This window comes from Tursiops truncatus, chromosome 2 (genome assembly GCF_011762595.2).
Source record: "Tursiops truncatus isolate mTurTru1 chromosome 2, mTurTru1.mat.Y, whole genome shotgun sequence".
NCBI lineage: Eukaryota > Metazoa > Chordata > Mammalia > Artiodactyla > Delphinidae > Tursiops > Tursiops truncatus.
This window is the reverse complement of record NC_047035.1, coordinates 134,062,153-134,206,331: the sequence shown is the minus strand read 5'-3', so window position 1 is coordinate 134,206,331 and position 144,179 is coordinate 134,062,153. Positions and strand designations below refer to the sequence as shown.

The following is a 144,179-nucleotide window of genomic DNA, read 5'->3' as shown; positions in this document are numbered from 1 at the left end:
TCTGTCTCTGAATGTTAGAGCCAGATTTAAAGAGCTCATGTGATTAGGTCAGGTGCACCTGGGTAATCTCTCTATCTTAAGGTGAACTGATTTTCAGAAGTCCTTCATAGTAATAATGCATAGATTTATTTGATTGAATAACTGGGAGAAGGTGTGTATACACTAGGGCCTGAGAATATTGGGGGCCATCTTAGAAAAAAGCTACTCAGAGATCAAAAGACTGAACATTGAAATAACATCAGACAATGTTATAATTTTTTGTTTTCAACAGTCATACATATTTTAAAGAATTTAAGAGGAGATAAATAGTCTATTATATTTACCATTTCTAATTTCTTTCTGATATTATTTCCCTTCCACCTAATAAGCTTCCTTTAGTGTTTATTTTAGATCAAATCTGCTGCCAGCAAATTGTTTTTCTTCATCTGAAATGTCTTTATTTTGCCTTTATCCTTGAAGGATATTTTTATTGGATATGGAATTGTAGGTAGACAACTTTTCTAGCACTTTAACAATGTTGTTCCACTGTCTCCTGGCCTCCATGCTTTCTAATGAGAGCTCTGCTGTAATTTGAATTGTTGTTCCCTTATATCAGGGTTCTGGACTTTAGCACTGTTGACATTTTGGGCTGAATGAGTCTTTGTTTTGGGGCTGTCCTGTGTCCTGTAGGATCTTTAGCAGCATCTTTGGCTTACTAGATGCCAGTAGCATCCCACTCTCAGTGTGACAAATAAAAACGTCTCCAGACACTGCCAAATGTCCTCTGGGAGAGAAAACCACCCCAGATGAGAACCACTGTTATGTCCTTTATATAATGTGTAATTAAAAAAAAAAAACCTTTCTTTCTTTCCTCCCTCCCTTCCTTCCTCCTTTCCTTCTTTCCCTCCTTCCTTCCTTTCTTCCCTTCTTTCCTCCCTTTCTCCCTCTCTCTTTTTCTCTCTCTGCTTGGTTTTCAGCAGTTTGATTATAGTGTATCTGGTCCTGGTTTTTTTGAGCTTATCCTATTTGAGGTCCACTGAATTTCTTGAATCTGTAAGTTTATATCCTATAAATTGGGGAAGTATTCAACCATTACTTGTTCAAATTTATTTTTTCTGCATCAGTTTCATTCTCTTCTCCTTTTGGGACAAAAATGATACAGATATTTAGAACTTTTTTTTTAAAATAAATTTATTTATTTATTTTTGGCTGTGTTGGGTCTTCGTTTCTGTGCGAGGGCTTTCTCCAGTTGCGGAGAGCGGGGGCCACTCTTCATCGCGGTGTGCGGGCCTCTCATGTCACAGCCTCTCCCATTGTGGAGCACAGGCTCCAGACGTGCAGGCTCAGTAGTTGTGGCTCACGGGCTTAGTTTCTCCGCGGCATGTGGGATCTTCCCAGACCAGGGCTCGAACCCGTGTCCCCTGCATTGGCAGGCAGATTCTCAACCACTGTGCTACCAGGGAAGCCTCAGATATTTAGAACTTTTGATATTGTTCCACAGCTCCCTGAAACCTGTTAATTTTTTTCAGTTTTTCTCTTCTATTGTTCAGATTAGATAATTTCTATTGATCTATCTTCTAGTTCATCTCTTTCTTGAGTCATTATTCTTTTGTTGAACCCATCTAGGGAATTTTAAATTTCAGTTTTATAGTATTGTATTTTTCAGTTCTAAAACTTTTACTTGGTTCTTTTTTGTAGTTTCTATTGTTTTGCTGAAAATATCTCTCTTCTCATTCACTTAAAGGGTGTTTGCCTTTACTTCATGGAACATAGTTACCGTAGATGTTTTAAAATCTTTGTCTAATAATCTCAACATCTGAATTACTCAGGTTTGGCATCTGTTATCTTTTCTTTGAGAATTAATGAGATTTTCTCAGTTTTTTGTTGAGTAATTTGAAATGCTATATCCATTTCCTATTGCTGATGTAACAGATTACCACAAATTTATTGGTTTAAGACAGCACAGACATATTCTCTTATAGTCATGGAGCTCAGAAGTCTAAAGTTAAGGTGTTGGCAGGGCTGCATTCCTCCTGGAGGCTTTAAGGGAGAATGTCTTTTCTTGTCTTTTCCATCTTCTGGAAGTTCCTATATTCCTTGGCTTGTGGCCTCTTTCTCCATCTTCAAAATATATCACTTCAACCTCTGGTTTTATCATAACATCTACTTTTTGTTTGATCCCAATCTTCCTGCTCTTTTTTTTTTTTTTTTTTTTTTTTTTTCGGTACGCGGACCTCTCACTGTTGTGGCCTCTTCTGTTGCGGAGCACAGGCTCCGGATGTGCAGGCTCAGCGGCCATGGCTCACGGGCCCAGCCGCTCTGCGGCATGTGGGATCTTCCCGGACCGGGTCACAAACCTGTGTCCCCTGCATCGGCAGGCGGACTCTCAACCCCTGCGCCACCAGGGAAGCCCTTCCTGCTCTTCTTATATTAAACCTCTTGTGAGCACATTGAGCACACCCAGAGAATCCAGGATAATCTCCCATCTCAATATCCTTAACTTCATCACATTTGTGAAATCCCTTTTACCATGTAGGGGATTCACCATCCCTTTTACTTCATATTTATAGGTTCTGGGGGTTAAGACATGGGTGTCTTTTGGGAGGGACATTATTGAGCCTACCACAGATTGCATCCTGTACATATTGAATATTGTGTTATGAGCCTCTGGATTTTGTTAAAACCCTCTGGAGAATGTTGTGGGGTTTTTTTGGTGGGGAGGGGGTTTGTTTTTCTAAAGCAGCTAATCAATTCTGTAAGGTTCAGACTGCAAGTCCTGTGTTCTGTAGGCTCTGGTTCCAATGCCAATTTAGTTTTCAAAGCCACTGTATCACTATTTGGGCCTGCCTACTCAGGTACCAGTCGGGGATCTGGGAGATGGTCTATACCACAGTTCAGTTCTTAGAGCTTTTGCTGTGCTGCTTTGGTTGATTCTACATATGAGCAGCTTGAGAGTGAGCCTAGGATTTCATACTTAGATTTAGAGGATAGCTTTTCCCAGCCCTTTCCAGTTTGTGATTGTCCCCATACTCTCTGGCTTCCAGGTCTCCATTTTTTTTCTCTCTGTTTAAAAATCTGAGACTTTAGTCTTCCTTCACAGTTCCACACTTTATGTGAATGGTTGCACCTTGGGGTAAATCAGTCAGAAAGAAGAGACACAGAAAAATAACAGGATTCCTCCCACACGCTTCACATCAAAGAGGCCCATCCCCTGTAAATTGGTACAGCCACTACGGAGAACAGTATGGAGTTTCCTAAAAACTAAAAATAGAACTACTATATGATCCAGCAATCTCACTCCCTCCTGAGCATATATCCAGAGAAAACTCTAATTCAAAAGATACATGCAACCCTGTATCACAGCAGCACTATTTACAATGGTTGATGCATGGAAGCAACCTAAATGTCCATCAACAGAGAAATGGATAAAGAAGATATGGTACACATATACAATGGAATACTACTGAGCCATTAAAAAGGATGAAATAATGCCATTTGCAGCAACATGGATGGACCTAGAGATTGTCATATTAAGTGAAGTAAGTCAGAAAGAGAAAGACAAATACCATATGTCACTTATATGTGGAATCTAAAAAATGATACAAATGCACTTATTTACAAAACAGAAACAGACTCACAGACAAAGAAAACAAACTTATGGTTACCAAAGGGGAAAGTGGGGGAGGAATAAATTAGGGGCTTGGGATTAACAGATACACACTACTATGTATGAAAAAGATAATCAAAAAGGACCTACTGTATAGCATATGGAACTACATTTAATATCTTGTAATAACCTATAATGGAAAAGAATCTGAAAAAAGAATATATGTATATTCTTATATATGTCTATATCTATTTGAATCACTTTGCTGTACACCAGAATCTAACACAACGTGGTAAACCAACTATAATTCAATTTAAAAAAACTAAGCCCATTCCTCTGGCCAAAGAGCAGGATTTTCTCTCAGTTTTTGGTGCCTGTGTGGCGACAGTGCTGCACCTGCTGTAGAAGTGCAGGCTCATGATGGAGGTTTGCCGAGGACCAGCAGAGAGGAAAGGAGGAAAAGAGATGGAGATGCCCTCACAGTCTCTGTCTCACAGCCGCCCCCCCTCTTTCCAGTCTTCTGGCCAGAAAAATAAAGTTTCTTTTGGAGATTTTTTTTCTGTTTGTGCCTGCCATACAGCTCTGGGATTTAGGACCCCTAAATCTAAGTCTAAGCTGGAGAATTTGGGCTCAAAAAATTAAATCAGGAAATTCACTGCTATATTGGTTCTTTGAGTTTTCATTTTCCTTCCCAGCAAGCCTGCTATTATTTACTTTTAGAATCCTCATATAGTTTCTTTATCTAGTTTGTCCAGAGATTTTATCAGTAAACGGGAGGAGAGAGAGAGAGAGAGAGAGAGCAGAGCATACTCGTTCCATCTTCCCCAGAACTGGATGTCCCAGGTAGATTATTTTTTCATTATTTTGTGTTTGATTTTTTTGTTGTGCTAAATTTAATCTGCAAAAACATTTTTGGTTCCTATCCAGTAATACACTGCAACCCACAGCTTTAAAAACACTGTACTAGACATCTAAGGAGCTATATTATATTACTAGTGGTACACATGCCTTTTAAATCTAAAACATAAAACATGTTTTAATATAAAACATTATTGTTAAAAATTGTATTTCTTTTGCTGTCTGTCATGGTTTCCTTTGACTATAAGAATAGTTATTTTAATAAATATATTTTGGGTTTAAGACTGTTAATTTTTACTGAGTTGTTTTTTCTTTTGATTAGCTATTTCTTTTTTTTTGAATTTTAGTTTATTTTTTTATACAGCAGTTTCTTAATAGTTATCCATTTTATACATATTAGTGTATACATGTCAATCCCAACCTCCCAATTCATCACACTGCCACCCCCACCCCCTGCCGCTTCCCCCCTTGGTATCCATATGTTTGTTCTCTACATCTGTGTCTCAATTTCTGCCCTGCAAACCACTTCATCTGTACCATTTTTCTAGATTCCACATATATGCGTTAATATATGATATTTGTTTTTCTCTTTCTGACTTACTTCACTCTGTATGACAGTCTCTAGATGCAACCACGTCTCTACAAATGATCCAATTTCGTTCCTTTTTATGGCTGAGTAATATTACATTGTATATATGTACCACATCTTCTTTATCCATTCATCTGTCAATGGGCATTTAGGTTGCTTCCATGACCTGGTTATTGTAAATAGTGCTGCAGTGAACATCAGGGTGCATGTGTCTTTTTGAATTATGGTTTTCTCTGGGTATATGCCCAGTAGTGGGATTGCTGGGTCATATGGTAATTCTATTTTTAGTTTTTTAAGGACCCTCCATACTGTTCTCCATAGTGACTGTATCCATTTATATTCCCACCAACAGTGCAAGAGCATTCCCTTTTCTCCACACCCTCTCCAGCATTTGTTGTTTGTAGATTTTCTGTTGATGCCCATTCTAACTGGTGTGAGGTGATACCTCATTGTAGTTTTGACTTGCATTTCTCTAATAATTAGTGATGTTGAGCAGCTTTTCATGTCCTTCTTGGCCATCTGTATGTCTTCTTTGGAGAAATGTCTATTTAGGTCTTATGCACATTTTTGGATTGGGTTGCTTGTTTCTTTGATACTGAGCTGCATGAGCTGTTTATATATTTTGGAGATTAATCCTTTGTCTGTTGATTCATTTGCAAATATTTTCTCCCATTCTGAGGGTTGTCTTTTCGTCTTGTTGGTAGTTTCCCTTGCTTTGCAGAAGCTTTTCAGTTTCATTAGGTCCCATTCGTGTATTTTTGTTTTTATTTCCATGACTCTAGGAGGTAGATAAAAAAAGATCTTGCTGTGATTTATGTCAAAGAGGGTTCTTCCTATGTTTTCCTCTAAGAGTTTTATAGTGTCTGGTCTTACATTTAGGTCTCGAATCCATTTTGAGTTTATTTTTGTGTATGGTGCTAGGGAGTGTTCTAAATTCATTCTTTTACATGTAGCTGTCCAGTTTTCCCAGCACCACTTATTGAAAAGACTGTCTTTTCTCCATTGTATATCCTTGCCTCCTTTGTCATAGATTTGTTGACCACAGGTGTGTGGGTTTATCTCTGTACTTTCTATCCTGTTCCATGATCTATATCTCTGTTTTTGTGCCAGTACCATATTGTCTTGATTACTGTAGCTTTGTAGTATAGTCTGAAGTCAGGAAGTCTGATTCCTCAAGCTCCATTTTTTTTCCCTCAAGACTGCTTTGGCTATTTGGAGTCTTTTGTGTCTCCATACAAATTTTAAGATTTCTTCTTCTAGTTCTGTAAGAAATGCCATTGGTAATTTGATAGGGACTGCATTGAATCTGTAGATTGCTTTGGGTAGTATAGTCATTTTCACAAGGTTTATTCTTTCAGTCCAAGAACATGGTATATCTCTCTATCTGTTTGTATCATCTTTAATTTCTTTCATCAGAGTCTATAGTTTTCTGCATACAGGTCTTTTGTCTCCCTAGGTGGGTTTATTCCTAGGTATTTTTTTCTTTTTGTTGCAGTGGTAAATGGGAGTGTTTCCTTAATTTCTCTTTCAGATTTTTCATCATTTGTGTATAGGAATGCAAGAGATTTCTATGCATTAATTTTGTATCCTGCAACTTTACCAAATTCATTGATTAGCTCTAGTAGTTTTCTGGTGGCGTCTTTAGTATTCTCTATTTATAGTATCATGTCTTTGGCAAACAGTGACAGTTTTACTTCTTCTTTTCCAATTTGAATTCTTTTATTTCTTTTTCTTCTTTGATTACTGTAGCTAGGACTTCCAAAACTATGTTGAATAATAGTGGTAAGAGTGGACATCCTTGTCTTGTTCCTGATCATAGTGGAAATGGTTTCAGTTTTTCACCATTGAGAATGATGTTTGCTGTGGGTTTGTCATATATGGCCTTTATCATGTTGAGGTAGGTTCCCTCTATGCCCACTTTCTGAAGAGTTTTTATCATAAATGAGTGTTGAATTTTGTCAAAAGCTTTTTCCACATCTATTGAGATGATCATATGGTTTTTATTCTTCAATTTGTTAATATGGTGTATCACATTGATTGATTTACGTATATTGAAGAATCCTTGCATCCCTGGGATAAATCCCACTTGATCATGGTATATGATCCTTTAATGTGTTTTTGGATTCTGTTTGCTAGTATTTTGTTGAGGATTGTTGCATCTATATTCATCAGTGATATTGGTCTGTAATTTTCTTTTTTTGTAGTATCTTTGTCTGGTTTCGGTATCAGGGTGATGGTGGCCTCATAAAATGAATTTGGGAGCGTTCCTTCCTCTGCAATTTTTTGGAATAGTTTGAGAAGGATGGATGTTAGCTCTTCTCTGAATGTTTGATAGAATTCACCTGTGATGCCCTCTGGTTCTGGGCTTTTATTTGTTGGAAGATTTTAAATCACAGTTTCAATTTCATTACTTGTGATTGGTTTGTTCATATTTTCTATTTCTTCCTGGTTCAGTCTTGGAAGGTTATACCATTCTGAGAATTTGTCCATTTCTTCCAGGTTGTCCATTTTATTGGCATAGAGCTCCTTGTAGTAGTCTCTTAGGATGCTTTGTATTTCTGCCTTGTCTATTGTAACTTCTCCTTTTTCATTTCTAATTTTACTGATTTGAGTCCTCTTCCTATTTTTCTTGATGAGTCTAGTGGTTTATCAATTTTATTAATGGTTTATCAATTTTGTTTATCTTCTCAAAGAACCAGCTTTTAGTTTTATTGATCTTTGTTACTGTTTTCTATCTTTCTATTTCATTTATTTCTGCTCTGATCTTTGTGATTTCTTTCCTTCTAACAACTTTGGTTTTGTTGGTTCTTCTTTCTCTAATTCCTTTAGGTGTAAGGTTAGATTGTTTATTTGAGATTTTTCTTGTTTCTTGAGGTAGGCTTGTATTGCTATAAACTTCCCTCATAGAACTGCTTTTGCCGCATCCCATAGGTTTTGGATCATCGTGTTTTCATTGTCATTTGTCTCTAGGTATTTTTTGATTTCCTCTTTGATTTTTTCAATGATCTCTTGGTTATTTAGTAACGTATTGTTTAGCCTCCATGTGTTTGTGTTTTTTACGGTTTTTTTTCCCTGTAATTGATTCTTAGTCTCATAGTGTTGTGGTCAGAAAAGATGCTTGATATGATTTCAATTTTCTTAAATTTACTGGGGCTTGATTTGTGACCCAAGATGTGATCTATCCTGGAGAGTATTCCGAGCACACTTGAGAAGAAAGTGTAATCTTTCTTTATAGGACATTTGGATGGAATGTCCTATAAATATCAATTAAATCCCTCTGGTCTGCTGTGTCATTTAAAGCTTGTGTTTCCTCAGTAATTTTCTGTTTGGATGATCTGTCGATTGGTATAAGTGAGGTGTTAATGTCCCCCACTATTATTGTGTTACTGTCATTTTCCTCTTTTAGAGCTGTTAGCAGTTGCCTTATATATTGAGGTGCTCCTATGTTGGGTGCATATATGTTTATAATTGTTATATCTTCTTCTTGGATTGATCCCTTGTTCATTATGTAGTGTCCTTCCTCGTCTCTTGTAACATTCTTTATTTTAAAGTCTATTTTATCTGATATGAATATTGCTACTCCAGCTTTATTTTGATTTCCATTTGCATGGAATATCTTTTTCTATCCCCTCACTTTTAGTCTGTATGTGTCCCTAGGTCTGAATTGGGTCTCTTGTAGACAGCATATAAATGGGTTTTGTTTTTGTATCCAGTCAGCCAGCTTATGTCTTTTGTTTGGAGCATTTAATCCATTTACACTCAAGGTTATTATCAATATGTATTTTCCTATTACCATTTTCTTAATTGGTTTGGGTTTGTTTTTGTAGGTCCTTTTCTTCTTTTGTGTTTCCCACTTAGAGAAATTCCTTTAGCATTTGTTGTAGAGCTGGCTTGGTGGTGCTGAATTCTCTTAGGTTTGGCTTGTCTGTGAAGCTTTTGATTTCTCCATCGAATCTTATAGAGATCCTAGCTGGGTAGAGTACTCTTGGTTGTAGGTTCTTCCCTCTCATCACTTTAAATATGTCATGCCACTCCCTTCTGGCTTGTAGAGTTTCTGCTGAGAAATCAGCTGTTAACCTTATGGGAGTTCCTTTGTATGTTGTCATTTTTCCCTTGCTGCTTTCAATTATTTTTCTTTCTTTTTATTATTTGCGAATTTGATTACTATGTGTCTCAGTGTGTTTCTCCTTTGGTTTATCCTGTATAGGACTCTCTGTGGGGTGGCTTGGGTGGCTGTTTCCTTTCCCATGTTAGGGAAGTTTTCCACTATAATCTCTTCAAATATTTTCCTGGGTACTTTCTCTCTTCTCCTTCCGGGACCCTTATAACGCGAATGTTGTTACGTTTAATGTTGTCCCAGAGATCTCTTTGGCTGTCTTCATTTCTTTTCATTCCTTTTTCTTTATTCTATTCTGCAACAGTGAATTCCACCATTCTGTCTTCCAGGTCACTTATCCGTTCTTCTGCCTCAGTTATTCTGTTATTGATTCCTTCCAGTGTATTCTTCATTTCAGTTATTGTATTGTTCATCTCTGTTTGTTTGTTCTTTAATTCTTCTACGTCTTTGTTAATCATTTTTTGCATCTTCTCGATCTTTGCTTGCATTCTTTTTCCAAGGTCCTGGATCATCTTCACTATCATTATTCTGAATTTTTTTCTGGAAGTTTGCCTACCTCCACTTCATTTGGTTGTTTTTCTGGGGTTTTATCTTGTTCCTTCATCTGGTACATACCCCTCTGCCTTTTCATCTTGTCTATGTTTCTGTGAATGTGGTTTTTGTTCCACAGGCTGCAGGATTTTAGTTCTTCTTGCTTCTGCTGTCTGCCCTCTGGTGGATGAGGCTATCTAAGGGGCTTGAGTAAGTTTCCTGATGACAGGGACTGGTGGTAGGTAGAGCTGGCTGTTGTTCTGGTAGGCAGAGCTCAGTTAAACTTTAATCTACTTGTCTGCTGATGCGTGGGACTGGTTTCCCTCCCTGTTGGTTGCTTGGCCTGAGGCAACCCAACACTGGAGCCTACCCGGGCTCTTTGGTGGGGTTAATGGCGGACTCTGGAGCACTCACGCCAAGGAGTACTTCCCAGAATTTCTGCTGCCAGTGTCCTTGTCCCCACGGTGAGCCACAGCCACCACCCCCCCTCTGCAGGAGACCCTCTAACACTAGCAGGTAGGTCTGGTTCAGTCTCCTATGGGGTCAATGCTTCTTCCCCTGGGTCCCGATGTGCACACTACTTTGTGTGTGCCCTCCAAGAGTGGAGTCTCTGTTTCCCCCAGTCCTGTTGAATTCCTGCAATCAAATCCTGCTAGCCTTCAAAGTCTGATTCTCTAGGAATTCCTCCTCCTGTTGCCAGACCCTCAGGTTGGGAAGCCTGACGTGGGACTCAGAACCTTCACTCCAGTGGGTGGACTTCTGTGGTATAAGTTTTCTCCAGTTTGTGAGTCACCCACCCAGCAGTTATGGGATTTTATTTTATTGTGACTGTGCCCCTCCTGCCGTCTCACTGTGGCTTCTCCTTTGTCTTTGGATGTGGGGTATCTTTTTTGGTGAGTTCCAGTGTCTTCCTGTCGATGATTTTCCAGCAGTTAGCTGTGATTCCGGTGTTCTTGCAAGAGGGAGTGAGAGCACGTCCTTCTACTCCGCCATCTTGAACCAATAACCTAGGTAGATTAGTAATAACATAAATGACGAAGTGGCTGTGGCTTTAGATAAGAAAGTGAAATACGTCACTAGTCTTGGACATGATGATTCTTCTTATCTGCAGAAAGAACCTATACTGAATTCTCCAAGTTCGTCTAGGGGCAGATTATTAATACTTTTTAATTGATCCCGGTAAATATTTTTTGCTCATTTGATGTCTGTAGGAAGTTCCTTTATCTTTCTGCATATGAAATAGTAGTCATCATCATCATGATGGTTTTCCTCTTGTTTCTCCTCAGTCCTTGAGTGCTTACTATTTTCCAGGACCCACGCTAAGGACTTACATACATTATGTATCTTTGAAGTAGCCCCATCAGTGTATACTTTGCAGATGTTCCAGGCTTGGGCTTGTTCACTAATGGCTTCTTTAAGAACCTGGACCATGTCTATTTCATTCTTTTACCCAGCACTTAACCTGGTTCCTGGTGTATAGTAGTTTCTCAGTAAATATGTGCTCAGTGAATGAATGGATGCAAGACCACCCCCCACCCCAACACTGCTTTATAGCCTACTTGAGGAGAACTTAGGAATTTGTACATGCTTCTCTTTCCTCACTGCAGCTGAAGGGAGAGACCCTTTCAAAGAAACACACCAGTTTTGCACTTCATCTATTCCCTCAACAAATATGTGCACCAGGTAGCATACTGTCTGCTGGGGATACAGTGAGGAAAGGCAGATGGGATCCTAGCCCCACGGAGCTTGCCTTCTGATGTGTGAGAGGCAGAAAAGAAGTAACTGATAAACAAATGAGATAATTTCAGGGGGTGATAAGGGATAGGGAGAAATAAAAGAGGGTAATGGATAGAACCTGGGGGTGTGGGGCTGCTTTAGTTTGGATGGTCAGGGAGGTTCTCTGCAGAGGTCACGTTTGAGCTGAGTTTTGAGAAAGAAGCCTTCAGACAATCATTCATCTGCAGGTCACATCCCAACATGGAATTTTCCTCTTGCTTAACATGCTCATTGTTTTCACTGAGACCATTAGGAGTGTAAATAGCACTCTAAGAGAAATGTTTAAAAAAGGCTAAGGAGAATCAGTCCCTTTCATATTATTAAAGGGATCCTAGAGTCCACCCAGTGATTTGTTGTAGCCCAGATTTTTTTTTAAAATCAAAGATTAATTTAAAGAAAGAATTGTAATTTAATTTGTCTCCTAGGTCCATGGTTTCAGGGTTTTACCACCAAAAAAACCCCAACCCTTAATTAATTAAGTTGATTTCTCACGGGATTGCAATGTCTGTAGACAAGGTTGGTAATAATTCTAGACAAAGATAAAGATGCTTGACTTTTTTTTTTAGATTGCCTGTATAGCCTTATGGGAGGTAAACATGTTGGTTTGTTCGAGTTTTTTAAAATTAAAAGGAACAGGGAATTCCCTGATGGTCCAGTGGTTAAGACTCAGCACTTTCACTGCTGGGGCCCGGGTTCAATACCTGGTCGGCAATAATTTAAATTACGTTAAAAATTGTAACTGTCCCTGCCTGTGAGGTCAAGGATTTTTCTCTTACATTCACCAGTGTATTTTCAGAAACCAGAACAGCACTTGGTACCAAGTAAGTATTTGACATTTGTCAAATGAATACATGCTTCTGGGGAAGTTTTCCTGATCTAATGCAATAATAAGGCTTTAATTAAAACCAGCATGATTCATTAGTATTCAGGTTTTTTTAGGTTGTTAGTTGACAGTGAAGCTTGAATCATATGCATCCTGGAATTTGGTTTGTGAGCTCCTGAAATAATACTATCACATCTACACTTCATTGTGGACTCATTCTGTGCCAGCAGCTTTCCACATTTAAATCCTCAACAACTCTGCCTTTTTTGCAGATGAGAAAACTGTGATGGAGAGAGATTCAAGGTCATGCAGCTGATTGGTAGCAGATCCAGAATTTGGATCTCAGTCCAACTCTGAAACTTGTTCTCTTAAACCATTATGCTCTGGAAAGGCAGGAAGTATGGGGATCAGTCTCTGGGTCTCTGGAGCTGAGTTTCCTGGCTTTAAATCCTGGCCCTGATGTGTGACATTGGACAAGTGGCTTGAACTTTCTGTGCCTCAGTTTCATCCTTTCTAAAATGGAGATAAGTATAGACCTTACCTAATAAGTTAAGATAATTAAGTTTTTAAGGAAAGCATATAATAAGCAGTTCACGGGATGAACTTCCTATCATCATTTCTGAGCACAGAGAGTTTGGGTGTTTAGTCTTTTGAGCTGGTGGGAATACCAGGCTGGAGCCATCTATGGTCTTGAACTTTGGTGCCAGGCTGCCTTTCTGTTTCTGCAGTCACTCTGTGCACTAGACTGCAGTTTCTGTCAAACGCTACCCTCACCTGGTCTGCTGGTTTGGGTTGTGTGTCAAGCTGGCAGCTAATTTTCTCAGGGCAGTTGGTTGGAATGGGACTCCGAGGCTGTGCCCAAAGTCATAAAACACCCAGACTCAGCTTAAACGGCCATCACATCTCCTTGTGATGCGTACGTATTGCTGCAGCTTTATTGATTGGGCAGCAATCTTGCTCTTAAGAAAAACTCTATGCTTAACACACACAGACCAGTTTTGTCGTTTTGTGCTCTCTTTCCTTTTGGCATTTTAACCAAGTTTGTGAACTGTTCCAGTGAGTGTTTTAAAGTGGTTGTCTGTCAGTGAATCTCTCTTGCTCCATGGGTCAGAAACTGAGATGACTGGGTTTTTTCTTTTTTTTTCTCTGTAAACATAATTATTTTTATTTCTTTCTTTTTTCTTTATTTTGTTGAGGTGTAGTTGATGTATGATATTGGCATGGACATATATACACTACCAAATGACTGGGTTTTTAAGATACCATTGCCTCTTTGATCTACCTCCCTCTCCATGCCTGATGTAGGATCGTCTTTCTGAAACACCAATCTGGTTGTGTCACTCTTTTGCTTGAAAATCTTCAGTGGTGAGGAAACTTTGGGGGGAGGTGATAGAAATATTGATTATCATGCTTTCAGTGGCGGTTAAATGTCAAAACTCATCAAGCGCTATATTGACATCCCATCATTAAAAGTGGTGCATTTGTATCATATGTAAACTACACCTCAATACAACAAAAGTAGTCAGGAGCTCCATCAATTGCATGTACTGTTATTTCTTCTAGGAAAACTCTTCTCAGCCCTTCCCAGTGAGGGGATTTCCCTCTCTCCCTTCCTTTCCAGATCCCCTTTGTGCCAGGCTCTGTGCTGTGCACAAGAGCCACAAAGGTGGAGACAACGCGGCTCAGCCTCCCTGAGTCACACTGAGCAAGCCTATTTCCTGCCCTTACAGAGCGTTTTTGTCTGCAGTGAGTCTTTTTTTTTTTACTTCTTCTGGCACATGGGATCTTCAGAACAAAGGAAAAGGAGGGGAGGCATAGGCAGGTAGAAGGGCCTGGATACTGGCAAGTGATGTAAATAAGCTCTCCAAAGCCTCTCTTTTGTGCCTTCTTAAGAAGTCTCCCATCAGCCCTGTAACAAATAGAAGCAAGAGAGCAGAGGAGTTAAGAGTTTGGACTCTGGAGACAGTCTTTCCAGGTGGCCAGCTTGGTCCTTACTAACTGTGTCACTTTGGGCAAGTTACTTAACTTCTCTGTACCTTGGTTTCCTATCCGTAAGCTAAAGAGGACAATAATAGTTTTCACCTCAGAGGATTAAGTGAATTAATATATGTAAAGTACTAATTACAGTATGTAGGTCATAATAAAGGTTATATAAATCTTGCTTTTATCATTATTGTCCACCAAGTATACTGAGATGAGTAAGAGCCCTCCTTGAAGGGCCATTTTTTTTCTAGTGAAGTTTAGATAATCAACAAGTGAACAAATCAATACCAAGATGAGGCCACATTGCAATAACTGCTATGAAAGGAACAAAGAAGGTAATATGCTTGGAAGTAGTTATTTTTGGAGGAGAGGAGGGACTCTGGTTGATGTGGTGGGGAGTGGGCCTCTGTGAAGTGGGTACATTTGGACTAACGCCTGAACAGTAGAAGATTCTGTGGTTGAGAAAGTTTGACTTGAGAGGTGAGAAACCTGGCTTTGAATCTCAGCTTCACTGACTATCTTTGTGGCTTTAGGCAACTTACTTTCGTTCTTAGTGTGATGGTTCTGCATGTGATAGTTAGGTAAACTGTCCGATGGTGTGTAGTAGGTACTCTATACATTTTATTTCCATTCCTAGCAGGAAATTGAATGTTGAGTGCTGTGCTATCACTTAATTTAGGGTGAAAATGACTTAATTTAAAGCCAAAGATCACATTCTCTTAATAGTTCAAGCCCCCTGCACTATTGCATCCTTCTTTCCTTTATCTTCTCATTAAATCATATTCTTCATCAGATGGGATCCAGTATGCCTAAAGGTGCTGGCTAGCTCAGGTAGTTTATACCTTAGGGAGCAGCCCATGGAGAGGATTTTAATTCAGGGGGCAAAAGGAAGCTTACTGTAGTGATAATGGAAGAAAAGCTTTTTCTAAGATAGTTCTCCAAATTTGTGACACTTCTATGTAGCTCATTAAAAGATGGTTCAGGCCAGTGGATGGGCCAGTCTCTCAGCCTTGAGACTTCTGAGCTGACTGATGTCCCCAGTGTAGGATTCAGCTTGAGTTGTAGATGCTGAGCAGAGTGAGGGTGGGTTCAGACCCAGCTGTCTCCATCTGGAGGTGGGGGAGAACTTTCCCACCTGTAATTCATAGAAGAGATGCCAAGAGGAGGTGGATGGCCATGAAGTTCTCTGTGTTCATTGCATCAGAGAAGGTGAGAATAATGATGGGATAGGGCCTCTGAGACCATGGGTGTGTGGCATCCTCTCTATCAGCCCTGTAGCTCTGTCACCATAGGGGAACACGTTTCAGACATGAATATATAGTGTGCTGTTCTGGCATGAATGAAGCAAGTCTGGAAAAGAGTAACTTCCCAATATTATTTGTCATATCAAAAGTAACAGGATCTACTCCCTCATCTCACCTTGCTCCCACTAGGAAAAGTAAAATAAAAATTCCACATCACTGACATGCCACAAGCTGACCTATTGAATGGTTTAGTAAAGGAAAGAGAACACATTTCCTTATTTCCTAGTAAGTGCCGATGTTTTATGTGCATGATTTGGTTTGTTTCGTACCTTATCCCTGTGATGTTGGGGATACTTATCTCCACTTGATAGATGAGGGATCTAAGGTTTAGAAGATTTAAGCCATTTGTCCATGGTCATGTGACTAGGAAACAGGGGTCGATTCAAAATCCCACCTGTTTGACTCCAGAGACCATGAATTTCCACTCACTGAATTACCTTTCCTACTCATGATAGGAACTTTGGCAAGTTGCTTTCCTGCTCAAGGGTTTTAGGGAGCATCTAGTTAATGGGACTTTGTGACTGGTCTGGCTAGGTACTGGGGCTACAGAGATAAATGAGACATATATTCTTCAAATTTCTCTCATGCATTATGAGTTCACAATGTTGTGAATGGTAGGTGTTCTAGACACTTCATAAAAGATGAAGGTGGTAAATACAGTAACTTCTTAACAAGACCAGTGATTTAAAAAGTCCTGATGCTATTGCAGTTATTTTTTTGGCCCCAGGCAGTTATTTAGGGTGTTAAGCAAGTTGCAACGTAAGACACATAGAAATAATGAGCAGATGAAATGTCAACATTTTCAAAGGCCAGGAGGAAAATTCAATTTGTGTTCCATCCTGTCCTTGGCAAATAGTTTCCTCCCCCTCTGTTTTCCTGTTGATCACAAGTGAATGTGAACCTGGCTTGTTTACTTCTTGGATCTGTTTGCTCACTGACATCCACACAGCTTTGGGACTGGAGTTTTCATTTCCTTTGTCATCTTGATGAATGCCCGCACAATTACATAGCAAAATGGCTGTGAAGTACAATGAAACCAATTCAGCAGTGGAGCTTAGTCTATGGGGAAGGCTAGTTGACATTCTACCAGCGAGGAAATAACCTATGATGGCATCTACCATGTTGTGCAAAGAGTTTTGAAGAAATTTGCCTCAGAGTTTTGACCTATAACAAGTCAAAAATCTTAAGCTGGATCTTAAAACCGGATGTAAGGGCACCAGCTGAGGTGGAGAACCTCACTGTTCATACAGTTGCTGTTGAACTACTTTTCATGAAGAGTCTGTAAAATTAAGGAAAAAGTGTTTTCTGGTTAATGGTTTGGTCAATTGCTTTGATTTTTTCACTTGATATTTCAATAGTTCAGAATAGAAAATAAAATCTCAGTGTCTGGGTAATTCAAATGAAGGCTGACTTTCCCCAATTTATCTAAGTAATTTAATCCCAATTTGTATGGTCAGGAATACATGGCGATCATAGCTATTTGTTAGCTAATTTTCAGCCTTACCCAAAGCTTACCTAAAGGCCACCTCCTCTGACTAGGTAGGGTCCTCATATTTGATAACCCAAATGATGCCTTCTCCTTTGCTTTTATAGCGTTATATATTTGCAACGTCTATCTCTTCCCTAGAGTATGTACTCCTCGAGGACAGGGTCTGCAGTCTCTTCAGCCTTGTCACAGTGCCTGGCACATAGGTGCTCCATAGAGGCTGTTAAATGAGTGCCTGTGAGATGATCATGCACCTCGTAGAGCCCCTGGACATACATATGAATGATAATTCTCCCTAACAGTTTCCAAACTTGAGAGTTCTATATGCTTTTGAGGTTGGTTTGTGGTTAACTAATATCCAGCAGAATTGTGGATTTTTTTCCCCTTCACAAATGGCATTTTTAAAGGTGGTAGGGAAAGAAACTTTGGATGAAGTCCTTGAAATGAAGGACCCAAAGAGATCCTCATGACCTCTGCCATGAGAACAGACCCTTGGAATTGCTTATCCAGCTATGACTCAGTGCTGACCCATCTTAGATGTCCTTGTGATCAGTGACATGCGTTGGAGACATGGCTGACTGGGCGTAGGGCACAGTGTGGCGGCTCAGAATAACCAAAACTGACTGGCCTCCAGGGGAGCCAAGTTCATGATCTTGGCCTGAAGACTTTCATCGGTGCTATCATCATCCTTGGATTTATACTCAGGTTTATGATCTTATTTCAGACTCTTGAAATAGGAGCTTCTAGCTTTGAGCTTTTGGAGACACCTTTTATTTGGTTATTCATGTATGCACGCATTCAACAAATATTAATTGAGCACTTGCTGTGTGCCAGCCACAAAGCAAGGCACTCCGTTCACTGCAGGCGCTCCATCACTGTGGCAGTTAGATGGATGGTCACACATCAGGTCTCGAGAGGTTTTTAAAAGGAAAGCTCTCCTTGCTTGAACTGATCCTTGCTTTAAATTATTCATAGGAAAAACATTCCTCTTCTGTTTTGTACGAGGCTTGTTTCTCCCACTTGAATTTATTTTGCAGTGTCAGTATGTTTTTCATTTGAATGCATTTTTTTATTAGAAGGCCAGTGATAATGTGGTTCTAGACAATCTAACATTTGAGATATGCAAGTATTTCAAATTGAAAAATGAAAGTGCACAATTCCAAGGGTCCATTTTCTCTCTGTCTTTAGACTTAAGCTCTTAAAAATACCTATGGTGTAAATATACATACACGTCTGCCTGTCTATCTATCATCTGTCATGTCTAGATATAGATTGCAGAGACCTACAGTCTAGTTTGGACTAAAATCTTTCTCCTTCTAAGAGACCAGATGCTACGAAGTTTCTTACGTTACTTTACAAATAACCCAATACAGGTTCAACCATGACGCCCACATGAAAGAAGTGACATGTGACAAGTCCTTTACTCAGGGAAGTGACAACCTCATGATGGTCATCAAACTGATTATTCCATTTGTTCATTGTTATCTAATTGGTTAATTGGGTGTCATTATTTAAAGACAATGAGCTGAAATAAAATAATTTTTAAAAACTTTAGGGTAGTAAGAAGTAGGGTTCCTTGCTTAATTTTGTTCTGAATTCTTGTTTCTTGCTTGTAAATGGCTTTTTTATGGTATAAAGTCAATGGAAATTGCTGTTTGTATAAAAATGCTGCTAGAGCAAAAAAAAAAAAAAAGAAGTAGTATTCTTTTGTGAGTATAAAGAGGAAAAGGAGAAAACGCTACCTAGCTTAAGAAAGTTCCTGATTCTATGAAATTCTTATCCCCAAGGTTCTGGGACTCTCCTGTGATGTCAGTTCTATTTTAAGCAAGGTATGGCTTGGTGAGAATTTGAATCAATCATCATATAATGAGATTTTATTACTGAAGGAAGAGGGGCTGCACATGGAATTCTTTCTTTTTCATTCATTCATTGAGTTGTATGAATTTTTTTTTTAACTTTCAAGAAATGTATTCCATTGTGTATACAGAAGTGTAATTTTGAAGTTAAGAGCATGGACTCTGAGTTACATTTCCTGGTTCATACCTGGGCACCACCATTGACTTGCTACATGTCTTTAGGCAAGTCACTTAATTTCTCAGAGCTTTAGTTTTCTCATCTGAGAAATGGGGATGATATTGGTTCCCACCTCCTAGGATTAGAGAATGCTTGTAAAATGCTTACTGCAATGCTTAGCACATAATAACTTTTCAATAAATGCTACCTATTTCAATAAATGCTACCCTATGCTATTGAGCATCACAAGTGGGTGTCAGATGTTGTGAGAGTTGATGGTTAGATACCAGTTATTTCTTGGGGGAAAAGTTTGACTTTGGTAATGCTCTCTAAAATGTCCCTTTCTCTTGGCGTCTTCCCAAAGATCCTGCTATTGGAACCTATACTGCCTTCTGATTCATCACCCAGCACTTTCTGTTCCCCAATTTCTTTCTTCTTTACCTTGTTTTTTTCCATTGCTCATCAGCTGTTTCTTTCTTTGTGAGCTTAAAAGTGACTGCTCAAGACTTATCTGTCACTTCAAAGCCATATGCTTCGTTTTATCATTGGGATCCAACTTATGTATCTGATCTTCACCACTTTATTCAGAATTCATGCAGTCAGAGCCACTGCCCTTCATCTCCTCAAATGATTGCTTAAAGTCAAAATGTTATCATAGTATTTTAATATTTCTCAGACTATTTGGCATAAATTTACACAAGAGAATCTGCATATATACTTGGTTGATTAATGTTAGTATAATAAAATTGTGATGAATCTACTTCAGTTAAGACAAATATGTATAAACAACTATATTCCAATAAAAATACTTAAAAAGGTAAATATTTATAAAGGTGTCTTTCATTTTTAAAGAGGTATGATATTGGAAATCATTTTATCCTGTCACTGGAACTTTCTTCTGAAACAGATGTTCTGTCCATCCAGTTGAATATCAAATAAAAGACATTTGAGAAAAAAATTAACCTCTTCAAAGTCAAATTTATTTTGTTTTCTAATTTACAAAGATGTGCAGCACATTTCTGTGTATGTCTGGGTGTGTGTGTCTGTTTGCAATTTTGAACTTTTGCAAAGTTCTTTCGCATCCATGATATGGGTGATATTTTCCTTCCTTCTGTTTAAACAGTCAGTGAGCACTGCTTAACCTATAAGGTACGCAACTGTCTCCAGTACATTGATGATAAGTGTCTTGGTCTTGTTGGTCCAAAGCTTATAGCTATTTGAGAGAATATTATGATTTTCCCCAGCAAAGCATATGGGAATAGGTGGAATGGAACATAGATGTTTCTGCCCTTCACACCCACAGGTCGGTGTCCTCTGAGGTTTCCTGAAGAAAATAATACTGAGCACTTAAGAAGGTCAAATTGCTGAACTGGAAAAGTGATATGATGATTAGGATTATGATAATGGCTAGCATTTGTTCCGTTCTTACCCTGTACTCAGGGACTCATTGAACTCTTAGAATACTCTGCAAGGTAGAGCTCATTATCTCCTTTTTCCAGATAAAGAAACTTAAAGCTCGGGGGTAAAGTAACTTGCCCAAGGTCGTGTTGCTGTGGCCTGGCTCTAAATCACACACTCATAACCGCTTCACCACTCTATGAGGTTGACCAGTGCTTTATCCTCAGTGTATCCTGACACCCCAATGGGTACGACTAGACCCTTCCTGAGATGGGCTGCTACCTGTCTGAGGCTGTCTTTGGACAGCCTGCTCCTTCTCTCTTCTCTCTTTATCATTATAAACAGGAGGATTCTTTATAAGAGATTACTGTATTACACCATGGTATTTTTTCTTCTTTGAAAAAGGATGTGGGTGTTGGCATGAAATTACGCGTTTACTTTCTCAAAAAGATAGGCCCTGGCCAATCTGCTTATTAGTGAGATGTGTAATGAAGAAAGCTGAGACTGATTTCTTTTACACCCAAAGCCAGTAACTACAGGTCCTCAGGAGACCTACTTGACAGATTACTGTCATAAACATGTTTTCTTTTATGTAAATAGAACTAATGATAGAGTTTAAATTTATTTCTTTATGTTTGTCTGTAAGTGAGATAAGCCACAGAGCAAACTTTATTTGTAAAACATTATAGTGGAGCAGCATTATGACAAGTAGGAAAAGCATAATTATACATGGGATCGGTCAAAGCTAGTTTCAAAGCCCAGCTCCACAATTTACTTGCTGTGCGTTCTTTAGCAAGCCACTTGACCTCCCTGAGGCTTGGTTTGATAATTTTTTTTTTTTTTTCGGTACGCGGGCCTCTCACTGTTGTGGCCTCTCCCGTTGCGGAGCACAGGCTCCGGACGCGCAGGCTCAGCGGCCATGGCTCACGGGCCTAGCCGCTCCGCGGCATGTGGAATCTTCCCGGACTGGGGCACGAACCCGTGTCCCCTGCATCGGCAGGTGGACTCTCAACCACTGAGCCACCAGGGAAGCCCTGGTTTTCTAATTTTTAAGAGGAGGTAATCACACCTACCACCGGAGTTATTGAAAAAGCTGTAGAAATGTGAAAAGATCCTAAATGCTTAATAAACTTTAAAAAATAAGAGAGAATTCAAGCCTTTCTTAGGCAATTAACTTGAAAGCATGATACATCAATCAAATACACAAAAGAGGTTTATTTGGGGGAGCTTTATCTTTAAAAATTACACTGTTTTTTTGCATTAGAAAGAGAGGACAGTTTGAACACGCTCTATTCCTATAATGAGTGCAGGAGAAGACGTGAGCCACGCACAAGACATGTTTTTAACAAAAACTGACAAGAATGAATATTTCCCAGGCATCCTTCCCTGGATGCATGAACACTGCATTAAACCAAATCTACCAGCATTATATTCTATGGCATATTGTTGAAGGTGAATAGTTTTTCTGATGTGACTGCTCAAGGAAATATTTCTCCATATTTGCAAGTGGATTCTTCTTTCTCATTTCTCAGTAGATTTATTGCATGGATAAAATGAATTCTATAATGCTCTTAAATGTTTCTCAGTAAGAGATGAATTTCAGAGTCTCACATTTAATCAATAATTTTTCACTTGGCAGCAGAGTGGAGCATTCCAACCAGCTTGGTCTCCAGCATAGGAAAACCGCAGGTAAAGGTCACTGTCCAATGTGCTGAAAAACTGCTCCAGCTTATGGGTTTGTTTTCTAGAAGGCACCTCATTCTAATATATAATCCAATATTTAAAAATACCTCACAGTAATTAAAGTAAAGCTTCATGAGGCTTGTAGGATAACATCTGTCAACAGATACTGGTTTGATACCTAGAAAAATAGTGTTAATCCTGAAATCATTTGATTTTATCTATGTTTTTTATTGTGGCAACAAATGAAAATTTCTCCTTATTGCAAAGATAAGTGGATTTGTATAATTTTTACTGAGTGTAAATGATAACGAACAATAATTTTCTATATTTATTTACTAGGAAGCAGCACTTGTGATTTGTGGATTTTCATTTTGCAAAACACTGACTATATTTCTTTTAAGACTGGTGTTCTGGTGCTTAGAGCTTTTGAGAAGAACTGAACCACATATTTGAAAGTTAAACTCGCTTTGATTTACTGTATTTGGATTTAATTTAAAGCTTCAATGCCATAATAAGCAATAATAATGAGGCTATCTTATACGCATAAAATATTCAAATACAAATTACTAAGACATTTGGAACTGAAAGCTTAACATATTTTATTAAGACTATATATTAGCTTTCATTTAATTATTTTATTTTATCAGTAAGTTTTCCTATACTCACCTTATTTAAAAAAGAATAATTACAGAGAGATCAATCAGAGACCAATTAATTAGAGTTCTACAACCTGCCTTCTACAGAGGCCAAGAGGGGTCCCAGGAAGAAGTCTGTCAGCTCACTATGTGCTTTAGCCTCTTGAATCCAGAGAATTTGGAAGCCAAATGAGTGCCTTTTCCTTTGAACATGGATGTGTGGTTTGAATAGTGAAAGTTATCTAAAGACTTTTTGGAAAAAAGTTAATTTGAAAGCTCTTACTTCTATGACCATCGCATATTCTAGGTTTTCTTATTGTTCTCATGATCTGATAGCTTCTAGTACTAAGCCCTGGCTTATCTGCATTCTCTTACCTACCTTAGTTTTTTTGTTTTTTTCTGAAAATGTCTTTTTTCACCTCTATTCCTTTTATTGGACCATATTTAGTTCCTGGCACGCTGTCGTAATTGATCCTTAGAAAGATGCCCTGTGTTTTGTGTTCATTTAGTCATTGCCATTTTTTTTTCTAGCTCCATCCCTATTTACCTCCTCCCATAGGCATTCACTCCAACATGCTTAATAAGCCCATTTACATATATTCTTAAAATATATTGTTTTATTTATACATATTCTATACATGGATGACATTACACCATAGTTTTGTTCTGTTTCTTGCATATATATACACATATATGTTTATATGTATTTCAATGCTTCTGACTTTATAAAGAAGTTAATTTTCTCCAAATTAACTTACCAACACAATCTAATTCTAAGAAAATTCTCCATTTATATATAATGTTGTAATCTCATTACAGGAATATAGTAAATCTCTCCATATAGTCAGATCTTTTAAAAGTTTTCTTTGACAAAGTTTTAGATTTTCTCCACACAGGCCTTGTACACTCATTTTTAGAATAACTCATTGATACTTTTTTAGATTTTTATTGCTATTGTGTCAGTTATCTTATTTCATATTTTATTTTCTTGTTAGTTATTGCTAATAAAGGGAAATGCTATTTATTATAGTATGTTGATCTTTTATCCATAAAAGATAAATTATTTTATCTTAAATAAAAGATAAATATGTAAATAAATTATTACATCTATATGAATAGTCTACATGAGTGATCATATCATTCATCAATAATAATTGTTATGCCTTTTCATTTCCAATGTTTTCTATTTTTTCCTTATTTCTTTTTCTTGCCTAGTTGCATTGGTGGGGACCTCCAGTACTGTGTTGTACAGTGGTGGTAAAAGTGTGCATTTTTTTTTCCTGTTCTTGATGTTAAAGTGAATGCATGTAAAATTTTCTCAATAAGTATGATGTTTGCTGGAGGTTTTTAGCAATCAATGTTTATTTATAGTCAGAAATACATACCTCTAGTGCTTTCTTTTTCACCAGTTCTAAGTATCTTCAACTTTGCGTTGTTATTTCTTCTTTCTCCTAAAGGCAGAGTATTTCTTAGTTTTCAGACATGTGCTATTGATTTCTAATTTTACTGCTTTATGGCCAGAAACTAATCTGTATTAAACTTCTATTGTGGCCTGGTACATTATAAATTTCTGCAAATGTTTCATAGGTGTCAACAAATGTATACACATATGTAGTTCTTCTACAACATGATTTTTCTTTTTGTCTGCTTTATCTTTTTCTGAAAAGGAAGTATTAAAATCTCTAGCTACAATCGTTGATCTGTCTACTTCTCCCTATGGTTTTATCAATTATGCTTCATGTATTTTTTTTTTTTTTCAGTATGTGGGCCTCTCACTGTTGTGGCCTCTCCCATTGCGGAGCACAGGCTCCGGACACGCAGGCTCAGCAACCGTGGCTCATGGGCCCAGACGCTCCGCGGCATGAGGGATCCTCCTGGACGGGGGCACAAACCCGTGTCCCCTGCATCGGCAGGTGGACTCTCAACCACTGTGCCACCAGGGAAGCCCGCTTCATGTATTTTGATACTGTATTATTTAGAGCATTATGTTCATGATTGTTATAGTTTCATGATCTAGTGTTGCTTCTACCAGTATACATCATAGTCTTTTTCTTTATGATACTTTTTACCTTACATTCTATTTAGTCTGATATTAAGATTGTTACTCTGAATTTCTCTGGGTTCTTATTTTTCCATTACTTTATTTTCAACTGACAGACTCCCTCTTTGACCAAATTTTTGTCAGGCTTCTCTTAATCCTCTTCTTGACTAGACCTTGACCTTGGCCTGCTGAGTCCAGTTTCAGCAAAGAATCCTTCTAGGTGAGTTTAGGGAGAACCCCCTCCCTAAATCTGATCAAGTTCCTCATCCTCCATCCTTGATATCCAAGTCCTTGACCTGCCTTTAGCAAGAATCCTGTTAAACCAGTTTAGCAAAAATCCCCCCACCCCTCTTATCTTGCTAGGTTCTTCTTAGTGATTTTCCATTAACTGATTCCCTCTCTCTGCTCTCTGGCTATCAAGCTTCAGCTGTCTTTGCTGCATTTGGAGTTGACCTCAGCTCTACACTGGAGTCTCTGCTCTACTGCAATACCTCAAATAACATTTCTCTTGCCATTGTTAACAAGTGGTGCAAAATACTTCTTTTACATGATCTCTCCCTGCACTTTTATTTTAAATAAATCTCTTATAGGCAACATTTTGCTGGATATTTTTCAAAATACAACCTGAGAATATTTTAATTGCTTTGTTCAACTTTTTACTTTAATTGTAGTTATTATTATATTAGTATTTGTTGCTTTATCTTGTCTTCTGTTTTTAGTTTTGCATAGCTTTTGTCTTTTTTTCCTCCCTTCCTACTTTCTAATACATATGTTGAATTCTATTTTATAGATTTTCTTTTTTTTTTTGGATTTATTTATTTATTTTATTTTATTTATTTGGCTGCGTTGGGTCTTCGTTGCTGTGTGCGGGCTTTCTCTAGTTGCGGCGAGCGGGGGCTCCTCTTCGTTGTGGTGCGCAGGCTTCTCATTACGGTGGCTTCTCTCATTGCAGAGCACAGGCTCTAGGCACACGGGCTTCAGTAGTTGTGGCTCATGGGCTCTAGAGCACAGGCTCAGTAGTTGTGGCACATGGGCTTAGTTGCTCCGTGACATGTGGGATCTTCCCGGACCAGGGCTTGAACCCATGTCCCCTGCATTGGCAGGTGAATTCTTAATTGCTGCACCACCAGGGAAGTCCCTTTACAGATTTTCAAGTTACAGTTTTAGTTTTCTGGTCGTTACCTCTAGATTATTAAAACTACAGTTATCTTTACAAACAAAGCAAATACATTATCATGGTCTCACCTCAATCTGGTATCACCTCACTCTGGTCAAAATATATATATTTTGAGTCATAATTTATTTAGAAAATAAAATTTGTTAGTATATTTACTCACTTTTCTTTCCTGTATCTAGCAGTGTCCTTCTAGAATTTATTTTCTCTTTTTGTAGCACTATTCCTCTTAAAACGTATTTTCAAAGTGAGTCTTTGTGTAATAACCTTCTGAGGCCTTGAATGACTCACAATATCTTTTTTTACTTTTGCATTTAATTGAAAGTTTGGCTGACATAAGATTCTAAGCTGTCTTAGTTTCTTTCTCTAATAAGTCTTTGTCAATATGACTTAAAAAAATAATTAATTAATTTTTATTTTTGGCTGAGCTGGGTCTTCATTGCTGTGTGCAAGCTTTCTCTAGTTGTGGCGAGCGGGGGTTACTCTTCATTGTAGTGCATGGGCTTCTCATTGCGGTGGCTTCTCTTGCTGCAGAGCACAGGCTCTAGGTGCATGGGCTTCAGCAGTTGTGGCTCTTCGGCTCTAGAGCTCAGGCTCAGTAGTTGCGGTGCACGGGCTTCATTGCTCCGCGGCATCTGGGGTCTTCCCAGGCCAGGGATTGAGCCCATGTCCCCTGCATTGGCAGGTGGATTCTTAACCACTGCACCACCAGGGAAGTCCCAAATATGACTTCTTGAGTGTCTGTTGTGAGGACTCAGGTCCACCTTGGAAGTGACCTTTGGTCACTCTGAACTTTAAGTAAAATGGTCACTGAGTTGCCTCTACTATGGCTTTAAAATTTTTGACAAAATTCTTCCCCTTTTAGAAAGGATGGGAAGAAAAGGGGAGAGTAGGTAACATTTCCTCCTGTTTCACAAGGTCAGGGAATTCACTGAGATTTGTTTTTCCATTTTTAAAAATCACAGAAAGTTTTTCTTGCTGTGGAGAGATTAATGGCTTTCAGCAGCTGCTTTTAACAAGGTGGGCCTTAGGGACTAGCGTGTGATTCCTACCTTGAAACCGAGCTGTGCTATTTTCTAGGTATCTGCTGGCAGGCTCCGAGGCTGGGCAGGGTGGATGCTGCTCCTGAGGCAGTGAGCTGGCCTGAGCTGTCATTTTCAGTCTCGTGGCTGCTCTCATATCTTACACGATTCCCCCCACCCCCCAGTTTTCTTATTTAAAGTGCAAAAAAAGAGAAGCAAATCGGGTCACTAATTCGTTTTCTGTCTTGTTAAGGCATCTGTTTCTTAGGCATCTGTGATTGCTCAATATCGTACCCTGTTCAGCTCTTGGAAGTGATGGGGGTAGTCAGGAGAAGTGAGCCTGAGAAGGATGGAAAGGAGCCCCTGCAAGTATTGTGGGAGGGGAATCTGTACAGGGAGTATTCGCCATGCCTGCCTGGTACCCCACCACATAGTAGTACCTCAACAAACTTTTGTTGAAAAATGTACTTGTTGACCTTGAGGTATACGGTTAGCCTCTCATTTCCAAGGAAGCAGGGTTCACTTTGCTTTGCCCTGACATTTTCCAAATTGGAGATGAAAAAATCCCCCACAACATCAGAGCCAGGGAACCCCCTTAGGAAGACCCAGACTGTCTGTATTTCCTTCTCTTTCCTGGAGCAGAGCAGATGGTGGCTTCACTTGCCAGGTCTAAGCAAGTAGACCCACCCTATGCATTTTAAAAATCTTAGGGCCTTTGAAGACCTCCAAATATGTGAGAAAAGTGCAAGGACGTTTGCCAACACAGAATGAAAGCAGCTTTCATCTTCTCAATGCTCCTCGTTCTAGGAAGCACTCAGCTTTCATATCGTTCCATTTATATTAACTTGAGGATTAATTCTCAAGTGAAGTGCTCGTAAAATGACCACAAAAGAGATCAATGGAGTAGATTTAAATGCTGTGAATGTGCATATTGTCTCAGAGACAGCAGGCCAGAAAAAGATTTTGTTTTCCTTTATCTTCCAGCATGTTTAGGTTTATCAAACCTAAATTATAACCATAAGGGCCCACAAAGTTTTCCCCTACTTTTACAGTATAAATGTGGGAATTGCAAACCTGTGTTGGTATGTGCCAGCTAATCATCAGGGTATAGATGAATCAGAGGTCGTTCTTTCTTATAGGATCCTGGACAAGACACTGAGATGCTGCAGTGGATGGCCAGCACAGGAGAGATTGAATTTAGGCAAAGTCAGCTGGGACAAGTCAAGGGCAGTTTTGATTAGTGTCTTGTACTAGGGGAGCTCGAGAGAGAAGAAAGTGTTTCAGTGGAGCAGAAATGGTAGGATGGGGAAGTGGGGAGCTCTGGCTCAGTGACTTGAGGAGTGACGGATAGGGTGATGCACAAGTCACTCTGCCTCAATTCTACCTTGCAAAGGCATGACCTTGGGCCAGCCCACACATGTCTCTGGGCCTCATGAGCTTAATTTCCTGTTTTGATAAAGTAGGGATAATGCCTTTGGGTAGAATATATATGTTCCTTGGGTATGTAGGGCCCTGTGGAGTGTAGGGAGGCACAGTATATATATATATACATACACACACACACACACACACACACACACACACACACACACACAGGCATTGTTCTAGTTTTTTGAGAACCTTAATACATATATAGTATATATATGTTATATATGTATATATATATATACTCTGTCTATATGCACAAACAGGTGGATACTATATCTATCTATTTCACCTATATCTATTTATCTATATCTCACCTATATCTATCTACCTATCTATCTGTCTATCTATCTATTGTCTATCTATCGATTGATCAAATGATTGATGGAGAGAGAAGATTTATTATGAGGAATTAACTCACAGAATTGTGGAGGCTGAGAAGTCCCATGATCTGCCATCTGTCTGCAAGCTGGAGACCCAGAAAAGTTGTTATAATTCTAGTCTGAGTCTGAAGGCCTGAGAACCAGGAGAGCCAGTGGCGTAAATCCTAGTCCAAGGGTAGGAGAAGACTGATGTTCCAGCTCAAGCAGGCAGGCAGGAAAGGAATGATTCCGCTCTTCCTCCACTTTTTGTTCCATCCAGGCCCTCAGTGGATTGGATTGGATGGTGCCCACCCACACTGAGGAGGGCAGCTCTACTGAGTCCACTGATTCAGATACTCATCCCTTCTGGAAAAACCCTCACAGACACGCCCAGAAATAATGTTTAATGTGGGCACCCTGTGGTCCAGTCAAGTTGACACATGAAATGACCCATCACACCTTATAGGGTGGTGGGCAGGTTAAATGCTGAAGTACAGATAAGGCATAGCACAGTGCCTGACACGTAGGTCCTGGATGAAGTTCGCTTGCTGTTGTTGCCGTGGCTGTATTAAGGATGTTGATGTTATTATATAGATACCTTTTCTGTTGGCATCAGGATTGGAGGGCCTGGGGATCCAAGGGTCTAGGGGAGGGCTGGGGTTCTGCAATTCTATTCTATTACAACTAGAACAAAATGTGTCTATCTTTTTAAAAAAATCTGCAGGCAGGGAAAATATCCATACGAGGGAAACTGCTTAAGTGCTTTAGACTTTGTGTTCATAATTATTTATTAAAGATCTGCTGCTGAAAGAGTCTTGTTTTTCAAAAATAAATCAATAGTTCACACACAGGCTAAGATACTAAAATTCTCTTCTTCTTGCTAGAAATTAGTCATGGAAAAAAATTACATTTGATGTGTTTGTGAAACATTTATTCACTCTATGTCCTGGGCAAGGCATGAGTATAAAATGAAGCGTAAACTAGGGCCCCTGTGCTGAGGTGCTCACAGTCTAGGAGACGAACACTGTGTACAAAGAATTAAAATAAGATGCTATAACATGGATGGACGTAGAGATTATCATATTAAGTGAAGTAAATCAGACAGAGAAAGACAGATATCATATGATATCATTTATATGTGAAATCTAAAAAAATGATACAAATGAACTTATTTACAAAACAGAAATAGACTCACAGACATAGAAAATAAACTTGTGGTCACCAAAGGAGACAGCAGTTGTGGGGGAGGGGAGGGATAAATTAGGAGTGTGGGATTAACATATACACTACTATATATAAAATAAACAACAAAGACTTACTGTATAGCACAGGGAACTATAGTCAATATCTTGTAATAACCTATAATGGGAAAGAATCTGAAAAAGAATATGTATATTATCTATCTATGAATCACTTTGCGGTGTACCTGAAACTAACATAACATTGTAAATTAACTATACTTCAATTTAAAAATGATTATAAAAATAGAGTAGGAAAATGAAAAATGCATTTTATAGAATTTTAACAAGTAACCAGCATGACAATTAAAAAAAAAAATGGGATGTGGGATGTGATTAAAGATGAGACGAAGAGCTGAGGTTGACTGTAAGGCCCTTGATGCTATGTTGGGGAATTTGGATTTGATTCTGCAGGCAAAGGGGAGACACTGTGGGGAAATACGTATTTGGCAACTATACCGTGGATAAATACCAGAGACAGAGAGGAAGGAAAATCAGCAAAGTTATGAATTATCCTCTATCAAGGGAAGGGAAGTTCCCTTGATAGAGGATCAAGGGAAGTTTCTTGCCTGCTGAATGAAATTGCACTGACATGAGTGCTGTGCCATTGGGCACTGTCAGTGAGTAAAAGTGTCACTGTGGGGTGAGTCTAAAGGGCAGACTGAGGAGGAAAGGGCTGGAATTCTAGCTAAGCACAGGGCCAGGCAGATGATAATAAGAATGATGACCGTTGTTTACATGGCACTAGTCACATGCCAGGCTGTGACAAAGGGCCCTACTGCAGAGGGAGGTTGATACCCAATCCCAGGGCTGTGGGACTTTGCCCTTCTTCTGCTCAGCCTGTCAGCTGTGGCAGCCTTCAGCCCACAGATGCTGGTCTTAGATGGAAGCAAGGATATTTACCATAGGATATCACTTATATAAAGTTTAAAAAACACACGAAACATATTGGACATATACATTAATACGTGGGAAGATATAAAAACTGGTGAGTCTCTGGGAGGAAGAGAGAGAGAGACAACATGGGAAAGGTCTGCGGAGTGCCGGGGGGCACCTTCAAGTTCATCCATAGACCTCCCTTTGTTTTGAAAGCAAAAAGTCCACAAGGTCAATGTTAAGATCAGATAAATCTGGGCTGTGAGTTGGTGGTTCTTCATTACGTTGTATCATTTTCTCTTCGTATTTCTGTATTTGAAGAGAAGTTTTATAACACGATTAAATTTTAAAAGGCAATGCTTTAATCAAGGCCTACTCCAACAAAGAGATTACTTTTGGCATTGAGTGAATATTCTAGTTGCTTTTTCTTCCCAGTTGACGGCTTTGGGTTTTCATCCACAATGCATGTGTGTGCGTAGGTGTGTGTTTGGAGGTCTGTTAGAGGAGGTGAGCACGTTTGTTAAAAGGGAGTATTATGTTTGTATCAGAAACCTAAAAAATATATTTTCTTTACGTGAAATGCAGACTATGCTACCTTAATGATTAGAAGGGCTTATGTTATGGGTAACGGGGCCTAGACCACAGGAGATGAGGACAATTTAAGGGGTAAGTGGGGACGCCATGGGGGAAAGCAATCACTTGGCTGTGGTCGTATTGCCCAAGAACGGTAGCTGGAGATCTTAATTATAATTTTTAAAGCTATGTGGCCAACCTTGGTTTGACCCAGACTAGTCTTGCTGTGTGCACGTGGCCTGATCTGGTGGAGGGGACATAAACCACAGTGATTGTAATGACGTGGAGATGGTTCTCTAGGACTGGCAGAACCTCCTGTGGTTTTGCATGTGGATTTAGAGTTTGAAACAGCATATTTGGCATTATAAAATGTATTTTCTATATTGAATATAGAACCTTGTTTTTGGCCATGTAAATGACAGAGAGCTAAACTCAACAAATCTCAGGGGAAGAATTTTCAGAAAATAATTTGACTCTTAACTGAGCCATCACTCCCTAGGGGGAAGAATGAGGATTAGGAAATGAATGGCTGTGAGATTTGCTGAAGGAGGGGAAGCATAGGTGAAAAAGGTTGATAACATTGCTCTAGGCTGGTGTGCTCAGGGGACCAGCATCTTGGTGGTGGTGATGAGTTTGACAAGCAAAGCATACGCTTCTATCTCCCCGAGATCTCCCCACCTGGAGTGGGAGTGAGTGGGCCTGGGCTCTATCTGTTGAATACTGCTGTCCTGAACCCTAGTGCCTCTGGGGAGATGTTAGGCCCTCAGGTTCTTGGAGCAGAGTAAATGCTTTGAGAATCCCAGTTGCAGGCCGTGGTGGTGCTTGTTTGTTTCCAAACCTGTCAGTGTTGAATCGGGACCACGAGCAATAAGAGATGAGAGGAACCACCGAGGCACCCAGGTTTCAGTGCCCAGGTGGGGCGATAGGTAAGCCAGGTAATGGAGCAGAGGCCCAGTCGAAGTTTCTGGACATTCACCGTGGGGATGAGAGCTTGGCAGGTTACTCTGGGCTAAAGGCTATTAAGTTCAAGCCTACTTGCTGATGAGGAAGCAGCTTTAAACTGCAAAGGAGGAAAACTTTTCTTTTCCTCTACCCATTTTAGGTTCATTGGCTGGGGTCCTGTCTATTAGACTGACAAAAGACAGATTAACAAGAGAAACAAACTGAAGTTTAGTAACATGTGCAGAGCACATATACGTGGGAACCCTCAGAGATGAGAAACTCCAAGGGGTGGTTAGAACTTGGGCTTCTATAGCTGTTCAACAAAAGAACAATAAATTTTTAGAGAAGTGACAGGACAAAGGAAAAGGACTTTCAGTTTCAAAGGTGGCAAATCATGGAAAGGCAAATATATGGGGGAGACTAATGGAAGATAAGGGCTAGTTAGGAAGACTTGTTATGTAGGGTCCCCTGATCCTGCCTCTGTGCTCATAAGGGTCTAAAATTTGTCCTTCCTGGTAGAGAGGAGAGGGGATCACCTTTACACATTTACGTCTTGCTTTCAGGGGAGGGCAGAGAGCTTTTCTTATATCTGCTTCTTCTCAATTGTCTTCAGCTCAAAATAATTAGTATGCCAAAGTGATGTATTCTGCTACCCTTCAGAACACATTGCTGTCAGGATGGTGTAGCAGCGGGATGGCTAAGTTTGCTTCTGTCTGACTGGGGACTAGCTGGGGCTACGTCTGCAGGCCAAGGGGCTTCAGCTGGGTGGCCTATCCAGAGAGGCAAGCTCTGACAGCTCAGAGTCTGGCTTTCTTCTTAACTATCTGTCATCACTCGTTACGATTTTCCATATTTATGTATCTAAGGTGTATTAAAAAATCCAGGAAGTGCCTTGATCCCACACAAGTTCAAGCCTCTCTCCTGTTGCTTATGTTCTGATATTTGATCATTTACCAAGAGGGAAGTTTTCTGCTGAGGGAATCAGATGCCTTCCTTCTGTGTCTGGTCTTTGTGGCCCATTTCACTGAGATCCAGACAGAACTCCTCTGCTCAAATCAAGCTTTTGACCTTAGAAATGATATTTCTCCAGCAGGATTGATAGGAATGGTAAGGGGCAGAGAGTTTCGGGATATTTACTGAGCCATATGGCCTTGAAATCTGTTCACATATAATTAGAAGAAAGGCAAATGCCAGCCGCTGTTGATTACTTTTTGAACACACTTGCCTGGGGGATAAGGAAGGAAACTTCCTGCCCCTGTGTCGACAGGGGCCACTGGGTAGCTGTTGGAGGCTCTAACATGTCAACACAGGCTTTCACGTGGCCAGTGGTGCCAGCCCACCACTCAGCAAAGACAGGTGCACGAGAAGGTCAGAGGGACTGTACTAGAGTTTATTTATTTTGCATAAATAAACTGAAAGCCATTCTCATTCTCTTTAGACATATTGTGGATTATACAGTGTCAGGGAGAAGGATTAACGTAGGTGGCATAAGATAACCATTTCACATTTCACTTTTACTGCATATCGGCTATATTTTCAGGGCAATGGACATGCTGGCCCTTCTGTCTTGAATGCTCCCACTCTTTCCACCCTTTGTCTCCCTGGCTACTTCCTATGCATTTTTCAAAGTCAAGCCCAGGCTTCACCTCCTCAGGGGAGCAAGTCTTCAGATACAGTGAATCACTCCTCCTGGGTACCAATATGTACCTGATGGGGTTCAGGACATGCTCCCCCCAAATATGGCACCTTGGCATGTTGAATATTTTAAGCTGAAGGAGTCTGAGTAAAATGGCAGAAGCAGGGAGGTGACTCTGACCATCTGCTGCCTTGCTCTTGTCCCCTGAAATGGGTGATAAAAAACTCTCACGTGAGAGATGTCCTCCCTATACCCAGAGGAAAGGAGCATCCTTATCTCTTAAGGCAAAGGGACCCCGAGACCAATCCCAACAAGCAGGCCTTGCTGAGTTTCCCCCAGTTTACTGCACTCATCTCATACTCCTTAACCTGTCATATTCCTCCATGACCACATACTCTTCATCAAATCCAGTATAGGTATAGGTAGGTCTAACTGTTTCTTTGGGTTTTCATTTCCTTACAAGGGCTCCTGTGTTACCTAAAACTTATATTAAATAAATTTGCTTGCTTGTCTTCTGTTAATGTCGTTGTCATTTTAATTTTCAGACCCAGTCAGGGACCCTAAGTGGGTTGAGGACAACTTTTTTCTCCACTACATATTATATAATTCTCAACTTTGATATTGATTGAAGGCCTAGTTTTTACTTTTAAACACTAATATGGTGTTTATTAGTCCTTAACACTTGTACATATCTTTCCTCATTTAAGTCTCATAGCAGCCATATGAGGTAAATACAGATATTCTCCCTATATTACAGATAAGACTAATGATACTCAGAGAGGTGCAGTTAAGTACCCAAAGTCACACAGCTAATAGTAGTAGAGCTAAGACTCAACTCTGGGTAGTCTGGCTCTAGAATATGTGTTCATAACCAGTGTTGGGGAGGAAGACGTTTCCTTTCTTTTCTTCCAGGTTCTATGGCTGGTCTAATAATTAAATAGACATAAAAGAGATTAACAGGAGAAAAATACATTTAATTTCGTATGTACCGGAAACCATAAAAAAAAGAGAGAGAGAGAGAGACTCAAAGAAGTGGCCACAACGGGCAGCTTTTATACCTTTTTAGACAAAGAAACAATAAATTTGTGAAGAATTGACAAGACAAAGGGGTTTGGGGCAGGGTAGTAAATTAGTGAAGAAGTAGCAAGGTTTGTTTACACAGCCTCTTGGCCTTGAATTCCCTATCTCTGGTGATAAGGATTTCTCTCTTCCTTCTGGTACAGGGAGGGTACCTTTCACGTGGGAGGTTTATTTCCTGCTTTCAGGGGGACAAAGGAGGGTCAGAGTGCTCTTTTTGCGCCAGCTGTTTCTTAAATAACATTAATTCATTAATTCATTAATGCCAAAGTGCCATATTTTGGGGCAGCCTGCCCTGAATTCCATCACCAGCATTCCATATTGTCTCTCCCTAAAGGCTTCTGCCTAATCATAGCTAACTTGTATCAATCCACATCTCCTGATCCTGCCCCATCTTCAGCCAAAACTGCAACTCCTGCAGGTTTTCTTTTTCCACCTCAGTTCATGGCTACTCCATCCTTCCAACTGCTCAGGCCCCAGATCTTGGAGTCATCTGACTCTTCTCTTGCTGTCACACCCCACATCTGATCCATCTGCAAATCCAGATGGCTCTACCTCCAGCATGGAGCCAGGGCTGACAGTTCCTACGACTTCCATCATAACCGTCTCAGCCTAAAGTACTGCTGCTGCTCTGGATTACGGCAAAAGGCCCCTTCCTCTGTGGCTTCCCTGCTGCCTTCCTTGTCTGCCCATCCCAAGTCTATTCTCAACACAGCAGCAGCCAGAGTGATCCTTTTAAAATCTGTCAGATCATGTCACACCTCTGCTCAGTATCTTTCACTGTTCCTGACTTTGCACTTGCTCTCTTTATTTGAAATACTTTCTGCAACTACAGTTGTTCCTCAAAATCTGCAGGGGATTGATTCCAGGACCCTCCGTGGATACGAAAATCCGAGGATGCTCAAGTCCCTTATACTATCAAATGGTGTAGTATAGCCAGCCCTCCTATATCTGTGGGTTCTGCATCCATGGACGTGGACCCTCCGGATATGGGAGTGCTGACTGTATTTACACAGCTCACTCCTTTCCTTCCTTCTATTCTTTACTCAAATGTCAACTTATCAATGAGTTCTTCCCTCTTTCTCTACCTAAAATAGCCCATTTTCACTGCTGTAGTCTCCTGTTGCTTTTAACCTGCCTTGGTTTGTATACATGGCACTGTTAAATAACAATAATTCAACTGAGTAAATGTGAAGACCTAATTGGCTTTATTAAAAACAATTCAATTGTTTTTTTTACTGGTTATTTTAAAAAAAATTCTGTCAGTGAGCAGCATTTCCCAGTTTTACACTCCCCACCCCCAAACTAAGTTCTTGGCAGCTCCATCAGGTGGCATTGCAGGTCGCTTCTGTGATTAGGGTCCTTGCAGCATGGATATCAGTTGGGCATACTGGAGGGTCAGGAAGGCTGCGTCTGTCCAGTGTCTTGAAGCAGCTGTTGCAGGGGCTCTCCCAGCTAGCCCTGACAGCTTCAATATCACTCACCAGATTCCAGGCCAGGCACATCCACCAAATCTGTAGCAATGCAATACCTACGAAAGTACCAGCCATGATGATCAAGTTATCCTGCAACCACATCTCAAACTGGGCCGCACAGCCTTTCGTGTAGATTACAAACTGCTGATCGACTTCTGTTTTTTGCCTGGCATCATAGCCACACTGAGCATTGATGACACCTTCTGTGGGGTCCTTAGTACAGCAGGAGAATGGCATGCTGCATCGCTCTCGACTTGCATTGGAATCTGTGCAGCTGAAGTAAATATTAAGGTTCCAATCATCAGCTCCAAAAGCAGCACTGAATTGGGCAACATCTCATCGAGCAATAGAAAGAAGCTACACTGAGATGCAGAAAAGGAGAGGTTTATAAATGTAGAGAGGGAGGGTGTGGTGGGGTGGAGGGATAGAAATTAGCAAAGAATTCATTGTTTCAGGCAAGGTTGCCCTCCTAAGGGGGTTGGAGGGAGTCTATCAGAGGATTTCCTAGTGCTGATCAGGAAATTCCAGGTTGGCTGGTTAAGGGGCACGTTCCTGGGGAAGGTTGAAACTGTAATTAGGTTAGGTATTAACTTTTGGTGGGGTCTAGCATAAGTGGCTCCATTTTGGGCTTCTTTCTTTTTTAACAGCACTCACATGACATTTATATTTACTTGTTTATTTGTATATTTCTTGCCCCTCCCACTAGAATGCTAGCTCTATGAGGGCAGAGACTTGGACTCTTTTGCTCAATGGTGTATCTGTAGTGCCAAGAAGAGCACTTGGCATATAGTAGATGCTCAATAAATATTTACAGAATGAATGAAAAACAGTAATGAATGAAGTGAATACTCACTCCGTGCTAGTCACTATTATAAGCATGTTTACATGCATCATTTCTTAATCTTCACAAGGTCTCCGAAGGCTACCTGGGTGTCTTGGAAACATTACTTATCTCTGTTTAACTTCAGTTTCTTTATCTTTAAAAAGAGGAGAATAACAGTGCTTACTTCTGAGAGTAAGTACATGTTAGTCCTGAGGACAGTGTTTGGCACACAGGACCTATTGCAGGGGGGGTTTCCTGGGAAGTGGAGGGAGATTGGTACGCAGAATTAGTGCTCTTGGGAGCAGCACCTAAAGGAGTAAAAGAAGCAGGATTGGCCAGAGGGAGAAGGTGGGCTGCAGTCTCATCTCTCCAGGGAGTGCAGGAGCTGGAAAGACCCATAGAGTTGGCCTGCCCTGCGGCAGGTGGGCCTGGCCTTTGTACGCCCATGTCACTTGGTCATTGGCTTCAGGTGTCTCTGGGAAAAGGGCATGGCCGTGGGTGAGGCCAGTCTCTAGGGAGAAGCGGGGAAATGAGGGCTGCAGACCAGTTGTGAGTGGAGGCTTGGGTGGAGCGTGCCAACACCCCTACAGTAAACTTCAGTAAATGCTGGGAATCACACCTTCTTACTGCACTGCCTTAACCCAGCAATCAGTTCCTTCTAAGCACCTCTAGCTATTCTAGTGCCCATTGAGAACAGAGCACATACTATTCTTTGAGAATCTTGGCTTGCTTGTAAAGATTCAGGATTGGATTTGGTCTATAAGCTTTTCTCCCTATGGATTTGGTGGTGGTGGTGGGGAGCCTTTACCCAGCTGGCCAGTTTGCTTAGACCATGGTTGAGGTGTCAGCGGGTTCTACCCTATTTCCTGTGATCCAGGTGATTCAGAACAAAATAAGGCTATTTTTAGTTTTTGGAGAAACCTCCATACTGTTTCCCAAAAAACTAAAAATAGAACTACCATATGCCCCAGCAATTCCACTCCTGGGTTTATAGCTGAAAAAAACAACAATAGTAAATTCGAAAAGATACATGCATCTCAATGTTCATAGCAGCACAATTTACTATAACCAAGATATGGAAGCAACCTAAGTGCCCATCAACAGATGAAATGATAAAGAAGATGTGTTATATATATATATATATATATATATATATATATATATATATATATACACACACACATAATGGAAACCTACTCAGCCATAAAAAAGAACAAAATTTTGCCATCTGTAGCAACTTGGATGGACTTGGAGGGCATTATGCTCAAATGTCAGACAGAGAAAGACATATCGTATAGTATCACTTATATGTGGAATCTAAAAAATACAACAAACTAGTGAATATAACAGAAAAGAAGCAGACACAGATACAGACAACAAACTAGTGGTTACCAGTTTCGGGGGACGTGCATTATAAGGGTAGAGGAGTGGGAGGTTTAAACTATTGGGTATAAGATAGGCTACAAGGATGTATTTATTGTACAATACAAGGAATATAGCCAATATTTTGTAATAATTGTAAGTGGAGTGTAACCCTTAAAAATTATATAAAAAATATATGTGGAGGAAAAACAAGGAAATAAATTAAAAAAAATAATAAATAGGGCTAGCCTTCTGAGTAGGCTAGGTCACCAGGCAAGTGCACAGTTCCACTTAAAGGAAATTCCCCCACCGCCTGGAGTCCTACTGTTACAATTCCATTCAGTATTGAAGCATTTTTAAGAAGCATTGAGAGTGTTCCGTTGAAATGCAAATAACTCTGTAAAAGTGAAAGACTTAAGCCTTGTGATGAAATGCCTTTCTATCTTTATTCAAAAACACTATTAACTTTTTTATTTTAAAGTATCCTAAATGTGGTGATCCTGTTATGGTGCAACTTGGGTTTCACATGCCATTCAGTGAAAACAGTCCAGACGTCTTCATTTTCTTTGAGAAGAGTTGAGATGCAGTAGAAGCAGGGCTTGGGTCTGGGGAGCTGGAGTCTAGTGTGAGGTCTCGTCTAACAAACCAAGAACATCTATCTAGTCCTCACTGGGAACTCATTACCCTCTTGGTGAAAGGGGGGTATCTCTAGATCTGCGCTGTCCAACACCAGCCAAATTTAATTCAGTTCCTCAGTCACACTAACCACATTTCCTGCTTTGAATAGCCATGGGTGGCTGGTGGCTATGTCGTGGGCAGCCCAGAAAGTTCTACTGGACAGCACATGAAGGTTCTGCCTTCATTTCTTTTAAATTTCTAACTTTTTTTAGTTTTGAGTAGGGTTATTTATTTCGAAGAAAAATTAACTCACATTTGTGATGTGTTGAGAGTTACGGCAATAGATCAATCCTAGTTATGGAGGTTTACACACATCTGCTGTGCTTATCTATCCATCCACTTACTTTCTTCTCTTCCTCACTACCGCCCCATAAGGTAGGAAACACTGAGGCTGAGAGGAGTTAAATAAACTTGCGGGAGATCTGGACTTGGATTCAAACCCAAGTTGGCCAAAGGCTGAAGTATGGACCCCAGTTTTCGTTTTCCGGAAGAAGCATATGCTAAAATATTGCCAACTCACTATGCTTCAGAAAGAAGCTCACAAGTCCCTTATTGCTGCTGCTCCCTTTCCTTCTCTTCTTCTAGAAAGTTTCATTGTCTGGGTACAGTGTACCTGATTCCCCTTTCCCAGAGGTAACTACTGTTAATATTTTGTTAAGGAAGTTCACACTTGCAGAAGGTTCCCCATGCATAGAGCCATATGTAGACTGTTTTCGTATACGGATGGTGCACTGAGCCACATAGGGGTGCTCTCCGAAGGCCTCACTATGGTTGCTACTTTGAATTTCAATTCAGTAAAAGTCAGAAACCCCCTCAGGAATTTCTGTGGATTAGAATCAGGTGGAACACTTCCAGTTTGCTTGGGACTTGAGGAGAGCTGTCCATCTGGGGGTGTTGTGGGCAAGGCCTGCTTGAAAGCGAATAATCACACAATCATTTTGAGGTAGTGGGGGTGGGAGTGAGGGGGCCCATTCTCACCCCCATCTTCTGGTTTGCCAGCCGACGGGCTCATGAGGATACAAATGTTATCTTTCCTCTTGACGTGCTTGTATTATAGAGAGAGTGAGTTTAAAGTCAGGGGTGTCCAGAGGAGGGAAAATGGATCTTCTGATCCATTTAGAAGTTTGAAAGGCTAGTGTTCTGATGTTAGGATCTCTTATTTAACTACATCACCCCAAACAGGAAAGAAGGCTCTGATCCAGCCCTGGGTGTCTGCATCTTCCAGACAGACCTGAGACAGTGAGAAGGGAGCATTTGGTGGAGGCCCGGGGCAAGACGCTAACTCTATAAAAGTTGTGAAATTGCACCACAAGCAGTTTTCTTTAAAACATTTTTTCTGCTGAAGATTTTAAAAGGTGGGACTGAAGAATTCCTCTGTGGAAAGCCTCCTGTGTCTAAAGCAAAGTATTGCTTCTGTAAGGAATCTTTTTAGTCCCTGTCCCTGAAAATGGCCTGTGTGTCCTGTGAGGTGCTCACCAGGGAAGCGATTCATCCAGTTCATGCAAACTTGATGGACATCAAGTCTGTTTGGCCTGATTGGTATCACCAGTCAAGCAAACTTGATGGACATCAAGTCTGTTTGGCCTGATTGGTATCACCAGTCAAGCCAGGGTCCCTGAGCTCACAGGAAGCAATGGCAACATTTCTGATGTAGTACAAACTGACTGGTGTCTGAACAGCTGGTTTCCAATACCCCAGCAGAGACCCCTCCCATTTTGCAAAAACCTTTGTATGTACACTTCTATTTATATGCCCAACAGCTTGCAAATTACCTCTTTTTTTCCTTAGATCTCTAGGGCAAATCATGACTGTGTGGTTTATGAAGAAGAGGAAAGTATTTTTATTTTTCCTTCTGAAAGAAAACAACACTGGGTTAGCTGATTTCAGAGGTGAAAGTTTCCAAAGATCATTTTGCTAGGGACAGTCCCTTATTCACGGAACACAGAAAGACATGGTTTCTTTGGTTTTAAGGCTCCCAATGGTGGCAGCCGGCAGCTCTGGGGGTGGATCCCAGATGACACCTGAGCAGGAACTGTCCTTCACACAGCATGTTGCAGTGACGCGCCATCTGTTTCTAGGATGATTCCAATAGCTGTTGAGGAGCCCATGAAAATATCCCTGCCAGGTCTTCTTAAAATTCATCTTTTCCCTGTAGACGGTATCTGATAACCCTCTAAGTAATAAGGTAATCTAGAAACAGGAGGACAAGGAAGATACATCTTTTAAAAAAATAAGCTTCCTGTTACCTAGTTTGGTTCCTTCCTACCCACCTCCTCCCTTCTTTTGTCCTGCTCAGGACTCCAGGACATAGCTCTCTCAGAGTTCATTTTGGTATCCAAGAACAAATGAAAGGATGCTCCGATGGGTTATTTGGTTTTCCACTGCCCTGGGCTTCAGTGGGGCAGGAGTCCAATCTTCTCTTTATTTTTCTTTTGTAATAAAGTATTTATTAAGTGCCTTTAGTGCAAAGTCCTGCAACCTACCACCTGGGAGACAAATATAAGGTGGATCCTGCCCTCAAGGTGCTGACAATCTAGGCAGTCAGCTGCAAGAGTGCGTGAGTGTGGCAATACTGCTTCGAATAGCTTAAGCAGAGTTCTTTAAGATGTTGACATCATTTGAAATCTCTCCTTACCAAATAGGTGGGAGTAATTTCAACAGGAAAGCCAAACGGTGGAAAGAGGCATGTGAAGGAATTTCATCACGCAAGTAGCCAGGCTTGTCAGGTATCAGACTGAGATAATCTGTGACATTCAGTAATACAGTGGAGAAGCCCAAAGACCACAGCAGAGGCTGCCAGGGATGGACCTGGGTGTGAGTCTGACTCTGCCTCTCTCCAGGTTTGTGATCTTGGGCGATTCTCTTGGCCTCACTTAGCTCCTGTTACCTAAACCCACCTCTTAGGTCTTTGAAAGGATTAAATGAGCTTGTATGTGAGAAAGCTCCTGACATGTACTACAAGCTCATTAAAGGGTCCCTTTCTTTCCCCTTTTCTTTCGCTGTTACTCTAGGATTTGGAGTGCAGCCCAGAACTGTACAAAACTCTAGGCTCTAGCACTAAATGTGTTTGCATTCCTGGCAACATTTGAGCTCTTTCTAATTACAAAGTTTATACTTTGCCAAAGCTGAATTAGAGGCGAGGATGGAGAGAAGGAGGACACTAATTACAGAGATGTCATACATTGGAGTAGGGGGCAGAGGAGAACCATAGGGACAGTCACACCCGGAGACTGAGTCACTCCAGGATAATTAGGAGGTGAAGACAAGAATTAGAATGTACTGGGGTAAATTAAAAAATATATATTATTTCAGGGAACTACAGGGGACTGGTAAGAGCAAGATAAGCTGGGAGGCCTCTACTTATAGTTTCTTCAAAGTGAGAAACGTGGGGAAGGTTTCCAGGGGCTGGGAGAGCAGCGGGCTGACGGGATGCAGGGTGGAGCCATAACTGGCAGCAGAAATCAGGGGCCCCTAGCTGAGCAGCGTGTGGTAAGTCCATAGGCCTGAGCTGCAGAAGCTGCTACCTGCAGGCAACCCTAGAGGAGGGACGCTTCCGTGGCTGGGTTATTGCAAGGCTGGAATGTAGCAAAGAGCAGGCTAGTTTTTGGGTTTTTTTTAACTTGTTATTTTATATTGGAACATAGTTGATTAACAATGTTGTGTTAGTTTCAGGTGCACAGCAAAATGATTCAGTTATACATATACCTGTATCTAATCTTTTTCAAATTCTTCTCCCATTTAGTTTGTTACAGAATATTGAGCAGAGTTCCCTGTGCTGTACAGTAGGTCCTTGTTGGTTATCCATTTTAAATATAGCAGTATGTACATGTCAATCCCAAACTCCCTAACTATCCCTTCCCCACATCCTTCCCCCCCTTCCCGTAACCATAAATTCTTTCTCTAAGTCTGTGAGTCTGTTTCTGTTTTGTAAATAAGTTCATTTGTATCATTTCTTTTTAGATGCCGCATATAAGCATAACATACAATATTTCTCTTTCTCTGTCTGACTTACTTCACTCAGTAGGTCAATCTCTAGGTCCATCTATATTGCTGAAAATGGAATTATTTCATTCTTTTTAATGGCTGAGTAATATCCTATTGTGTATATGTGCCACATCTTCTTTATTCATTCATCTGTCAATGGACAGTTAGGTTGCTTCCATGTCCTGGCTATTGTAAACAGTGCTGCAATGAACATTGGGGGGCGTGTATCCTTTCAGACCATGTTTTTCTCTGGATATATGCACAGGAGTGGCATTACAGGATCATATGGTAGAAGAACAGGCTCGTTTTAAGAAAAAAAATGGACGAGGGCTAAGATGAGAGAAGAGGTAAATAAAGACATGAAGAAGAATTCCTTTAGCCCTGCCAATGGTCCTCAGACTTGCCTTTGGGGCACGATGGGGAGGTCTTGGATCCTCCTGGATATCAACTATATTAATCTGTCCATGCCACTCTTCATTTTCCTCATAGATCTGTATCCACAAAGTTTTTAGTCTTTTAGGAAGAGACCCAAATTTTCAACCAATGCCCCCTCCCCCAGTGGAGTATCAAACCATTTAAGTTTAATGCCATTTTCTGTATTTTTTTGGGGGGGGGAATCTACTTCTAAAGATTGTAACACACCAGAAGATGGAGACTATCTTATGTGTGAAGAAAGGACCCTCTTCTTACAGAAATCTGTTGTTCTTAGGTTTAGTAAAATGTCTATGAACTAGACTATAAGGGACATGAGGGCAGGAGCTTGTTATATCCCCCTTGGTGTCCCCAGCATCTGATACAGGACCTGCTGTGTAGTTGGTATGCCTCCCCCCCAAAGTATTTGTGGAACACATGAGTGACCATAATGATGACAATTCAGTAAGGCTAGTCCCCTAGGAGGAGTTATCAGAAAAGGAGAAAATACAGCTGGGGAGGTGGAGTGGGCATTGTTTAGCGAGGGTCCTTCAAGGCCAAATTTGAGGACAGTGGTTTGAAGAAACCACTAGGAGATGTTAGGCTGTGAGGAAGTGTGCTGACCATGTTGGGGTGATTCAGGTGAGGGATGCTCTGAGGCAGTGTCAGTTGGATGAAGGCTTGTCTCCAGACCTTATTTCTTTGGCATAGTGTCAAGATGTAAAGTCTAGTAGGCTCAGCGGGCAAAATCTGTAAACCACACAAGAAGAGGGTCCTGGGTGTTTGGCTTTCTTGATGATGGCCACTGCAGTCTTCAAGCTTATATTCAATTCTGTTATTGGCATAGTGCTCTAAACAATTTGTTTCTTATCTTTAAGCTGCACTTTCAACCAGTAGAACTATTTTTGAATCAAATCTATTTTGAGAAGGAAAATAAAGTGTATTTTAAATGCCCAGCAGATTCTAATATCTCTTCTTGCTCTGGGAGATGGAAGTCCACCAGCAGTGGGACCGATCTTTAAATGTTCCCTTAGATGAGCCTGTGCTGTGTTCTATGAGTTTCCAGGTAGATGTGGGCAGCACAGAGGGCTCCATTTTAGTAGCTCTTACTTTTCGTTCCAAAGGAAATATTGCTTCTCAGAAAAAAACAAAACAAAAATTTTCCAAAAAGCAAAAAGCTTGACCCCATTCCTTTCCTTTCCTCCAGGTTAGTCTAAAATGTACCTGTGCTTCTTCACTCCTCAAACTTCGAGGTGTCAATGAGTTCAACACCCTCTGTTGTCACTCAAGGTCCTTCCTAATCTGGCTTTACCTTCCTTTCCACATATATCTCCAGCTATCCTCCCAAAGTCCCCCTTAACTTCCTCTGGACTCACTGGCCTCCATGGAGATCCCATCATTAGAAAATCTGACATTGCTGAAAGGAAGCAGAATATGCCACGCCCGAAGATGCCACTTTGGCATATTGATTATTTTGAATTAAAGGTACTTAAGAAACAGCCGGTACAAGACGAACACTATGATCTTCCTTTGTTCCCCTGAAATCAGGAAATAAATCTCCCACATGAAAGGTACCTACCCTGTAACAGGAGGGTAGAGAGCATCCTTGTCACAAGAGCTAGGGAATTTAGAGCCAAGAAGGCTGTATAAACGAACCTTGTTACTTCTTTACTAATTTACTACCCGAAGTCCAATCCCGTTTGTCTTGGCAATTTTTCATAAATTTGTTGCTTCTTTGTCTAGAAGGTATAAAAGCTGCCTGTGTTAGTCCTCTCTTTGAGTCTCGTATTTTTTTGAGATTCCTGTATGTATGAAGTTAAATCTGTTTTTCTCCTGTTCACTTGTACTGTGGCAGTTTAACTATTAGGCCAGCCAAAGAACCTAGGGAAGAAGAGAACATTTTCCTGCCCCTATGTCACCCAAATTTGCTGTGTAATTTTGTCAGTCTGTGAATTTACTTAGGGCACATCTGTTCCCAAGTGAACATACAGGGATGTTTTCAGTTGTTGCTTACAGTGTACAGTCTTTGTTGAGTGTATTTGATTGTAAGATGAAGTGGGATTGTGGAGGAATAGAGGATCCCAGGGCCTGGTTTGGAGGGTCTGTGTTATCTGGCAGACAGGGCCTCTCAGTGGTAGTCAACATTTAATTTTTCTTCAAGCTAGCATTGGTTTCTGAGAGGTACCCATCTGGCAGCAGGAGAGGCAATAAGGGTGTGGGGGAGGAAGCTTAGTAAAGATGGAGAGTTTGAATCCTGACTCTCAAACTTACTAGCTGTGTGACCCTGGCAAGTGACTTGGCCTCTCTGAGTCTGTTTTCTTATCTATGGAATAGAAAAACAAGCATAACTCTAACCCAAAGTGGGATCCGGCTGCTCGCTGCTCAAAAGCCAATAAAGAGGCAAGGTTGGTGGAAAGGAAAGGTTGCTTTATTTTGGAGGCCGGCAACTGTGGGGGTGGGGTGGGCAGACTCCTGTCCAAAGGCCGACTACCCGCCTCCGTCCCCTGCTGACAACCAGGGCACAAGAGCTTTTATAGGCAGAGGGAGGGGCTACATGTAGAAACAGCACAGTCAGCTCTGAGAGTCATCTTGAAATTGGTCATCAGTGGTCTGATCAGCGTCATCTTGATTGTTTTAAGTACAGTTAGTCTTCAGTTCCAGCGTTGGTTTGTTCCATTTCTTTGAGGCCAGTTCTCGGAATTGTGGCAGCTTATGTCATGGCTACAGTCTGGTCATCGTGTAGCTAACTTCTTCCACCTGGTGGGAGTTTCGGTATCTACAAGCACACAGGATATGGCTCAGAATATTATCTACAGCCCTTGAGGAGGAGCTAAAGGTCCTTGAGTTTGCTTCATGACTGAACTATTATTTGGTCTCCTTCTACTGTTTTCCTTTGTTTCTGCATTTTCTCACTTCTCTGATTAAACTTATTCTTTGGCTAAAGTTTTTCCACAGGCAAAATGCAGGTGGAGGACAGAGGGGAATGACTATAGGGTCCTGCTCTGTTTCATTACTATCTCATAGTGTGGTGAAGTTGAAATGAGATGATAAATCTGAAGTACTCAGATAAGAAAATGTTGCTTTCATTCTACCTTGAAGGCAGTGTTTTCTGTCTGGGTGGTATTTGTCAAGCTTGCATCATTCATGCATGATCCTCAAGATTTTTACCATATCCCTGGCAAAGATCATGCTCTTACTTAATTTTTAAAGAACAGTCAACTCACTCTTATTAAAGGAATACATTTATTTAGGAAGGAAACTATACCACTCTTGTAAATATAGGGTAACTATAAAAACAAACACAGTGAAAGCAATACAATGTTATGTTGTTGATGTTTAGCCAGATACCGTGCCTTGCTAAAAGCTCGGAATCTAAGGCTTGTTTTCACTTTGTTAAAAAGGGCAGTTAGCAAGTTAGCAACTAGGAGGTAGAGCTGTGCTGGCCCCCCAAAGGAGACTTTTCCTTTGACAATTGAAAGGGATTGAACATTAAAAATGAACTTTTTCTTTATGTGATTCAATGTTATTTAATGCGATGCTCGAACATATCTTGAAATCATGTCAGATACCAAGAAATGTAGCATCACCCATTCTGGGAAATTGGCCTTGGGCATCAGTCATTTGGGAGTGTCGGGGAAGGGGAAATTTCCCCCTCAATCCCTCTTGAGTCCTTGTGGCTGGACTAATAATAAAAGTGACACACGACAGATGAACAGGAAAAAAAGAAACAAATTTTAATTTGTGCATAAGGGGGTCTGGTAGAAATGCGACCTAAGAAGTGTCCAAAGCAGGCGGCCTTTATACTTTTTAGACAAGGAAACAATGCATTTGTGAGGAATTTACAGGACAAAAGACTTAGGTTTTGGGCGCTGAATTAGTGAAGAATCTAGAGTTTGGGCTTGGGGTAGTGACAAGGTTGTTTTATGTAGGCTTCTCAGCCTGAATTCCCTGTCTCTGGCAATAAGGGTATTCTTCTATCTCCAGATATAGGGAGTGTACTTTTCACATGAGAGATTTATTTCCTGTTTTCAGAGAGATAGAAAGGAGGATCAGAGTGACCCTCCAGCGTTGGCTGTTTTTTAAGTAACTGTAATTCAAAGTAATCAATATGCCATTGTGGTGTATTTTGGGGGGCCCACAATGAACCCCAACAGGAGCAAAATATCTGGTGATTACAGGGATGTTTGTCAGGGTCGGGGTCTCCAGAGAGAGGAGCTGGTACAGAGTGATGGGGAGAGGTGGTCAGGACACTGGACCAGGGGTAGGGATTCAGGGCGGGGCTCCAGCAGACTGGGATGACATAAATCACAGCAAGATCCTTTTTGACCCACCTCCTAGAGAAATGGAAATAAAAACAAAAATAAACAAATGGGACCTAATGAAACTTCAAAGCTTTTGCATAGCAAAGGAAACCATAAACAAGACCAAAAGACAACCCTCAGAATGGGAGAAAATATTTGCAAATGAAGCAACTGACAAAGGATTAATCTCCAAAATTTATAACCAGCTCATGCAGCTCAATAACAAAAAAACAAACAACCCAATCCAAAAATGGACAGAAGACCTAAATAGACATTTCTCCAAAGAAGATATACAGACTGCCAACAAACACATGAAAGAATGCTCAACATCATTAATCATTAGAGAAATGCAAATCAAAATTACAATGAGATATCATCTCACACCAGTCAGAATGGCCATCATCAAAAAATCTAGAAACAATAAGTGCTGGAGAGGGTGTGGAGAAAAGGGAACACTCTTGCACTGCTGGTGGGAATGTGAATTAGTACAGCCACTATGGAGAACAGTATGGAGGTTCCTTAAAAAACTACAAATAGAACTACCATATGACCCAGCAATCCCACTACTGGGCATATACCCTGAGAAAACCAAAATTCAAAAAGAGTCATGTACCAAAATGTTCACTGCAGCTCTATTTACAATAGCCCGGAGATGGAAACAACCTAAGTGCCCATCATCGGATGAATGGATAAAGAAGATGTGGCACATATATACAATGGAATATTACTCAGCCATAAAAAGAAACGAAATTGAGCTATTTGTAATGAGGTGGATAGACCTAGAGTCTGTCATACAGAGTGAAGTAAGTCAGAAAGAGAAAGACAAATACCATATGCTAACACATATATATGGAATTTAAGAAAAAAAAAATGTCATGAAGAACCTAGGGGTAAGACAGAAATAAAGACACAGACCTACTAGAGAATGGACTTGAGGATATGGGGAGGGGGAAGGGTGAGCTGTGACAAAGCGAGAGAGAGGCATGGACATATATACACTACCAAATGTAAGGTAGATAGATAGTGGGAAGCAGCCGCATAGCACAGGGAGATCAGCTCAGTGCTTTGTGACCGCCTGGAGGGGTAGGATAGGGAGGATGGGAGGGAGGGAGATGCAAGAGGGAAGAGATATAGGAACATATGTATATGTATAGCTGATTCACTTTGTTTTAAAGCAGAAACTAACACACCATTGTAAAGCAATTATACTCCAGTAAACTTGTTTAAAAAAAAAAAGAAATTAACTGCTTCTTGGGGTAAGAAGAGCATCAACCAGAGGTTCTTGACTTTGAGTGATCACAAGAATTACCTGGAGAGCTTGCTAATAAAACAGATTTCTTTCCCCCTTCTGTGTCAGAAGGTTTGGAATGGGGTCCAAGAATCTGTGTTTAATTGGTACCGAGTGATCCTCCTGTAGGTGATTTGAGGACCACACTGTGAAAAACCCTGACCTGGCTTTAGAACACAGAGGAGCAGAGAGGGAGAGAATTAGCATTTCAGGGATTACTAGGTCAACGTTAACATCTTAACAGATCATCCCACCATATACTTTTGTGTAGTATAAATAAATACATATTTACAATATATAATATTACAGAAACTATTGGTATAATGATGTAATATATGATTTACCTATATTTTCACCTACTATTATAGTGTGATCATTTTTTTTCTTAATAAGTCCTTCAAAACCCATAATATTTAACTATATGTATAAGCTGCATTTACCTAGCCCCTATTACTTAACATATGGGTTGTTTTCTGGGCTAAATGATGCTTTGATTGATGTACTTCTCCATAAACTGTTATTTTGCTTTTGTAGTTTAAAATAAAGAACCATTCTGAACAGTCAAATTAAGGCTGGCATTCCTTTAAAGTATTTGTGTTTTTCTCCAACAAAAAGATGATGTAGTTTGGGTCTTGTTTAATAACCAATACACCTTGGAAACTGGCTTTCTGTTTTAACACAATAGAACAGCTGGGTGCTTCAGCTAAGAAGAGAGAAGTACTTTTAATGTCACACTAATGAGCCCACACTATGTTAAGTGGGACATCTGAGGTTGGAAGCCTCAGAGAACATATCTTCCGATACTAGCCAGATTAAGGCTTGTTATTTTCGGCTCACAGTAGATGTAACCTACTCCAGAAACATCAAACAGTGTATTTCAGGAAGCATAGCAGGTGGTTAAAACATATTTTATAGTCTGAAAGTTGATAACAAATAACTCAAGTAGTCCTTAGGACCATTGCACCAAGCCGGGACCTCGGTGTCAATGAAAGGCCAGTAGGGAAGTAAAAGAGTGAATGACTCCTTGTAAAACGTGGCGTCTTCAGGATGTCAGCTGATCCGACTTTTTTTTTGGTAAATAAAGGTAAACCAATTGGTCTATTTACAGCCAGGGTCGGGGCACTCTGGCCCAGATGCCATTTTGACTTGCTTTCAAGCAGGCACTGAATAACTATTAACCTCCTTTATCGAGCAAGGATTTTCAAGGACCTTCTATGTTTAAAGACTCTGTATTTGGTTCTAGAGATTAAAAAATTAGTAAAATCCCATGTTTTACCTATCCTACGATTACTCACAGTCTCCTGGCAGAGAGACACATAAACAGTCACAGTATAATGTGATTATAGAGATATGTGCAGAATGCCATGGGACCTCTTGGAGTAATTCTAAATATTTAAGAATAAAGAGTCATCACATTGCCAGCAAATGGTTAATCAGTTTGGAAATTGTTGCTCTTAGCTTAAAATGGACACTATCCCAGATATTAAAATAATAATAATAATGCTTTATATATTACTTAGATGGTTCAAAGCATTGTCACAGATATAGAAGAAAATATTGAATCAGAGAGCTGGAAAGGACCTTAAGAAGTCATCCAGTACAGCCTGTCATTTAGCCGCATGAAACTGAGAGCTGCATCCAGGGTCCCACCCTGACTCGATGGCAGGCATAGGGCTGTAGTTCACATCCTCTATCTAGTGGTCCAGTGGTCTTTCTCTTAAACAACTGACAATATTTTGTACTGAGCCCTCTTGTCCTATCTTTGGACTCATTATTGGCATGACCTGCACAATTAGGATGGGAACTGAAGTAAAAGGTGTCTGCAAAGCTAACTGACACATTGGCTATCTCATTAGTGCCTATCTGAGTTTGCTGACTTTCCTATCTCTTGTTCATGTGAAATAGAATTACACTAAGGTTCTAAATACGATCTTCTCAGGCTTTGCCCCTCTATGCCTCAGTTCCCCCTTAATTCCTGCCAAATAGTTTCAGGAGTACCCAAGGCCATCTCCTGTGTTGGTGCACTAGCCTTTCTAAGTGTAGGTTATCTGCCATGTTCTTCTGCCCTGACTCTTTGGGGTGAATGTCTCATCAAGGCCAATTGCAGCTGAAGCCACAGCTGCTACTGACGCCTGCCAAGGAGGCCAACGAGTGCGCTCAGCTTTCTAGGGGTGGGTCTGAGTCTACTGGCATCTTTGCTAAGGGGACCATCTTCCATTATTGTTTGCACCCAACTTACCACATTCTGGGCTCTTGATATACCACCAAGATTTGATTGAATCTGGTGGAAAATCTCAGAATTATCTTTCCCTCCACCTGTGGCCCATTGGGCTACAACAAGGCTGTTTTCTCTAATTCTCACTTCTAATGGGTCCTGCATGCAAATAGACTCCGTGATGCTTGCCAAATTGGCTTTCAAGACATGACAAAATCCTAGGTTGAATAAAGCTTAGACTCTAAATCAGTACTTCACTATTTAGAAGAGCCTAATGTTAATACGGGTTCCAAGGAAAAAGACGTCCATAATCACGGGTAACACTGGTTTCCACCAGTTAAATAGATTTTGGGGGGAAGAAAGAGGGGAAGAACAGCAACTTTATTATATAATATAAATTATAAAATTATTTAAAATAATTTATTATTAAAATATACATGGCATAAAATCCACTCATTAGAGTAAATGATTTTTAGTAAATGTATAGAGTTGTGCAACAACCATCACTATAATCCAGTTTTAGAACACTCGCAGCACTTCTCTGGCTCAACTTCCCTCAAATTTACTGACAGTCACTCCCCGCTCCCAGCCTGGCCCCAGGCAACCACGTATCTGCTTTCTGTCTCTGTGGACTTGCCTGTTCTGGAGAATGTCATATCAGGGAGTCATACGCTACACGACCCTTTGTGTTTGCCTTCTTTTACTTGGTGTAATGGTTTTGACGTTCCTCCATGTTGTAGTATGCACCGGTAGTTTGTTCCTTTCTCTTGCTGGTTATTCTTCCATTGCATGGATATACCACCGTTTGTTCATCCATTCATTAGTTGATGGACATTTGTATTGTTCTCAGTTTGGGGCTATTGTAAATTATGTTGTTATTTACATTCACATATTAGTCTTTGTGTGGGCACGTGTTTTTATCTCTCTTAGGTCGGAATTGTTTGGTACGTGTACATTTAACATTTTAAGGACGTGCCAAACTGTTTTCCAAAGTGGCTGAACCATTTCTTACTCCTACCAACAATGTATGAGGGTTCTAGTTCATAATATCCTAGTCAGCACTTGCTATCGTCTGTCTGTTGATTGTAACTATTCTGATGGGTGTGTGGTGGTAGCTCATTGTGGTGTGAAATAGGTTTTTATTCAGGTCTTCTCACAGCTTTTAACATAGCCATGTGCATTATGAATCTCTGAAAGAAAATGGTGAATAGAGTATGCAACATTTCCTAAACTTATTTGCTCTTGAAATTGTTTTTTCCCCCTGAAATGAGCATATTAAAAGGCCTAATGTTCTGCAGAACACATTTTGGGAAGCATTACATCATTTGATTATAACATTATTTTTAGCTTCGTTCTATGTGATATTTAGTCATGAACAATTGTTTACCACGCGATGATTTTGAATCAGATAGCATAGACGCAGAGGTTAACAGAACGTAAGAGTTAAAGGAGGATGCTTAAGAGATTTGTGCTGGGTCATTTTGGAGAAGCAGTGGTTCTCATGAATAACTAAATGTCAGTTTGTTTTTCTCTGTGATTTGTTCCCCAGCCCAGTCCAGATGGGCCCCAGATCTCAAGTGGAGTTAGGCAAGGCTCAAGCTGAGATCCTGGCTACAGTTTCCTTATCAATCCTCAGATAATAATCATAACAACAACAACAATCATAATAAAAAATCAAATTTATATTGATCACATCCGTGCCAGGCACTGTGCTAAGCACTCTTCATGGATTATCTTCCCAAATCCTCAACGTAGGTACTAGTATTACAACCATTTTACAGGTGAGGAAACTGAGGCACAGAGTCGCCAGTAGCTTGCGTACAGGTAGCAGGAAGTGGCAGAGTCGGGATTTGAACCTGGGGCCTTAACACTAGGGGTTGTGTTCTTGAACCATTCTGCTATATAGCCTACCACCCTCCAAAAAGGCAGATCAGCCTGAAAAAAGACTTGTCTGTCTGTCTTTCTTTTTTTAATTTATTTATTTTGGCTGCACTGGGTCTTAGTTGCAGCATGAGGCTTCGTTGCGGCATGCAATATCTTCAGTTACACACACACACACACACACACACACACACACACACACACGAAAACTTCTACCTGGTTTTGTTGTCTCTAGGTTTTCACTTAAAAACCAGGACACGCATTCCCACCAGGAAAATCTTTCCAGATCCCTGCTCTGCATGACGCTACTTTACTCACTTCAACAACAACTTCAGGGCTTCAACAACTTCAAGGGAAGCAAGGGCTTCCCTTGCTCAAAGGAAAATTCTCAGTCCCTGAGCAGGGCATTCAGACTGATTGCTATTTCCCTCCCCAGTCTGTCTCCCATAATCGCCCCTTCTTGGATCCTCTGCTGTGGGCAGATGCTTCATTGCTGCCAAAACAAGTGAAGCCATTCCTACCTCTGTGCCTTTGCTTCTCCCTGTTCTCCAGCCTGTAGTGCCCTCCTCTCTGTTGTTTGCTTCTCTGAGCCCTTTCCTGCCCTTGAAAATCCCCCAACCTCTAAGATGCTATTTCAGCAGAACTCAGCTCATAGCGATCCTTCCCTTCTCTGAACCTCCTTGGAGAACCTACAACCTGTGACTCTGGTCATCTGTCCAACCTCTTCAGCCTCAGTCTTGTTTATTGTAAACTGAGTATAAAAACAGGGCTTCCCTGGTGGGGCAGTGGTTGAGAGTCCGCCTGCCGATGCAGGGGACACGGGTTCGTGCCCCGGTCCGGGAAGATGCCACATGCCGCAGAGCGGCTAGGCCCATGAACCATGGCCACTGAGCCTGCGCATCCGGAGCCTGTGCTCCGCAACGGGAGAGGCCACAACAGTGAGAAGCCCGCATACCACAAAAAAAAGAAACAAAAAAAACAAAAAGAACAGCCCCTGCCTCATAGGGTTCTTGTCCCAGTTGGAATATGTAGAGCACACGATAAACTTAGCATTGTACTTGGCTCAAAGCCACAAGGCAAGTGCCCAATAAATGAAAGATAATATTAGTGAGAGTTAATATTAACATTTAATTTTTATGACTGCATGATGCTTTGTGTTGTTTGACTCTCTCATGAGGGGTGGACATCTTGAGAATGGGGATCAAGTCATGTCATAACTAATACAATGCCTTAAGCACCAGAGATCCTGGGGAATGTTTGTTGAGGATGGGCAAACAAACTTGAACTTGAGAGTCAGAAGCCCAATGTCAGTCCTAGCTCTGCAGGCAGCTCCTTGTCTGACCCTGACTTGTCTCCTTGGACTCCTAAGTTTCTTCCACTGTACATCATCCCTAACATTCTCTCTGAAGCTGGCTTCAAATCCAAACCCTGAAATTGATTCTCTGTGTTACATCAGGCACATTCTTTAACCCTCTTAGCCCTCAGTTTCTTCATCTGTGAAATGGAGAGAATAACATTGCTTCACTATTGGCTGTGAGGATAAATGAGGTAATGCTTGTAACATGCTCATCTTAGTCCGCAGTTAACAGCTGCTCTTCTGGTTGTTTTATTATTGCTGTTTAGCTTATAATCATTAGACTTGCTGATGTTTTTGAATATATGAGTTTCCTGGTGCTGCCATAACAAAGGAGTACAAACTGGGTGGCTTAAAGAAAGAAATGTGTCGTTTCACAGTTGTGAAGACTAGAAATCCAAAGGCAAGGTGTTGGTTTTGATTGATCCTGATGAGAGTTGATTCCTTCCGAGGGCTGTGAAGGAGAATCTGTTCCAGGCCTCTCTCCTTGCTTCTGGTGGCCTCAGACATCCCTTGTCTTGTCCATGGTACCCTCCCTGTGTCTCCACATCATCTTTTCTCTATGTGTGTCTGTCTCTGCATCCAAATTTCCCCTTTTTATAAGTCACCAGTCATATTGGATTAGAGCCCACCCTAATGACCTCATCTTAACTTGATTATCCTTATAAAGACATAGTTGCAAATAAGGTCACATTATGAGGTACTGGAAGTTAGGGTTTCAATATACCTTTTTTTTAGGGGGGAGGGGTCCCAATTCAACCCATAAAGGATTAATAGCTGTACTCTCTAGAAAATACTTCGCTGAAAAAATGAGTTGGCATTTCTCAATGAAAGAGAGAAAAAACCCACAGCACTTGACAGTGAGTCTTCCCGACTCCACGACACCTGACATTCACAGCAGTTCATTTAACTGGATCAGACGAGTGGAATTTGTTTTGACAAAGATCTGCTTCTTTCCACAAAGCAAGTCCCAGGACCTTTGCCCCGAGTGGTATTTCCCCCATGTGCTTTTGGAATTGCAAATCTATCATTTTTAGTTCATGACATTTTTGCAGAACCCCCAGGATGGAAATAACACACCAGATCTCAGGCAGTTGGCGCATTCTTTCTCCATTTTTTATAGCACTCTGCAAAGCTCTCATGCTGTTTACATGTGATTTATATTCCTCCTGTGGTCCTAAATGCATATAATAAAAACAGATTTAGAATATTAATTTGACATGGTTCAGGCCAGCATGGCCTAATACAAATTTATTTACTGGGGATGGTGAAAAATCTGAAAGGATGAAGTGAGAATCAGTTCTCAGTAAATATTTCTTGCTGACTTTTTACCTCACTGTTTCTCAAAGCGTAGTCCACTGGATTCCTTATGACGTCTGTGGAAGTTGCAGATTTCCAGGCCCCATCCCAGCTCTGCAGGTTCAGAGTCTTTGGGGGAGGGGTGCTTGGATTTGCATTTCTAATGAGCCCCTCATGCCCTGACTGGCTCTGGCCTACCCTGCGTTTGAGAACCACTAGGGTCTGGCATCCCCCAGTAGATATCGCTTGTGTTTTCGGAGTCAAATGAGTTCCAGAGCTGGAGTCTGTCCAGGGCTGAGGGCGAGGAGAGCCAGGCAGACAGGTGTAGGGCAGGGGGTCCAGGGATACCCTGTGGGCACGGCAAGGGCAAGCGTGTCCAGTCCTCTGTGGGGTGGCGTCGGCTGAGCTTGGTGAAAGGACAATGTGGGTTTCGGGTGTGACAGGGAGGCCTGGAAAGGTTGAGGGAACGAGTATGTACTTCACAGCAGGTGGGTTGAGCTGGGGAGTGGATTTCTGGCAGCCCTGATGAAGAGATCTGAGCATCCATCTTAGTCTGAGGGTCTGGCAGTGGGGAGAGTTGAAGTGAGTTAAGGTGTCCGGGAGGGGTCTGGCCTCCACCTGGGGGGGCTGCTCAGTAAGAAGCTGGGCCTCAGAGCCACTCGGGGAACCGCGTGACTCAATTTCTGAGCTTGAACCAGTCCCTCTGCATGCATTCTAGAATCTGTTTTCTAAACTCCCCGGGGGATCTAGTGTGACAGACCCTTGGAACAGCATTTGGGAAGAACGACAGCCATGGAAAGAACTGACTTTGGGTATCAGTGGACCTGGTTGAGTCCTGGTTCTGTGACCTTGATCTAACTCCACCTGAGACACAGTTTCTTTATCTGTAAGATAAGGAGGCAAACACATTTTCTTTCTTTTTCTGATTGTTGTAGGAATTAGGGATAAGGGATGTGACACATTTAACACAGTTTCTGGTACCCAGGAGGCATTGTTAAATGGTGACTCCATACCTTGTGAGAACTGGAATTCTAGGGATGTAATTAGGACAGGGTCTGTTGGGCATGGAAATCAACAGATGGACCCACTGATTGGAATTGGGATATAAGGTAGGGTCTTGGCTCTGACAATACTGGGTCTTGGTTTCCAGAACTGGAGCTAGAAAAAAAAAAGAGCAAAATAACATCAATGCTTAAACAGTGTTTACCAAGCAGGTCAGGCACTGTTCTAAGTACTTTATGCACAGCCTTACGGGTTAAGTACTATTATTATCTCCATCTTACAGATGAGAAAATTGAGGCTCAGAAAAATATGTGCATGATCACATGGCCATTATGTGACAGAATCAAATTTCAGGCACAAGCTCTCTGGTTCTGGGTCTTTAGCAACTATTCTTGCCTATTTAAGACAAGTACAAGGTCAGAGTGGCCCTGGAACCACAATGCTGAGTTTCAAAAGTAAGCTGAGCCCTGGGAAAAATGGTCCTGGATATTTCTTTGCCATACATTTCTAGATGTAAAATTGTACAGCCACTTCATGCCAAAGTTAGAAAAGCTGGCCTCCTCATAACAGAAGCTGAGCTGTAATAAACCTGCCCTGTTGCCAAAAGCTTGATCTACCCTAACAGAAAACCCATAACACAAAATCGTCTTGTATTGAAAATCTCTTGCTCGCTTTATATTTCATTCTTGTATAAGACTTGACCCCTTTCATGGGTTAATCAATGCTTCCAAGGGCCTCTCTGACCACTGCTCTTTTTCACCGGTTTAAGGCTCCTTCATTTGGTATGAATCTGATGTCTAACCAAGATTTCCTCCACATTACACATGAAGCACTGGCACTAGTAAACATATTTGTTTAATTCTGAGAGTATTTTGTCAGAATTTCCACATTTCATAACATTCTTCTCTTTCCTTTCTCTGTACTCCAGGGTATAACCTTCAGTAGCAGAACAAACCAGGCCAGTCAGCAAGTTGCCAAGTCCCACAGACTCCTTGTCAAGGAGGACAGCTGGACCCATTTCTAATCAACGTCTCCAACACAATACCCTTGGATTGCTGCAGGAGACCAGACCAGGATTTGAAACTTTCCAAAGACTTCCAATAGACATTGAGTGCACATGGATACTTAGGTCGCCTTTGAGACCAAGGCGAAGAATACAGGTGTCACGTTCACCCAAGAAGTCTACATTTAAACAACTCTGTACATAGAATGGATGATGTTTATTGAAACAGCCCAAACCTCTTTCACAGTGCAAGGGATATAGCTCAAGAGGCAAGCAGGCAGTCCCAGAACCAAGGAATGGATGACTACAAATATCATGACAACTATGAGGGCTATGCCCCCAGTGATGGCTATTATCGTGGTAATGAATCCAATCCAGAAGAAGATGCACAGAGTGATGTTACAGAAGGCCATGATGAGGAGGATGAGATCTATGAGGGCGAGTACCAGGGCATCCCTCACCCAGATGACATCAAGGCCAAGCAGACCAAGATGGCGCCCTCCAGGGTGGATGGTCTTCGGGGCCAGGCAGACCTGATGGCCGAGAGGATGGAAGAAGAAGAGCAGCTGGCCCACCAGTACGAGACCATCATTGATGAGTGTGGCCACGGACGCTTCCAGTGGACCCTCTTTTTTGTTTTGGGTTTGGCCCTGATGGCTGATGGCGTGGAAGTGTTTGTGGTGAGTTTTGCCCTGCCCAGTGCAGAGAAGGACATGTGTCTGTCTAGTTCCAAGAAAGGAATGCTTGGTAAGTAGAAATTTTCAAAGGTCATTCTCTTTGTGGCATTAAAATCTGAAGGGGAAAGAGCAGTAAAATTTGTATAGCACCTGTCACTGTTAGGTATCTTAAATCTATCATAGTGTCCTTGCAACACTATCATTTTACATCCATTTTGTCACTAAGGTATTTTTATCTCAGAGAAATTAATAGGCACAGGTTTACAAAGCTAGTAAGTATTGGAGCTTGGGTGCCTACCCAGATCTGTCTGAGTCCCAAGCTCTTAGTTCTTCTTTCCAAGCCTTTTTTTTTTAAATTGAAGTATAATTAATGTACAATATTGTATGTTATGGGTGTACAACATAGTGATTCACAATTTTTAAAGGTTATGTTCTTTTTTCCAAGTCTTGTTGCCTCCTTGAGAGTCTGGTTTCTCTCTTTTTCATGTTAAACCATCTTCCATAGCCAAATGACAAATTCATTTTGTGTGTGGCAAGCCAGGGGTCTCTTCCACTCAGTACTTCTCTCTATGTCTTTCCAGAACCTGATAGCATCTGCTCCTGGTTTCTCTTGTATATAAGTGTTAGTGGGCTGAATGCCCATGTGCCTTGGCGATGAATACTGGGCTGAGCCACCCACAGAGCCCCTTCAGGCTGTTGGGGATCACGCTGTGAAGCACAGATGGATTCCATGGGATGGAGGACCAGCTTTGCAAATCATTGATGAGACTAGCACCATCAGAGCCAAACATCAGATATCAGGGCTTGCGGCACAGAGGATTCTGTGAAGTTAGAGAGAGGATGGGCATAAATTGTGTGACATAGAAGAGATTCATCAAAATATAGACAAAATAGTCTTGGTCATTAAATGTCCTGCAAAACATATTCATTCTCTAATTTCAGAGTCCATGCAATTGATTGTTTAGCAAATATACAGCTACAGAGAGCTTACTGTGAGTCAGGTTCTTCCTCAAGACGGAGACATAGTTATGACCCACAAGAACTCAAAATCCATCTAACAACTTAGTTCATTCACTCAAAAGATATCTCTTACTTGTGTACCATGTTTTAGTCTTTGTGCTCAGGCCCTGGGGAGAAAATATTGAACAAGGTAGATGTAGTCCTTGACTCTCAAAGAACTTACATAAAGTAGGACAAACAAGCATTAACGAACATAGAGAATTATCTGATTATGGTAGGGATACCTGCTATGAAACACTTTGTGCCATTCTGGTCCCAATGCCTGCTGTAGAGCAGGGATTGACAAACATTTTCTCTAAAGCTCCAGATGGCCTCTGTCACCACTACTCAACTTTGCCTCTAGCACAAAAGCAGCCATAGACAATTTGTAAACTAATGGGCACAACTGGTTCCAATAAAACTTTATTTACAAGAAAAGGCAGTAGGCTGAATTTAGCTTATGGGCTATAGTTTGTTGGCCCCTGATTTTGAGCCACAATAAATAAGATTGGGATATAATATAAAGAAAATATCTGCATAGAGAATTGTCCCTGGAGGCTCTTAAAAATGGTTTTACAGGCTCACAGATAATAGAGATCAGACTTGTGGTTGCCAAGGAAGGGGAGTAGGGGAGGGAAGGAATGGGAGTTTGGGATTAGCAGAGGCAAACTATTATATATAGGATGGATAAACAGCAAGATCCTACTGTATAGCACAGGGAACAATATTCAATATCCTGTGACAAACCATAATGGAAAAGAATATGAAAAGAATATATGTATAACTGAGTCACTTTCCTGTACAGAAGAAATTAACACAACACTGCAAATCAACTATACTTCAATAAAATTTAAAAAAAAAGAAAAAAGAAAAATACGGGCCAATATCCTTAAAGAATATAAATGCCCCCCCCCCCAAATCAGCCTTAAAGAAGTAAATTCTGACACATGCTAAAACATGGATGAAACTTGAATTATGATAAGTGAAATATACTACTCACAAACACACACACACACAAATGGTTTTATCCATTCCTGCTTAATTAAAGAGACATTTAAAATGATGAGAACTCTGTCAGATACGGCCATCAGGAAACCAGAAGAGACCAAGTATATGCAAACAAAAGAAATGACTCAATAAGCAAGACGTCACCCAGAGTTTTTAAACACCAACAAAATTTTATTTTTTAAAAATTATTTTTATTATTTTTTTATCAACAAAATTCTGCTGTGTTTCTCTAAGTTTCAATAGATTTTTTAAAAAGGGCAAAAACCAAACCAAAACAAACCCCAACCTCCTGATCAAACCAAACCATCCCCAATTGATCTAAGTATTTCCAAGACCATTATTTTGTTTTGTGACATTCTCAACTGAAACCTTGGGTCCCTATTAGTCCAAATTAGTATGTCAGTAACGCTTTCACTCCCTCTTGTTCTCTCTGCCACCCTGGTGCCCAGTAACCTCATTAACAGCATGGTAACAGCTCCTGCTGGCTCCCAGGGCAAATGCTAGGAGTTGAGGGAACATGGTCCCAGTCTGGAGAGCCCACATTTGTGCAATTTTACTTTCAGTGTTTATCATGAAGATGCTATGACTCAGCCCAAGAGGGGCAGGCAGACCCCTGAGCAGAGATGGACTCCCGATGCACTTTTGGGGCCCCCTTTATGGATCCAGGGAGGTGGGTGTTTGGAGGGTCTCGTGAGGCCGGCTCTTCCATGTGCTGTCTCATGTCAGCTTCATAGTCACGATGGTGCTTATAGGATTTTTATCCCATTTGTACACATCAGAAAACAGGCTCAGAGAGCTGTATTTAATGTCACATAGTAATTGCTGGAGCTGGGATTTCAACCCAGATCTTTCTGATTTCAGGGTCTGTGTTCATTCTGCTATACCATACCGCCTTTCTTTCACACATGGTCTTTAGGAAGGAGGTCATGCCATGGGGCAGACTTCTTTCCAGTCATCAAGCATCCCATAGATTACTTGAGCACCATGGATTGCTTCCAACAGAGACATAGCATGGTGTGGGGAATAGTGGTGTGGACACTGGTGTCTGGCCACTAGGGTTTGGCAACTGGCTATATCATTTATTTTCCAATGACCTTGGGCAAGTCATCACTTCTTTAATTATCAGTTTTCCAATATATGGAATAGGGTAATGATACATCTGTTGTGAAGATTCAGTGAGATAAAGCTGGTAAAGCAATCAGCTCTCCATGCCCCTAAACTACTGTTTGTTCTTGTTACTTTGTATTATGACAGTCTCCCTTCAGCATTTACAGTGAATTATAGTTGCAGTGAGACAATGGAGCAGCCTGGACCTGCAGCCAGGTGGCCTGGGTATGAGCCCTTGCTCTGTCAATTCTTAGGAGGGTAACTTTGGGAATTACTTCGCTTCTCTGTGCCTTGGTTTCCTTCTCTGCAAAATGGAGATACTAATGGTATCTTACCTCATAGGGTTTTTGAGGGCTAAATGGATTTAATGCATTTAACTTGCCTGAAACAGTGCCTGCCCATAATAGGTGCTCATTTTAGTTATTATTGTTGAGGTTGTTATTATTACTAAGTTGATTGCTTGATAATGATGACTCTTCCAAATTCAGGACTAGATTTTCTCAGGTGACATTGCATATTTCTTTAACCCAAAGTTATTTATAATAGGCTTTTAAGGTCAAGCTTCCCTACCTTGGCTGGTGAAAAGGCCTTTTCTGTTCAAGTGCTAACCCAGTTCTTTCTTTCCCCTTCCTAGCTGTTTTTTTTTTTTTTAAGACAATATTTTTTTGAGAAATTTTAGGTTCACAGACAAATTGAGAGGAAGGTACAGAGATTTTCTTTATGCCCCTTCCCCCCACACATACATCATCTCCTATTATCAACATCCTCTAGCAGATGTACATTGTTACAGTTGATGAACCTACATCGACACATCATAATCACCCAAAGTCCATAGTTTATTTTTACTTTAGGGTTCAATCTTGCTGTTACACATTCAATGGGCCAGACAAATGTGTAATGACATATATCCATCATTACAGTATCATACAGAGAATTTTCACTGCCCTAAAATTCTTTGTGCTCTGCCTATTCATCTCTCCCCCCTTCCCCAACCCCTGGAAACAACTGATTTTTTTTTTTTTTACTGTCTCCATAAGGTTTTTTCTTTTCCAGAATTTCGTATAATTGGACTCATATAGTATGTAGCCTTTTCAAATTGCTTTCTTTTGCTTAGTAATATGCATTTAAGTTTCCTCCATGTCTTTTCATGGATTAATAGCTCATGTCTTTTTAGTGTTGAATAATATTCCATTGTCTGGATGTACCACAGATTATTTGTCCAGTCACCTACTGAAGGACATCTTGGTTGCTTCCAAGTTTTGACAATTATGAATAAAACTGCTATAAATGTCCACGTGCAGGTTTTTGTATGGACATAGTTTTCAGTTCCTTTGGGAAAGTATCAAGGAGTGTGATTGTTGGATTGCATGGTAAGAAAAAGTTTGGTTTTGTAAGAAACTGCCAAAGTCTCCTAAAGTGGCTGCGCCATTTTGCTTTCCCACCAGCAATGAACGAGAGTTCCTGTTGCTCCACATCCTCGCCAGTATTTGGTGTCTTCAGTGTTCTGGATTTGGTCATTCTGATGGGTGTGAAGTGATATCCCGTTGTTTTTTTTTTTCTTTTTGTGGTACGCGGGCCTCTCACTGTTGTGGCCTCTCCCGTTGCATAGCACAGGCTCCGGACGCGCAGGCTCAGCGGCCGTGGCTCACGGGCCCAGCCGCTCTGCGGCATGTGGGATCTTCCCGGACCGGGGCACGAACCCATGTCGCCTGCATCGGCAGGCGGACTCTCAACCACTGCGCCACCAGAGAAGCCCTATCCCGTTGTTTTAATTTGCATTACTCTGATGACATATGGTGTGGAGCATCTTTCCATATATTTATTTGCCATCTGTATACCTTCTTTGGTGAAGTGTTTATTAAGGTCTTTGACCCATTTTTAAAGAAGGATTTTGTTTTCTTATTGTTGAGTTTTAAGAGTTCTTTGTAGGTTTTGGATAACAGTCCTTTATCAGATGTGTCTTTTGCAAATATTTTCGACCAGTCTGTGACCTGTCTTCTCATTCTCTTAACTCTCTTTTATTTTAAAAAGAAACTGGGGGAGTTCCTTGGTGGTCTAGTGGTTAGGACTCGGTGCTTTCACTGCCGTGGCCTGGGTTCAGTCCCTTGTGGGGGAACTGAGATCCCTCAAGACCTGCAACTCAGCAAAAAAAAAAAAAAAAAAAGGAAACTGAAAGTGATATGCCTCTGGACTTGACTCCTAGTTGATGTTCCAGGGGAAGAATTCAGAAGGACAACTCTTCCTACCCCCAAATTCGGGCCTCAAATTATAGACTATTTTGTTATTTTCTTCCTGGAAATGGATGAACCATTCAGAAAATAAAAGAAGCATCCCCAGGCCAGGTAACAAAAATATCTGGGTACCGCTGTGCCACTTTGCTGAGGTTTTAGAAAGATGAAAGTTTGCTTCCTTGAAGGGTTGTGTTTTAGTGAGTCACTTGTCTAGAACTGTCTCAGTTGGGGAAGAAGAAGTCCTGTGAAAATGTTGTTAGCATCGAAGGGTCAGCCCTGCTTCTTATAAAGTGGTTGGTCCCCTTTAAGACAAAAAGAATGCATTCATTTGTTAATTAGACTCTTTATTCTTATTTTTAAAAGAATTGCTGGACATTTCCGCATGCCTGTATTCCCTCTATGGCAATGCAAGACAGGCAGGTCCCAGCACTCAGTGTGTTTTATTCTAATGGTGAAAATAGAGTTCATACAAGAAATATAAAATACCAAACAGCACTATGCAATTATGCAATACAATATTCAGTATTATCCCTGTTATTCAAATATGAAGAAAACAGAGACAGTGTAAGGGATAGAACTTGAGGTTGGCAGGTTGTAGAGTTAAGTGGCTTGTTTTTATATCTGCTCTGCTGTCTAGTGGTTGTGTGACCTTGTGCTGATCTGAATTCTTCCTCTCAGAGTCTTCCATGATTTTAGGTGGTTGATGAATGAATCTATCAATATATTTCTTTTTAATCCCCTTCAGGTATCAATATTATTTATGTATTTTCTAGCTATATGTAGAAAAAATCATTTAAAATGACTTAAAGATAGGAAGTTTAGGACTGTCTGGCATGACATTTGCTTTTTCAAATGACATCAAATTGTTGGCATCTCTAATCATTGTTTCCTTATAGCTAGGATACCACTTAGTATTGATGACACATGGACCAAAGCAACAGCATCCTTCTCTGCCTGCATTTGGTAAATTGCCACCAAAGTTTTCTCGTAATTGTAAAAATACCCCTTAGGCTGCAACTGTGGGTGATTCCTACCTTCATGCTGATCAAAAGAAAGAGAGCCTCATTTTTAGGTAAGAGTTCCACTTTTGCCTTCAGAATTTTGACTTCCTGGAAGGGTCTAGTTGCTCAGTGGGTATTTTGTTGGCTGTTAGTTTTCTTGCTATCTGCAGCGGGAAGGCTCAGGGAGTCCTACGCTTCAGATAGTGATTTAGAACGTAACAGGGGACCCCTGGGGCTTGGTGTCATTATGAGCTAAGGGAGGACATGGAACAATGTCAGATGGAGTGGATTCATTAGAATAAATTGCGTGTTGAATTTCCATAGCAGCTTGGAGATGGATGTATTACTCTGCTGTCATGAAAGATTATCCTTTAATTGTTTTATATGCAAGTTCGAAGTGAACATCAGGGCAGAGCACTTGATTTATGAGCCACTTTTTCTTTAGCCCTGAATTCAGTGTGTCAGTTCCTGAAAGGAGGGGCCACCTGTACCCCAGAGCCTGGCACAAAATACGTGCTCAATAAATACTTACTTAGCCTCATGGAAACAAATACTCATGATGGTGAAATCCACCACTAAGAATTTTCATATAATCTTTTTGTGTTTGATTATATCAGTTGTCCTTATTTATATTTTTTAGATCATGGGATTCTTCAGAATAGAATGAAAGCCAAGGCCTCCCTTAATAGAGTCTACACTGATTGCCATATTTAGGAGTGTGGACTTGGTTCCACAGGCAATGCAAGAGCTATTAAATGAGGAGCTATTAAATGGCTTTGAGGAAGGGAGTGACAAGGTGGTTTAGGATGATGACTCTACTCCTGTGATTTTGGTACTGGGAGTGGTTCTAGAGGAACAGAATCTTAAGGATGAATTTACTGAATTGGTTCTGGAGCTTCTGGAATCAGTTCTCTAATCTGGTTAGATTTAGACACTATTGACTCTATTTCCTGTAGTAAAGAGAGCACTTCCTGTTCACACCATGATGTGGCAATAGGGATACACAAGATATCATCATTGGATACTCCTATTCAAATACTTACAAGAGGCAAGGATCTATGTGAGCATTTTTGTCAAACTAACTGCTGTCAAAGTAACGAGTATGAGATTGACTGGTTGCTCCTAATATCATTGACAAAGTGGGAAAAGAAATGAATGAACTGAGGACTCGAATTCCCAGCACAAGCACTGCATAAATGACCCAAAATCTTCTATGTCTGCCCTGAAGGACACCTTTATCTCCTGAGATTGCTGACAACCAAACCCAGTATCTCATCCTCTGAGTGGCTGAATTACAGTGCAGGTTGAATTCCCAACCTCACAGCATGTCTACTGTTAAAGTAAAGGCATTGATAGGGAAGAAATAGGATCCTGGAAGTTGGCATGGGGATGTGTGGGAAGACCCTGATGCAGCTGGGGACACTGAACTCCTAAATTTTGGTCAGTTCTCTTCGCCAATAGAAGCAGGCCCTCCACTCGTCTTGAGGGGGTTAACCCTGCGTTGATGAGGAAGCTGTAATGGCCTCCCCTTAAGGCACCTGCCTTGCAAGACATTGTTGATTCTCCTCAGGACCCCCACCCCTCTTTTCTTCTGGACTTATAACTAAACTCAAGTCCCTGCAGGTCCCTAAAAGTGAGGGTCAAAATATGACCCATGAGGAGTTCTGCTACACTGCAAAAGAACTACTTGGTTTTTCTAATTTTCACAGAAGTTCAGGGAATATGTGTGGGAATGGATATTAGGGGGGTGGGGTAATGGTGGAAGGAACATAAATTTGGATTGGGCCACATTAATTGATATGGACCCGATAAACAGAGATTTCTGCATTTAATGTTGAAGCTCGTGGAGTTAGAAAGGGCTCTACTAGTTTGGTCGGTTGGTTGGCTAAAACATGGACCAAAAGTTGGCCCACAGTAAATGAACTTGAATGCCAGACCTGCCTTGGTTTAATGTAGAGGAAGAGATTCAAAGGTTTAGGGAGATTGGAATGTTAGAGTGAATTTGTCATTTAAAACCTATTCACCTGCCTTGGGGGGTTACACAGGACACACCTTTCACCGTGACTATGAGAAATAAATTTGTGAGGGGACCCCCAGCATCCTTGAAGAGCTCTGTGATCACTCTTAAATGTAAGCCAGGCCTCGCAGTGGGGACTTCAGTCACTGAAGTGAGAAACCTAAATGCAGAGTAATTGGACCCTGGGTGGCAGGGGCCAAGGGACAGTACTTAACCACCAGAGTCAAGGTGGGCATGATTACTGTAATGGACAGCAGAGTCAAAGCAGTACCTGACTCTAAGAGACTGTGGTATTCCCAGAAGTGAAATACATAGGAAGCCTACTAAATTTTTATTTGATCTGTATGAGCAGAAAAATTCCAGGTCAAGTGAACAAAAGTCTAACCTGTCTCATACAAACAGTCACTGCCCCTCAATTGATTCCCAGATTTGAGCCAGTTTATAGACCCAAAATCCATGAGTGAAGGGGAGGCTGGGTCCCCTTGAGGAAGGATCCCAGGCCGCTGCCAAAAATTTATACTGGTTCATCTTTCTTCCAGTCTTCCCCAAGGGACCTTTGGCTTTTACCAGCGTGACTGTGCGTTGGAGAAAAGGAAATAATCAGACCTTTTGAGGATTACCAGACACTGGATCTGGACTGGTACTAATTCCAGGAGATTCAAAACATCACTGTGTTCTATCAGTCAGATTAGGGACTAATGGGGGCCAGGTGATCAATGGAGTTTTGGCTCAGGCCCATCTCACAGAGGGCCCGGTAGGTCCCCAAATCCACCCTGTGGTTATTTCCCCAGTTCTGGAGTGCTTAACTGGAGTAGACATATTTAGCAACTGGCAAAATCCCCACACTGACGAAAAATGGATTGTCAGGGAGAGAGACTAAAGTGGGAGATCTGACAGAAGTTTACTGGAGTACTCCAAGGGAGAAATATGCAATTCCTGGACTAGTACATAGAGGAAACAGTAGAAGCTGTTTGAGTGTTTTGAAAAATTGAGATTTTTTTATATAGAGCTTCAAAATATTTCTGCTATAAGCACCTTTTTTTTCTTATTTAATATATGCAAGAAAGAAAACCGATGACTTATGCAAAGAAGACAACCCTTCCTAACTTCAAGAGATTGACATTTTTACACAGCTGGCTGTGTTTATTGCAATAAAATCAGTGAATTCATAGTCAGAGGGTTGACTATGACAAAGCTGATGAGTAAATTCAATTTTCTGTGACAAACATAAAGGAAGAAAAACAATTTCCTATACAACCAACCAACCCATCAGCTAACCAAGCAACCAAAAAACCAGCATCGTAATTTCAAGATTAAAAGTTATTTCACAATTAACCCTTGGGTTAATTGTAAGAAAAATCTTGCAAGGAGACCTTCTTGAAACAAAACCCTCAGTTTTATGATGCGGGCTACATGTTAAGTACGGCTTTAGCTTTGAGTGAGGCATTTTTCCCATTTGTCTACAGCTGTTTTTTTTTTGTGCCTTTCAACTTAGTCCTACGTCGAAGGATAGAGCCTACCTCAGTCTGAAAGCATTTGTGTCAAAAACCAACTATCAACCACTTATTCGAACTTATGGATCCTGGATTTCTACTCTGATTTTCATCAAGATTGAATCTAAGCTATTTGGATCTCTATGTGTGTAGGTTTTAGTTTTACATGGAGTAAATAGCATTGTCTGGAAAAAGAGGGGGAGGGGGAGGGGGAGGGGGAGAGGAGTACTTAGCTCTCAGGGCTGTTGGGAGAATTGAATGAGATCACCCTTCTAACTGCCCAGCTCAGGGTCTGCACACAGTATGTCCTCAGTTAATACTCATTCTGCTCTTCTGATCCATCTGACCCATCTGTTGGATCTTCTGATCCAACAACCTGATGATGTTCAGCTTCTAACTTGTTTGAACTTTCATTGTAGTGAAGATGTCTCAGTACATTCTGTCTACACTTCTTGCAGAACTTCTTTGGCCATGAGACCTTCAAAGACTTGAAGGTTTTTTGTTTTTGCTTTTGTTTTTCTCCACAGTTGTAAGCACACTCCTTGAGACCTAAATAAAAGATGTTTGGTAACTAATGATTTATTAATTTGGGGAATAAAAATGTGCTAGTTACTTATTTATATGTATTCCCCTATATTTGTCCCCACCATGGAAAACTTTAGTGAATTAGAAAAAGCTCATAGGGCTGTTAATCCACATATTTGAAAATATAATCTTCAGACCATGGAAAATACAGCGGGAATGAATGGGAGAAATCCTTAAGTAAACTGTTATATTTACTGTGAATGGAGGGGAAGTTTCAGGGTTGGGCATGTCTCCAGATATTGCAGAATATCCCCTGGAGGGACAAGTGGTTCTCCAGTTGAGAACCACTGCTCCAGGTGAGGGCTTCTCCCCTCTATCTGCCCATTTGAGTCACCTGAGGAGCTGTTAAAAAAAGAAACAGGCCCTGGGACTTCCCTGATGGTCCAGTGGTTAAGACTCCTCACTCCCAATGCAGGGGGCCCAGGTTCAATCCCTGGTCAGGGAACTAGAGCCTGAATGCTGCAACTAAAGATCCCACATGCTGCAATGAAGATCCTGCACGAGGCAACGAAGATCCCATGTGCTGCAACTAAGACCCAGCTCAGCCAAATAAATAAATAAATATTATTTAAAAAACAAAAACCAAAACAAAAACAGGCCTTGCTGTAGAATAATGCTGTCAGGGACTCTGTGAGTGAGGTATGGCATAGGCATTTTTTCACAGTGATGGTGCCTGGTGATTCTGTTGTGCAGCCGGGCTAGAAAACTAGGTAGTTTACACAGCGACTCAGGGTTATTAGGAGCTACTGAGTTGTCAGGGTTTTTTTATTGTGCTACCTAGGAATTCTCCCCAGACGGCTTCCTTCTTGAGTTTGTGGTGATGGATGGGATATTTGCATACACCTTGACCAGTGTAAGGAAAATGGGGCTGTACCCAAAAATCTTGTTTACATTTGCAAACAAGATTATCAATGGATTTTGATATCCAAGAGATTATCAATGATTTTCATAGATACTCACATTTGATCTTGAAGTGAAACTGTGAGGTGGTCAGAGTGGTAATCCCAAGTTTATAGGATGAAGGAAGTGCTGCTCAAAGACCGTAAGTGATGCATATGGTTCCTAAGGTAGTTTTCTTGTCTTGCGTTGTCACTCATTGCCACTCGTGTTCACTGTGGGTTACTTTATAGTAATGAGGTTGGAAGGTTTATTTTTTCATGTACGGATTTCTTCATAAAAAGCAAAGAACTAATGCTTAAGGGTTCATTATTTACCAGGACTGGTACAACCTGTTACCTTTCTTTTAAATTAAAATCAAATTATAATAATTATATTACTACCGCCACCAAAAATTACAGTTTGATAAACTCTTTTATACTAAGCATTTTATATATGACATTTCTGATCCTTATAACAACCTGCAAGGGAAGCATTATTTTCACTGTTCTACAAATGAGAAAACTTAGTCTCTAAGAGGTTAATGTAACTTGTCAAAACTAGTTAGTGATGGCTCTAGTAGTTGAAACCAGTTATGTCTGCCTGCAAAGTCTACTGCTGCTCCTTTACCTTGCTGTCCCATCTATGGAAGATGTCTCTAGGTGACCGTTACATAAGTAACCTTGAGCAACCTTTACACTAAATGCATGACTCTGATAAGATACAGTTGCCAAGTAGGCACTGGGCCTCCATCAGAGTGCTAGAGTCAGTTACAGCTTATCTCTGTAGGTGAGAGTATGACGTAGTCCACGTCCCAGCCAGCTGGACCAGAAAGGCCAGGTGCCGATTTCACCAGGGACTTGCAGTGATCTGAGGCATAGATTGTGAGCCCAGAATAGGCTGTCATATTGCTGAAGAGCAACACTGCCATCCACCCGTGAAAAGGGTCCCAAGGAATGCTCCATCACCTTTTTAGACCAGAGCAGCAGAGGCACAAAGGACTTCCCTACCCTCCTTCTGCCAGGAACCACATCAGACAATGGAACACTCTTGTCCAATGTGGAGTTCATGACTATACAGCTATCATGGCCCTTTGCAGGCCAGCAGGTGTAAAATCTCTCTGTATTTATAACCCTTGTGCAGCACAAGCCCAGATGAGTTGGGTTTTTCTTTGGAAAGGATTGATTTCGTTTCCAGAGAAGTCTCAGATATTAGCAGGGCAGGGAGGAGGGAAGGGAGAGTCAGATAGATGGTCTTGGAAATGTAATAGCCTTTGACATGCCCCCTGGGGTCCACTGAACAGATTGAATGTGAGCACTCTTTTCTCCGTTCAGACGGGCCCAGGCTGCTAAAATGTGCAAAGTGAGCATCATCTGTTTCAACACCGGAGATTTTGCTGACTCAGAGGCATATATCAGTCTCCACTGGGGACGTGCAGCAAATAGCCTAAAGAAGTCGCATCCTTTCCTTGGCCTCTCTGCCTCACCTCTCCTTGGGTCCTAGAAAGGAAAGTCTTATCCTTCGAAGGAGATGTAACGACAGATTATAAGGCATAAGCCATTACTTACAACATTATAGAATCGTCTAATATTAGAAGTGAAAGGGATAAAGGAGAACTCCTAACATGCCTTTCATTTCTAACTGGAGGAAACTGAGCCCCAAGGAGGAAGCAAGTTCTTCAAGGTCACAAGCTCTGAGAGCAGGACCTGGGCCCCCGACAACTGGCACAGAGGTCTTTCCTCTACACAGAGTTGCCTTGCCTTTTGCTCTTAAGGAATGACTATGTAAATCAATCAGATGATCTTTCATCTGTATGCTTTCTTTTTTAGGAGGCGATATGTGTCTAGGATGTATTCAACTGCCGGTAACGATGACTTTGAATCATGAAGATGTTTATTCTTTACTTATCAAGAATTCTTAAAGTAGGTGGTTCCAGGGTTGGGTCAATGGCTTACTGATGTCAGGACATTAGGCAAGGACATTCTTCTGGCCTTTCCGTCATGGTCGTAAGCTGACCACCGTAGCTCTATGCTCTACATCCTCCCATGATGGCTTTCCAAGCAGGAAGTGAGAGCGATGGTGGCAAGAAAGTGCCTCTTCTGCAATGTTCTCTCTTTTATTGCACAAAAACATTGCCTAGTAGCCTTTGACAGACATCCCTGTATGTCTTATTGCTCTCCCTCAATTAAGAGCTGGATTCAGAGGACCATCTTAAGTTAACTATGCTTCATCCCCTAGGGGTGTGTGTGTGTGTGTGTGTGTGTGTGAATTTCTCTGAACACATTTTAATACCTAACAAAACCACGCTTCCTTTAACAAGGAAGAAGAGGGAAAAAGTCCTGTTGGGAATGTGACCAACAGAGTCTACCATATGTATAAACACTTTAAAGGTGGACAGTCTGACTTAATATTTTGGCTCTATCACTAACTACTTCTACCATCTTAGACAAGTCACTTAGCCTCCCTGAACTTTGGTTTCATTATCTATAAGATTAAGATATTATTAGTACCTACCTCACAGAACTATTGTGAGGGGTGATAAGATAGTGTACATCAAGGGCTCATCAAAGTGCCCAATAAGGAACCAATAAATATGATCTTGCTTTGTATATATATATTTTTTATCTTATTGAATAACTCTTTAAGGAATCAATTATTTATTGAGTGGCTCATTGATGAATGACATACAAGTGCCTCCCTCATGGAAGTAACGTTTTAGGGGGAAACAGACAATAAATGAGATGATTCTACCACCCCCCCCACACCTTCCTAAACTCCATTCTTCCATTGGCAGGAGCAGGGGGTGATCCAGAACTCAGGGTGCTCTAGGTAGGTCCTTCAATACTTCTTTTCCCCCTAATACTACCAACCGTGCTACCAAAATTGGTTTTGAGACCTTCGGGAGCATGTTTACACCCTTTGTCACTGTACGTGTTGGTCACCATGAGAGGTCCATGTCTCCCAAGATGTTCATTATCACCCAGACTTTCATTCCCCTATGGCACTGTGCATCCTTTTTTTTCCCCTATCTCATCTCGCACCTCTTCCCTTAATGTCATTTGCCTTTTTGCTACAACTGAAATGTATTCTCCTCTGAGGATGTTACTTAGCCCTGCAGTCTTAGTGGGTGGCTGTTTCCTTTTTCATATTCCACACCTCTGTACCATTGCTCCTCCTGGCTCCCCCATGACATTTCCAGACCATTCTCCCTTCCTCCTCCTTAAAACATTCCTCATTTGCATCTCCTGTCCTCAGAGGGTATCACCTAGCATGCATCCTTGTTGCAGTCATCTACTGGCCCCCTGTGTCATGCCCCCTCATTCCTTGAGGAATTTAGTGCCAGGTTTACTGTCACTATTTCCATTATAATTCTTGGTGATTTCAGTAAGCACTTTCCAATATCCTAGTTTCTTTCCTTAAAGTCTTCTGCAATGATATCCCCCCTTTCTAATCACCTACTGTCCTGGTCTTACCCTAGGTCTTATTGTTATCAATGACTCCAACCCCTCCACAATCCCAATGTCAAGTACCCCTTCTTCTGTCTTTCTAGCTCATTCTATCCAGTCTTCCAGCTCCCACAATTGTTCAACCTCATGAGACCTACAGCCTTTTGGTCTGTCACTCACCACGCTTTTGTCCTCATCCCATTCTTCACTGAACTTAAATTCTGCGAGCCAGAATCATAACCGCCATCAACTTCCTTGTGCCTCTCTTTTTTGTCATGTCCCTCAGCTCTGGTTACACCTCACTCTTCATCAGTCTGTCCCTGTACCCTGTAGGTGAACATGGCTGGTGAGATACACACCATGTTGTCCACTGGTCTCACTTTAAATTTATTGTCAATAACCTCAAGGGCACCCTTGTGCTGCCAGCCATCATCCTTCATTCCCCTGAATTATTCACTTTCCCAGTCTCCTTGATGACAATTTCATGCCTCATCCTGTTTTCCCGTTCCCAGCGCCTCCTCCCCATCTTTAACCTCAGCATAATGAACTCAGTTCCTCTTTCACTGAGAAAACAGAAGCAACCAGAAAAGAACTCCCACAGTGCCTACCTCCACACTTACGTTCCTAACTGCCCCTGGGCTTACATCTTATTCCTGTTGCTGTGGAGGAGCTACGAGGCTCACCTGTCTACTCTCAGGCTAGATTCTCATCCACTCTCACTTCCCCAGGGTACCACTTTCATAATTCTCACCTTCCTCTCCCTCATCTATTTTTCTGTCTATCTCGAGTCATTCCCATCAGCACACAAACATGATACAGTTTCTCTAATCCTGACTTCACACACATCTCTTCTGTTTTCAGTAAAACTCACTAAATCCAAGTCCTCACTTTCCATTTTTGCTCAATTTTGAGCAGAATTTAGTCCCCAACACTTCAGAAAACTGTTCTTGTCTATATCACTAGTGACCCCCACTTGGTCAATCGAGTGGTCCAATCTCAGTCCTCCACATTCCGGACCTGTCAGCAGCAACTGTAAGAGTTCAGCCCTCCCGCCTCCTTGAAACACTTTTTTTATTGGATGTCTAGGCTACCCCTGCCTCCAGTCTCCCTGCTGTTCCACTGGCCACTCCTTCTCATTCTCCATTGCTGGTTTCTCTTCATCTTCCTGACCCTTAAACATTGGAACATTTCAGTACTCAGCCAAGGAAGCTCCTCTCTATTGCCACTCACTTCTTTGGAGAGCTGATGCAATCTCTGCTTTACATACCATCTATTCTCTTGACTCTACCTTTAAAATACAACCAGAATCCAGCCACTTCTTACCATTTCCACTGCCACCAATCACTCCACTCCAAGCTGTCAGTGTCACCCACTTGGGATATAATGGCCTTCTAACTGGGCTTTGTGATTCCACCTGTCAGAGGGAGACACCACTATGGATGGTGTGGATGAGTGGTCATGGAAGCTTTGGAAGGAGCCAGCCATGCAAAGATCTGAACAGAGAGCATGCCAGATGGAGAAACAAGCAATGTGAAGACAGACAGGAAAGAGCATAGAACATCACTATCCAGGGGGTACTCAATACCTGATACAAAGGTAAAGAGAAAATTCAGAGTAATTGTCATAGGAATAAAAAAATTGAGATCTGACCCACGAGATACATTTTATTTCAACAAAAGTGTGAATACCCACTTTCCTAACATACTAACATTAAAACCTGTGCCGATCTCTGTCACATAGGGTTTGCAAACAATGGATGAAAATAATTGTTTTGTTAGTAGAGTGTTTTAAAAAGCAAGGAATTTTATTTAGAAATCAGATTTCCGGCTCTTTTTGAAACTCTAGGAATAGAGTGTATATTCGATAACACAACAACTGGCTGAAGTTAAGTATGGCTGCTCCCTTTAGATGGGCCCGTATTCCACCATTCCTACCATTCCCCATTAAATATGCCTGCTCAACTTCACTCATTTGCATTTACTGCTTGGCCCCTGTAGGCATCTGATTTTGAAATCCTTGGGCTAAGAGGTGAAAAGATTTCATCAGTTTGGATATTTGAGAGGACTCACAAGACTCCTCTGAGTATAGTCACATAGGCTCTTATTTAAAGGGAGAAAGAGAGAAAGAGATTGTAGGCAAGAACTGGACATTCAAAAGACATCCAGGCACACTCCCCAAGGTCCTTCTTATTCTCATATGGGCTTGTCTCCAGATAAAACCACCAAGATCTGTGCAAGAAATCTTCACTTTAGGAGACCTCAAGGCAGAAGTTCCCAGAGAGATTTTCTTGTCCCTCTGATTCTGTGGTAGAGCCAGGTTGACTAACCAGTTATGACACTGAAAACCATGAGTAAACAAATTGTCTCTAGGGATTACCAGGGGAGTTTCAGACTTTAAACAGCACATCACAAATCTCATTACCCTTATCTTAGCCATGAGTCAGAGCCAGATGTCTTCTCTGGCCCCTGCCCTGCTCTACCACTTCACTTGTTTCCACCTATTTATTTCTGTTATATTGTGAGTGTTTTTGAAACCAGAGGACTGGGCTGGACTTATTTAATCTCTATGCCCCTTTCCCACACTTGCTGATACATAGAGAAGGGGGCTGAGCAAATTTCCTTGTAAAGATTTTCGTTTCCATTCTTGATTTTATGTCAACTACTCCTGTCTCAGCTACTAACTCTGAGCCATACCCTGCAATTAATTAGCACTACCGTGATTCTCCTGGACTGGTCCTAGATGTCATCAGATACATGGTTCCATCCTCTAGAAGTGACCACAATGGCAGCCTCAACTTGGGCTTTAGTGGAATGGTTGAGGGACTGCCGAGGCTCACTGGGTAATGGTCATATCTGAGATGCCCACGGTGTCCAGGAGAGCTATCAGAGATGTCACACCTCTACTGGTTTTAGTCCAGGTGACACCTCTTCTTACGGGCACTGAGAGGTACCAAAAGGAAATCTCTGCTTTTCTAAGATGGCTCTAGTGTGGTGGTATGTGGACAAGGCAATTTCAGGGTTCTCACAACATCCTCAAGGAATATTTCTTAGTGCCTCTTCTTATCAAGAAGAGGCACTAAGAAATATTCCTTGAGGATGTTGTGAGAACAACATCCTGAGAGAAGATTAAGGGACATGACAGATACCCCTTTGCCCCAGGGCTAGCCCGGGGCAGAAACCTCACTAGTGTCCTGAAAGTTTTCTGTTACAGTTGCTTCCACGATGGCTGTAGGCCTGTCTTCTACTCACCGAAGACATGGCTAGAGATCTGGGGTCTGGGTATACTTACAGGCTCACTGCTTGGCTCAGAATATTGCCTTGTGGCTTGAGCTTGGTTATGCGTCACCTGGGTTGATAAAGTCTCTGGGCTGCCTTGCAGGGTCTTTAATTTCCTTTAAGTATTGCTGGAGAAAGAACCTCTTCCCGGTTTAAGACCCTATCCTTACACCATGTTGCTGAAGCAAGTGGCTCTGTCTCTGATTCCCCAATCCATCTGCAGACCCCTACCTCTGGATCTATTGGCCACATGCCAAACCTAGACCTTCCAGGACGGATGATTCTGCTCTTCCATAGCATTGTGGCTTCTCTCGAGCTGAAGAACCAAGCATGAGTGAATGTATTGCATCCTCAGGCAGAGTGACAAATACCTCCAACCCTGGTGTCCTTGAATAGTATTAGTGCACCTTTTCTCATGAGCTACTCCATAATTTGGGGCATTGATGAATCACCCAACTGTAAACGTGGATTTCTTCTATCAGATATTAGAACAATTTACTCAGATATTTCAATAATTGTGGTCAGAGAGGAAAGCTCCTAACCTCATCTATTAAATGAAAACAATACTTCCCTCACAGGGTTGGAATGACAAATTAAAATTATTCTATATATCACCTAGCATAGTATCTAACACATGGTACGGTCTTAAAAGATGCTAATTCCTTTGTCCCTTCCTTTCTCTTCTCCACACTTGTTTCCAAATATCTTATGTGACCTTTTGGAGAGCTCCAACTTTCAGTAGACTGGGAAAGTTAACCTACTTCCAAAGATTCATTCACTTGAGTTTATCGGACACATAAAGTACTAGAAGAGTCCAATACAGTGACTGCCAGGTTGGTTTCCACTAGACATACTGTTAAAACCAAACCTTTTCTGTGCTAAATGCTTTAGACCCAAAAGGAAGTATTTACTTATCCCAGAAGTTTCCAAGCATCCAGATGTTATATAAACAAAGCACTTGGCCAAACTACCCAAGGCATCTGATTTCATAGGGGTATGCAGATAGATAACCTGATGTTCTTCCATGACTTAGTACCAAAGTGAGACTTCTCCCAGGGGTTCACTTATGTGTTCAACCTTTATCATGTTTACCACGTGATAAAGCAGTAAACTTTATAGATCTGTGACTCCCAGACCCTAGTCCAAGAGAACATTACCCTTCAAGAAAGTATATTTGGATGAATAATAAAGAAGTGGAATAGAAATGGTTCCATCTGGAGATGCTGATTTTTATTCTTGCAAGGCACATGCATGCAGTCAAATAAATACTGGAGTGGCTGCAGAAAAAGGGAGCTCAGAAGTTTCCTAGGATATTAATGCATTTAATTTCTATGGATTCAAGTGAAAAAAATGTGAGAAATGCTTTCTTTGTCCTTGGTTAACTGCTAGATAAAGAAGATTATCCTGCAGGAGGCTCTTCTTTCCCATCACATATAAGCCAGCACATTCTGATTGTTTATCTCCTCAACGTGCTGCCCCTGGTGCTGCGGGTGTATTCTGTCTGTGTGAAGAGCATCTCTAGAGATGGCAAGAGGTTTGTGTTACATACCAGCTCTCTGGAAGGAAATTCAATGCTGGGTCTCAAGAAACCCTTTGACCTCATGATTTCATTTCTAGGAATCAATTCTGAGCAAATAACTAGCAATGCAGACAGGGACATATGCACAAAGATGTTCTTTGCTGAGTTACTTATCAAGTGGAAAAAATAGGTTATGGAACTTCCAAGACAGAATGGTCTCCACCATGTAATTGTATGTGTGCAAATACAAATACAAAGAATAAAGTACGCTAATAACAGCTGTCTTTGAGTGGTGGTATGATAGTTTTGACTTTACCTTTTATACATTTTTAATGTATTTTTCAGAGTTTTCTACAGTGGGTGTGAATTATTTTAATATTATTTTGTTTATTTCTTGAAAAAATATTAATGGAGTGCTTACAAGGTGTCATTCTCTGTGCTGGGTGCTAGAGACACAGTGGGAACTCCACTCGGACAGAACTGACAGGTCCCCTCCTCCCCCTCCTCTGGGACATGGCAGTCAAAGGCATCTGACAAACGTTGAGCCAATAAATACATAATAGCAAATAGACATATGTTATATGAAGGAATGGTAGTATGGTGCCGAAAGACAAGCAGAGATGACAGAATTTCATATGGAACAGGACAGGAGTCAGAAAACTATGGACTACAGGTCTGTGGCCTACAGTAAGTCCCCTACATACGAACGTTCAAGTTCTCGAACGTGTGTGAAGTTACAGCTTGCCCTCCATCTCCTGTTGCTGATGATCCTTCAGCTCTACCATCTCCCACCTCCTCCCCCTCCTCCAGTCAGTAACTCTTCTTGCCTGTTCACTCGATGCCAGCCCCTCGATGACAGCTGTTGTACTGTACTACTGTACTTTTCAAGGTACTGTACTATAAGATTAAAAATGTTTTCTTTATTTTCTGTGTTTGTTTTTTATGAATTATTTGTGTGAAAAGTATTACTATAAACCTATTATAGTACAGTACTTTATAGCTGATTGTGTGAGTTGGGTACCTAGGCTAACTTTGTTGGACTTATGAACAAATTGGACTTACAAACACGCTTTTGGAATGGAACTTGTTTGTATGGAGGAGACTTACCGTATTTTTGTTTTACATTTTTAAAGGATTATAAAGAAAAAAGGAAGAAGGATATGTCACAGAGACCACAAGACTTCTGCAGAGTAAATTATTTGCAAGTAAAATATTTATTCTCTGGCCCTTTACAGAAAAAGTTTGTTGAGTCCTAGTTTGGGACATCAGGGGTGTCTCTCTCAGGAGATGACATTTAATCTGGGAACTTAAGAAACAGAAGAGTTAGGGGAAAAAAGCCCCCCCCCCCCCCCGCCACCAAAGTCTTGTTAGAAGAAACTTGAAAAAACTTTAGTCCAAGAAAGCTTTTTGTTGGAAGTTGGCTTCCTTTTCAGGTAAAGATAGAGGGAGGTACATTTAAAGGGAATAAATAAATAAGTTTTTTAAAAAAACTCCTATAAATAAGTTTCTTAGGTTTATCTTGATCCTCTTTTCTCAAATTCTAATATATGGTTGATTTGATTTTAAAATATCACCAACTTATTGTCATTTTTCCAATCCTGTGGCTTTCTCAGGTACCAGCCCATTCTAAGCTGCATTGCTCATAACAACAGTAGCAACTTTGATCAGTTATGTATTTACTTTCGAGCCAAGCATCCTGCTACGTACTTTCAACCCAATGTCCTACATAATCCTAACAACTCTACAAGATAATCACTAGTATCTGAATTTTGCAAAGAAGGAGCAATGATCAGAGAAGCTGAGTGGGGAGCCCATGGTCATGCTGCTGGTAACCCATGGAGCCAGGACTGTGACCACAACCGGCTCAAGTCTTGTGTCTCAAGACTGGGCTCTTCCTTTTATGGGCACCTATCAGTGTGGGTTCCTCCCTCTTTTCCATTTTATTTGTGGTGTTACCACCAGTTGAAAGCCCTTCTCACCCCACCACATCCCCCTCCTTTCACCTCCATGCCCCTGCTCTGCAAGTAGCAGAGTGCTTTTGCTACCAAACTTCACTGTCCAAGGCAAAAGAGGAACTAGATAGAACAAGAAGAGCTTTTCAAAATGCTGTCATAGGGGGTCAGAACATGTGGCCTCCAAATGGGCCACTTTGATATAAGGATTATTTTGAGCTGAAGACAGTTGAGAAAGAGCAGACTTAAAAAAAAAAAAAAGCTCTCTGCCCTACCCCACATTTGCCTAAAAGCAGGCTTAGACTCTAAATCATGGTTTTTAACTACCTCAAAAACCTTGGTGTTATTAGGGGGGACATTGCCTCAAGATGCCACTGAGCTTGTTGAATAGCATTGAAGGAGGGTAGACTTCCTAGCTTTCTAACTAGTCCCTTATCAGCTTCATGCTGAAGTAATTTTCCTTGGATAGGCTCATCTTTCTTCCATTCTTCCTTTTCATGGCGTCCCAAAACAGTACAGGGGAGGAAAAACTTTTTCCCTCTATCCTTCTAGGTTTGGTGGCTGGGGACCCTTTGAATTAAACTGACAAAAGACAGATTAAGAAGAGAAAAACAAACAGACTTTATTGCCATGCACAGTGCATATACTTGTGAGTAACTCTAAGGATGGTTAGAATCTGGGCTTAGATAGCATCTTCACAAAGAACAATACATTTGTAGAGAAGTGACAAGACAAACTAACAGGGTTTTAGGCTTCCTAGAGTGGCAAACTGTGGGAAGGTAAATCAGTCTGTGGGGCAAACTAATATAGAGTTGCCTTAGTGAGGTTTGTTATGTAGATTCCTCTTTGTGCAGCACTATGTTGATAAGAGTCTCTGGTGATTTAGAGTCTAAGCCTGCTTTTAGGCAAATGTGAGGGACGGCAGAGCTTTATTTTGGGGTCTGCTCTTTCTAACTGTCTTCAGCTCAAAATAATCCTTATATCAAAGTGGCACATTTGGAGGCCGCATATTCTGATCCCCCTACGACAGCATTTTGAGAAGCCCTTCTTGTTCTTTCTAGTTCTTCCTTTGCCTTGGACAGTGAGGTTTGGTAGCAAAAGCACCCGGCCTGAGCTAGGAGACCAGAGTGTAGTGCCAGCAGATCCCGGGCCAGCAGAGAGCTTCCGAGAGAGTCCCTGACCTTCTCTGGTATTCAGTCTCCTCATCCAGTACAGCTAAGGGATTGAACGCAATGTCTAATCTCTAAGATTCATCCATTTGCTTATGTGTCTGGATCAGTCAGGGTGTAGTCAGGAGACAGAAATCATGGCAATTATTGGAACAGAGAGAATTTAATGTAAAAAATTATTAACTGGGTAAGTGAAATGTTTGTAAAAAGTATACTGAGGTAGTGAAGGCAAGGAGCAGCTGCCACCCTTAGGACCTGGGGGAATAAATTAGAATTATGATAACTTAGAAGCTCAGGGAAAGGGGGCCCTATGGAGCTAGCTCAGATCTCTGGAGAGAGGGCCCAGGCTGGCTGGTGCTGCTCTGGAAGTGGAGGGGAGGGGAGGCGGGATGTGTCTGGTTCTGCTTTTTGGATTCAGCTGCTGCTGCTGTGGAAGGGAATTGCTGTGGCCAGAGAGAAAAAGTGTTGCACAGGTGAAACGACAGGAGCAAAAAGCAGAGGTCCCCTCCTTGAAGCCTCCCTCTAGTGCCCCCTACTGGCAGGGCCTAGCAGGGAGCAGCCTGCAAAGTACTTGTATTAGTTTGTGGACAAACTAGGGGCTAGAAGGATGGCTTTGGAGCTGAGAGATAACAGCTCAATAACTGGCACAATGTTCACTGCTGGGATTGCAGACTGGTGGCCCAGAAGCCACTTAGGGCCACATCTGATCCATAAACATGTCTTGTGTGACTATCACAAAAGTTTAATCAAGCATCTGTGTCTGGGTTTGTTTTTTTAGTCTGACAATCTTCTTCCTCAGAAATTCCACAGAATTTCATCCTTCATGATTTATACTTTTTAGAAACAAACAAATGGGAAGGCAGCTTGGAGATTAGCTATCTCAATGATCAGTTTACAGATGTGAAGGTCAGGCCCTTACAGGGTGAGAGGATTTTCTCCCAAATTACACAACCAGTGAATGAGATCTTTGGGTTCCAAAGTCAGGATTCTTACCACTTCCCCTCCCTGTCTTGTCCTGAAGCTGGGTGTGCTCTAGCCTCTTGCCACTCAGAGTATGGTCTGTGGACCAGCAGCACAAGTCTTGCTAGAAATGTGGACTCTCAGGCCCCAACTCAGACCTACCAAACTGGAGAATCAGAATCTGATTTTAAAAAGATACCTCCATGATTTTTGTACATAGTGAAATTCGAGAAGTGCTGAAGATAGCTTTATTGAAGTAAGAAAAAAATAGAACATTTATTGGATGCTAGTGTTTTTCTCTGGGGTGGGACCAGGGTATGGGGCGTGCAGATTGGTTCTTAGCAAATGTCCTGACCATTCCTCTGATTCTTATCTTCTCTTCCCCCCAATTTGTAGGCCCACATATAGGCATGCAAACACCACATGTGCACGCACTCATACATGTGCATGCATGTGCTCCCTCTCTCTCTCTCTCTCTCACACACACACACACACATACATACATGCACACACAACTTCTGAGCCATTTATGATCTGGCCTCTGTCCTAACCTCCAGCCCCAATCCCTCACCAGGTGTCCCACGAGTACTGTGTTCTACTCACACTGAACTACTTGCAGGTAGTTGCCCAAACACATCAGTTGTTCTTTCAGCCTCCCTGTCTTTGCACGTGCTGTCTGCTGCTGCCTGCGATACACCCCCGTCACCAAGATGGAGACCTGGCTGACTTCTATGTGTCCTTCAACAACAGCTCAATGTCTTTCTCTTGGAAGCCTTCCCATGTTGCGTGAGGTGTATCCAGGCTGTGCTCCTCCTCTGTGATTTTAAAATACCTGACATATACCTTTATTGGAGCACTGTTTCTCACCAGGAGATAATCACGGATTTTGTGGTTTATCTCCTTGAATGGAAAGAACCATGCCCCACTGAGCAGGCCATCCTGGGGACGAGCCAATGAAGAAAGAATGAACTGATGCAGAGCTACGAAGTCTGACCAATGCTTATCCATAAAGAGCAGTGAAATATAGTAGTTGAAGCAGGGACTATGAGGTCAGAAGTACTGGTCCCAAATCTTGATATTTCCATCAGTTGTTGACACTGGGGAGCTACTTTATCTCTCTGTGGATCAGTTTCCTCCTGTATAAAATAAGGATAATAACAGTATCTCCCTCACTGGATTGTTGTAAACATGAGAGGGGATCAACAATGCCTGTGAAATGCTTATCACAGAGCCTGTCTAGTGGCTAGTACTCACCCCATGTTTGCCGTTTTGCTGCTATTATATGATATATTAGGCTCCTTAAGTTTGTTCGGCACTTACTGTCCCATTATTTATTGCTGTATAACTCAGTGGCTTAAAGCAACCATAGCATCTATTTTGCTCATGGAGCTGCAATTTGGGTGGGACTTCCCTCCTCCCTCCCTTTTCCCCCTTCTTCCTTCTTCGCTTTCAATATATATATTTTTTTATTCCAAATGTTTACTGACCAAGTATCATGAGAGAAACACAAGTTTTCTGTTGGCTGAATGGGATGTTGGAAATTCTTGGCGGGGAGTTGCACTAAACTGAGGCCAAAAAATGTTGGAAGCCTAACAGACCTAACTGGAGAAAAAAGTTCCCTCTCTGCTCTGGTCTAGAAGTCTGAATTACCAAGTATAAGGAATTGTGTGAAACTCCAGTGTGAACTGGACTGGTGGTGAGCTCCCAGGGGTCTAACTGGGAGTGGGGAGGAAGGGCAGGGCATCTCAGATGTGGGGCTCTTGGCCGTGGTCAAGGTGTTAGGTGGGTTGTCTAAGTCTGAGGAAGTAGAACCCAGTTCTTTCCTGGGGAAAGCCTGGGTGGACACACACAGGGTTTGGGACTTTTCCAATTGGTTGGGGCATCAGATGCTGGTAGGAAACTAGCATGGGGACCAAACACAAAGCCAGTCTTGCAAACTAGAACCACTTGGTGAGAATAATAGGGAAGCTACAGCCTGAGGCTCACCCAAGCACCTGACCGAATTCATTCTTGCTGGAGATAGGTCATGATGGTTTTAAGACACCCTCATCAGTGAGTAAGGCAATCCCACTTAACACCTGATGGCTAAGAACCGGGCAGGATTAAGTCTGCTGGGAACCAGATGCTGAAAGCCCTTGGCCAGTCAGGGCTGGATCAGGCAGATAAACTCACAGTCTAACAGGAAGACTAACCCAGACGTTATTACAGTACAGCATGACCCAGGTCTGAGTTGGGTTTGCAAGTCTTGACTCATTTTCTCAAACACAAGTGTCAGTGACCTAATACAGTGGGAAATTGCTCACTGCATTTCCTGAGCTATGGGCTGAGAAACTGGTAAAATTGTAATGGAGAGAAACCTTGTGTCTAGGAGCACAGGTCCAGCAATTTCCCCGAGACATCCCCATGTTTGACTCCCTGCAGATCTTTGCCAAAATGTCCCATTTCCCTGAGGGCTTCCTGAACCATCTTATTTAGAACTGTCACCTCCCACCCTGACTCTCCTTTTCTCTATAACACTTATCAGCATCCCACTTACTGTATCTTTTACTCATTTATAATCTCCTTTCCCCAACTAGAATGTAAGTGCCATGAAGGCAGGGATTTTCATGTGTTTGTACCCTGCTGTGTCCCCATTAACAAAAATAGCACTTACCTAATAAGAGGCATTTAATGAATGCTTATAGACTCAGGCATATTTCATGAAGTGACATATACGGAAAAGAAAAAGGAAATAACATATTTCATGACTTTGAGCGATGTAGAGGTGAAAAGTTACAATTCACATGAGGGAAGGGAATCCTAGTTAGTGAAAACCATTGACAACACCAAAGTTATCATTTCTTTTCATCTCATGGAATAAAAATAATAAAAGAAGGAAATCTGCCACTGGGAAGATAAAGCAGAGCATAGTTGAATTGCTCCTTCTGGGGACCTACCTGCCAGTTGATTAACCAGCTAATGAAGCTCTTTGCTTTACATGGGCCCTTCCCAGCACACATCTGCATACATAAAGCATCCGCAGGTCAGGAGAAGCTTCCTTTCTGTGAAAGACAAATGATGTTCTTCGTTTGATTTACAGTCAAGGCTGAGCAAAAGAACACTTACCTAATTTGTATTCAGTATTTCCACTGCATGAAAGACATTCTCCAAAATTTGCTTCTTGGGTTTAGTAAATGATGTACTAGCACAGTCGTTGATAGTTAGTAAGTACTCAATATTTAGTAGGAAAGAATTATCCATGTGCTTCTGGAGATTTGCCACCTCTATGAGGATGCTTGCTGGCTTCATTGGAATTCCATAAATGTGTGTACAACACTGTATTTAAATGATATCATAAATTAACTGATTCTATTACAAGGCACATAGTAGTTACATGTGTTGAAGAAAGGATAGCTCATTGCTACTCTCTTCCACATTCCCCTAAGACATCTGAACGTTGGCTGTGGCTTGGAAAAGGTCCTTCTTGGGTGTTTAATAAAATAAGCTGTCTTGTTGGGAATTGCTGTTTTCACTTGCACCATGTTTTTCCTTCCCATTGCTCCCCATACCTGCTTGGCCACAATTTTTCCTGGAAAATTTCTCTAAACATAACCCCACAAGGACTTTTGTAGCACCAACACTTTTTTTTTTTTTTAATTTTTATTTATTTATTTATTTTTGGCTGTGTTGGGTCTTCGTTTCTGTGCGAGGGCTTTCTCTAGTTGTGGCGAGCAGGGGCCACTCTTCAACGTGGTGCGCGGGCCTCTCACTGTTGCGGCCTCTCTTATTGCAGAGCACAAGCTCCAGACGCGCAGGCTCAGTAGTTGTGGCTCACAGGCCCAGTTCCTCCGCGGCATGTGAGATCTTTCCAGACCAGGGCTCGAACCCGTGTCCCCTGCATTGGCAGGCAGATTCTCAACCACTGCGCCACGAGGGAAGCCCACCAACTGTTTTTTTGCTTAAAAATAAAATGACAGAATTTCCCTCATCTGAAGATTATGCATCTGAAAAAAGATACATCAAACTCAGCTATGGTTGATCTATTTTAGTATGTATACATATATGTAAACCTGGTGAGACTATTATTTTTTGAATACCATTCCTAAGAAGTCACATTTGTCCAACATTTCTAATTGGCCACCAACATCTGTCACATTCCACCTTTTATGTCTGTGACACAGAATTTCTAGGATGCATTAAAATGGGCATCAGATTTTCTAAAATGTTGCATGGTCTCTAATCGCTTGTATTCTCTCTCCACCCTCTCCTCTCTCTTTCTCCTCCTCACAGGGCTGATAGTCTACCTAGGAATGATGGGGGGAGCCTTCATCCTGGGGGGCCTGGCTGATAAGCTGGGGAGGAAGCGAGTTCTCAGCATGTCCCTGGCCGTCAACGCCTCCTTCGCCTCCCTCTCTTCCTTCGTACAGGGATATGGAGCCTTCCTCTTCTGCAGACTCATCTCAGGCATAGGGTGCGTAATTACAGAGGTTCAGCTGGACCTCCCCCCACACCAACCCCAGGACCAGTGGTCCATCCATCCTGATACCCTGACTCTGAGTAGTACCTCCAGAAAACTTTGAACTGAGTTTTTGTTTGACTTCCAAGATACTGTGTTAAAGTTGAACCTTAGAAAGGGGTTAGATTGTAAAGTCAGTCATAAGGTCAAAATAATCTGACACTGCCTTGGCCGGTCTTTCGAATTCACTGGGTTATTTCACCGCTGAGCCTAAGGGTGGGACAAGGCAATTGGGTTCCTGCTATGACCATTTTTAGTGTCTGACTTGGTTCTTACTTTCTGGCATTTTCTCTCTGCAGTATTGGGGGTTCTCTGCCCATTGTTTTTGCCTATTTTTCTGAATTCTTGTCCCGGGAGAAACGAGGAGAGCATCTCAGTTGGTTAGGCATCTTCTGGATGACTGGAGGCATCTATGCATCTGCCATGGCCTGGAGCATCATTCCACACTATGGTGAGTGCACTGGCTTAAAAGAACCCAGGGGCCCTTGTTACTATGACACCTGCATCCGAACAACATTCCCTGTCCTCAGCCTTATTCCCACACTCACTCACAGTTCCTGTGTATGACCTTGATCTTTCTAAAGAAATTCTAACACTGGAGACACATGGCTAATTTCAGTACACATGTCTTCCTGGAAATAATACAGTCTACCCTCCCTCACTTCCTCCCTCCTTCTCTCCTTTCCTTCCTTTTCTTTGAAAGGACTTCAACCTTCCTCTCCTCCACCCTTCCTCCTCACAGCAAGTTAGGCTCAGTAACCCCATTTTATAGATGTTGTAACAGAAGCCAAGAAGTTGGTGACTTGGTCAAATTGATGACTTGGCCTTGGCCTGACCTTGGATCATGATGCCCCCTCCCCCTCAGTGTGGTGCTCTCATATACCTTCCATTTTAGTGCCTGCTGTCACTCTTTCAGCTGCAAACGTGGAGCAGCCCTTACAGACAAGGTCTTGGTTTCAGCTGAGACAATTTTATTATCTTGGATAATTGCAAAAACTGGATTTTCTGGGCAGGGACTTGGCAACATTAACTTTCACTATTGGATTTTATTAAGAGTAAAGTAGGGAGAAGGCAGCAGTTTTGATTTGATTATGCCTTTTGAGTATCCTGGGTAATATCATCATTACCCTTCAAAATTATGTTTGGTGAACCATTAATTATGGGTGTAGGCTTTGCCATCATTCAGAATCCTGCAGACCATAGGGAGGAACAGAAACTGCCCCTGAAACTGACCAACAATTCTCTACCCATTCCCTTCCTTGGTGTGTGTGTATTTATTGAAGTATAGTTGACTTACAATGTTGTGTTAGTTTCAGATGTACAGCAAAGAGATACAGTTATTCTTATTTATTTATTTATTGGAGTAAAATTGCTTTACAATGTTGTGTTAGTTTCTGCTGTACAATGAAATGAATCAGCTATATGTATATCTATATCCCCTCCCTCTTGGACCTCCCTCCCACCCTTCCTAACCCACCCATCTAGGTTGTCACAGAGCACCGAGCTGAGCTCCCTGTGCTATACAGCAGGTTCCCACTAGCTGTCTATTTTACACATGGTAGTGTATTTATGTCAAACCTAATCTCCCAATTTGTCCCACCCTCCTCTTCCCCCTCGGTGTCCACATGTCTGTTCTCTACATCTACGTCTCAATCCCTACCCTACAAATAATTTCATCTCTAACATTTTTCTAGATTCCACATATATGCATTAATATATGATATTTGTTTTTCTCTTTCTGGCTTATTTCTCTCTGTATGACAGACTCTAGGTCCATCCACATCTCTACAAATGATCCAGTCACTTTCCATTTTTATGGCTGAGTAATATTTCATTGTATATATGTACCACATCTTCCTTATCCATTCATCTGTCGTTGGACATTTAGGTTGTTTCCATGTCCTGGCTATTGTAAATTGTGCTGCAGTGAACATTGGGATACATGTGTCCTTTTGAATTATGGTTTTCTCAGGGTATATGCCCAGTAGTGGGATTGCTGGGTCATATGGTAGTTCTACTTTTAGTTTTTTAAGGAACCCCCATACTGTTCTCCATAGTGGCTCTATCAACTTACATTCCTACCAACAGTGCAAGAGGGTTCCCTTTTCTCCACACCCTCTCCAGCGTTTACTGTTTGTAGATTTTTTGATGATGGCCATTCTGACCAGTGTGAGGTGATACTTCACTGTAGTTTTGAATTGCATTTCTCTAATAATTAGTGATGTTGAGCATCTGTTCATGTGCCTCTTGGCCATCTGTATGTTTTCTTTGGTGAAATGTCTATTTAGATCTTCCGCCCATTTTTTAATTGGGTTGTTTGTTTTTTTGGTATTGAGCTGAATGAGCTGTTTGTATATTTTGGAGATTATACATTTGTCCATTGCTTCATTTGCAAATATTTTCTCGCATTCTAGGGTTATCTTTTCCTCTTGTTTACGGTTTCCTTTGCTGTGCAAAAGCTTTTAATTAGGTCCATTTGTTTATTTTTGTTTTTATTTTCATTACTCTAGGAGGTGGGTTAAAAAAGATCTTGCTGTGGTTTATGCCAAAGAGTGTTTTTCCTATGTTTTCCTCTAAGAGTTTTATAGTATCTGGCCTTACATTTAGGTCTTTAATCCATTTTGAGTTTATTTTTCTGTATGGTGTTAGGGAGTGTTCTAATTTCATCCTTTTACATGTAGCTGTCCAGTTTTCCCAGCACCACTTATTGAAGAGGCTGCCTTTTCTCCATTGTATGTTCTTGCCTCCTTTGTCATAGATTAGGTGACCACAGGTGAGTGGGTTTATCTCTGGGGTTTCTGTCCTGTACCATTGATCTATATTTCTGCTTTTGTGCCAGTATCATACTGTTTTGATTACTGTAGCTTTGTAGTATAGTTTGAAGTTGGGGAGCCTGATTCCTCCACCTCCATTTTTCTTTCTCAGGATTGCTTTGGCTATTCGGGGTCTTTTGTGTTTCCATACAAATTGCAAAGTTTTTTGTTCTAATTCTGTGAAGGATGCCATTGGTAGTTTGATAGGGATTGCACTGAATCTGTAGATTGCTTTGGGTAGTATAGTCATTTTCACAATATTGATTCTTCCAATCCACGAACATGGTATATTTCTCCATTTGTTTATGTTATCTTTGATTTCTTCCATCAGTGTTTTATAGTTTTCTGAGTATAAGTCTTTTTCCTTCTTAGGTAGGTTTATTCCTAGTTATTTTATTCTTTTTGTTGCCATGGTAAATGGGATTGTTTCCTTAATTTCTCTGATTTTTCATTGTTAGTGTATAGGAATGCCAGAGATTTCTGTGCCTTAATTTTGTATCCTGCAACCTTATCAAATTCACTGATTAGCTCTGGTAGTTTTCTAGTAGCATCTTTAGGAATTTCTGTGTATAGTATCATGTCATCTGCAAACAGTGACAGTTTTACTTATTCTTTTCCAATTTGTATTCTTTTTATTTCTTATTCTCTGATTACCATGGCTAGGCCTTCCAAAACTATGTTGAATAAGAGTGGCGAGAGTGGACATCCTTGTCTTGTTCTTGATCTTAGTGGAAATGCTTTCAATTTTTCACCATTGAGTATGATGTGTGCTGTGGGTTTGTCATATATGGCCTTTATTATGTTGAGGTAGGTTCTGTCTATGCCCATTTCCTGTAGAGTTTTTATCATAAATTGGTGTTGGATTTTGTCAAAAGCTTTTACTGCATCTATTGAGATGATCATATGGTTTTTATTCCTTAATTTGTCAATATGGTGTATCACATTGATTGATTAGTATATATTGAAGAATTCTTGCATTCCTGGGATAAATCCCACTTGATCATGGTGTATGATCCTTTTAATGTGTTGCTGGATTCTGTTTGCTAGTATTTTGTTCAGATTTTTGCATCTATGTTCATCAGTGATATTGGTCTGTGATATTTTTGTCTGGTTTTGGTATCAGGGTGATGGTGGCTTCATAGAATGAATTAGGGAGTGTTCCTCCCTCTGCAGTTTTTTGGAAGAGTTTGAGAAAGGTAGGTGTTAGCTCTTCTCTAAATGTTTGATAGAATTCACCTGTGAAGCCATCTTGTCCTGGACTTTTGTTTGTTGGAAAATTTTAAATTACAGTTTCAATTTCATTACTTGTGATAGGTCTGTTTATATTTCTAATTCTTCCTGGTTCAGTTTTGGGAAATTTTACCTTTCCAAGAATTTGTCCATTTCTTTGTGATTGTCTGTTTTATTGGCATATAGTTGTTTGTAGTAGTCTCTTATAATCCCTTGTATTTCTGTGGTGTCAGTTGTGATTTCTCCTTTTTCATTTCTAATTTTACTGATTTGCAACCTCTCCCTTTTTTTCTTGTTGAGTCTGACTAAAGGTTTATCAATTTTGTTTATCTTCTCAAAGAACAAACTTGTAGTTTTATTGATCTTTGCTATTGTTTTCTTCATTTCTATTTCATTCATTTCTGCTCTGATCTTTATGATTTCTTTCCTTCTACTGACTTTGGGTTTTCTTTGTTCATCTTTCTCTTGTTGCTTTAGGTGTAAGGTTAGATTGTTTATTTGAGTTTTTCTTGTTTCTTGAGGTGAGATTGAATTGCTATAAACTTCCCTCTTTGAACTGCTTTTGCGGCATCCCATAGGTTTTGGGTCATCATGTTTTCATTGTCACTTGTTTCTATGTATTTTTAAATTTCTTCTTTGATTTTTTCAGTGATCTCTTGGTTATTTAGTAGTGCACTGTTTAGTCTCCATGTATTTGTGTTTTTTACAGTTTTTTTCCTGTAATTGATTTCCAATCTCATAGCGTTGTGGTCAGAAAAAATGCTTGATATGATTTCAATTTTCTTAAATTTTCCGAGGCTTGATTTGTGACCCAAGATGTGATCTATCCTGGAACATGTTCCATGTGCACTTGAGAAGAAAGTGTATTCTGCCACTTATGGGTGGAATGTCCTATAAATATAAATTAAATCTATCTGGTCTATTGTGTCATTTAAAGCTTGTGTTTCCTTATTTATTTTCTGTTTGGATGATCTATCCATTGGTGTAAGTGGGGTGTTAAAGTCGCCTACTATTATTGCGTTACTGTCAATTTCCCCTTTTATAGTTGTTAGCATTTGCCTTATGAATTGGCGTTCTCCTAACTTGGGTGCATAAATATTTATAATTGTTATATCTTCTGGGAGTGATCCCTTGATCATTATGTAGTATCCTCCTTACCTCTTGTAGCACTCTTTATTTTAAAGTCTGTTTTATCTGATACCAGTATTGCTATTCCAGCTTTCTTTTGATTTCCATTTGCATAGAATATCTTTTTCCATTCCCTCACTTTCAGTGTATGTGTCCCTAGGTCTGAAGTGGGTTTCTTGTAGACAGCATATATATGGGTCTTGTTTTTGTATCCAGTCAGCCAGCCTGTGTCTTTTGTTTGGAGCATTTAATCCATTTACATTCAAGGTTATTATCAATATGTATGTTCCTATTACCATTTTCTTAATTGTTTTGGGTTTGTTTTTGCAGGTCCTTTTCTTCTCTTGTGTTTACCACCTAGGGAAGTTCCTTTAGCGTTTGTTGTAAAACTGGTTTGGTGGTGCTGAATTCTCTTAGCTTTTGCTTGTCTGAAAAGCTTTTGATTTCTCTATTGAATCTGAATGAGATCCTTGCTGGGTAGAGTAATCTTGGTTGTAGGTTTTTCTCTTTCATCACTAAGTATATCCTCCCACTCCTTTCTGACCTTCAGAGTTTCTGTTGAAAAATCAGTTGATAACCTTATGGAGTTTCCTTTGTATGTTATTTTTTTGCTTTTCCCTTGCTGCTTTTAATATGCTTTCTTTGTATTTAATTTTTGTTAGTTTGATTAATATGTGTCTTGGTGTGTTTCTCCTAGGATTTATCCTGTATGGGACTCTCTACACTTCCTGGACTTGAGTGACTATTTCCTTTCCCATGTTAGGGAAGTTTTCCACTATAATCTCTTTAAATATTTTCTCAGACCCTTTCTTTTTCTATTCTTCTTCTGGGAGCCCTATAATTGAAATGTTGGTACGTTTAGTGTTGTCCCAGTGGTCTCTTAAGCTGTCTTCACTTCTTTTCATTTTTTTCTTTATTTTGTTTTGGGCAGTGAATTCCACCATTCTGTCTTCCAGCTCACTTATTCGTTATTCTGCCTCAGTTATGCTGTTATTGAGTCCTTCCAGTGTATTATTTTATTTTATTTTTTTGCGTTATGTGGGCCTCTCACCGCTGTGGCCCCTCCCGTTGCAGAGCACAGGCTCCGGACATGCAGGCCCAGCGGCCATGGTTCATGGGCCCAGCCACTCCGCAGCACGTGGGACCCTCTCGGACCGGGGCATGAACCCGCGTCCCCCACATCAGCAGGCAGACTCCCAACCACTGTGCCACCAGGGAAGCCCTTCTAGTGTATTTTTGATTTCAGTATTGTGTTGTTCATCTCGGTTTGTTTGTTCTTTAGTTCTTCTAGATCTTTGTTAAACATTTCTTGTATTTTCTCAATCTGTGCCTCCATTCTATTTCTGAGATTTTGGATCATGTTTACTATCACTACTCTGAATCCTTTTTTCAGGTAGGTTTCCTATTTCTTCTTCATTTATTTATTCTTGTAGGTTTTTATCCTACAAGACTTGCTCCTTTATCTGTGACATATTTTTTTTGTCATTTAATTTTTTTTTTTTTTTTTTGATGGGTGGGATTGTGTTCCTGTCTTTCTGGTTGTTTCACCTGAGGCTTCCAGCACTGGAGTTTGTAGGCTGTTGGGTAGAGCTGGGTTTTGGTACCAAGATGAGGACCTCCTGGAGACCTCATTCCAATGAATATTCCCTGGGATCTGAGGTTCTCTGTTAGTCCAGTGGTTCAGACTCAGAGCTCCCACCACAGGAGCTCTGGCCCAACCCCCAGCTTGTGAACCAAGATCCTGCAAGCCATGTGGGGAGGCAAAATAAAAAGAAAAAAAAAAGAAAGAGGAAAAAGAAAAAAAAATGAGCAGAACAATAACAAAGAGTAAAAAATAAAATAAGATTAGAAAACTAACATATGTTAGAAAGAAAAAATATATATATATAGATGAAGCAACAACTGGAAGGTAAAACAGAATCTAAATAGTAAAAAAGCGGGGAAAAAAAAAAGCCAGAAAAGGCCTTGGCTGTGGGGGGGTGGGGCTTAGGTAGGGGCAGGGTTTAGGTGGTGGGCGTGGCCTATGCTTAGGACTGGAAAAGGCCCTGGGGGTTGGGGTTGGGGCTTAGGCTCAACACAGCAGGAGGGGCCCAGGAGTGCCCCTGGCTTTGGAGGTCTTAGGACCAGGTCCAGGACCCCAGCAGGCTCACTGGGCCGGAGTGGGTGGGGGAAACGCTAGGTGCATTCTCCCCATCCTCTGATCCTTGAGGGCCCCACCCCATTGGCCTCTCTTCTTCTTCCCCCATTCCTTCCCTCCTATGTCCCTAGGACCTCAACAGCCAGAGGGGGCCTCAGAGAATGGAGGACCAGACCTGGGAGCTCAGCAGGCATCCCAGGGCTTGAGGGAAACAGCTGCCATGCCTCCCCTGATCCTCCAGTCCTGGAGGGTTCCCCCTCCGTCTGCCGCTCCTCTTTTGCACCACACCCCGCACTTCCCTTCTATGCCCCTAGGACCAGTGCGGCCTGGAGGGGGCCTTGGAGGGTGGAGTAACCAGTTTGGGAGCCCTTCAGGATTCCCAGGGACCAATTGGGCAGGGGAAATGCTAGGCATGCTCACCCCAATCCTCCAAGCCCCCAAGGGTCCCTCCAGGCATGGGAACCCCTACCCCCTCCCAGCCACCCCTCAGGGGCACAGGTCCTGTCTGGCCTCCACTTCTCCTTCCCCCTCACTCCCCCCACATCCTACCCAGTCACTCAGGGGTTCCTCCCGTCTCCTTAGGCATTGAGGTCCCCCACCAGCGTCTAGCAGGCACCCTAGTTGTGGGAAGATGCGAACTCCGTGTCTTCCCACACCGCCATCTTCCACTGTGCAGCTCAATTCTTCTTTTCAGATTCTTTTCCCTTATAGGTTATTACAAAATATTGGGTGGCCAAAAAGTTCATTTAGGTTTTTCCATAACATTTTACAGAAAACCCCAAACGAACTTTTTGGCCAACCCAATATTGAATATAGTTCCTGTGCTATACAGTAGGTCCTTATTGGTTATCTATTTTATATTCAGTAGTGTGTATATGTTAATCCCAGACTTCTAATTTATCCCTCCCCCCTCTTTCCCCTTTGGTAACCATAAGTTTTTTCTATGTCTGTGGGTTTATTTCTGTTTTGGAAGTTCATTTGTATCATTTTTTAGATTCCACATATAAGTGATATCATATGATAATTGTCTTTGTCTGTCTTACTTCACTTAGTATGATAATCTCTGGGTCCATCCATGTTGCTGCAAATGGCAGTATTTTATTCTTTTCAATCGCTGAGTAATATTCCATCTTATATAGGTACCACATCTTCTTCATCCATTTATCTGTCCATGGACGTTTAGGTTGCTTCCATGTCTTGGCTGTTGTAAATAGTGCTGCTATGAACATAGGGGTGCATGCATCTTTTTGAATTAGAGTTTTGTCCAGATATATGCCCACAGGTAGGATTGCTGGATCATATAGCAACTCTATTTTTAGTTCTTTAAGGAACCTCCATAATGTTCTCCATAGTGACTTCACCAATTTACATCCCCACCAAGAGTGTAGCAGGGTTCCTTTTTCTCCTGGTATGCTTGTTTTAAATCTGACCCTCTCTGATGTGTGTTCTGGGTTAATGGAGGCTTCTGTATTATCTTTTTAAGAAGAAGCTTTGGTGTAGACAATCCCTATTTTATTAGTTAAGGGGATGCTGGGTGTATTACCCTGAGAACCTGATAAACCCTGAAATCTTAGTGGTTTAATACCAAAGAAGTTTTCCCCTCCTGCAAAGCCCAGCTGGTGTTTCTGATCTGCAGGCAGCTCTGCTCTATCAGTAATCCCAGGGCTCAGGTTCCCTCCAGCATGTGATCTACCCTCTTCAACAGGTAACCTACATGTTGGTTCGGTGAAAGAGCATGGACAGTTGTATGTGGGTGCTTTTGAAGGTCAGGCTAGGAATTGGATCACATCTTCTTTGCTCACATCCCATTGGCCCCAAATCTGTAATATGACCACACACTACGGCAAAGGACACTAGGAAATGTGACCTAGCTGTGTGTCCACAAGGTAGAGGAAATGGGTTTGGGACCATCATGTTACCTTTGCCATATCCCACTGGATTTTTGTATCAGAAACAGAGAAGAAATACGAACAAAAATAATGAAATAAAGAGTTGAAGGGTTTTCCAGATAATTTTGTTACCATAGGTAATTCTACATAATTTTAGATACAAAATTGTATTACTCCTGATATCAGGCTCTGCATTCTACCCTTCCCCAAAATGCATACATTAATTATCCAGGCCGTTGGTTATATGGGTCCAAGGAATTGCTTTTGTCCCCACAATTCTTGCTATAATATCACTTCCCCTGTTAATTGATCCAAACGTGTTAACACTAAGAAACTATTTCTACATATAAATTGAGTTAGACAGTTTTGTTGGGGTGGGGGGAAACAAATAGACTCTGGATAAAAGCTGAGTCAAAATAGTGGTTCTATGTAATTTGGGACAGGTCACCTAGCTTGTCCAGCCTTGGTTCCTTTATCTATAAAATGGAGAGAAGGAAGCAAAGAGAATAGACTGTGGAGATCCGATCTGTGCCAGCCCTAACATCCAGCAGTTCTTGGGAGGCAAATAATGGTGAGAAAATTTTGGAGACGATTCTAGTATTTGGGCTGGTTTCCCTCCAAGCTGCATTAGCAATTCTAGCCCTATTTTCAGACTGCTTGTTCCACAAGGGAACTGCCCTCACAACCAACCAATGAGCAAAGGTCCTTGGCTTCCCTCTGATTGGATCAACTTAAGTCATGTGCTCACCTCAGCCAATCACTAAACCCCAGAGCATGCCAGGTCCTGGGCGTTTCATATACTTTCTTCTCCATTCCTGGCACTGGGGATGGGGTCAGTCCCACCCAAACCACAAGTCTGCAACCCAGTGGAGAGGAAGGATGGGAAGGATGTTGTGAGGGGAGCAACCCACAATAGTCACTACAAACTACATCATTTTTTCACTTCACTTTGCACACACAAACACACAATGTCTGGGTGTCTGGTTTCTAAAAAAGCAATAAAAGAATTCAGGCTGGGGACACATTGACCAAGACTAAGGGGGATGCCCATGGCAGAGGGGCCGCATAGCTCCTGGCTGATAGCAGGGCTTGTGGTTAAGTATCTTACTCCAAATGGATAGGATATTTTCCTATTTGTATGCCTATAAGAAATCTATGGCTTTTACATTCCATTTAAAAATACCAGCCTCTTGGATGATTAGGCTTAATTGAAACAGGCATTAACTTGAGGGCAACCCATCCTAGAAATATGGCGGACTAGAATCACAGTGCAACAGGAGTGATTATTTATTTTAAACCTCATTTTACCAGGACCAGATGTTCTGTCCACAGTGAACAGAGACATTTGATGATATTTCCCAACAGACCTAAGACATTAATCCTCTAAAACCCCCTCCACTCAGCAGGGACAAATGCAAGGGTGATCCGGAAAGGAGACTTGATGTTTGTACGTAGCTTGTGCAAACCATTTAACTGGTTTTGCAGGAATGAAGTGATGGGAGGTCTTGGCACCAGGAATTTGGGTGACTGAGTCATTGAGAAAGAAAGTTACAAAACTCAGAATGTTTTTCTGGGAACTCATGGGCATAGCCCCCCCAGAATGGATATATTATGGAAGATTAATTCCCACTGTAGTCAGCAACACCAGCTGTTTGAGAAATCCCGATGGAGAAAAGTAGGGCAAGCTAAAAGATCAGTGACCAGAACAATCCCTGTCTCCAAATTAATAGTAGTCTTATATATTTGGAAGCAGTTCACTGTTTAATTTTAATTGATTTAAGGCCCCAAAGGTGTGCCTAATGAATGTGATAAGTGCAGATTACTAAAATCACCATAAAAACCAGAGAGGCATGAGGGAATAATGGATTTTGGATAATTTGCATATATTTTCATTAAGAAAAAAAATATCTCTGAGGCAGAATACTTTCTAAACATACCTGCTTCTGCCCTTCTTCTCTTGTTACCCACCTGAGTTTGACTGCTATATAGCTTTGGTCAGCTTTATTTCTGATTACACCAGAGTGGTTTTCGGACACGAGCTGAAGATGTGGAAATCTTACTGTGGTTTTGCCTTCTTCTTTCTGTTGTCACTCTCAAGAGAGGAAAGACTTCTTAATTAAAATTAAAATAAACAAACAGGGACTTCTGTGGTGGAGCAGTGGTTAAGAATCCGCCTGCCAATGCAGGGGACACAGGTTCGAGACCTGGTCCAGGAAGATCCCACATGCCTCGGAACAGCTAAACCCGTGCATCACAACTACTGAGCCCACACGCCGCAACTACTGAAGCCCATGCGCCTAGAGCCCCTTCTCCGCAACAAGAGAAGCCACCGCAATGAGAAACCCATGCACCGCAACGAAGAGCAGCCCCCGCTCACCGCAACTAGAGAAAGCCCGTGCGCAGCAACGAAGACCCAAAGCAGCCAAAAATAAATAAATAAATTTATAAAAGAAAAAACTCCTGTGAGATGGAAGGAGAACAGGACAGGCTGTGCAAAAAAGAGATTTGATTGTGATTGAGAATGTTGGATGTATTATGTGTATTATGTTCTGTGGCCATTGTGTAAAAGCGGCCACAGCCCCATGTTTTTTCACCTGGGATTCCCTCCAGCCAGTCATTCCATTGTGCAAATAGAGTAAGAAATATCTGCAGAAACAGCAGATATTGGTTAGGAGTCCCCTGCAAGTAGAACAAAGTGAACCGCGATGGTAAGAGAGAATTCAAGACATAAACTGCCCACCTCCGGAGTTGGCCATATAGTATATTTTCAAGTAAATGGAATAGAGATTTTACAGCCGAATAATGTTCACCGTTTGAACTTTAGAAATCAATATATTTATTTATAAAGTTTGGTCTTTTTCAGAAATGCTGTTGGAATTGTCTTCAGAGATCGTTTTGAGTGACATGAGAGAACCAGTCTATTTCATAACCTGGCTTTAAAAGAAAATAATCCTTTTGCTGATATTCATCTATTTTACTCAACATCTTTGGCACTAACTGTCATGTAACTATTTCGAAACAAATCAAATCTACCCTCAAAGCAGGTGAATTCTTTTGGCTGCCAGGAGCTTTCACACGCAGCAAATCTGTGGAAGTACCATTACCTGCCTTCTACAGCTGTGAAAACCCACCAACATAACAATAACGATGTGAGAAAGCCAGGATTTGAACTCTGATCTATGTGACTGCAAAAGTCCAGGCACTTTTCACTGTGTTATCGTCCTTTGCAAGAGGAAAATTTGCTTCTTACGAAGCTATTTGAAGGAATGTTTTGTAGATCCTGAAGGCAATTTCGGAAAATGAATTTTAGAAATGTTTTGAATAATGAAAGCTGAGTAGGAGCTATTCACCTCTCCATTTCAATGATGGTAGAATTCATTTGAGTGTAGAAGCTCAGTTTCTTTAAAAAAAATTAGTATTATCACTGACAGTTTTTCAAAATGTGGTCCTGAACCCTGTGCATTGGAATCACCTAGAGCTGGTATTGCCCTTTGACTTAGGTAAGACTAATGCCCCATCAAAACCCTGGGTCACGTAAGGCCTTGCTCTGGCTTTCCTCCAGCTGTACCTCTTCCCATGAGGCAACGTGCGTCCCTAAGGCCACAATCCCACTCCATCCAGATCATGCTCTGGCTACTCAGGACCTAGGACTCCCCACTAAACTCAAGGGATCATGACAAGGACACCCACTCTTACTACGGTGGTGTGTGTGGTGTGACCACACATGTTGGCATGAGGCCCCTCATTCTACAGGAGGGGCTGGTTGGGGGACAGAAGGGGGTCCTGTAAAGGTGGGTCTTGGGCAGGTCAGGGCTTGGCCTTCCAGCTCCTTATTTGTTGAGCAGGAGGATGGAACCTCTGTTATCTAAGAGTTTAACTGAAATTTTAATGAATATATAGAAATATGGGATGGTGCCTCTATTTGTACTCCTACCCAAGGCCCCATAAGTGTCAGGCCAGGCCTGCCTCTGGGGTTGACAAGATGCAGATTCCCAGTGCCTTTCAGAATCAGAGGCTTTGGGGACACAGCCAGGAAGTCTGCATGTTAACCTGCTCCCCAGGTGATGCTCTTGTGCCCCATGGTTTGAAAGCCAGTTCTTGAAGGTCACTCTAAGACCGTGTGTCAGAGATCCTCTGACTGCTTCTTCACAGGCTGGGGCTTCAGCATGGGCACCAATTACCACTTCCACAGCTGGAGAGTGTTTGTCATCGTCTGCGCTCTGCCCTGCACTGTGTCCATGGTGGCCCTGAAGTTCATGCCAGAGAGCCCGAGGTTTCTGCTAGAGGTGAGTCAGCGCCCCCAACCCGTGTGAGGGCAAGCCCTGCTGCCAGCCCTGCTGCTCCAGCCCCTTGGTCCCATGTTGGCTGACCTGGCCCATCATTAAATCCATCGTGATGGTTGCACGCCTGGGATTCAAGGACAGCCAGAGCCGGAGGGACTCAGGAGCTCAGTGAGCACAGAGCAGCAGCACTGCTCCCCGAGGCTGGGTGGAGCTGGAGGGGGCTCTGCTGAGGATGCTTCTGGCACCCACTCTCCCCAGAGGTCCTGATTATGAGGCTCTTCAAAGCTGCCTGCAGTTTTTCCATGTTACGGCTGTGAGCTGGGTTGTAAATCTGTCACTGCTCCCAAGCCCTTCAAGACTCTTGGCTTTGCAGGACCTCTCTCCTCCAGAAAGCTGCTCCCGGGGTCCTGTGAGGTTTCCAGCTTGGTGGTGGTGGTGGTGAGGCTCTCGTGCTTGCAGTGGTCAGACAGGCAGGGCTGGTGGAGGGGCGATAGGACTTGAAGGCTCTTACAGCCCCAATTCTCAGAGTCTACTTATAAGCCTCCTTCTAGCTTTCTGCAGACTGACCCTCCTTGTTGAATTTCTTCTTTCATCCCGCTGATCAGGTTCCAGATGCAGCAAAAAGGTTTTTTATCCATGCTTATCTCAAAAGCTACCCTTCATTGTGTATGAGTTTCCTAGGGCTGCTCTAACAAAGGCACACAAACCGAGGGGCTCATAGTAAGAGAAGTTTATTGTGTCACAGGTCTGTTGGCTAAAAGTCCCCAGCCAAGGTGTTGGCAGGGCCACACTCCCTTGGAAGCCCTTAGGGCAAGCTTTACTTGCCTCTTTCAACTTCCGGTGGGTTGCTTGCATTTTTTGGCATTCCTTGGCTCGCAGCTGTTTCACTCCATCTCTGCCTTTGTCACCACACGGTGTTCTCTCTATGTGTCTCTGGGTCTTCACATGGGCTTCTTCTTATAGGGACACCGTTTATGTTGGATTAGGGGTGCACCCTACCCCAGTATGACCTCACCTTAATTAATTACATCTGCAGCCACCCTGCTTCCAAATAAGGTCACATTCTGGGGTACTGGCAGCTAGAACTTCAACATATTTTTAGGGTTGGGGACATAGTTCAACCCATCACATGTTGTGTCTTTGCTTTGTCCTGCCAGGGAGGAACATGACTCCCACCCTGCAGTCTATTCAACCTTAAACTATGAGTAGTTACTCACAGCCTATAATGATAATAGTACCCAGCATTTACACCTTGAAGGTACAACCTTACTATCCTTCCAAGATGGGCTGCGACAGAAACTTGTCCTAGTCTTTCACAAGCCCTAGATAGTAACACATCCATGGCCAATCGCCTCAGACTTGGGTATCAGCACCTGTTGGGCTTGTAGGGTTTTCCACCCCTAATCAGCAAAAGACTGTTCATGTCTCTCTCCTTGGTTTTACCAGATGGGCAAACACGACGAAGCCTGGATGATTCTCAAGCACGTTCACGACACCAACATGAGGGCTAAGGGGGCCCCAGAGAAGGTGTTCACGGTGAGTGCATGGTCACCTATGCCAACAGGAGGGGGCCTCTCCTCTTCACTGCTTTGGTTTGCTAAAAAATAATTTTATTATATAAGCATATCCCAGAAAATTTGTCAAAAGGGGAATAAAGCCCCTGACATTCCTATTACTGCATCATAATTATTCTTTGCATTTTGATGGATACCTTCTTGGTACTGCTAAGTGTTCAAATATGGCAAAGGGAAAACCTAGCTATATTCATATGGGGATAACCATATGTACATATATTTACATATATCAATGCATATAGATTATTCAGGAGTACTTATAGGCATTCTATATGTGTCTCATAGTATTCAGAATCATCCTTTTAACGGACATTAATATTAGAAACATTAACACAGTTTTCGTAAACATGTCCCCAATGTTAGAGATGCATATGCCCTGCTTTATTACCTTGTTCCTGCAAATATTGCTGCAATGAACCTTTTCCTGCACATAGTTCCTTTCCTTTCATGTTCTGGGTTTGTTTTCTAAGAGTAGACTCCTAGAAATAAAATGAGTGCCTCAAACAGCATGAGTATTTTTATAGCTCTTGAGATGCATTGCAAATTACATTTCAGTAGGGTTGCAATGATCTGTGATACCACCAATGATAGGATACCTGTTTCTCAGCATCGTTACCAGCATTGGCTGTTAGCCTGGATTTTCTTTCTCACTAGTTTAAAAAATGAAAAACTGGCCAATGTCAGTTTCCACGGGGAGGTCCTGTTAGTTACCATGAACTGTGCTCTTCCCACCAAGCTGTGGCCAACCACGAGGAATACCCACGGCAGGGTCCCTGTGCACCTGTCTGCATGACCCCCTTTTAGACCAACTCCAAATCCATTTCTTCAAGGAAGCCTTCCTGAGTTAACTCCCACCTACTCCAACTCACTGCTTTTGCTTCTTTGGCTTCTGTAATTTGAGTCTGGAGTAAAACACTTTTTCTTGTTAACCTGTTACTTGAAACCCCTGATTCTCAGGCAGGACCCCATAGCAGCTAAGAATCTACAACCTGAAGCCAGACCAGTCTGGGTCCAAACCCTGATTTTAACATGTTCTAGCTGTGTGGCCTTAGGCAAGTTACTGTCTGTGCCTTATTTTCTTCATTGGGAAAAGAGGGATAACAATGTCTATGAATACAGTTATAGTAAGGATTAAAATCAAGCACCTAAACTGTGCCTGGCTTAGAGTAAATACTACATAGATGTTAACTATTATCCAAATATTTTATGTCATATTTTTAAACAAATAAACTCAAATAATAGATTTTATAGAAAGTTGTCCAGTGGAATATTTCCCCAATTCCAACACTCCTAAAATTATCTAAAATATGGGACCAGTCCTTTTATCACAAACATTTATTAAGAAGCACCATTAACAATATTTATAGACTTTCCGGTTGGATAAACGAAATGTAATTGAAAATAGAACTTTTAGCTAGTTCATTTTCTTAATCCTTCCTCAATTAACTTTCTTATTAAAAATTTCCCACACTTAAAAAAAAAAGGAAGAAGAAGCACAATTAGCAGAGCTACTCCAAATGAAAGATGATAAGGGAACTGGTGGTTCTCCCAACCTCCCATCCCCGCCGCTCCCTGTGATGGGTTTTCATGCTGCAGCTGGACTGCAGGTCTGGACCCCAGATGCTAGCAGGAGCGCCCTGTCCCCTGGGGTCTGGGTATGCTTGGTTCAGTCCTGCCTCCCACCCCACCCATTCTATAGCCTTCTCTCCAAGCTCCTGCTTATTCCTAGGCGATGTTACTGAGTCTTCGGGTATAACCTCTGCTTTTAGTAGATTTCACCCTTTCTCAGGAAAAGGGAATTAAAAAGGTCACGGGCTCAGTATTTCCAAACTGACTTGATGATCATAGTAATTTTGTAGAAGAGGATGACTGGATGGGCCAGGAAAAAAAAAAAGAAAAGGGGGCTTCCCTGGTGGCGCGGTGGTTGGGAGTCCACCTGTCGATGCTCGGGACGCGGGTTCGTGCCCCGGTCTGGGAGGATCCCGCGTGTCGCGGGGTGGCTGGGCCCGTGCGCCATGGCCGCTGAGGCTGGGCGTCTGGAGCCTGTGCTCTGCGATGGGAGAGGCCACGGCAGTGAGAGGCCCGCGTACCAAAAAAAAAAAAAAAAAAAAAAGAAAGAAAAGAAAAGAAAAACAGCCTGAAAGTGTTCCTGACCTCAGACAGCTGGGCAGTGGCTGGAGTCAGGAGTGATACTCAGCCCTGCCGAATGGGGTCGTCTGCTAGGATCCTGTGTGCTCCCCTCTGTAGACGGTACTCACAGTAAACATGCTCAGGGGCCTGGAGGAAGAGCTTAGGGTAGGCCAGGCTCTTAGTGTTCATGGTGAGCCCTGGATGTGGCCCTCCTCACATCCACCTTGGAGCTGATGGGGTTCAGGACATGATACCCCAAGATATGGCACCTCGGCATATTGAATATCGGAAGCTGAAGGAGCTTGAGAAAACAGCAGAAGTAGAAATGTCACTCTGACCTCCCCCTGCTCCCCCTTCTTCCCTGAAACAGGCCGTAAGTCTCCCACATGGAAGGTGCTCTCCGGGCACCAGGAGGAAAGAAGACATTGTTCTCAGCAGAGATGGGGAACTTAGGGCCAAGAAGGCTGTATCAACAAACCTTGTTAAACTAACCCTTATCGTCCTAATTACTTCTTCACCATTTCTTCACCCTAGCCCAAATCCCTTTGTCTTGTCAGTTCTTCACAAATTTACTGTTTCTACAAGGTATAAAAACTTCCTGGGCTGGTCACTTCTTCAGGGCTTCATTCTCTCGTGAAGGCTCCCACGGACATGTAAAAATTCAGTAAAATGTGGATGCTTTCCTCCTGTTAATCTCTCTTTGCCAGTTTAACTTCCAGACCCAGCCAGGGAGCCTAAGAGGGTAGAGGAATACTTTCCCCTCCCCTACAGAGCCCTGGCTTTCACCAGCCCCTGTCGCTACCTCACAAGCTTCTGAACAGCCCCCTGGCAGGTGTCCACTGGGTGGGTTGAAGTATTCCCCTGAGAACCCATGCTCTGCAAGGCTGGGGTGAGCACAGACCACACAGACTGCATTCTACTTTAGACTGAAGCAAAGACAAGTATCCTAGTTAATTGTAACTTAGAGTAATTATGCTTTGCAAGTTGTCAACACGCCCACTCCCAGATCCGGAGGGAATAGGGTGTTATTTTCCCCAGGAGCAAAGCAAAGACAAAATTTGTATTTCCTTCCCCTCTCCCCCACCCACACCTCAGGCACGCGGGATCTTAGTTCCCTGACCAGGGATTGAACCCGCGCCGCCTGTGGTGCAAGCACAGAGTCTTAACCACTGGACCTCCGGGAAGTCCCATTTAGTGAGATTCTTAACGTGCTTCCTGACTTGGGGTCAACCTTCTCCTCGGCCTCTTTCGGCTGCAGCTGGGTTCTTGGTCTCCCTGGGATACCTAATAACACAAAGACCAGTTCCAGCCAAGAGTCACACTGGAGGGCCTGCTGCGTTCTCTCTCCTGTGTCCCTGTGTGGGCCTGGGCAGAAGAGCATTTGCAAAGGCCACACACCCAGGAATGGCAGGACCAGCCCAGGAGGCTCTGGCATGCTTACATACCTGTGATTTTTAGGAAGAGCACCTATGCTTTTACCAGGTTCTCAAAAGGGTATCCGGCCCTCCCAAGAGAAGAACCACTGTTTTCAGTGTTTAGAAAAACAAAGCCGAGCCCTCCTAGGCTCAGGGCTTGGGAATTAAAGAAGCAATTGTCCCTAATTCAGGAACTGTATTTCCCCCTGTGGATATCCAGCCGCATCTCTCTCTCTGTCTCCTCACATTCTCAGTCCCTTGGCTGAAGGAAGAGATGGAGACACTTACGACTAAAGCCTTTTCTCCCTAGAAAGAAAGGTTTGTTGGAGGAGGTGATAGAAACTGGTTTTGAATTTTTTGAGTACACTCTTCTATTTTGCTCTGAATTGGTCTGCATGCACAGACCTTGATAACTTGGCTAAGAGTTTGTGTGGTCAGGAATCTCCTTAACATGATGGTTAGTTATAGAATGCAGTGGTTGTCTTAAACATTGATTAAACTGAAAATCGCTGTCTTAATGAGTCAGGATTGCTCCCTGGGGCTACCTGCTGACATTGGACAAATTAACACTTTCCGGGGCCCTTGGGGGAGCCCTGAGATATACAGCCTTATTTCCATTCCCTATCTCTTTGATTTCCTCCAGGAAAACCAGGGGTAGCAAGGAAGACATAATTTCTCTCTCTTTCTAAAAATTAAGGTATAATTGACAGATAACATTATATTAGTTGCAGGTGCACCACATAATGATTCAGTTATTTGTATACATTGCAAAATGATCACCACAATGTCTCATTACCATCTGTCACCACACATTTAAAAACATTTTTTTTCTTGTGATGAGGACTTTTAAGATTTACTTTCTTAGCAACTTTCAAGTAATGAATACTGTATTATTAACTATAGTCACCATGCTCTATGTTACATCCCCATGACTTATTTTATAACTGAAAATTTGTACCTTTGATGCCTTTCTCCTATTTTATCCACCCATAACCCCTCTCCCCTCTGGGAACCACCAGTCTGTTCTCTGTATCTATGAGCTTGGTTTTCTGTTTCTGTTTTGTTTTGTTTGTTTGTTTGGTTCCAAATATAAGTGGGATCATAAAGTATTTGTCTTTCTCCGTCTGACTTATTTCACTTACATAATGCCCTCGATGTCCATCCATGTTGTCGCAAATGGCAAGATTTTTTTTTTAATTTTTTGTGGCTGGGTAGTATTCCATTGTGTGTGTGTTTGCGTGGGTGGGTGTGTATCACATTGTTATCCATTCACCTGTTGATGGCCACTTAGGTTGTTTCCATATCTTCACTTTTATAAATAATACTTCAGTGAACATGGGAATGCAGATATCTTTTCGAGTTAGTGTTTTCATTTCCTTTGGATAAATACCCAGAAGTGGAATTGCTGGATCATATGGTAGTTCCATTTTTAATTTTAGGGGGAACCTCTATACTACTTCCCATAGTGGCTGCACCAATTTACACCCCCACCAACAACGCAGAAGGATTTCCTTTTCCCCACATCCTTGTCAACACTTGTTATTTCTTGTCTTTTTGATAATAACCATTCTAGCAGGTGTGAGGTGATATCTCATTGTAGTTTTGATTTGCAGTTCCCTGATGATTAGTGATGTTGAGCATTTTTTTTCACGTACCTGTTGGCCATCTGTATGTCTTCTTTGGAAAACTGTCTATTCAGATCCTCTGTCCATTTTTTAATTGGATCTTTTTGTTTTGTTTTTTTTTTTGCTCTTGAGTTGCATGAGTTCTTTTTATATTTTGGATATTAGTCTCTTATCAGATATATGATTTGCAAGTATCTTCTCCCATTCAGTAAGTTGCCTTTTCATTTCGTTGATGATTTCCTTTGCTGTGCAGAAGGAGGACATAATGTCTTTTATTCTGCTGTGTTTTAAAAATGTCTTGCATAGCAAACCCCCTTTCCTAACACACACACACAAACACACACACACACTGTTGCCTATATGGGTTCTAGACTTCTGTGATGTTAATATCCATTAAGGATAGACTTGTGAATTTTAAGGTGGAGTCAACTCTACTATGGGCAAATCAGATATAAACAGGAATTCAGTGTATTTCCCAAAGCCATAATTGAGTGAAAAAACTCTGATTCATTTTGTCTGCAGTGGGACATAGCCACCTGAGAAAGATCCCTAAGAGATGCTATGTACAATTTTGGCTAAGAATTACTGAACTGTAGGGTCACCGAAAGCTCCTCTAGCCCTAAGTAAGTTAATAAAGTCAGTTACATTAAACTAAAAATTGAAAAGTCAAAGTGGGGTTAAGATTCTCTAGCCAATCTTTGCTTTACAGGTTTCCAACATTAAAACTCCCAAGCAAATGGATGAATTCATTGAGATCCAAAGTTCAACAGGGACTTGGTACCAGCGCTGGCTAGTCAGATTCAAGACCACTTTCAAGCAGGTACAGCTGGGGACCTGGGGTTGTTGAGAGGGAGGCTCTATGGAAATCTGTAACGTCAGTGGATGAAGAATAGAGATCCTGAACACCCCCATCAGCCCAAGACAGTGTGGTGGGCAGGAAGCTACCTTGGATAGGGACTTTTGGGTCCTAGCCCATGCTTACCTGTGAGCCCTTGAGCCACAAACTATAGACCTTCGTTTCTTTCCTTTGTTCTTCCTTCCCAAGGCAGAGATTTTGAATGTAGGTGCAATGTCTAGTCTGAGTAAAAACCTTTCTCTCTAGCACCTTCTCATTAAATAATCCATAGGAAGAAAGGAGTGGGTTAAAGAAATGACCCCTTTGAGATTTGTTGGTGATTTCTGAGAAAGTCTTCTTGAAGGGCAAGGCTCCTGTGAGGTGAATCAACTATTGAACACTGAGGCAGTCAATGGCCAGAGTCTCCTGAGCCTGGATAACCTTCCTGGTGTAAAAGGTGGTTCAATGTTTGGAATATCACCCATTCCCACTGGCGGGGAGCAGAACTCACTGCTCAAGGCTATTCACTGCCTTGACATCTCCACTCCGTGTGCTTTTTGTCACATGCATGGAGCATTGTTGTGTTCCCAGGTGCTACAGGACGGTTAGAAGTTGAGACCAGCCAGTAAGAAGAGAAGAGGCTTTCCTTGTTATTTGAGCAGAATTGCTGCCTCTGGAAGATAATGGGTTCCTAGGCAATTTAATAGAAAATATTAAAAATGAGCTCTTCCAAGTCACAAGTTTCTGCCTTTAACAACCCATCTCTTCTGTGTGTTATAGGTCTGGGAAAATGCTCTGTACTGTGTGATGGGGCCCTACAGGATGAACACGCTGATTCTGGCTGTGGTCTGGTTCACCATGGCTTTAAGGTAAGCTCTGTCTTCCTTAAGTTCATTAATTTCCTCGCACTTCAGGTGCCTCATCTATACACTGAGGGTTACAGTTGGTTCTAACTTACAGAGTCTGTGTCAGATTGGATGATTTTGGCTCTAAGTAACAGGCAACCAACTCTAGTGGCTTCTACAACTAGGAAATTTCTGATCCTTTTTTAAAAATTTTGTATTTTATTAAAAAAATTTTTTTATTATTATTCTTTTACATCTTTATTAGAGTATAATTGCTTTACATTGTTGTGTTAGTTGCTGCTGTATAACAAAGTGAATCAGCTATACATATAAATATATCCCCATATCTCCTCCCTCTTGCGTCTCCCTCCCACACTCCCTATCCCACCCCTCTAGGTGGTCACAAAGCACCGAGATGATCTCCCTGTGCTATGCGGCTGCTTCCCACTAGCTATCTATTTTATGTTTGGTAGTGCATATATGTCAACGCCACTCTCTCACTTCATCCCAGCTTTACCCTTCCCCCTCTCCGTGTCCTCAAGTATATCCCCTACATCTCTGTCTATTACTATCATGCCCCTAGGTTCTTCAGAACCATTTTTTTTTTTTAGGTTCCATATATATGTGTTAGCATACACTATTTGTTTTTCTCTTTCTGACTTACTTCACTCTGTAGGACAGACTCTAGGTCCATCCACTGCACTACAAATAACTCAATTTCATTTCTTTTTATGGCTGAGTAATATTCCATTGTATATATGTGCCACATCTTCTTTATCCATTCATCTGTCGATGGACACTTAGGTTGCTTCCATGTCCTGGCTATTGTAAATAGTGCCGCAATGAGCATTGTGGTACATGACTCTTTTTGAATTATGGTTTACTCAGGGTATATGCCCAGGAGTGGGATTGCTGGGTCGTATGGTAGTTCTATTTTTAGTTTTTTAAGGAACCTCCATACTGTTCTCCATAGTGGCTGCATCAATTTACATTCCCACCAACAGTGCAAGAGGGTTCCCTTTTCTCCACACCCTCTCCAGCATTTGTTGTTTGTAGAATTTTTGATGATGGTCATTCTGACTGGTGTGAGGTGATACCTCATTGTGGTTTTGATGTGCATTTCTCTAATGGTTAGTGATGTTGAGCAGCTTTTCATGTGTTTGTTGGCAATCTGTATGTCTTCTTTGGAGAAATGTCTGTTTAGGTCTTCTGCCCATTTTTGGATTGCGTTGTTTGTTTTCTTGATATTGAGCTATATGAGCTGCTTGTATATTTTGAAGATTAATCCTTTGTCAGTTGCTTCGTTTGCAAATATTTTCTACCATTCTGAGTGTTGTCTTAAGTTTCATTAGGTACCATTGGTTTATTTTTGTTTTTATTTCCATTTCTCCAGGAGGTGGGTCAAAAAGGATCTTGCTGTGATTTATGTCATAGAGTGTTCTGCCTATGTTTTCCTCTAAGAGTTTGATAGTGTCTGGCCTTACATTTAGGTCTTTAATCCATTTTGAGTTTATTTTTGTGTATTGTGTTAGGAAGTGTCCTAATTTCATTCTTTTACATGTAGCTGTCCAGTTTCCCCAGCACCACTTAATGAAGAGGCTGTCTTTTCTCCACTGTATATTCTTGCCTCCTTTATCAAAGATAAGGTGACCATATGTGTGTGGGTTTATCTCTGGTCTTTCTATCCTGTTCCATTGATCTATATTTCTGTTTTTATACCAGTACCATACTGTCTTGTAGCTTTGTACTGTAGTCTGAAGTCTGGGAGCCTGATTCCTCCAGCTCCATTTCTCTTTCTCAAGATTGCTTTGGCTATTCAGGGTCTTTTGTGTTTCCATACAAATTGTGAAATTTTTTGTTCTAGTTCTGCGAAAAATGCCGTTGGTAGTTTGATAGGGATTGCATTGAATCTGTATATTGCTTTGGGTAGTATAGTCATTTTCATAATGTTGATTCTTCCAATCCAAGAACATGGTATATCTCTCCATCTGTTGGCATTATCTTTGATTTCTTTCATCAGTGTCTTATAGTTTCCTGCATAGAGGTCTTTTGTCTCCTTAGGTAGGTTTATTCCTAGGTATTTTATTCTTTTTGTTGCAGTGGTAAATGAGAGTGATTCCTTAATTTCTCTTTCAGATGTTTCATTATTAGTGTATAGGAATGCACGAGATTTCTGTGCATTAATTTTGTATCCTGCAACTTTACCAAATTCACTGATTAGCTCTAGTAGTTTTCTGGGAGCATCTTTAGAATTCTCTGTGTATAGTATCGTGTCATCTGCAAACAGGACAGTTATACGTTTTCTTTTCCAATGTGGATTCCTTTTATTTCTTTTTTGGTTCTGATTGCTGTGGCTAAAACTTCCAAAACTATGTTGAATAATAGTGGTGAGAGTGGGCAAACTTGTCTTGTTCCTAATCTTAGTGGAAATGCTTTCAGTTTTTCACCATTGAGAACGATGTTGGCTGTGGGTTTGTCATATATGGCCTTTATTATGTTGAGGTAAGTTCCCTCTATGCCTACTTTCTGGAGAGTTTTTATCATAAATGGGTGTTGAATTTTTCAAAAGCTTTTTCCGCATCTACTGAGAGGATCATATGGTTTTTATCCTTCAATTTTGTTAATATGGTGTATCACGTTGATTGATTTACGTATATTGAAGAATCCTTGCATTCCTGGGATAAACACCACTTGATCATGGTGTTTGATCCTTTTAATGTGCTGGTGTATTCTGTTTGCTGGTATTTCGTTGAGGATTTTTGCATCTATGTTCATAAGTGATATTGGCCTGTAGTATTCTTTTTTTGTGACATCTTTGTCTGGTTTTGGTTTCAGGGTGATGGTGGCCTCGTAGAATGACTGTTCTTCCTTCTGCTATATTTTGGAAGAGTTTGAGAATGATAGGTGTTAGCTCTTGTCTAAATGTTTGATAGAATTTGCGTGTGAAGCCATCTGGTCCAGGGCTTTTGTTTGTTGGAAGATTTTTATTCACAGTTTCAATTTCAGTGCTTGTGATTTTTCTGTTCCTATTTTCTATTTCTTCCTGGTTCAGTCTCAGAAGGTTGTGCTTTTCTAAGAATTTGTCCATTTCTTCCAGGTTGTCCATTTTATTGGCGTATAGTTGCTTGTAGTAATCTCTAATGATCCTTTGTATTTCTGCAGTGTCAGTTGTTACTTCTTCTTTTTCATTTCTAATTCTGTTGATTTGAGTCTTTTCCCTTTTCTTCTTGATGATTCTGGCTAATGGTTTATCAATTTTGTTTAACTTCTCAAAACCAGCTTTTAGTTTTATTGATCTTTTTTATCATTTCCTTCATTTCTTTTTCATTTATTTCTGATCTGATCTTTATGATTTCTTTCCTTCTGGTAACTTTGGGTTTTGTTTGTTCTTCTTTCTCTAGTTCCTTTAGGTGTAAGGTTAGATTGTTTATTTGAGATTTTTCTTGTTTCTTGAGGTAGGATGTATAGCTATAAACTTCCCGCTTCATCTTGTCTATCTTCGTTCCCTGAAGTTTTCAAATATAATCTCTTCAAATATTTTCTCGGGTCCTTTCTCTCTCTCCTCTCCTTCTGGGACCCGTATAATGTGAATGTTGTTGTGTTTCATATTGTTCCAGAGGTCTCTTAGGCTGTCTTATTTTTTTTCATTATTTTTTCTTTATTCTGTTCCGCAGCAGTGAATTCCACCGTTCTGTCTGCCAGGTCACTTATCCGTTCTTCTGCCTCAGTTATTCTGCTACTGATTCCTTCTAGTGTAGTTTTCATTTCAGTTATTGTATTGTTCATCTCTATTTGTTTTTTGTTTAATTCTCGGTCTTTGTTAAACATTTCTTGCATCTTCTCGATCTTTGCCTCCCTTCTTTTTCCGAGTCCTGGATCATCTTCACTATCATTATTCTGAATTCTTTTTCTGGAAGGTTGCCTATCTCCACTTCATTTAGTTGTATTTTTGGGGTTTTATCTTGTTCCTTCATCTACTACATAGCCCTATGCCTTTTCATCTTGTCTATCTTTCTGTGAATGTGGTTTTTGTTCCACAGGCTACAGGATTATAGTTCTTCTTGCTTTTGCTGTCTGCCCTCCCGCATCCCATAGGTTTTGGATCATCGTGTTTTCATTGTCATTTGTCTCTAGGTGGTTTTTGATTTCCTCTTTGATTTCTTCAGTGATCTCTTGGTAATTTAGTACTGTATTGTTTAGCCTCCATGTGTTTGTGTTTTTTACGTTTTTTCCCTGTAATTGATTTCTAATCTCATAGCGTTGTGGTCAGAAAAGATGCTTGATATGATTTCAATTTTCTTAATTTACTGAGGCTTGATTTGTGACCCAAGATGTGATCTATCCTCGAGAATGTTCCATGCGCACTTGAGAAGATAGTGTAATCTGCTGTTTTTGGATAGAATGTCCTATAAATATCAATTAAATCTCTCTGGTCTATTGTGTCATTTAAAGCTTGTGTTTCCTTAGTAATTGTCTATTTGGATGATCTGTCCATTGGTGTAAGTGAGATGTTAAAGTCCCTGCTATTATTGTGTTGCTGTCAATTTCCTCTTTTAGAGTTGTTAGCAGTTGCCTTATGTATTGAGGTGCTCCTATGTTGGGTGCATATATATTTATAATTGTTATATCTTCTTCTTGGATTGATCCCTTGATCATTACGTAGTGTCTCTTGTAACATTCTTTATTTTAAAGTCATTTTATCTGGTATGAGTATTGCTACTCTAGCTTTCTTTTGATTTCCATTTGCATGGAATATCTTTTTCCATCCCCTCACTTTCAGTCTGTATGTGTCCCTAGGTCTGAATTGGGTCTCTTGTAGACAGCATATAGATGGGTCTTGTTTTTATATCCATTCAGCAAGCCTGTGTCTTTTGGTTGGAGCATTTAATCCATTCATGTTTAAGGTAATTATCGATATGTATATTCCTTTGACCATTTTCTTAATTGTTTTGGGTTTGTTTTTGTAGGTCCTTTTCTTCTCTTGTGTTTGCCACTTAGAGAAGTTCCTTTAGCATTTGTTGTAAAGCTGGTTTGGTGGTGCTGAATTCTCTTAGCTTTTGCTTGTCTGTAAAGCTTTTGATTTCTCCATCAAATCTGAATAAGATCCTTGCTGGGTAGAGTAATCTTGGTTGTAGGTTCTTCCCTTTCATTACTTTAAGTATATCATGTCACTCCCTTCTGGCTTGTAGAGTTTCTCCTGAGAAATCAGCTGTTAACCTTATGGGAGTTCCCTTGTATATTATTTGTCATTTTCCCCTTGATGCTTTCAATAATTTTTCTTTGTCTTTAATTTTTGCCAATTTGATTACTATGTGTCTCAGCGTGTTTCTCCTTGGGTTTATCCTGTATGGGACTCTCTGTACTTCCTGGACTTGGGTGGCTATTTCTTTTCCCATGTTAGGGAAGTTTTCAAATATAATCTCTTCAAATATTTTATTGGGTCCTTTCTCTCTCTCTTCTCCTTCTGGGACCCCTATAATGTGAATGTTGTTGTATTTAATGTTGTCCCAGAGGTCTCTTAGGCTGTCTTCATTTCTTTTCATTCTGTTTTCTTTATTCTCTTCCTCAGCAGTGAATTCTACCATTCTGTCTTCCAGGTCACTTATCCGTTCTTATGCCTCAGTTATTCTGCTATTGATTCCTTCTAGCGTATTTTTCATTTCAGTTATTGTATTGTTCATCTTTCTTTGTTTGTTCTTTAATTCTTCTAAGTCTTTGTTAAACATTTCTTGCATCTTCTCAATCTTTGTCTCCATTCTTTTTCTGAGGTCCTTGATCATCTTTACTATCATTATTGTGAATTCTTTTTCTGGAAGATTGCCTATCTCCATTTCAATTAGTTGTTTTTCTGGGGTTTTATCTTGTTCCTTCATCTGGTACATAGCCCTCTGCCTTTTCATCTTGTATATCTTTCTGTGAATGCGGTTTTTGTTCCACAGGCTGTTGGATTATAGTTCTTCTTGCCTCTGCTGTCTGCCCTCCAGATAGTTTTACCTCTTGCTTTGCAACTTTATAGTCCTATGTTCTTTCTCATGAGTAGCTGAGTTAGCTAAGACCTGCAACGTAGTGTTAAACAGTAGTGCTGATAATGCATATCCTGGTCTTGTTTCTTATGTTAGTGGTAATGACTGCAGTGTTTCCTCATTAAGAAAGATCCTGACTTTTGAGCTGAGATATATATATTTTTACATGCTAAGGAAGCGTCCATGAATTCCTAATCTATTGTTTTTATTGGGAATGAATGTCGTTTTTTATCAAATACCTTTTTGGCACCTATGGATGTAGTCATGATTTTTTTCCCTTAGATCTATTAATATGACGAGTTATATTATTAGATATTTCTAATGAACCATACTGATACATTTAAAATGGTCTTGATTTACATCAAGTCCTGAATGCAGTCTCTGATGGTGTTGCTGCTCAAATATTCTGTCTTCTGTATTACAGTTACTATGGACTGACAGTTTGGTTCCCTGATATGATCCGGTATTTTCAAGATGAAGCATACAAGTCCAAAATGAAGGTATTTCACGATGAACACGTGTATGGTGTCACAATCAACTTCACAATGGAAAATCAGATTCACCAACATGGGAAACTTGTGAATGACAAGTAAGTGGGAGACCATGGGCTTTCCTCAGATCAAGGGGGCTGTGTTTGGGGACTGTCTTGGGGAGAGAGCCATTGGGAAGATAAGAATTCAATATGGCGAGGATTGAGCTCCAAGGCTGGTGGAGCATCGCAGCTTACCATGGCTGCCAGAGACTCGACAGTGCCCCTGGTGGCTCTGTCTGTACTGTGCTGTCCCCTGTCATCCTGCCTAAGGTTGATTCATCCAAGGAGGGTCAACCAAATCATCTCTCCTGAGACCTCGCATCTTTAATGGTGATGCGCAGAGAGCCCCTCAGTGATGCCTGACTGGAGAGAGGTCCCAGAGCTCTCACCAGTGAGGTCCTGCACCAACTCACAGCCTGGCTGTGGAGCTTTTTCTCTGATTCTGGATGCTTCTTCAGAAGCAAATCCAGAGGCCAATATAACACTATCTTATGTTATTCTTTCGCCTAACATTACCTCCAAGCGATGATTGGCATGGCCCATTGTCATCAAGAATGTTGTTGTGCTTTGGGGCAAAAATGAGTGGAGTGTTAGAAAAGTCCCGCCCACATCCTCCTCAATCTGTTTGACTCCTCCTCTTCCTACTCCTGGGACACTGAGGTGGATAGTCCAGCCTGTTGGGCTTTCAGAACACCGCTTTGAGGTTGCCCTCTGAAGGCCCCAAATGGGTCAGGGCAGGACAGTTTCCTCCAGGCCACATGCTCCACTAAACTGAGCATTTTCACCTCTGCTGTTTCCCTCCTTGAATTATCCTTAGCAAGTTCACTGGGTCAGTCGAGGGCATGATACACCAGAAACACCACAGCCTAGTGTCAGTGGTATAAACTGCCCCCAGGTTAATGTGTCTGTGCAAGAATTATCACCATGAATTTTCTCCTCCGACTCGGTTCTACTTCCCCAGCCTGCACCCACCTGTGTGTCTAAGTGGCCATGACCGTGACTGTGAGAAAGAAGTGTATGTCTGGGTGAAGTCCAAGGAAGGTGGCTTGGGCAGTCTAGTCCATATGTTCTTACTGGCCAGACCTTAGCAAATGTTCACTGTTATTTAGGATGAGAAAGAAAGTGTGGCAAAAAAAAGGGGAATGTTATTTCTACAAATATAAGGCCCCTGGGGCAGGAAAGTTAGGACCGACTATCCGTGGACATGGAATTCAGATTTTCAGATGATTTTTTAAAATGCTGAGGCTCAGTCACAAACATCTCCACCTTCACGTGCCCATGTATGCACATGCTCTCTTTGGGGACACTTCGGTTCCTGGAATCTGCTGAGAGTGGCCACTCCAGGGATGGCAGCTCGAAGGCTAGTGGTTGGTGGATGGCAACTCTCCCCAGTATTTCTCACCGTCAGGGCTCTTCAATATAAGCCCAGAGATCTTGCGTTGGCATTGCCAAGGAAGAAGTGTTGCCCTTCTTTATTAGAACGCTTTGGAAATGTTGAAAACTAAGGGACATTATGGATGGCTAGATGTCACCCATGATATGTTGTTATTCCCTGCAGAGACGAATTCACTAAAAGAGACCTTATCTATGAAGTTTCCAATGTTCAGTGATACTCTATTGTGGTGTTAGTAATAATAATGATGGTAATGACACTTCTGTGTGCCAGGTGCTTCCTTAAGTGCCTTTCAGAGATTATCTCGTTTAATCCTCACAAAAACTCCAGGAGGCAAGAAATGTGCTTTCTCTTTTACAGGTCGGGAAACAAGCTTAGAGAGGTTGAGTTGCTTGCCCAAATCACACAGCTAACGTAAAAAGATTAGAAATATCCCTCACCAATTCATGCATTCGGACTCCAACCTATGACCTTGACAACTACAAATACCGTCTCACTGGGAAACTCTGCATTCCCGCAAAGGCCCTGTTTTACATGGTGCTTTCTGCATTAAAAAGTTAATTGCAATGCCAGAGCTGTTATGATTTTTTAAAGTAGGTTTTGGAGTTCTAAGACTTAGCTACACAGAAAATGGGAACTTCTGCTCCACCCTGTCCTTTTAAAAGATCCCAGCCTCCCAAAGCTTAAGGCTTGAGGAAGGCGGTGGCCTCATCTGTGGAACCAGGACCCCAGGGAACAATAGAGTTATTGTTAAGGGTCTGCAAATGCATAAGCAGGCCAATGATTGTCTAGGAGTGGATGTAAATATTCTGCACACACAGGTGTTCTACCATGTTTCTGTGTTTCAAATGCATACAAATGTTTTTGTGTGATTATTAAAGTATAAATTCCTTCAGAAGTTGCAATGAGTTCATTTTAATTTGTCATATATATGTAATTCAGTTTTTTAACCAGGGGATACCACTGTCACTTGAAGCTCATAATTTTTACCCCAGCAATTTATTTGAATAAAAATGGGGTTTTTCTCCTTGGAAAAAGATTAGGAACTTTTGAAACTAATCTGAGGACTTGAACCTGGTTTCTTTTCTTGAGTTATGCTGCCATCTGCTGGTCATAAACTAGAAAACATGCCACCTTTGGAAACCTTGAGCCTCTTTGGAGAGTTAAATTCTTTAAGTTCTTTAGCTTGGATGGGGCATTGTCCCCATTCGTACCAGTATTCCCCCTTAGACTTTATCCACACTTTGCTGATTAAAAATTTAAATAAAATTATTTACTTTATTGACTATCACACATGGGGGAAGATTACTTTTAGCAGGGAGAGCAGAGAGAAAGAAAGCAAATGTGTATCTAGAAGAGAGAAGGTTGATTTCACACATCGCAATGAAATGCTACCCACACTGTTAAAAGCATTTTTTAGTGAGGCATCAGTAGGAATTTTCCTCATCTGCAGTGGGTGTGTTTCAGGACAGTAAATCTCTGCGAAGCTGGCAAGGGTGGGAAATGTGTTAAATGTACCTTTTGGCTTCAGGTCTGAGGAAGTAGCCAAGGCTTGAGGGACTTGGGTTCCAAGCCTTGATGGGTCAGTAAATAGCTGAGCCACCTCTGACCAACCTGTTTAAGCCTCTGATTCCACATCTGAAAGTCATAATATTGATATGTAATGTCCATCAGGCTTCAGAGTTAATAAAATATCTCAGCAAAATTTTGTGATTTAATCTAGGTCCGGCATAGGTCTTATAGAGCCTTTTCCTGAATATTTTACAACTAATTTGCTACTGAAAATGGGATTGCTGTTCCTCCATCAGACATTTACCCAGGTTATTGCAGATCAATAGAAATCCTGTTGATTTGAGGATGTTTGTTTTGTCTCTAACCGAGCTCTTTTATTAGTTGTAATAGTTTCCCCTTGTTATTGTTATACCAGCCTATCACCTGCCCATAACAATTGTTTTGTCTCCTTTCTTTTCCTTTTTATTCCATCATGAAATATATCAAATATGTGGAGAATAGAGAATAACACCAACAACCCTATTCAGAGCACCTAGCTTTGTAAAATCATAAACTATGCTACATTGACTTCAGATTTTAATATAGATTAAACATCACTCACTCAGTTGCCCTTCCTGATGCTATTCTTCCTCCTGAGGAGTGATGATCACCACGGTCATAAATCTGGTGTTTTACATTCATGTATGTTTTTATACTTTTCCAATATATTTATGTATCAGTAAACATTGTACAGCATTCTTTTGTGTGCTTTAAATTTTAGGTAAATATCATACTAGTTTATAGATGTGAATGTATAATTCTCATACTGTAAATGTTTCAACTAGTTTTGTTACTTTTAGGCTAGTTACTTCTTTTATTTTAACTATTTTTAATTGAGGTGTAGCTGATGTACAATATTGTGCTGATTATGACATCCGGTTTGGTGATGGATAGAAGCCATGCTAATGGGTATCCTGACTTCAGTGGGGGCATTTTGGGTGTCTTCCTTTTAAGTATGATATTTGCTGTATGTTTTTGCTTGGCCTCCTCTATAAAGTTAAGGAAATTCTTTTTTGTTTTAAGTATGCTGAGAGTTTTTATCATGAAAGTGTATTGAATCTGTCAAACGTTTTTCTGCATCTATTATGATAATCATATTGTTTTCTCCTTGGACCTATTAATATGATATATTAAAATAATATTTTTTTTCAGTATTCAACCATACTTGATTCCTGGGATATATCTTAATCATTCAGTGTGATATATATATATTTTTTTAATAAATTTATTTATTTATTTATTTACTTTTGGGTGTGTTGGGTCTTCGTTTCTGTGCGAGGGCTTTCTCTAGTTGCAGCGAGCGGGGGCCACCCTTCATCGCGGTGCGCGGGCCTCTCACTGTCGCGGCTTCTCTTGTTGCGGAGCACAGGCTCCAGACGCGCAGGCTCAGTAGTTGTGGCTCACGGGCCTAGTTGCTCCGCAGCATGTGGGATCTTTCCAAACCAGGGCTCGAACCCGTGTCCCCTGCATTGGCAGGCAGATTCTCAACCACTGCGCCACCAGGGAAACCCCCAGTGTGAATTTTTTAAAATGGCAATCAGTACATTGACAAATTTGATTTACTAATTTTGTGTTTGTTTGTTTAGATGTTTATAGCAGTTTTATTCATAATTGCCAAAACTTGGAGGCAACGTACATGTCCTTTATTTTTTACAAAAAACTTGTGCAAATATTTCAAATTGGGTTTCAACTTATTATTTTGTTAAGACTATTTTTAGAACAGTTTAGGTTCACAGCAAAATTGAGAGGAAGACACAGAGATTTCCCATATACCCTCTGCCAGAACTACCATATTATCCAGTGATGATCCAAGATGTCCTTGAGTAGGTGAATGGATAAATAAACTGTGGTACATACTGACCATGGAGTATTATTCAGGGCCAAAGAATTAAGCTATGAAGTCATAAAAAGACATTGAGGAACCTGAAATGCACATTCTTAAGTGAAAGAAGCCCCTCTAAAAAAGGCTGCATCTGTATAATTTCAACTATATGACATTCTGGAAAAGGCAAAACTATGAAGATCAGTGGCTGTCAGAGGTTATGGGAGAGGGATGGATAAATAAGCAGAGCATAGAGGATTTTTAGGGCAGTGAAAATAGTCTGCATGAGACCATGACGATGGATACATCTCATCATACGTTTGCTAAAACCCATAGAACTAAGGTTCTATTTAGAATTTTTGCATCTACATGAGATTGGTGTATATTTCCCTTATACTGTTCTTTTTTTTTTTGTGGTCCACGGGCCTCTCACTGTTGTGGCCTCTCCCGTTGCGGAGCACAGGCTCCGGACGCGCGGGCTCAGCGGCCATGGCTCACAGGCCCAGCCGCTCCGCGGCATGTGGGATCCTCCCGGACCGGGGCACAAACCCGTGTCCCCTGCATCGGCAGGCGGACCCTCAACCATTGCGCCACCAGGGAAATCCCCTTATACTGTTCTTATTCAACTTTGGTATCAACCTTATATTCTGAGGCACAAGCACATATGTCCTTAGAGAGTCTGTTTGGTTGACATTAGCACCAGTATTTCTCATCCTCTAAATCTGCTTCTCCATGAAATAATATTTCAACTGTTTGGAGATATAAGATGGCCATGTCCTAAGTCCACTCTTTTATTTCTTTCGCCAATAGCTTCTGCTTCCTTAAAGGAAAAGTTCCACAAGATATTTCTGTTAACTTTTCTTTCAGCCTTTGAAATCTCCTGAATGAAGAATCTTGGACCAGTTTAGTATATAAATTAGAGATTGGAGGAGATGATTTATGTAAAAGACTCATAAAATATGCCTTGGTCCTTTCTCCTTTTATCTCTTCTTTTATGATTTTGGCTTTTCATAACTTACTTGGAGATACATTTTAAGGTCTGTCTGTGTCAGACCTATTATGATTTATGGCTCTGCTTCCTCACCCACTTTTGGTAGAACATTAAAATACCACCGAAGGCCGCATCACCAGCCTATCACTGTATTAAAGAGAAGGATATATTAAGAAGGGCAAAGACCTGAGATACTCTCCAGGAATAGCTTTCCTGAATAAATACATTCAGCATACCAATTACATTAATTTTGACATCAGAGCCATCTTCCTGTAACAAAGGCTTACTGATTCGTTTTTCCATGGAAATATGAAGAGTCCAGTGATAACTTTTGCAGCAAATTTAACCGTAAGAAAAATTGTTGAAAACACTTTGGCTTCCTAGATCAGTGACTCTCACATTTTCTAAAGTATAATAATCTGGCATCTTCCTCTGGTGATCTTAGTTCAAGAGGTCCAGGATGGAATGTAGAAAACTGTATCTTTCACAATAACCTCCCGTTTTATTCTGATGCAAGGGGTCTGGGGACTTCTCTTTGAGAAGCACTGACCCAGGCTTTCTTATTGGGTGGGAGGTCTTTTTGCAGAAGCTAATGAGAGGTGGCTCTAGTTTAGCGTTCTCAGCAGAACACAACAGAGCATAAAGGGTAAAGGGCACTGCGCATTGCATGTGGTCATGGATTGAATGATCTGGTGGCTGTAAAGAGGAACAATGACCCTCAGCGCCCCGTGCTACCTTTGTCCCTGTGATTCCCACTGACTTGTAGTTGTCTGTTTGCTTATTTTTTTCCCATTAGATTTGAGGGCAGGGACCATGTCTTTCTTCTCTGTACTCATAACACCTAAAGCTATGTAAGTATTTGCTGAAGACTGAATATCTAAATAAATGAATAGACAGATGAATGAACAGGTTGTAATTCTTCATAAATGAAGCCAAAGGTTTCTTGCTTAAAAGTTTAACCAAGCTTGGTAAATATAACCAATAGGGGATGATGTTAATATATGTCAGTATATGTTTTTAAATGTAGTATTGTTCTTTTCTTTTAAGTTTATGTAGGAGTTGGAGTCTTGCAGCAGCTCCTAAATGTGGCTGCACCTCATAATCATCTAGGGGTTTTTACCTCTTATTGACTGTTTTATTTTTAAGTAAAAAAGTATTATGTACACTTGATATAAAGAAAAAATGACGTTTGTCTCATGCCCAACCCCCATTGTACCTCCTCAGGGCCAACCACATCTGCCAGTGTCTTGCGTCACTCTCCAGGTATATGCTATGCATTTACAGGCATATGTGCCATATCCTTTCTTACAGGAATGGTCACATGCAATAAACACCATATTGTATTTAATTTTTTCAGTTAACAATATATCTTGAAGGTGGTTCCATATTAAGACATATAGATCTACCTAATAATTATAATGGCTATGTGGCATTCCACTGTATGGTATCTATCTCTCTATCTCTCTATCTATCTATCTATCATCTATCTATCTGTTGTCTATCTATCTAGTAATCCATTGCTGTTATCAGCAATGTTGCAATGAAGATCAGTGAATGTGTCTCTTTGAATGCATGAGCAAGTATGTGCACGATGAATTTTTAGAGGTGGTATTCCTAGGTCAAAGGGATTGTACATTTAAAAGTTTGCAAAACTCCTCTCCAAAGAGGCTGCACCAATTATGTTCTACCAACAATGTGGATGAAAGTGCCCATTTCCCCACTTTTTTTGGTTCAACAAAGATTCTGAGGCCCTCACACATCTACTGCCTTTAAACCTTCTAAGACCATCTGAGGGGTATTCATGTTTTTAAAACTCCTATAGTGAGATGTTATTAACATTTTCATTTCACACTATTTCACATTTCTGTGAGTCTGATGTAGGAGGTCCATGAACCTGCATATGGGAACCACAGGCTGTGTACCTGGACTAGACATCAGCCTCCACTGTCCTGAGGCCCCTCCCCATTTATAAACACACAGTGAAGAGATGGGGAACTAGTCTGGGTTGAAAATAACGTTCCAGCACCTTTGGGTTTGCAGTTCTCCTTTTTTCTGCCTTTCTGTGTTTTCCATCTGAGTCTCAAGTCTCCTTTTTTTTTTTTTTTCCTGGATGAATCATTCAGGGGCTAATTTTTTCCCACAGGTTCACAAAGATGTACTTTAAACATGTACTCTTTGAGGACACTTTATTTGACGAGTGCTATTTTGAAGATGTTACATCGACTGATACCTATTTCAAAAACTGCACCATTGAATCGACCATCTTTTATAACACAGGTAAGGGCACGAACAGGGTGGGCTTGTTGTCTAGAATCAAACTGCTCAGTCATAAGCTTTAGGAGTAGTAAAGTATTCACAGATATTCATGCTGAGTCTTCATGTGGAGAAATGGGTTCCAGCCCCACGTTGGGGCTTCCTTGTGCAACAAAGAAGTTGCACAGCCTTTACCAAGGCATTTAGTTTGTCTGTGTCTCAGTTTGATCACATGTAAAATGGAAATAAAAGTACTGGACAAGTGTTCTGATCTCAACGAGACTGATGCTATATGCTAAGGATCTTTGGTAGGAACAAAGTATGACCCATATTTAAAAAAAAAAAGAAAAAAACAGCATTCCAGGAGGGCTGCATTTTATACCTGGAGTGCGTTCCTGAAGACCTAGCATAATTTGAAACAAAATTCAAGACATATGTTCTCACAATAATAAATGAAAAGGGAAAACTGCATCTTTTCAAGCTTCGTGCGTGAAATGAGATGATAAGAATATTTTAAAATTACACCATTTCAGATTTCCATGATTAAAAAAAAAATCACAAAATTCCACCACTCTCTCACTCCTCATTATTTTTACTGCTCTCATTATAAATTAATACCAAGTGGAGTTGGGTTATAAGGAAACTAATTGAGTTTTACCAGGGGCTTCACCAATATTGCCTCAAGTAAGAAATGTACTATCATTCCCATCTTACAACTAAGGAAACAGCGACTTAAGCAACTTGTCCAAGGCCACAGCTAGCAAGTTGGAGGGACTTTGATTCATCTCTTAATTTGTTTAGCTCTGAAGTCTGTGAACTTTCCACTGAGATACTTGCATTATGTCCAGATCAATGCTTTCTCCCTGGCATTGGCACCAAGGCACAGTTTATGCAAGAACATCCTTTTCCTCCATGATATCAGCCTCAAAAGGTTCAAAATCTGGTCTCTAAATATCCCTTGGTCTTTAAATAGTCAATTATGGGATTTATCTTCCTAATTTATGTTTAGCCTGAACTTAAAAAAATATTAGTGAGTTCTATACATTTACTCTTTGGCATATCTTTTATTTTCTTCTTTCAAGTTTCATTGATGCCTCTTTGCTTGAACACTCTTTTTATTTTATTTATTTATCTTTTTATTTTATTTTATTTTATTTGAGTAAAATTGCTTTACAATGTTGTGTTAGTTTCTACTGTACAATGAAGTGAATCAGCTATATGCATACCTATATCCACTCCCTCTTGGACCTCCCTCCCCGACTTCCCCCCCATCTAGGTCATCACAGAGCACCGAGCTGAGCTCCCTGTGCTATACAGCAGGTTCCCACTAGCTATCTGTTTTACACATGGTAGTGTATTTATGTCAAACCCAACCTCCCGATTTGTCCCACCCTCCCCTTCCCCCCTGTGTCCACATGTCTGTCCTCTACATCTACGTCTCTATTCCTGCCCTACAAATAAGTTCATCTGTACCATTTTTTTAGATTCCACATATGTGCGTTAACATACAATATTTGTTTTTCTCTTTATGGTTTACTTCACTCTGTATGACAGTCTCTAGAACCATCCACGTCTCAACAAATGACCCAATTTCGTTCCTTTTTATGGCTGAGTAATATTCCATTGTATATATGTGCCACATCTTCTTTATCCATTCATCTGTCGATGGACACTTAGGTTGCTTCCATGTCCTGGCTATTGTAAATAGAGCTGCAATGAACATTGTGGTACATGACACTTTTTGAATTATGGTTTTCTCGGGGTATATGCCCAGTAGTGGGATTGCTGGGCCATATGGTAATTCTATTTTTAGTTTTTTAAGGAACTCCATACTGTTCTCCATAGTGGCTGTAATCAATTTTCATTCCCACCAGCAGTGCAAAGGGGTTCCCTTTTCTCCACACCCTCTCCAGCATTTATTGTTTGTAGATTTTTTGATAATGGCCATTCTGACTGGTATGAGGTGATACCTCATTGTGGTTTTGATTTGCATTTCTCTAATGATTAGTGATGTTGAGCATCCTTTCGTGTGTTTGTTGGCAATCTGTATATCTTCTTTGGAGAAATGTCTATTGAGGTCTTTTGCAAACACTTGCAGTCATGAAATGTCAGAGCTGGGAAGCAGTGGAGATCATTAGGTGTTTTCCTCTAACTTCATAGGTAGAAGCTCAGGGAGGTTAAAGTGGGTCAGCCACAGAGCCAGTTCCCAAACCTAGGTTTCCTGAGAGCCTTATATAGTGACCTTTTTGCTAGAATAGCTGATGTTAGAAGGTATCAGAAAACATGGAACTGGTTCCGAAGCAAATGGTTATTCTTATTTTTTAAGACTTTATTTTTTTAGAGAAGTTTTAGGTTCACAACAAAATTGGAAGAAAGATACAGGGATTTCCATATGCCGCCTGCTCCCATGCCATAGCCTCCCCCATTATCATCATCCTCCACCAGAACGGTACATTTGTTATAATTAATGAACCTAGGCATCATCATCACCCAAACTAGCTTTCTCTAGTTGCTGCGAGTGGAGGCTAGTCTTCGTTGAGGTGCACAAGCTTCTCATTGCGGTGGCTTCTCTTTGTTGTGGAGCACAGGCTCTAGGCGCGTGGGCTTCAGTAATTGTGGCACGTGGGCTCAGTAGTTGTGGCTCACAGGCTCTGGAACACAGGCTCAGTAGGTGTGGCGCATGGGCTTAGTTGCTCCGTGACATGTGGGATCTTCCCGGACCAGGGCTTGAACCCATTTCCCCTGCCTTGGCAGGCGGATTCTTAACCACTGCGCCACCAGGGAAGCCCTAAGGTTTATTTTTGCTGTTGTACATTCTATGGGCTTGGACACATGGATAAGAGTCATCATCATAATATCATACAGAGTGTTTTTACTGCCCTAAAAATCCACTGTACTCTACTTAGTCATCTCTTTCCCTCCTCCACAACCAAGGAGCAAATGGTTTTTATTCTGAAGCATGTTCAGGGTTCTGCATGGGCTTTGGAGTGATTGGCTCAATCTGGATCTGATTCTCTGGTCATTTCCCTTGTACACACTGGGTAGCCTCAGAGGAGTAGCCCAGGTACGGTGGCCCTCAACGCCATCTTGTTGATACAAACAGAACTATTATCTGGCTTGAAAGATGCTGTACTTAAACATGTCCCTCAGTGAATGTTCATTTCCCCTTGCTTATAGGAACTTGAACAGGTCATTACATTTTTAAAGGTTTCCCACTTCATCCATACCTGGCCACGCATCACCTGGATTTTGAGACTGTCTGATTGCCAGGGGGCGGTGCCACCTGCCCAAGGAAGGGGCATAACTTTATCCCTGTTTCTGCCCCAAATCTCTCCAGCCTCCCTCCATTTCATGTGAACCAGACGTTTCCTTCTCTCCGCAGACCTCTACCAGCATAAGTTCATCAACTGTCATTTTATCAACGTCACCTTTCTGGAGCAGAAGGAGGGCTGCCACATGGACTTAGAGCAAGATAACGACTTCTTGATTTACCTCGTCAGCTTCCTCGGCAGTCTGTCTGTCTTGCCTGGGAACATCATATCTGCCCTTCTCATGGATAGAGTCGGAAGGCTCAAGATGATCGGTGAGTTGTGAGGGACGCCGCATTCGTGCTCTCGTGGGCTAAGGCAGTGGCTTAAAATGTATGAAAGCAGTGGACTTTTTCTTAAAGAAATCTCACACAGGAAACCACACAGGTAAGATGGAATCTGCTGGTGTAGAACCAAGGAGGCACATCTGCAAAACCCCAGGGCCCCGTGGAGGTCTGGTCCATGCCAGGGACACATCTTCATTTCCTGACTCAGCAATTCTGTGACAGTTACTTATTTTATTAGCACTTCAATAGGATATTAAATACATCCACTGTACCCACTCTGTAAAATGCTCTTAAATGAGCATTGGTTTCATTTGATGATTTAAAATAAATCCTATTACTTATGATTATTTAATAGTGATAACATTTTGGGCTTTGGAGTTGGATAGGCTCATGTTGGAATCCTATCACCTAAAGACTGTTTGACTGGACACGTTCCTTTACGTCTCTGGGACGTATCTTATAGATAAGGAGACCTATAATGAGCTGGTAGGGGTTTGTGAAGATGGAGCATAATGTACCCAAAGCATCTCATAGTGCTTGGTGCATTGCAGGTTCTCATGTCTGCCTTGCCTCATTCAGCAGTTTGTTACTGAAACACATGCCAGGCATAGTGAACAAGAAACAAAATATATACACCCAGGGCCAGGGAAATTGTACACCCATTAAAATATGAGTCAAGGCCAAGAAAGGGGAAGCAGACCGTATGCTAATAAACATGCCATGAGTTCTGCCCCAGGGATATAGCTGATCAGTAAAAATCAATTCCAAGATCCTAGCAGCAAAGCTCAAAGGAAACAAGATAAATCACATAATCATTTTGTCAATAAGTAGTAGCATGAATATGTAGAATGGTGAGCCCAAGACATGCCTGTGATTTCTGCTTTTCAATCTTGTGGTGAGGACGGTCATCTCTCAGGCATGGCAGATTGAGCTGTGTCCCCTGTTAGCGGCGATGCCCTGGTTAGATCTGAAACCTGATGACGGAAGATGGTGGCTTATTAACTTCTGTGACACTCGTGCCCAGCACGGTGCCTGCCACTGAGTTGCCACTTAGTAATGCTGTGGGACTGACCTGAGCCAGCGACGATGACCTCTTTCCTAGATGAGTTGGAAGCACGATGGTTAAAATAATACCTCTGTTTGCTCCAGTGAGACAAAGACTGTGAGAGTAGATGTGTGACACTTCTGCCATTCTGTCACTGGCCCTTTTTTTAAAAATTTATTTTGGAAATATTAATATGTAATGAGCTAGACAAATAGTGTGTTTGGAGCAGTCTCTCCAACCTGTCTAATCAACGTAGAGAAGAAAAGCAGGTGACCGAACCCAAACATTTTTACTTGGCACTTGAACTAAATCACTTGGAGCAGCTCTGACAAGCCTATTTTTATGGGAAAAAAACACAACAATTTTGGAGGAGAAAAGAGCAATCTTCATACCAGAAAGTAAATTTCTGTCTCTGGTATTTTAAGTCCCAGGGTTGAACAGTGAATTCTGTGGTCAGGTCCTGGAGTAGCTGAGGAAGTTCTTGGGAGATGAGGGTCGATAAAGGGTGGGGTGGGTGCATCTGTGAAGAAGAATGGACGGCCCCCCTCGACCAGGGACAGAGGGAGGGCGGGGCACAGGGAGCAGGCAGGGCAGGGAGAGAGTGGACAGCCTCTTCTTCGCCACTGAAGCCCTTCTTGTCATCATGAATGTATCCCAGATAAAAATTGATTTCTCTAATGCTAAATAGAGCCATACCCCCCAAACTGGATATCTGGAACTAATATTTATTATTCTTTATATCTTGCTTTTTTATTAATGCCCGTATTTTGTTTCTGAGCCAGATTGTTTAAAGCTCGGACAGTGCCCCCTTTGTATCTTTAGTAAAAGGTCTGGCATACAGTGCATTAACTGCGATATTCTCAGGGCCCAGTAAATACTAGGTGCTCAATAAATGTCACCATGGGATGTGGGTGACCTGTTTTGAAACTGCCTCTCCCATGACCCTTAGACAAATCCCCTATCGAGTCTGCTGGAGAATCATTTATCCTGCTTTCTCTGCTGCTGTGCCCTTTCCTGGGCAGAAGTTGTGCCTTGTTAACAGCAGAGAAGAAAGTTTTGCTGATGAGCCTGCTACTCTTCATTTCTTCATTCAATAAACATTAATTTATGCAGCATAATTCTCCGCCAGGCTATGGGAATACAGCAATAATTGACACAGACAGCATCCTTGTGCTTAAGGGAAAAATGATCTATTGGGAGAGACAGATGTAAACTAGAAATTTCATTTAACTAACACTTAGGAAGTGCTTATTATAGGTCAGGTTTTTTTCCAAGCGTTTTGTAAATATTAGCATATTTAACCCTCACCATAGCCCTGTGTTGGGGAAAGTGAGACAGCCCAGGGAGGTTGTGACCTCACTCAAGGTCACACAGGGGGAGCTGGGATTTGACCTCAGGCCTCTCCATCACAAGGGGAATAAGAACTAATGATGAGAGTGGAAGAACTGGGCACCAGAGGGACCTATAGTGAGAAGACCTAACATAGTTGAGGGGTCAGTTCCCTATCACTGAATTTATTTGATGATAATATTTTGTATTCAACGAACATTGTACACCAAGCCCCATGGCTGGCCACTTTGAGGGATGCATGCATGTCGGTGATACAGTTCTCAGGGCACTTGTGGTCCAGTCGATGCCAGTCTCCTCCCATTCTAGTTCTCTCCTTGCTGTTGGAAAGAAGCTACCAGGCTATCCAGTCACAGCCCTAGCCCTTCTCAGAATCAATAGAAATAAAGCAGACAGTTACCATTCCCCAGCTCTTCAGCAGGGTTTGGCACCAGTCTCGGCAGCTCCAGGTCTGAGGGTGAGATTCCAGGTGGAGGCCCCCCAGGGAGGCACTTGTGGGTGAGGCCAGACCAGCCTTCTGGTTTCTTGGCAACCTGAAGACCTCCCTCTTCCAGGGTTCTGATGCCTGGGTGGGACTCTTGCCCTGTTTCCTAACTGGTTGTTTGGGACCTGCTTTTCTTCCTTCCTTTCTGCTAACTAGTCCCACCGCATTTCCAGACGTCCTCTTGATCTGTGCCCTGCACTCACTCCAGGCTTCCCAAGCTCTTCTGGGCTGGATGTATTGGATTTCAGTAGGATTTGACATGGCCTTCTTTCAGTGGAATCTCTTATCATTAGCTGTATCACCCAGGGTCCTGGTGGGAAAAGGAATTTACCCCAGAGAGTTCTAGGGAAGAGACTGTATGATGCGGCAGGTTTTAGAGGTGTGGGCAGGGTTATGGGAACAAATGAGGCAGATGAGACACCCAGATACTAGCAGAAGTGGGCAGCAGGCTCTACCTCCAGGGCTGCAGGGACAAAGGGAGAAAACAGCAGTAACCGAGCCCAGGGAGAGCTGGAACCAAGGAGCAGGTGGTGTCCGGGAGGAACTGTCGTCCTGGGGGGAAGCAGCCTTTGCCAATAAAGGGCTTATAAAGCAGGATGGGAATTAGGAAGAAGTATGCCAAGCCCTTTCTCCTCACAACTGACAAGGAACCCCCAGGTATGCAGTCCATGGGGGTTAGCTTCCCGGGGCACAGAGCAGAGCTGAGAAGGGCAGCTCAGATATCTGGGGTAGAGATGGGCATACACGAAAATAAGCAGCATGGCCCTTACTCAGGTGTTCTTCTGTTGCCCGTTTGCAGCTGTGTTCTCAGTGGAACGTGAGCTCCACGAGAGTAGAGTCTTTTGATCCTGATGTATCTCGGGCACCTTAGAACAGTGTCTGGAGCATAATAAATTCTCTGCTAATACCCACACGCTCTGCCTTGTTCTCAGTTATTCTGGGCTGGACAGCACCATAGGGTGAGGTTTTCGATATCCTTCCTGGAGGCTAATTCTGGTGATATGACCCACATAGAAGTCTCTAATCCCATGGCTGGGGTACCATGTACGGGGTCCACATCTTTCTTTGTGTCGAGATGAATCTGTTTTTTCAGGTGTTGTCTGCCACGGGCTTCATGTTTCTTTCTGCCCTGATCTCCCTCTGCAGGTGGCTCCATGCTCATCTCGGCTGTCTGCTGCTTCTTCCTATTTTTTGGCAACAGTGAGTCGGCGATGATTGGCTGGCAGTGCCTGTTCTGTGGGACAAGCATTGCTGCCTGGAATGCTCTGGATGTGATCACGGTGGAGCTGTATCCCACCAACCAGAGGTCAGTTCCTCTCTGGGCTTCCCTCTGGGACTTTGTTGGACTTCTTTGTCCAGAAGTCTATCTGCCCCAAGATCCTCCACCATGGCCATCTTGGGCTTCTTCTTCTTTTTTTTTTTTTTTTTCCATTTTTTTAAGTAAACATTTTATTTTGGAATAATTTTAAGTTTACAGAAAGGTTCCAAAGATAGTACAGAACGTTTCTGCATACACTTCACCTAGCTTCCCCTAATATTAGCATCTTACATAACTATGGTACATTTGTCAAAACTAAGAGATTAACATTGGTACATTATTAGACTCTGACTTTATTTGGTTTTCACTAGTTCTTCCACTAATGTCCTTTTTTTTTCTGTTTCAGGATCCAACCCAATATACCACATTGCATTTAGGGTGTTTTTTGTTTTCTTTTTTTTAACATCTTTATTGGAGTATAATTGCTTTACAATGGTGTGTTAGTTTCTGCTTTATAACAAAGTGAATCAGTTATACATATACATATGTTCCCATTTCCCCTCCCTCTTGCATCGCCCTCCCACCCTCCCTATCCCACCCCTCTAGGTGGTCGCAAAGCACCGAGCTGATCTCCCTGTGCTATGCGGCTGCTTCCCACTAGCCATCTATTTTACACTTGGTAGTGTATATATGTCCATGCCACTCTCTCACTTCATCCCAGCTTACCCTTCCCCATCCCCGTGTCCTCAAGTCCATTCTCTACATCTGTGTCTTTATTCCTGTCTTGCCCCTAGGTACATCAGAACCTTTTTTTTTTTTTAGATTCCATATATATGTGTTAGCATACGGTATTTGTTTTTCTCTTTCTGACTTCACTCTGTATGACAGACTCTAGGTCCATCCACCTCACTACAAATAACTCAATTTCGTTTCTTTTTATGGCTGAGTAATATTCCATTGTATATATGTGCCACATCTTCTTTATCCTTTCATCCGATGATGGACACTTAGGTTGCTTCCATGTCCTGGCTATTGTAAATAGAGCTGCAATGAACATTTTGGTACATGACTCTTTTTGAATTATGGTTTTCTCAGGGTATATGCCCAGTAGTGGGATTGCTGGGTCATATGGTAGTTCTATTTTTAGTTTTTTAAGGAACCTCCATACTGTTCTCCATAGTGGCTGTACCAATTTACATTCCCACCAACAGTGCAAGAGGGTTCCCTTTTCTCCACACCCTCTCCAGCATTTATTGTTTGTAGATTTTTTGATGATGGCCACATCTTGGTCTTCTTGGTGTTCCATGGACCAAATGTCTTTTAGGTAGTTGAGTTTCTCCTGCCTGGGGGCTGGCATAGGCTGGGAGTGGGAAGGCTAAGGCTTGATAGGGTGGGGTGGATGGCAAGATGCAAAGGATAAGGGCAAACCTTGTCCCGGAGAGAAGAACTAGGACTAAACCATATGTATCGTGCAATCCAAAGGGAGGTGAGAACAGGCCTGCCAATGGGAAATGAAGTGAAAAGGTGCAGAACTAGACAAACAAAGGGTGGGGCAGAAATAAAGGTGGGTATGAGGCATGATGGTCTAGGGCATTTGTGGAGAATGGGGCAGGGATGCCCAGGGTTTCCTTTTATTTTGTGCATGCCCTGTGGGAAGAGGCCTGGTTTAAAGGCATAGGGTCAAGGCCATTGCTTAGCAGTTATTTCTCCTCTTGGAGGGGGACTTTTCAGGACAGCAGGTAAGTGGCTCTTTGGCCAGAAAGGAATGTGAAGTGGTGTGGAAGGCAGGTAAATGCAATTCTGCATCAAATCTTAATGATATTCCCAAGATTGATGACAGAGGTATTGGGATAGAGGTAGCTATGGAAAAGCACAGAACAGTGAATTTGGAGCCTTTTCTGTGAATCAAAGAACTTCTAAGTTTTACAAGAAATAAGAAGAGGAAAAGTTATCATTAGTTCAATGGTATGTGATTTTAAATCCAGGAAACCTAAGAGAATTAAAGAGACTACCAGAAACAATAAAATAATTTGGTAAGGTGGTCAATAATAAAACTAATTTAATAATTTATAGATTTTAAAATATATCAAAAAATTAAAATTGAAATCCATCTAATAATAGAAGAAATCATAAAATATATAGGAATCAATTTGATGAGAAAGGTGAAACACTTATGTGAAGAAAGCCATAAAGCTTTACTGAGAGATATAAAAGAAGACTCAACTATATGTCAAGATATATCTTACGGAACTCTACAAAGGTTTAATCTTACAAAAATGTCAAGTATTCTTTAGTTTTTAAAGAGTTCATTCAAAACTCCATGAGATTTTTCCACACTCTGGGAACTTGAAAAAATTAGTCTAAAGTTTATTTGGAAAAATACACATGTGAAAATATCTAAGAAAATTCAGAAAACAAAAGGATTGGGATTGGGGCTGGTGAAAATGGATAAAGGTATAGTGTAGTATAGTTACAGAAAAAATGTAAAAAGAATTTAAAGTACAAAAATATAGCCATATTCTTCATAAACTAGTGGTGTGAAATAGAGATATTTTGCTTAATCTGAGGAGGACTAGTGCTGGGAATATTGTCTCTGTATATAGATGGAGTCAGAAAAGGATTGATGGTTAACAGTAGTTATCACTGGGAAGTGTGATTAGTAACAATTAAGATTAGCTTCTGCCATGGGTGACACAGACCCCAAATAACTGCACACTTAGGAAGATAGGCACTAAAGGCTCTTTTTATCTTCTTCTTCCTCTTTCATGACCTCAGCCATGGTCCAAGATGAGACCATTTATATTCCAGGAAGCAGGATGGGAGGAAAAAGGATAAAAGAAGAGAGCAAAAGGACCACTCTTGACATCTCTTAAGGGAGTTTCTCAGGAGCTGCTGGAAGTACTTACATCCCATTGGCCTAAACTTAGTCACATGGCCAGACTCAGAAACAAGGGAATCTGGGAAATGTAGTCTTACATTTGGAGAAATGCTATTTAGGGAGAACTAACAGTCTCTGCCACAAGAGGGTCAAAGTGTTATTAATAGGGAACACTTACACTTTCTGCTTCATTCTTTCAAGTTGGGGAAGGAGATACTCCAAAATGTTAATAATGGTGATTACTTTCAGTGGTGAAGTTATATATTCTTGCATCTTTATGTTATTCTGTACTTCCAAATTTCTAAAATAAGAATGTGTTACTTTTACATTTAGGAAGAAAAATTCTCTCCCACACCTTCACCATACTTCTTTAACAAGGGAAAGAAAGAACCCAGTCCCACATATCTAAGGAGGTCTAGTTTGCATCTCCCAGAATGATTTACTTTCTTCTTCTCTTACAGGGCAACAGCCTTTGGCATCCTCAATGGATTATGCAAATTTGGTGCCATCTTGGGAAACACCATCTTTGCTTCTTTTGTTGGGATCACCAAAGTGGTCCCCATCCTTCTGGCTGCTACTTCTCTCGTTGGGGGTGGCCTGATTGCTCTACGACTGCCAGAGACTCGAGAACAGGTCCTGATGTGAACAACCTACAGGGAAGGGAAATGTTGGAAGAACCTCGTCCAGGAACCTTAACTGCACCTACACTTCCTGTCCATCACTGTCCAGAGGACACCTGGATAGCACAGGAGGAGAAGTTGAATTTGTGACCCCTAGTCTAGCACCCATTTCAGCTGTCTATATGTTTGTAACTCAGGTGACTGATTTGAGGGTGTCCTGAGCTGTCCTCCCTTAGAGTCCCAGAACTGTGTGCTTGGCTAATGGTGTCCCCAGCCCAGGGCAAGGGAGGAGGGATCATGCCCTCCAAACTAAGTAAGGGGTATTTCCACAAGTGAGGTGCAAGGACTTTTTTCATTCATTTCAAAATGAATTTGAGAAACACTCAATGTCCTCCATAAAGTTCCTCGGAGCCCAAGGACCTGACAAATTGACTTGGCAGGGAAGTTGAGTCATCATATGAATACTGAAGTACAGGATACATATATTTTTGCATTTAAAGTATTACTTATCATAGTTTCCATTTGAAAATTGGCACAATAGCATTGAAGATACTCTGATATAGAAAACCAAATATGTGAGCAATATCTGTAGAAATCTACTTTACCCCCTCGAAGGGTCCTAAGTTTTCCATGATGATTAGGTGGTGAACTTAAGAATAATATTTATTCCTATTTTGATCTCGTCAAAGAAACTTAATGGGATAGGTATTCTGTAAACTAACTTTGTACATAACTGTCTTTGGGTTTCATTTGCAGAAATGATATCTGCAAATATTTGCCAGCATTTAGCCATATTTTGAGAGGACTTGGTGTTTGAGTTTCCAGAAAATTGGGGCTGATGGAATGAAGTGCAAGCACAACTTCTTACAGCCGTTTAACTTGCTGTCGAGAGGATGCACTTAGCAAATTCACGTTGTACAGTTCCTTTCATCCAGGCGCTTTTCTTCATGTTGGGGGAGGAGTTACTTTCCTTTCTTACACAGATCACTGGTGAAACGCAAGCTCACCATCTTCCATCCTGGCATTTGACGTTGCTGCTCACCCAGAAGAAACACGGGAAGTCTTCCGTGACCTCTGGCACCCTCTTTGTAGGCGAGAATAAAACATGGTGGACAACATGGGGGATTGAGGGAGGTGTGGGGAAGTGTAGCCACAGATCTTCAAAGTGTAAATTTAGCAGTAAAACTCAATCCGTATTTGTTATAATGGTCAGGTCCAATGAAAAATCTACCTGATATGTCTCGGTTCAGGGTTTTTGAAGCAGTCATTGGCATGGGAGTTAGGGAGTGTAGTGGATGTCACATATGTTTACCTTCAGTGTTCCAAGAGAACACTTTCCTGAGATCCAGTTTGAAACATGAATGGGGGTAGGGGTGGGGGTGGGGTGAGGAACCCAGGACAAACTGTTTGGCAAAGGTCAGTAATAGACTGAAGTCTTGACTCCATAGAAAAAGAACAATGTTTCACCCATCAGAACTGTCCTGCATGGAAGGGACAGTGAGCTGTAAAACCCCTGCCACCAGAGGTGAACTTGCTGAGGCCAGGTGAACACCAGTCACCAAGAACTAGTTCTTTGAATTGATTTGCGATGCTCTCAATTCTGTAAAGTGCCACACTTTCTCTACCAGAAACCTCAAAAATTTAAACAAAATGATGGCTGCATTGAGTGTATTTTCTATTTTGGAGAAACACCAAGTCCCGTGATAACTTCAGGCCATCTTTTGGTTATTCTCTGGAGTAGAAGAAGGTAGACAGGAGGAAAGAGTATATTCTATAACACATTTCTACCCTGGATTTGAGATCAATTTTAATGGTTAAAAGGTTTTCTCTGCTTCTCATGTTCCCCACCTCTTTACTGGCCGTTTTTTTTTTTTTCTGTGCAGGGAAGGAAGACACATCAACTCTGATTTGACATCTTGATTCCCCCAAATATATAAATATACCATTGTGTGTTAGTGTTTCTCTCAGTGTTTTACAGGAGTTACCTAACATCAGTGCTACATCAGTAATGAGAGAGCCAATGTAATATAGCTGTAATATACTTGCTTGTGATACAAAATACACTGGCTAGGTTCATAAAACAGAATTGTGTAAACTGGGATTACCACATCCCTTATAACATTATTCTTCAATGGGATAACACAATTCGATGAGCCGTTACTGCTTAAGAAGTTTACAAGGCAGTGAGGGTCTGCATTTCTAGTTATGATGGATCTTGCAAATCTAAAACCTGATTAATTTTTGAGCATTGGAATGGCTGCAACGATTTGGGGTAAACTCCATTTGATTCCTAAGTTCTAACTTCTGCATTATCTTTATGGCTCCTTTATACCAACAACCTAACCAACCAAGGGCAATTCGCATCCCATCAATCATTCAGGCCTTTGTAAAGGTACAGCCATGCTCGCAGCCTTTTCCCACGAAGGATTGTCTGGCACTGGGACCTGGCCACTTCTTAAATGCTGTCACTCTTGCTGAGATAAATGCTTCTTTAAAAATAGTCTCTGTGGCAGGTCATTGGGGGATAATGTACAGCATTCCTGGCCAGGCGCTTCTTTTTCATTTCATGTTCTACCCTGAGAAATTTCTTATGGCATCCGTGGAGAATTAAAGGGATGAGGCTCTCCCTCATTGAGTAAATCTGTTTGCAGTTCATGATGTATTTTATGATGCCCAGTTTGGGAGTAGTTACTTTTAATGGTCTCAGCTGTATTGTGTCATCCCTTGATGCTGATTTTTTGATCTTTTGTTTTACTGGAAATAAATAGTGAAAGGGGTGTGCCTGTTTGTGACGTTTATAGCACACAACCCAGAGGTCATGTAATAACCCCATTCCCAGGGTTCCCTGGCACCTTGTATTAGTTCATTAAAAATAATAATAAAAATAATTGTAAGCAAACCTTAAAGAACTGAGACTAGAGATTATTTCCAGATGCTACAGTCTATTCTGGATTCTTAGATTGATTGGACCAGCTGGGAGGAATGCTGACAATCATTTCCTTCAACTTCCTTATTTTGCATAGGGGGACCTTGAGAGGTTAAATGATGTGACCAAGGTGACATGTAGTTCTTGGAGTGGGTTACAAGTCCTACGATAATGCTGTCCGTCTAGTTCTGGACTAATCTCTCAGTCACTGATATGTTACTACAAGGTCTCCCATAGTCTTTGAGGAAAGGGAAAATGTGACCAACACTTACCTGTGACCATTCATTGAAAGCTCACATGATTGGTTTATATAGAGTAAGTTGAAGGTCCAGTATAAACACGAAAGGATTAGTATGTATGCATCCATTCAGTCAGCCATTCATTTGTTTATTCAACAAACCCTAATGGTAGGAAGATGGCGGAAGAGTAAGACGCGGAGATCACCTTCCTCCCCACAGATACACCAGGAATACATCTACCCGTGGAACAGCTCCTACAGAACACCTACCGAGCGCTGGCAGAAGACCTCAGACCTCCCAAAAGGCAAGAAACTCCCCACGTACCTGGGTAGGGTAAAAGAAAACAGAATAAACAGAGACAAAAGAATAGGGACGGGACCTGCACCAGTGGGAGGGAGCCGTGAAGGAGGAAAGGTTTCCACACACTAGGAAGCCCCTTCGCGGGCGGAGACAGCGGGTGGCGGAGGGGGGAAGCTTTGGAGCCGCGGAGGAGAGCACAGCAACAGGGGTGCAGAGGGCAAAGCGGAGAGATTCCCGCACAGAGGATCGGTGCCAACCGACACTCACCAGCCCGAGAGGCTTGTCTGCTCACCTGCCGGGGCGGGCGGGGCTGAGAGGCAAGGCTCGGGCTTTGGGCGGGGCGCAGGGAGAGGACTGGGGTTGGCGGCGTGAACACAGCCTGAAGGGGGCTAGTGCACCACAGCTAGCCGGGAGGGAGTCCGGGGAAAAGGTCTGGAGCTGCCGAAGAGGCAAGAGACTTTTTCTTCCCTCTTTGTTTCCTGGTGCGGGAGGAGAGGGGATTAAGAGCGCTGCTTAAAGGAGCTCCAGAGACGGGCGTGAGCCGCGGCTATCAGCACGGACCCCAGAGACGGTCATGAGATACTAAGGCCGCTGCTGCCACCACCAAGAAGCCTGTGTGCGAGCACAGGTCACTATCCACACTCCCTTTCTGGGGAGCCTGTGTAGCCCGCCACTGCCAGGGTCCGTGATCCAAGGACAACTTCCCCGGGAGAACGCAAGGCGTGCCTCAGGCTGGTGCAACGTCACGCTGGCCTCTGCCACCGCAGGCTCGCCCCGCATCCGCACCCCTCCCTCCCCCCGGCCTGAGTGAGCCAGAGTCCCCAAATCAGCTGCTCCTTTAACCCCGTCCTGTCTGAGCGAAGAACAGACGCCCTCTGGCAGCCTACATGCAGAGGCGGGTCCAAATCCAAAGCTGAACCCCGGGAGCTGTGCGAACAGAGAAGAGAAAGGGAAATGTCTCCCAGCAGCCTCAGGAGCAGCGGATTAAACCTCCACAATCAACTTGATGTACCCTGCATCTGTGGAATACATGAATAGAAAACGAATCATCCCAAATTGAGGAGGTGGACTTTGGGAGCAAGATATATTACTTTTTCCCCTTTTCCTCTTTTTGTGAGTGTGTATGTGTATGCTTCTGTGTGAGATTTTGTCTGTATAGCTTTGCTTTCACCATTTGTCCTAGGGTTCTGTCCGTTCTTTTTTTTTTTTTTTTTTTTTTTTACTTTTTTAAAAAATTTGTTGCTTAATAATTTTTTATTTTATTTTATCTTACTTTATTTTATTTTAACCTTTTTCTTTCTTTCTACTTTTCTCCCTTTTATTCTGAGCCTTGTGAAGGACAGTCTCTTGGTGCTCCAGCCAGGAGTCAGTGCTGTGCCTCTGAGGTGGGAGAGCCAACTTCAGAACACTGGTCCACAAGAGACCTCTGAGCTCCATGTAATATCAAACGGTGAAAATCTCCCAGAGATCTCCATCTCAACACCAAGACCCAGCTTCACTCAACAACCAGCAAGCTACAGTGCTGGACACCCTATGCCAAACAACGAGCAAGAGAGGAACACAACCCCACCCATTAGCAGAGAGGCTGCCTAAAATCATAATAAGGCCACAGACCCCAAAACACACCACCAGACGTGGACCTGCCCACCAGAAAGACAAGATCCAGCCTCATCCACCAGAACACAGGCACTAGTACCCTCTATCAGGAAGCTTACACAACCCACTGAACCAACTTTAGCCACTGGGGACAGACATCAAAAACAACAGGAACTACAAACCTGCAGCCTGCAAAAAGGAGAGCCCAAACACACTAAGATAAGCAAAATGAGAAGACAGAAAAACACACAGCAGATGAAGGAGCAAGACAAGAACCCACCAGACCTACCAAATGAAAGGAAATAGGCAGTCTACCTGAAAAAGAATTCAGAATAATGATATTAAAGATGATCCAAAATCTTGGACACAGAATACAGAAAATTCAAGAAACATTTAACAAGGACCTATAAGAACTAAAGAGGAAGCAAGCAACAATGAGCAACACAATAAATGAAATTAAAAATACTCTACAGGGGATCAATAGCAGAATAACTGAGGCAGAAGAACGGATAAGTGACCTGGAAGATAAAATAGTGGAAATAACTACTGCAGAGCAGAATAAAGAAAAAAGAATGAAAAGAATGGAGGACAGTCTCAGAGACCTCTGGGACAACATTAAACGCACCAATATTTGAATTATAGGGGTACCAGAAGAAGAAGAGGAAAAAAAAGGGACTAAGAAAATATTTGAAGAGATTATAGTTGAAAACTTCCCTAATATGGGAAAGGAAATAGTTAATCAAGTCCAGGAAGCACAGAGAGTCCCATACAGGATAAATACAAGGAGAAATACGCCAAGACACATATTAATCAAACTGTCAAAAATAAAATACAAAGAAAGCATATTAAAAGCAGCAAGGGAAAAACAACAAATAACACACAAGGGAATCCCCATAAGGTTAACAGCTGATCTCTCAGTGGAAACTCTGCAAGCCAGAAGGGAGTGGCAGGACATAATTAAAGTGATGAAGGAGAAAAACCTACAACCAAGATTACTCTACACAGCAAGGATCTCATTCAGATTTGATGGAGAAATTAAAACCATTACAGACAAGCAAAACCTGAGAGAGTTTAGCACCACCAAACCAGCTTTACAACAAATGCTAAAGGAACTTCTCTAGGCAAGAAACACAAGAGAAGGAAAAGACCTACAATAACGAACCCAAAGCAATTAAGAAAATGGGAATAGGAACATACATATCGATAATTATCTTAAATGTAAATGGATTAAACACTCCCCCCAAAAGACACAGACTGGCTGAATGGATACAAAAACAACACCCATATATATGCTCTCTCTACAAGAGACCCACTTCAGACCTAGGGACACGTACAGACTGAAAGTGAGGGGATGGAAAAAGATATTCCATGCAAATGGAAATCAAAAGAAAGCTGGAGTAGCAATTCTCATATCAGACAAGAGAGACTTTAAAGTAAAGACTATTACAAGAGACAAAGAAGGGCACTACATAATGATCAAGGTAGGCATAGAGGGAACTTTCCTCAACATAATAGAGGCCATATATAACAAACCTACAGCCAACATCGTCCACAATAGTGAAAAACTGAAACCATTTCCACTAAGATCAGGAACAAGACAAGGCTGGCCACTCTCACCACTATTATTCAACATAGTTTTGGAAGTTGTAGCCACAGCAATCAGAGAAGAAAAAGAAATAAAGGGAATCCAAATCGGAAAAGAACAAGTAAAGCTGTCACTGTTTACAGATGACATGATACTCTACATAGAGAATCCTAAAGGTGCTACCAGAAAACTACTAGAGCTAATCAATGAATTTGGTAAAGTAGCAGGATACAAAAAAATGCACAGAAATCTCCGGCATTCCTATACACTAATGATGTAAAATCTGAAAGTGAAATCAAGAGAACACTCCCATTTACCATTGCAACAAAAAGAATAAAATATCTAGGAGTAAACCTACCAAAGGAGAAAAAAGACCTTTATGCAGAAAATTATAAGACACTGATGAAAGAAATTAAATATGATACAAATAGATGGAGAGATATACCATGTTCTTGGATTGGAAGAATCAACATTGTGAAAATGACTATGCCCTCCAAAGCAATCTACAGATTCAATGCAATCCCTATCAAACTACCACTGGCATTTTTCACAGAACTAGAACAAAAAATTTCAGAATTTGTATGGAAACACAAAAAACCCCGAATAGCCAAAGCAATCTTGAGAACGAGAAATGGAGCTGGAGGAATCAGGCTCCCTGACTTCAGACTATACTACAAAGCTACAGTAATGAAGACAGTATGGTACTGGCAAAAAACAGAAATATAGATCAGAGGAACAGGATAGAAAGCCCAGAGATAAACTCACACACATATGGTCACCTTATCTTTGATAAAGGAAGCAAGAATATACAGTGGAGAAAAGACAGCCTCTTTAATAAGTGGTGCTGGGAAAACTGGACAGGTACATGTAAAAGTATGAAATTAGAACACTCTCTAACATCATACACAAAAATAAACTCAAATGGATTAAAGACCTAAATGTAAGTCCAGACACTATCAAACTCTTAGAGGAAAACATAGACAGAACACTCTATGATATAAATCACAGCAAGATCCTTTTGACCCACCTCCTAGAGAAACGGAAATAAAAACAAAACCAAATGGGACCTAATGAAACTTAAAAGCTTTTGCACAACAAAGGAAACCATAAACAAGACCAAAAGACAACCCTCAGAATGGGAGAAAATATTTGTAAATGAAGCAACTGACAAAGGGTTAATCTCCAAAATTTACAAGCAGGTCATGCAGCTCAATAACAAAAAAACAAATAACTTAATCCAAAAATGGGCAGAAGACCTAAATAGACATTTCTCCAAAGAAGATATACAGGTTGCCAACAAAGACATGAAAGAATGCTCAACATCATTAATCATTAGAGAAATGCAAATCAAAACTACAATGAGATATTATCTCACACCAGTCAGAACGGCCATCATCAAAAAATCTAGAAACAGTAAATGCTGGAGAGGGTGTGGAGAAAAGGGAACCCTCTTGCACTGTTGTTGGGAATGTAAATTGATACAGCCACTATGGAGAACAGTATGGAGGTTCCTTAAAAAACTAAAAATAGAACTACTATTCGACCCAGCAATCCCACTACTGGGCATATACCCTGAGAAAACCATAATTCAAAAAGAGTCATGTACCACAATATTCATTGCAGCTCTATTTACGGTAGCCAGGACATGGAAGCAATCTAAGTGTCTGTCGTCAGATGAATGGTTAAAGAAGATATGGCTCATATATACAATGGAATATTCCTCAGCCATAGAAAGAAATGAAATTGATTTATTTGTAGTGAGGTGGATGGACATAGAGTCTGTCATACAGAGTGAAGTAAGTCAGAAAGAAAAAGACAAATACCGTATGCTAACACATATATATGGAATCTAAGAAAAAAAAAAAGAACTGTCATGAAGAACCTAGGGGTAAGATGGAAATAAAGACACAGATCTACTAGAGAATGGACTTGAGGATATGGGGAGGGGGAAGGGTAAGCTGTGAGAAAGCGAGAGAGTGGCATGGACATATATACACTACCAAACGTAAGGTAGATAGCTAGTGGGAAGCAGCTGCATAGCACAGGGAGATCAGCTCAACGCTTTGTGACCGCCTGGAGGGGTGGGATAGGGAGGGTGGGAAGGAGGGAGACAGAAGAGGGAAGAGATATGGGAACATATGTATATGTATAACTGATTCACTTTGTTATAAAGCAGAAACTAACACACCACTGTAAAGCAATTATACTCCAATAAAGATGTTAAAAAAACAAAACAAAGAAACAAAAATAAACAAATCCTTACTGAGTCCCTATTGTGTTCCAGTCTGCACACTCAGTTCTGGGGATACAGAGGTGAAAAAGTTCCTGCCTCCTGCTTTGTTCTGCTTACAGTGAGTGGGCAAGATGGATATTAAATTGGCAAAAACAAACCCCCCTCCAAAAAAACAAATCTAAAGTGCAATGATCTTACAATCAGTAAAATGCACCTTTTGTTTGTAAGAGGATTCTTCTTTACCAGTCAAGTCCCTGTCCACCTTCTCTTTTCCTCAAGGAATGTGCCAATCTCTTCTCTTTATATACCAGGTAAGGGAAAAGGCACACTTGCTCATTTTCTATAGAACTTAATCTGTTTTTGCTTAATCGACTTGCAAGAACGTTTTAGATGGAAGATGGATGGGGGCAAGGAATTCAACCAGGACATTTGTTAGTGGGACGAGGCTCCCAGTAGTCCTGGGAAAGGCATTTCTACCTCCACGTTTGGCTTTTCTAGGGGACAGCTGAGTAACAGTCTCTCAACGTTTGGGATTTAGTTAGGATTAGGTTGGGTGACGTATAACTGAAA

At 41.4% G+C, this 144,179-nt stretch overlaps 1 protein-coding gene across 1 annotated transcript; it reads left to right on the top strand.

Annotated features, from left to right (window-relative positions):
* Positions 1–58,434: 58,434 nt before the first annotated feature.
* SV2B (synaptic vesicle glycoprotein 2B) lies at positions 58,435–137,624 on the top strand. The gene is made up of 12 exons (XM_019945975.2): positions 58,435–58,971; positions 86,809–86,989; positions 87,334–87,485; positions 100,384–100,517; positions 101,961–102,050; positions 107,968–108,078; positions 108,874–108,962; positions 115,386–115,550; positions 123,394–123,527; positions 126,886–127,086; positions 131,121–131,280; positions 134,572–137,624. Exons 1-12 carry the CDS (start codon positions 58,521–58,523, stop codon positions 134,753–134,755), a joined length of 2,052 nt encoding a protein of 683 aa, XP_019801534.1. The 5' UTR covers positions 58,435–58,520; the 3' UTR covers positions 134,756–137,624.
* Positions 137,625–144,179: the final 6,555 nt, after the last annotated feature.

What these genes read in the sequence shown, in the direction of transcription:
- SV2B (XM_019945975.2), top strand. Translation starts at nt 58,521, where the DNA reads ATGGATGACTACAAATATCATGACAACTATGAGGGCTATGCCCCCAGT. An exon ending in TTCCAAGAAAGGAATGCTTG is followed by an intron (nt 58,972 to 86,808) that starts GTAAGTAGAAAT and finishes TCCTCCTCACAG; the next exon opens with GGCTGATAGTCTACCTAGGA. An exon ending in GCCCGAGGTTTCTGCTAGAG is followed by an intron (nt 100,518 to 101,960) that starts GTGAGTCAGCGC and finishes TGGTTTTACCAG; the next exon opens with ATGGGCAAACACGACGAAGC.